Source organism: Tachypleus tridentatus, chromosome 13 (assembly GCF_004210375.1).
Source record: "Tachypleus tridentatus isolate NWPU-2018 chromosome 13, ASM421037v1, whole genome shotgun sequence".
NCBI lineage: Eukaryota > Metazoa > Arthropoda > Merostomata > Xiphosura > Limulidae > Tachypleus > Tachypleus tridentatus.
The window spans coordinates 198,056,834-198,178,729 of NC_134837.1; the positions used below are offsets into that span (position 1 = coordinate 198,056,834).

General features: G+C 33.5%; 2 protein-coding genes across 5 annotated transcripts; both read right to left on the bottom strand.

The window, feature by feature from the left end:
- Positions 1-47,823: 47,823 nt before the first annotated feature.
- On the bottom strand, positions 47,824-80,366 carry LOC143240832 (calcium/calmodulin-dependent protein kinase type 1-like). The gene is made up of 10 exons (XM_076483987.1): positions 80,104-80,366; positions 68,959-69,093; positions 67,114-67,188; positions 66,650-66,788; positions 64,046-64,169; positions 63,117-63,192; positions 60,404-60,516; positions 59,371-59,449; positions 52,590-52,677; positions 47,824-51,897 (listed from the first exon to the last, which is right to left on the bottom strand). The coding sequence occupies exons 1-10, from the start codon at positions 80,196-80,198 to the stop codon at positions 51,730-51,732; spliced, it is 1,092 nt and encodes a 363-aa protein (XP_076340102.1). The 5' UTR covers positions 80,199-80,366; the 3' UTR covers positions 47,824-51,729.
- Positions 80,367-84,268: 3,902 nt separating this feature from the next.
- On the bottom strand, positions 84,269-114,132 carry LOC143239999 (F-actin-capping protein subunit alpha-like). Of its 4 annotated transcripts, none has more exons than XM_076481744.1 (9): positions 113,774-114,132; positions 103,249-103,312; positions 101,990-102,041; positions 100,928-100,991; positions 98,438-98,724; positions 94,600-94,684; positions 93,963-94,034; positions 88,548-88,610; positions 84,269-86,602 (listed from the first exon to the last, which is right to left on the bottom strand). In XM_076481744.1, the coding sequence occupies exons 1-9, from the start codon at positions 113,813-113,815 to the stop codon at positions 86,462-86,464; spliced, it is 870 nt and encodes a 289-aa protein (XP_076337859.1). In that variant the 5' UTR covers positions 113,816-114,132; the 3' UTR covers positions 84,269-86,461. The 4 variants fall into 4 exon arrangements, with proteins under 4 accessions (XP_076337859.1, XP_076337858.1, XP_076337861.1 ...); XM_076481743.1 differs by having other exon boundaries at positions 100,850-100,991; positions 113,774-113,922; XM_076481746.1 differs by lacking the exons at positions 84,269-86,602; positions 88,548-88,610 and adding an exon at positions 90,195-90,420 and having other exon boundaries at positions 100,850-100,991; positions 113,774-113,925.
- Between the last annotated feature and the right edge of the window lie 7,764 nt (positions 114,133-121,896).

Below are 121,896 nucleotides of genomic sequence, written 5' to 3' on the forward strand. Positions count from 1 at the left end.
GGTAAATAGTGTTGATTATACTGCTTTACCTCTACTCTATCACTACTAAAGTAGGAGAGGCTAGCGCAGATAGTTCTCCTATAGCTTTGCGCTAAATTCAAAACAAAGAACGCTGGGTACAAGTGACCCTGCCAGGTCTACACAAAGACCTAAAGCCCAATGCCGAAACGAGAGCTTGATAAATATGATGATAACTTTGAGACTTTGTTCAGGCCTGTGTTTCCCGCAATGTACTTTTCATGTTGAATCCCACACGTAAATTCAACAGCTAATCATTGGATTTTCTCATGTTCTTTGTTTTATCATTTCGACAGGTAAATGATTCGTTGTAATTAATTATCTTAAGTTGAAAAAATGTAAGCAGATTGGTATGGATACTTCAGGCAGCCCGGCATGGCCAGGTGGTTAGGGAGCTCGACTTTTAATCTGAGAGTCGCGTATTCGAATCCCCGTCAAAGCAAATATGCTCGTCCTTTCACCCGTGGGTGCGTTATAATATTACGATCAGTCCCACTATTCGTTGTTAAGAGTAGCCCAAGAATTGGCGGCAGGCAGTGATGACTAGCTGCCTTTCCTCTAGTCTTACACTGCTAAATTAGGGACGGCTAGCGCAGATAACCCTCGTGTAGCTTTGCGTGAAATTCAAACCAAACTTTCTTCGGGCATAATTATATTGTTAAAAATGTTTAATATCTTCGTTGTCGAGCCTTGAGCTTACAGAACGTTAGAATTCGGCGTTCGATTCCCATGATGAACAGATCGTATATATCCAATAGTGCAGATTTGGGTAAATCAACAGCATTCAAAAGTACTGCTTGATCCTGCAGTAAGGGTGCCATTAACCCAACATGAGGTTACTATAAGCATTGTGTATAGTAATATTTCAACAAGCAGTTTTACCATTGCTGATGTACCTGCTACTAACAATGTTGATTTGGGACCTTATTGATTGTTTCCAATGTGATTTCGTTCAGGTTCCGAGAAATACCACATTAGCAACTTCATTTTTACTTCATTTCTTTTTTCTTTTTTTTTACGTTGAAAATGTAGCCGCTAAGACTACAGCGTTTAAAATAAAACTTTATCAGAGAAAGCTATTAAAACACGAGGGAATCTTCAATATCCACAACACTTTAGTTATTTTAGGCAGCATTTTTGTTAATTAATCCGAGACTTCTTAAATCTCTATTTTTTGTGCACCAGCAATACCAGATTCAATCTTATTACTCGTCAGGATCCCTACTGGTCTACACTGAAATTTGATTTACTTTAATCCTGCTGCTAAAGTAATTTATCTGAGATCTTGGTGTTTGACCTCCTGATCCAAAATCGGTTAAAAGAGGACTGAGCTACGAGCTAAATTTTTGCACTTGAAAAAAGCAAAAGAAATTTGGATCCATTCCACGAACCGTTTTGCCGCGGCTAAAAATCTGCATATAACCTCTCTGTAGACTGGCAGACAGTACATACCTTTGCATTCCGTTTAATCTTACCCTAAGTCCTTGATTCATTCAATCATGAAAATTCCATGGCATTGTTAGTTAAAAGGTCCATAATACTAGATGAGTAACAAACGCAAAATAAACTACCAGTTATATTAATTAATTTCCTTTTGTGTTGCAGTTCACTACCTATTATACTTAAAAATGTAATTGTGTACAGCTGTTCTGTTGTTGTTTTCAGCTTCTTACAACGATTCTTGTAACGGACAGAATCGTAAAGTTACTAAATATGGTACAATGTGTGATCCTAAAAGTGGCACGCACCAGGAGTGGGATCCCCGCCAAAAACTGACTATTCTTTACATAAACTGTATGATTGCCTGTTCTTTCTGCCTTCGGTTATCCATTACAAAGTAAATGCCTTATGATGCATGACCGTTCTGTTCTCTCCGTCTGTAAATTTCCATTGCAAAGTACAAGTTTAACAGAGTCAGGTTGTTTTGTCCTGCGAATGTTCAGTTATGTTTATTCTTAAGTGTGCAAACTTGTTACTAAGAGTAGAACTGAGAACTAATGTATATTAATTGCTTTTATAGTTTTAAATACAAACAATATCTTCGTTTAGGGTGTATGTCTTCATTTTAAGCAATAAAGAAATTAACAACATTTCTTAAGGGGACGTTTCATCTGACAGAGTTGTGATTGTTCCTCATGAGAACAGGTTCATCAACAGTTATTGATTTAATCAGTTATTTATAGAAGCATCAGTTTCAAGTAGCTGATATTAAGCCGGATTTATTACTTTGTATTTTGTGCAATTGTCATTTTAGTAAAATATTTGCGCTTTTCAAGTGCATTTTATAAATATTTGTAGAAAGTAGGTATGTAATAAATAACATCTTAAAATTATCTAGTTCTTTAAGTATCTTATAACAGTTCTCATAATAAGCAAAAATTTTCGTATTCTTATTGTGAAATATGTATGTGATATGGTTGGTGTTCCAAGTACACTTAGTGTATATCGTGAAATGCATTGGATATGGTTGATGTTCCAGGTAAATCATGACATGCGCTGAGTGAGTGTAAACCAGTTGTTTATTTAACTTGTATCCTTACCTAAGTCGCTGACGAACCATCTTTTTATGTGATAACTTATCTCAAACTTATCAGTTGCCAAAATATTGGTGCATTCGCTACGATAATTACTTCCATTCTTAATATCATTAGCTGTTTCATTTGTATACTAAACACACGTTTAAGGTGAATATTTTCTTCTCTCCAACTCCACATTACTTGAGATTAGAGCTGAGCTAATTTGATAGATTAATCGATATAATCAAGTTCCTATTAGCAGCGACTACATCGAACATTTTAACTTGATAGACTTATCGAAACTGATATTAGATCGACAGTCACGAAAGTACCAGTTCATCAAATTTGTCCTTTCTTATTAGTTGCTGTTTTCTATTATATCATCTCTTCAAGTAATCGCAATATCATCATGTATCTGTCCTGACACTGTCTTTAAGGTCAAGAGAACTCGTTAACTTGACCATCGTAAATTAACATTAATGTGATAGAAAAATAAACTTAAAGCAACTGATAGTGAGGTTGAGCGATCCACTTGAATATATGACTTTTATGGGAAAAAAATGAAATTCATTTGCTGTGTCCTTAGGGTATAGGGTTCTCTAAGATTCTGCGGGTCTCTGGTTTGAATCCCGTCACGATTGTATTACTTCAAGAGTTGGCAATTGGTCAACACCACCCACCTTCCTTCTCGTTTATTCTTTCTAAAATAGGAACAGCTAGTGCAGATAAGATAGCCTTCGAGTAGTTTTGCTACAATCACTGTCCAAATCAATTAGCAATGCATAAATTAGTTGATGTTCAGCTTCTAGTTGATTCATAAGTATAACACAACAATAGAGTGAATTAAAGGAAAATTGTAATACTGTAGATATCAACACTTTTCATTAAGTTAAAGTACATTAGATATTCAAAATGTCTTTAATAATAATTAATGTGAATCACCAATGTAACCATAGTAACTGACGTAAGTGGATAACAAATACAACCGTCGATAAAGCCAAGTGATTTTAAGATTGTTTCACGTTGCAAAGTCAATCATATATACGGCTTACACCGAATCGGATAAATCACATTGCTGGTCACAATTTCCATATACCGATTATGACATATTACTAATACTCGCATAAAATACCCGCTTGAGGGCTCGAAACTTCTATCGCGATTAGCAGAGGTCCTACCGAAAGGAAGACTTTGAACACAAGGTTCGTTTTTTTTTGTGAATTTCGCGCAAAGCTACTCGAGGGCTATCTGCGCTAGGCGTCCCTAATTTAGCAGTGTAAGACTAGAGGGAAGGCAGCTAGTCATCACCACCCACCGCCAACTCTTGGGCTACTCTTTTACCAATGAATAGTGGGATTGACCACAACATTATAACTCCCTCACGGCTGAAAGGGCGAGCATGTTTGGTGCGACCGGGATTCGAACCCGCGACCCTCAGATTACGAGTCGAACGCCTTAACTCACCTGGCCATGCCGAGCCATAAAGTTCGATGTCATATTCGAGCACAATGACCCTAAAAACCTATTCTTTAGACCCATCATATCTGAGTGATTTTTCGGGCGTACTTTCTCTCTTGGTACTTCCTGGACAGAGGAATTATTCCATATAGATGAGGACACTTACCCTCCAGCCACCCGAGCCCTCCGGCTGGTTCCAAGACTGTGGAAGGAAATCGTAGACAAACAAACTTAAAAACAGTCAATGTGAAGTAAAACACAATAAAGCTGACCCAACTTGTTTTCATTCTACTTTTCAGGTATCTTGTGAATCAGAAGGTTCGTGAATTAAGTATTAAGACTAAAGTGTGCTTTTATCTAATGAACTGTAATATAATAAAAAATATCTAACAGTTACATGACTGCTTCATCTTCAACAGAGTTACGGTTTGGGATTCACCACGTCTGTTTAGCGCTTACACCTCCCCGTCACACCAAACATGCTCGCCATTTCAACCGTGGAGGCGATATAATGTGACGGTCAATCCTACTACTCATTGGTAAAAGAGTAGCCTAAGAGTTGGCGGTGGGTGATTGTGACTAGTTGCCTTCCCTCTAATCTTACACTGTTAAAGTAAGGACGGCTAGCGCAGATAGCCCTCGTGAAACTTGCGCGAAATTCAAAAATAAATTACTTGCACAGGTTACTTCTTAGTACCATCTGACGTCATTAGACTTCCTATCCAATGGATAGGATTTTTTACTTGCAGTAAAAACACAAGTACATTTCTCCATTATTTAACTGAACAGGTTACACATTATTAAGAACACTTCTTCTCTCATTTTAAGAAGGATAACAATTAATTCTCAACACTTTTCATCCCATAGTTACGAGAATCTCTTCACTGCTTTATGTCTAGTCAGGTGATGGTGTTGGGAAACCCTTTATTTGTTATAAAATTTGGCAACATGTACAATTATTCACTATTTTTACAGAGTCTGTTTGCCGATAACATCGTTACTTATGGTATTGTAACCGACTGTGTTACTGACCTACTTTTTTTTTTGTTTTTAGGCACCGTCCTACCTCCAACCCAGCCGCCCGAAGCGACCCTTCTGTTTTCTACTGTCACAGAATAAACAATTTTATGCTTTTTAAATGCCGCCCTTTGAATCCCTTTATTTTTAAAGCACATTGTATTGTATAACAGTCAACTGAGGCGATATTAAGCAAGAGAAAAACGACTTTCTTGTACTTTATTATTGTATCGTGTGTTAAACGTTTTGAATCATTCGCAACGTTTAGCGTAATTTTCAATCTATCCTTTTTCAGTTTGTCAGTCCTACAAAATAAGGATTGCCTTGGGAAGCTGTGCTATTAAACCAAAAGGTATGATACGGAGATCCTATGTAGGAACCCCGACGTCTATAGTGTGTTTTAGACAGATCGTTGTATACCATCGTGTATCATGATTTCTTTATGTCGTGCTCTGGGAACTATCACGGCTATCGTTTTCTTGCCGTATTTTTACGCTTTTCGTGTCCCAGAATTGAACGAACTGAATAGTGAAGGTTGGGGAACACTCCCCTTTATCCTTCCCTAGACTGGTCCCGCCCCACGCTGAATGGTTCCCCTGGGGTCGGAGAAGGCCGCTTAGCACCTGGTATGTGAGCCAAAACGGTTCTTTCATATTTTAGGCTTGCCAATAGGATTTCAGATATGAAGACTGGTTGTGTTCTACAGATGGGCAGCGGTCAACATCATCAAACTCCGGACGTTCATAGTAGTTAGTAGCTAAGGGGAATAAAGACGAAAGACTCTATCCTGGCCCTTGGAAGACAAAAGAACCTCTTTTATCCACAGGAAGGGAACGTACTGTTATTTAGTGACGGTTAAACAAAGGGATCCGCTGCCCTTCTCTCATTTACAGATTTATTTTCTTACGTTTTTTAGAATGTAGTAGCGAAATTGTATCCGGATCGCTAGGACTAATATATGGCCGGTAAGTGATAAACTCGATAGCTTAGTCCTATTTTTGTGTAAGAATGTTTCTAATTTGAAAGAATTGACGAAATCTTTTATCGGGCATATGTAACCGTTGGAATAAAATAAAATAATACAAATTTGTTTTTAAAATAGTTTTTGGTTTTTTCTCAGGAAATAATATTAAAATATGGAAAACTAAAACAACCTCGTAGCTTTAACCTAAAGCTAAGCGGTAATTGAGTGCTTATCACGCTAAAAATGTGGTTTAAATACCAGCGGTTGGCAAAGCACAGATTGTCCATCTCGTGGCGTTGTGCTTAATAACAGTTATATATAAGAAGTGAGGATTTCCATAATCCTTCAGAGTTTCACCAGTTTCTTCACTTCAAACTATGCTGATCTTTCATTGTTCACAAAAGTTCATCACGATGATTACAATTCACCTCAGAAGGAGAATTTAGTAAAAGTGTCCCTAGTGAAATGTGTCGTAGTTTGGTTTTCACTTTATGTAATTCACAACGATTCATCCGGTTCTTTTCTGCTCGTAACAAGCTATACCATAATTAAAAAAAAAAAAAACAGACGTTTTGTGATATCACTTCTGCAGTCTTTAACTTCCAGTTACGTCAGTAAGAATCTATGCAGCATAGCTCAGTGATTTTTCTTTCCTTTTAACATTTTCTCGATAACAGCCGTATCTGAGCCATGCTAAATAAACTACTATTAGCCGTCTCCTCTTTCTGTCTACCCGACTTTCCTCATTCCAACCTGCTTAACATTGCTTTAACTACTGATTACGTATGAATTGTATTGACAGAAGGTGCATGACACAGAGCTGGAGTGGTCCACAGGACGTCAACCTCATAGCCGGCTGAATTTTGTTTTTGATCATTTTGTGAAAGGAAATATTGATAGTGAACTCATTGTCTTGGTGTATTTGGTAAAGTGATGTTTTTCATTGTCTTGGTGTATTTGGTAAAGTGATGTTTTTCATTGTCTTGGTGTATTTGGTAAAGTGATGTTTTTCATTGTCTTGGTGTATTTGGTAAAGTGATGTTTTTCATTGTCTTGGTGTATTTGGTAAAGTGATGTTTTTCATCCTATCTTGCTCAACTTAAACATGAAGTAGATTCCCTTGAACTGTGACGGATATAATTTCATTTTAGTTCATACCTAAGTAATACTATGATTTTTTAAAAATTGTTGCGGACAGAACTGCTAACAGTTAAGTATAAAAACTTGTTTTTCTTTTGAATCTAAACTTTATTTATTTAAGTAACTTAGAACTAAATGTAACTCAAATACTTATTGTTCACCAATGACAACTCTTCCGTATATTTGTTGTCTATTCGTCCCTGAATTTTTGATATTTGCCTATTCGAAAACGGATATGTTCATTTGTCCTCACGTTATCATGAATTGCGTTATTTTTCTTCATAGTATGTTTCGATCACGAATTATTATTAACTTCTGATCAAGAGAAATTACTTCTAGAAATGAACCTAGTAATAAGTATAATCCAGTTGAATATTCCGTTTTCACTTGCCATCATTATACCATGTTCTAAAAGGTAAGTACAACTACATCTGTACTACAGTTACACTTTATTTGCTGTATATTTCACTGCAACGTTATTCAAAATTTCATGTCTAATATCAGTAACAATATAAGTAGCCCCCGTTAGCGTCGACTTAAATTACAAAGAGATTTAGAAAGATCACCGAATAAATCCGTCTATCTTGCACTTTTCCTACTTTTCAACCATTCCAGACAAATTGCAACTAATTTAACAGCACATTACTACCGACCACAAAAGATTGGCTGTCGCTCTTATAACGCACCCACAGCTTAGAGTATGAGGAATATTTTTTGGTATGGTATCGATTCGAACCCAATCCGTGAGATCGTCAAATCTCTAGTGCAGGGCCAACCCATGCCTGTTACATCGTATTAGCTATTACTGGACTTGCACTATTTTGTTTCCATCTTCCTTTTAGTATTCAACATGACAAGCATTCACTAAAAAAAAATTATATATATATATAAATTCTACTTAGAACGTATCTTTGAATACTCTAAACTGTGCAACACAATCGTCTTTCTATTAATATCCTGAACAATACCGCAGTCTTATATACTGATACCTTAATCCTACACAAATACAATATAATAATGTTTGTATTTTAATATTTTAAACAATTAAACAGACATATATCTTGTATTGTTGACAGTACTGCTTCGGTACTTGTGTTAATATTGTTACACTATAGGAAGTTTCAAAGATCAATATCTCCCTGTTATCAATTTAAATATAATAGTACCATCTGTATGTCCATACAACTACTTCGTAGGGTGTGGATGAACCTTTACCCAAATTGGTGAGAAAGTTCATTTTGTTCAGGAGTACATACACGTTATCGGTTTTGTATTTTGCGGTTTTTTGTGGACATTTTTCTGATTTTTATAAACCATTAAATCGCCCTCTGGAGGATCTTCACCAAAGTCAGCATGAAGGTTTGTGGATCCATGCGGAAATGCATGCAAATTTGCGATTTCACATTTTGTGTTTTTTCAGTTTTTATAGCGTTTTTACAACTGCAAGTAAGGGAAGTAACTTTAATGTTTTCAAGACAACCTTTCATTAATCGTGAACTTGCATAACTTCCCTCCAGAGGACGGGTTTGTTTGTTTTCGGAATTTCGCACAAAGCTACTCGAGGGCTATCTGTGCTAGCCGTCCCTAATTTAGCAGTGTAAGAATAGAAGGAAGGCAGCTAGTCATCACCACCCACTGCCACCTCTTGGGCTACTCTTTTACCAACGAATTGTGGGATTGACCGTAAAATTATAACGCCCCCACGGCTGGGAGGGTGAGCATGTTTGGCGCGACGCGGGCTCAAACCCGCGACCCTCGGATTACGAGTCGCACGCCTTACGCGCTTGGCCATGCCAGGCCTCCAGAGGACGGGTACTGCATCTAGTATTGGAATGAAAATTACATGTTCTTGAAGTCAAAATTAAAATACAAGTTCATTATACCTGTAATGTTTAGTTTCTCAATTTGTGTGTGTATTAATACCGTGTTATATCTTAATGTGAATGTGTACATTGTGTTTTATTACAATTTTTCGTAACAATTTACGTCCCCCCGTGTGTCTGCGGACCTACGACGCTAGAAATCAGGTTTCGATATCCGTGATGGGCACGGCACAGATAGCCCATTGTGTAGTTTTTTCAAAGAACAACATAAGATTTATTTTTTCATTCCTATTTCAAAAATACTTTCAATTTAATTCAACTTTCAGTTAGTCATAATGTTAATAAATGTGTTCAGGTGTTCAGGTTAACTGGTATAAACCAATTAACTGGTTATAACCAAGACGCTTCTCTTATGGATCTTGTTAAGTGAAATCGAAAACACAAGAACCATAATAATTAGCCTAAAGCCACTGCAAATTGCAATAAAATGTTATTAAAATCTCCTGGTAGAATAGCAGCAACTCCATGGACTTGCAACCCTAAAATACGACATTCGATTCCCCGCATTGGACACGGCAGATAACCGAATTTGGCTTTGCTCTAAATTCTAAAACTAGCTGACTAAATATTTTTAAAGGTTCCAGAGATTTTCAATTAACCATCTGTTGCTCGCTTGTTTCATTCACCTTTTTTTTTTTTGTCATTTGGCCTGAATATAACCCAATTTATTCGTATGTCGCCATCCATTTCAATAATTTGTAGGTCATTAGCTTTTATAGGTAGATTCTTCAAACAATTTTCTAATTTCTGTTTAAATTAAATAAATATCCATTTTTATTTTATCTAGATTTAACGATGGTTTGCGCGGTGACACACTGAATCATTCTCACAGAAGTTGTAAGTGTTAAGTGCTTTAGTAAATATATTTAATAAAATTCCGGGTTCTAAGCTTCGAGTGTTGCAGAGAAGTGAATGTCCCTCAGTAGAATAATTATTTGTTCAGTGTTCATGCTTTCTGTGCAATTAGCGTAATTTGTAACTATATCGCACAACGTTCGTTCGGTTTGTTAAAATTAATCTCTTTTGCATGTTCCATTTTACAATGGATGTAATTTTACGAACGTTGTTGATATAGATCTTTGTAAAATAAACGTTTTATAAACCCGCTTTGAGAAGAATTCAAGAGTTAAGTAAAGAAAATGGTGTTTGTACGTTAATTCAGTTTGAATTAGTTGACTGTATAAATTCAGTCTTTTTCGTTTCTTCGTGCACAAACATGATTTTGTGGGTCGTCTAAGGTTTTCCACTGTTGTCCCTAATTTTGAACTGCCGACCAAAAGGAGGAAACAACCGTTCGACAAACACCCACCGCCAACTATTGGAGAACTTTTTGTTGAGTCAACGAATAGTATTTACTTTCATATTACAGTGCCACCATCGATGAAAGTGTGAGTACGTTAAGTGCTAGCGTTTAATTCAGCCGAGCCCTATAACCATCAGACCCAACAAGAAGCTGGAGGTAACGTTACTACCTGTGACTGGATTTTATTTAATGTTTCAATACGGTAAGAATTTTAACTGACACACCTAATCCTGATTTCGCTCTTTATTTGAAAATAAATAAATAATCCATGAAAGGATTAGTTGAAATTAGCTCCAGTTTAACTGTTAACTTAAGCTACGTAATTAAAAAACATTACGTGGACCGTATTTTGTATATTAATAAGATATTTTTTTTATATTTAACTGTCTTAGTGATTCATCTAATTTGCTTGCTAATCTTCAAGCAGAATAATTACTTTAGGTTGTATTCTGTTTAGTTTTACCTCTAACCTTTCATTTATAATAATAGCAACAAAATGAAGTTTATTTTGCTAGACCTAAGTTGTTGTTTTTTTTTGTTTTTTTTTTTTGGGGTGAATATAAAATAGCTAAAACAAAGTATATTTGATTTTAAGTCACCCTATGAATGTTTTATATTTAGTTTCCTTAAAAACGACAAAGCTGTCCATGCGCGTTTTTCTTTTGTTTTTTTTTCACTTATATTATCTTTGTTTTTACTTTTAAACATGCCCCACAGTCACTTTTCTTTGTTTTTGAGATCGCAGATAGCCTAGTTGTTTTTGTGCTAAAAACCTCCAATCAACCCACCAACTTCTCATATTTGACTTTCAAACAATATGTTGGACAATTACTTTGATTTATATCAAAAAGGGTAAAACCTTTCTTCAACCGACTGATGTTTTTTTAAGTAATTTTACTTTTAGGTGACAAGTCGGAGTTGCTCCTGTGGTATTGGCCTCGTTGGTTAGCGTGCCCTATATCTGAATTCATTGTTGGACAAACTCGTTTCACACACTGGGACGTGGATTCGCTATGAGAGTGATTATCAAATTCGCTGCTCAAACAGAAGTTATTCGACAGTTGGGGGGAGATTGGGGATAGGAGGACTGTTGACTTGTTGACGTCTCTAGTTCGTCAGTCAATTCGGGATGGCTTAGAGCAGGTTGCCCTTTGTGTAGCTTTGGCGCGAAAATGAGAAACAAACTATTATCGGTGAACCAATTGCAATTTGTTAAGTTTTTCGTTTCTTGCCTATCAAAATAGGATGGCTATTATCAAAGATAAGTTAATGAGGCTGTTTAGATGCTGCAAACTGTTTTTAGATACAAGAAAATATCCATCTAGTTTCTATACTGAACACCATCCATAGTCTTACAAACGTTTTCACTAAAGATAATTTAAATAAATAATTAAATACATGTGTGGAAGTAAATAATAATAGTAATAACAATATTCCTAGGATGATAGTAAAATGTACAGTTCTGCATCAAACAGTTTTGCCATTAATATCGCTTTTGTTGCTGATGCGAACTCAAAGAAAATCGAACGAGTTTTAACCTGCGCCTCGCCCTCCCAGCCGTGGGGGCGTTGTAATGTTACGGTCAATTCCACTATTCGTTGGCAAAAGAGTAGCCCAAGAGTTGGCGGTGGGTGGTGATGACTAGCTGCCTTCCCTCTAGTCTTACATTGCTAAATTAGGGACGGCTAGCACAGATAGCCCTCGAGTAGCTTTGCACGAAATTCAAAAAAAAAAGAAATTAACATGCGCTTCCTATTGTGATAAATTTTTTATCTTTTTTTAGTTTGCAATCTCCAATGTTCCTTTCGTTTCCGAGACTTTGTTGAAAACTGAATTATTATAATTGCACAGACCTGCAAGTTTAAGCTTCATAAGTTTAGTTTTAATAACAGATTTTCCATAATTCAGGTTTCGAAAACAAGTTTTCTGTCACATTTTCAAAATCGAAAAGAAAATAATTAAATCAAATTTACAACAAATATAAAAATGTTTGAGTCATTTACCCAACCCCGTGTTGCCATAGCAATGAATAAATAGTCTTGAAAAATCAAAAATAACATCAAGTACATACACAAATGGATACTACCCAGAAACATGCCATGCGGCCTGTTAACCGTTTACATACTAGCGATGTGTTTCTCGTGAGTTCTAGAATATTTAATAAAACTCTCGGGTCATGGTTGGTCTAGAGAAATCTATGGGTATTTTAAGCAAAACAAAATTTGACTCGAAATTCAGTGAAAATTATTATGCAAAAGTACATGTGACGTTTTGTAAAATTACGTACGTAATTGAGAAAAATGGATGTCGTTTTTGGATTCAGCGTACAGGAACTACTTGCATTACATAATTTTAAGACAATAAAGCCATCGCAGGCTTATGTTATTAAACAACACACAAGTCTGTATGCTTTTAAAACTTTTTGCACTCGATGTATTTTGTAGTAGTACTGCCGTAGATACCTAACGGATAGTATGGTTCCCTCACTTTGGATGTTTGAATAACAATCTTTTTCTTCAACAATTTGCTCGTCAGTCTTTCTTGTACTTATTTATTACCTTTAACATAGTGCGTGCATATGTAATGTGTGTTTTTGTGTGTAAAGTTACAGCTGTTTCATTCCACACGAACATAGCTCTCACTGAACGCGGATTTATACATTCAAAGAAAGTAGTTCAACACATGGGTCCTTAAACCTTAAAACTGACGGGTATTTCGGTTTGAATATCTCTGTCCCCTTTGCTTGGAAACAGAGATTACCGAGGGTATTCAGAAAATAGCTTTCTCTTTACTCCGCTCTTAAATTGGAGTGGAGTTGTGATGGTGCAACTTGAGGGGGGGGGAAAAACTGTAAAAAAGAGCCGATGACCGGCACCCAGTCGCGGTTGTGAATAACGTACACCAGATCACAAAATCAACGACCGATATTGGGCTTAGGTTCCGTCAGGGCGGCTGGGATCTATAAATCCACATTTTTTGTTGTGGAGTAAACAGGAGACAAAACCCACTTTCACTAGCTGGTGCCAATGAAGCCAACTAGTACCTGTTGAGTTAGCATGAAAAAGAAGGAATGGATTGCATACAGTTCTAATTGGATGGGGAAAATATCGACCTGATGAGTGGGGTATGTCCCCTGTTACATCTTGGGGATTTGGTCGTCGAGAAACAAGACCGTGGGCTTGTTGGTGGTGAATAATGTGGGTTAGAGGTCCAAATCGGGGTAAAAGGTAAGAGTGATGATTCGGCTGCCCGATGCTATGGGTTAGTGGGAGGTGGTGAGTCCGCCTCCCTGTTCCGATGGACTGTTGGTGGTGGAGATTCGTCGACCTGGTGGTCGCTCGTCTGAGTGGCCTTCCTTCGCCGATAGGTGCTGGTTTGTGTTGCTTGAGATATTAGTTCTGTAGAAGTGGAGGTTGAGGCTTCGACCGTAGTGATGTCCAAAAGTGTGGTTTGAGTGCCCTGGGACATCTTGTTGTATAAATCAGTTTGGGTGTTTGGTCGGTTTGCTGTGGGAAGTCGTCGATCGATTTCGGAAGGTCCTAAATGTTTATATACCAGCAGAAGTAGCCTTACCTACAGTTTAGAATCTATAGATCTTACGCCTCCCTGAAGGACCTCAAGTCCCATATCGGCTGTTGATTCTGTGATAGTTGCCGGAAGGTGCGTATGTCGGTCTTTTCTCCGCCGCTTGCCTACCGTCCATAACCACAGCTTGTATGTTAACGCATGTCAGTAATATGCTTGGATATTTTAAATACGAAAATAGTTACGTTTTACAACACCTAACTTAACCTAATATTCAATCACGAGTTGGGCGAAGAGTGAATTTCTGAGCGCCCCTGATTTATTCTGACCCCTAGCTCCTACTAGGGCTCAGTTAGATCTTAAACCGAAATACCTGCCACATTTTATTCTTTCTTATGTACAGTGGTAGCCCTGCAGCAGTCACTAACAGTATTTGACCCTAAAATTCCTGGGGATTATTGTGCCTATTCTTACTAGTCTTAAAAAAGCACTTAGTTGCAGGTATTCATCTGCAAGATGGAGACTGTGGAAGATTTACGAACAGTCATTTCAAGCACATAGTGCAAATTTAATAAGACTTTTATTAAATTTGTTTGTTTTGGAATTTCGCACAAAGCTACTCGAGGGCTATCTGTGCTAGCCGTCCCTAATTTAGCAGTGTAAGACCAGAGGGAAGGCAGCTAGTCATCACCACCCACCGCCAACTCTTGGGCTACTCTTTTACCAACGAAAAGTGGGATTGACCGTCACATTATAACGCCCCTACGGCTGGGAGGGCGAACCCGCGACCCTCGGATTACGCTTTTATTAAATAAAAACCATGATTCGAATAAAATGTCAAGTCTCCGGCGTGACTAAAAGACTTTCACTTTCCTAATGAAAGCGGATGAATATCAACCATAGTGAACAGTGACGGCAAAATGGTACCGAGCAAATTATATTGCTTGAATAAACGATATTCTAGTGATTGAGAAAAAAAGCAACTCTTAATATCGGACTATTGCCTGCCTGCCCCACTCCAGAAAAAGGTTTTATAGCTTTTGACATACATTCAACAGGTTTTGTACAACTTAATGTTCAAGCTAACAGTATAAGAATAACAAACGTGATTATACAGTTTTAATACATAAATCTAATTAGATTTTGCAATAGTTCAATAGTAAAGTAGCCAGAAGAAACGAAGAGTGCAAATGAGGTTATTGTAACGAAGGATATAAGTAGACTTCATTGTAATAGAAAATGAGTTAAAATGACCACGATACGTTGATATTTTTATGTATTTACCTTTTTAGGCTTTAGCGAAAGTGTAAATATATTAATTCCTGTTACTCCAACACTCATTTAATTGTCTGTTACTGTTAAATTTTATTTTGTGTATATTTTTTTGAGTATCACCAAATAGCTATTCATTTGGATCACATAATACTGCTTTGAACTCTTATGATTTGTTTAAGTTATATGTTTAAATTGCGGACAAAAATATTTTTATAAAATGCATTTACTAGATCAAAATATACCCATGTTAATTAAAAACGTGGTCTGGCGTAAAACCTATGGATATCCATTATTCATAATCGATAATTAAAACATTTCATTATTACGGTGCCACCTTGTGGTGTTAATTAGGGTAATAAATAATCAAGTGACGGCTTCTCTGTCACAAAGCCTCATTAAAGGATATCGCGTTTTGAATATATTTTATGATTTTGATTTTTAAGTTGTTTTACTTCAATCGTGATATGTACCTAAAAGTCGTATTTTCCTTCCGTATTGTTTCGTTTAAAACTGAGATTTCTTTCTACTGCTATGTGATATCCTTACTATCAAACCGATGGAGAATAGAATTCATTACTTTCTTTAGTTATTTTTTTCATGATAATTCCTTGAACCGTTCAAGCTATCCGATTCGTTATCACGTATGGCATCGTTTGAAAAAAAAAATATAACGGCAGCCATTTCCAATACATCAGTTTCGTTTTTTTCTCCCCTATAAATTGTTTTAAAAATATTGGAAACGTCCATTGCGTTAAACGCAACATTTCTTATATTTCTCACGATTACTGAAAATAACTGTCACGAATCAACTGTAAGTCATGGGACGTTTCTTTTACGTTGTAAAAACAAACATTACACATAATTATTTTTACTGTTTGTTTCTCTCAATATTCAAAAGCTAAACTTAACACCTGGTGTTGGAATATCACAAGTAGATCGTGAGAGAAGAATATGCAAAGGTTTTCAACGTTCCCTGAAAACGTATGTTCACAAAACTTGTAAACTGGTAAAAGGGTTTTATTTCTGTTTTTTTATCTTTGGATCGGTCACTCTTCCTCCAGTTTTTTAAATCGGTCACTCTTCCTCCAGTTTTTAGACAATTATTTACATTCCCGTACTGGATTGAATTCCACTTCACCTGTCAGTTTTCATTCGGACACCTGAACACATTTTTGTGGATTTTTATTTAATTTCTTTGACGAATCTCTTTATTTTTCCTGATCAGTTTCTACATTTACATCTTTTAGTATTTCCTCTATAACTCAATCATTCTAGTTTGATTTTTCTAAGTCTTCTTAAAATGATGCCAATCTCGCAATGTATCAAATATGAAAGGAAGAGCACGTGCGAAAGAAATAGATGAAATGTAGAAAGGTTGATAAATAGAGAGATACAATTAACGTACATTTTAATAGTTAGTATTATGTAATTTTTGTTATTTGATTCTAGTTGTGTTTATGTTGTAATGTTTGCTTTGCTTCTTTAAGCCTAGTTTTCGCCCAAATTTGTTTTATTCAAACGTACCGTATTTTGTTCTTTCATGTTCACAGTATTTCTTATCCTCAACATAATGACTTTCTTTCCTGGCGTTTGACTTTTATTTTGATAATTACTCTTATTTTTCTTACAATTTCATTACTTTGTTGATTTGTTAATCAATTTATTTAATTTGTTTCCATACTAGTTTACTTTTCAATAAGAATATTCTCTCTCTCTCTCTCCACAATAAATATTTCCTGTCATTTTTTTTTTCTTCTAAGAGTTATTGTAACCCTTTTAAGTGGTCAGTGTGCTCTGACTATGAATCGCAGAAGTTTTGGTTTTTGGCCGTGGTGCGTTATAAGAATGATTTAAATTCAACTATTTAGTCAGACAAGAGTTTCGAAGATGTTGACGGTGGGTGCTGTTAACTGGCTGCCTTCCCTTTGTGATGTATGTTCAAAGTTAGGGACGGTTATATCTTGATTTTATCCAAAAACTTCCGTTGTGTGTGTGGTTTCTTTTGAAGATAACTAACTTATTTCAAACTGTTACCTTTCATTTCTGAAACTATAAGAATGTTTGTTTTTCGGATCGTTTTCATCCTAGAATCGGAGGCCCGACATGGCCAGGTGGTTAAGGCGCTCGACTCATTATCTGAGGGTCGTGGGTTCGAAACCCCGTCACACCAAACATGCTCGCCCTTTCAGCCGTGAGGGCGTTATAATGTGACGCTCAATCCCACTAATTGTTGGTAAAAGAGTAGCCCAAGAGTTTGCAGTGGGATGTGGCGACTTCCCTCTAGTCTTTCATTACTAAGTTATAGACGACTAGCGCAGATAGCCCTCGTGTAACTTTGCGCGAAATTTAAAACAAAACAAACATTACAGTATTATTTATCTGTTAATGTTATCATTATCGTTAGGGGAAGAAATGCACAAATCTTAAAATATATAAATCTAATTATATTTATTCTTATTTCTGAATTATATAAATTCAGAACTTTATGTACACCACATTTCTTACATAGAAAACTAACCCGAAGCTTGCGGTGTGAGTTTCTCTACTCGGACACATAACTTGTGCTAATTAGATAATATATTTTATACTATGTCTCTCTCACACATACACTCGTATGCTACATTATTTTGAGGGGCTTTAAGCGTTCCTTGCCTTTGGTCATCGTGGTTAATCTTTGTAGCCTGTTAGCAAAGTTGTCGCCGCTTCCTTTCCCACGCTTCACTACGTGCTTGAGAGAGGAGCTTATAAAATCATTTTAATAAAGGTACATCTGTTTCCGTTTAAACTCACTAGTATTTGGTTGTTATACAAGAATAATACATCAAAGTACTCACTCATCGTCCCCTTGAACGTTTGAACAATTTCTGAAGATTTGTTTGACCATTGGTCACATCAAGAGAATCAAACCTGCTATGAACCCGTTGTTATCAATGAAAGTAGAAATGCTCCAAGCACGTGTTGTTATCTATTGTACTTCATCCGTTTCTTGTAGGTCTCGTACGTCACACTTCAATGACGGTTATTTTAGTTTCAAAGGACGGGGGTGATCTATATATTTCTGCATATTTATCCTGATGCAGCAGTTTTTAGTGCCTTGCTTGGTGTTAAAACGTTAGTAAACATACCGTAATTGAAATATTTACCGAGATTACATGTTCCGAAAGTAGATTTTTTTTTCTTTTAAACAGTTCATTTAATCCGTTTGTCAGAAATTATTATAGTCTATAAAACAGCTCACTGCATTACATATAAATACGGGCGAAAATTGTGAAAATATAACATTACAGAAGTTCTTAGTTGGACATAAGCATCAGTAACGTGACATATGCAGAAGTCGTTAGACTTTAATTCAGTTAGTTTCTCTAAAAATAAATAAAAGCCACCATTGGTTTCTTCAACCTTATTTGAAGTTCATATTTTATCAAGGTAAAACAAACTGTCTGGGTTTGATAGCTTCTATAACCTATTGTACATTCTAGTCTATACATTTGTTTCTTTGTCGTTCAACACATGAAATAAATAGTGAAATTGTTTCGAATATTTGCTTAAGAGCAACCTATGCTAGCCATCTATAAGTTTAAACTGGTAGACTACAGGCAAGGCAGCTATTCAACAGCATCCACCGCTAACTCTTTAATTACAAAAGAAAAGAATGCTATGACCATTAATTTTATTATAAATCATCGGCCAGAAGTTTCGAAGCGTGATTATTATTTTTGTTACTTACTTTCTGATAACATTTGTTTGTTTGTTTAAATTTCGCGCAAAGCTATTCAAACGCGACCTGCGCTAGCAGTCCCTAATTTAGCACTGTAAGACTAGATGGAAGGCAGCTAGATATAACTAACGGTAGATATAACTATCTGGAGACGATGATCTTGGTTTAAAATCATTTTTTACTTTTACTAGGCACTCTTAACTGACGTCATTTTGACAAGGCCCTGGGGGTCTTTCACAAACTGGTTTTTGCTATTATTACATAATTATTTTTTTATTACGCCGCTGTTCAGTATATCATCCAGTTTACCTTATGTGAATTTCTTCTTTTTTCTTACAGACGAATAATAAATATTTTCTTCAACTTTTGGTAAAGTTAGCAGAAAACACCACCAGAGGACAATCTTGTGCATTAAATTGAAAACTACAATATCATCATAGGCTTTACTAAGGAACCGCCCCTGTCGGTGAATAACGGAAGCTTGAAACACTTGCATTGTACATAAGGTAAGCACTTTATAAAAGCATTAGCAGTATTTTAAAATTTAATCGCTGTAGAAGTATTATTATTATTTTGATCTGAGGATCATAACCAGCAATAGTGGTGGTTATTAAAAGTATCACAAATAATAAACACCTTAACCTTTTTCAGAAAATTACGTACGAAATCGCTAGATTCTTGTCCACATGTGTTACTTTTATGCTAGTAACAATTAAGATTTTAGGCTTATTACTTATGATTAAAAGCTTGCTTTTGTGATAAAGTTACTGCTCCCACCGACCATCGTACCCATTTTTTGAACTACTGAAAACCCACCAGTAAGCACCTACTATGGGGCTACTCTCTTCACCAATGAATAGTGAGATCGCCCATCAAATTATGACGCTCGAACGGCGAACATATTCGGTATCGAGTATTTTTTTTGGGGAAGGGGATTCCTACTATTCCCCGCACTGTATATCGAGTGCTTTAACTACAAAGCCAAACTATGTTTAAATAAGAAATATAGAGTCAATCTTGTCACGAGAGTAGTCATATTACTTATCTAATGTTTGTGTGTTGAGTTATAATTTAATTGACACGCTTGAGCCTGTTTCCGTTCTTTATTTTAAAATAATCCATCAAAGGATTAGTTGAATTTAGTTTCAGTTTAACTAGCAACTTGTCAGGCGAAATAATTAGAGTTTTTTTGTTTGTTTTTTTAATACGGAGCTTTAGTAATTTTGTGCGTTAATTATCTGACATTATTTTGAAATAACTTTTATTTCATAGAACAGTTTTGGGTTTCGGTTGTATTATCAGAGTTATGGTCAAATCCCACCATTCAGTCAGACAAGAGGTACCTAAAGTTGGGTGGCGTGTGCTATTTGTCAGCTGCTTCCAAATGAACTGTTGGCCCGAAATGGTCAGGTGGTTAAGGAACTCGACTCGTAATTCCAGAGTTGCGGGTACAAATCCCCGTCACACCAAACATGCTAACCCTTTCAGCCGTGGGGGCGTTATTTTCTGGTCAATCCCAATATTCGTTGGCAAAAGAGTAGTCCAAGAGTTGGCGGTGGGTGGTGATGATTAGCTGCCTTCCCTGCTAAATTAGGGAAAACTAGTGCAGATAACCCTCGCGTAGCTTTGCGCGAAAATAAAAACCAAACCAAAAAACAACAATCCAAATGAACTACCAGTTGAAAATTAAGGATGGCTGTAGGCAGATGGCCGTGTAGCATTATTGCTGGAAACTCGAAACAAATCAAAAACTAACTTTTAATGGTATTTCTATTACTCTAACTTAATTGTATCCTTTAGAGCTTTAAACGTCTGCTACCCACTTACTTTATGTTCATTCCTGTGATCAAACGGACAATTATTGCTTAGTTAAAAGAAATGTGATATCTTTATATACAGTTGTTTATCGTGAGATGCATTCAGTTGTGTGCTACCAACTACCTTTAATGTAAAATGAAGATAGGTAGTGTCACACAACTAAACCCAATTCTGAGAAGAACAACCTTTAGAAAACATATGTCCTACCCATTTGTATCATATCGTATTTGAGACTTTTTTGTATACAGACTTGCGGTAGAACTTACCTTCCACATCATAACATGTCCATAAAATGAAATGTAACACGAATGTATCTGTTCTTTTTCCATCTGTATAATTACTTTTAAAATAATAGATGAGCACTATCTTCATGCTTCAGAAGAAAATTTTGCAGTGGTCAACACAACGTTATATATTCGTTCAGTTTCTTCCATATATTGTATTTACATTACAAGGCTAACGAAGTAAAAAATATTAAAACATTGTTAATGACAAGTAATACCTTCAAATCGTGAATCAAAGAAACCATCCTGACTGTTAAAACTAAAATGTTCCTGCCGTCTCAGTCCAGTAGCTCTTTCTATTTAAAAAAAAAAAAAAAGTGTACGTCTTTGCATGTTAGAAACTAATTTACCATCATTTCCTGCGCTGATGGATCCATAATCGAATCACGTGATTAGTGATGCCATGACTCCTTTCAGCAGTCTACTACTTGAATGGTCACGTGAGTCTAACAACTATTCCCTGATTGCACAGTTCGAAGTTAACAGTTACACCAGAAAACTGATAACACTTTTTTAAAACCTGGAGGGGAAAATCAGAAGTAATTTTATAAAACCTAAAGAGCACTTTGGAAACTTGGTGAAAAAAGTTTACTGAAGTTTTGTATAATTAAATAAATTTTCAATTAAATTCAACGGATTTTTAAGGAACTAAACTTTGAGAATTATTCAAATATTTTAATTATTCAAATAATTTTTTGAATTTTTTTTTTAAACGTAAGTCTCAATTTAGAATTCGAGACTAAAAGACGCATCGTTCTTGATAACACGAAATGTTTTAAATCTTTCTGATTCGAAAATATTGCTACAAATAGAATTCTTGGATCACTTGTTTTTACTCACTTACAAACATTGGGCCAACATTTTATTAAAAATAAAGTTATTGAACTTGTCTCGCTTAGAATGCACAAAAGAAAGAAAAACACCTAGTGTCAAAAAATATCCCAACTGTTAAATTCCCCTTTCTCAGAAATTCAACGGAAAAATTTAGGTTTCATATAAAATTGGAAATTGACGTATCTGGAGTGATTCCGAGGCTTCATGGTTGCTAAATCTCGCTTCACTCTGGAGCTGTGTGTGCGCCATAAGAGTTTTCTGACCGAATAGCGGATTTATACCAAAGTAGCTCATGAGTTTCTCGTTCAATGGTGTCGATTGACTGCGCGCCACCTAGTTTACCAGTTCAAATTCAAGAACAGCTTTGCGCAGATATCCCTCGTACGGCTTACCGCGAATTTTTAAAAATGTAATAATGTAAACGAGTACGTGGGAATTTAAATACGTAATGTAAAAAATTAAAAGTGCAACATTATTAAAATAATTATTAATTAGTATTAAAATAACCATATCTCTTACCTTAGCTGTTCGCATGTGATTGTAAATATTAGTTTAGTTCGATTTGAAACTGGGTAATGTGAGTAACAGTAAAACTATATTATACAACTTAAACAAACTATACTTCTATATAATACAGAATGAACTGTCACGATAGTTTCACAGCGTGACGTGTTTTTTTCTTTATTTCTTGCGGGTTCGCGCCCGAGTCGCGCCAAACATGCTCGCCCTCCCAGCCGTGGGGGCGTTATAATGTGACGGTCAATCCCACTATTCGTTGGTAAAAGAGTAGACCAAGAGTTGGCGGTGGGTGGTGATGACTAGCTGCCTTCCCTCTAGTCGTACACTGCTAAATTAGGGATGGCTATCACAGATAGCCCTCGAGTAGCTTTGTGCGAAATTCAAAAAACAAACAAACAAATCTTTATTTCTTATCTGTTATTTCGAAATTTTTTGTCAGGTCTAATGTTTGTTTTGTAATTAAGCACAGAGCTACACAATAGACTATCTGTACTCTGCCCACCACGGCTATTGAAACTCGGATTTTAGCATTTCAAATTTCAAGTCTACAGACATACCGCTGTACCACTGGGTTGGCTCCAGGTCTGTCATTATATAATTAATAGTCAAATAGTTTGTTTGGCTTGAATTTAGCGCAAGGCTCCAAGAGGTGCAACTTGCGCTAACCGTCCCTAATTTAGTAACATAAAAAAAATTACCAGTCATCACTCACCGCAAACTCTTGGGTTACTCTTATCGACAGACGGTTGGATTGATGGTAAAATTATAACACCCCCACAGCATGTTTGGTGGAACGGGTGTTCGAAAATAGATGTTTGAATATATGTAACTTTACTTACAGCCAAACTTGTTTTTTATTCATATCATTCTGTCCGCTTAATTATTGACGTACTTCTCACGAGGTTTGGTGTGATATTACGTACGATAAGATTTTAACGGCGTTTAATTTTGATCTCGTATAAAAATTCAGACGCTCAGTTATTGTACAAGTTATTCGGAACAGACCATCTCGTTTAATCCAGTTTGTGTTCTTATAATATGTTTTTCGTTCTTGAACTGGCTGCAAAACAAAACGATATTACAGATTTTTTTTCCTTGGGAACGGAGAAGTTTTCTTCTCGTCGAAAGAACTTTAAAAAGTTTCTTGTCAATGTGAGTAAGTATGAGATAAGGACTAACAGACTGAGAAGACGTCTTAAACCTAATCCAGGTTTGTTTGTTGTTGTTTTTTCTGTCGTTGTTTTTGTTCGAGATGCACTGTGCAGTTTAGTGGAACTTAATACGCACGCCTAGATACTGTACATCCTCATTTGAATATTGAGCAGTAATCACAATAGGCAAACGATCCCACCTGACAGTTCTACATGTCGTATGCGTATCTATTCCTCTACAGTGATGTTAATCTCCGAGAGAGCAGAAAACGCACCTTGAATTTATAAATAAGTAAAAAAACCAAAAACTGCAGCGGTGTCTCAACAGGTAATTTCATTTATTTACAATTTTTGAAGTAAAGCGGAAATAACATTTTTTAAATTAATATTATATTTGTATTTCATTAACCTACCTGAAGTTAAGCAATTACTGTTTATTATGAAGTATTAATTATATAGAAAACATTTGAAACCAGTACTAAGATAGAACAACTTTGTAAAATAAGATGGTCTTCTAGACTACAATTACTAAATCAAGCCGGTGTCTAACTGTGACTAAACTTTGACTCACACTTTATCATCTCCGTTTGTAAGAGTAAACGAGTGACTTTAAAAAGGGACCGGCATGGCCGGATGGTTAAGGCACTCGACTCGTAATCCGAGGGTTGCTATTTCGAATCCCCGTCGCACTAAACATGCTCGCCCTTTCAGCCGTGAGAGTGTTTATAATGTTACGATCAATCCCACTATTCGTTGGTAAAAGAGTAGCCCAAGAGTTGGAGGTGGGTGGTGATGACTAGCGTGCTACCTTTCCTCTAGTCTTACACTGCTAAATTAGGGACGGCTAGCGCAGAGAACCCTCGTGTAGCTTTGGGTGAAAACAAACAGACTTTGTAAAAGCTAAATGTTTTCAACTGATTAATGCTGTCGTTAAATTACTATTTCGGTTTTATGAAACTATGTGTCGAACCTTTAAAACCAAAGATGTTAATGGATATAAAACTGTTTGTTATATAAAACTCAATTTATCAACCGTTAAACAAACAAAATTATTGTTGAGTTGCTTCCTTCTTCCAAATTAAAGTGATTTAGTTTTAATGTTAAGGAATAAGATGCTTCAGTAACAACAGGATATTTTTTATCGCTTGTGTACATCTTGACTTCACTGTTCCTGTGGCATGTTCTGTTGTTGTCGGAATAGCTCGAATATACTGGAATTCAAATTGGCCCATAGTGTGCTTAAACCTGCTGTGTAATATATTATAAAAATAAATGTTCAAGTTTGAGAAATGTGTAGAATTTTCATTCGTGAAACATTTAATTCTTGAGCCAACCACAAGCTTTTTGTTTTTTTTTTTTCTCGTTTCTTTTTTCTTTTGTCTAAAGCTTAACGTAGTTCTGTTGGCTTTATCCAGTAATAAAATCAAATTAATCCGATAAAGCATAAATTCGTCTATCTTTTGGACTATAAAGTATGAAATAACTTTCTTCAGTTGAAAGAACGAAGATATTTTATATACCGAGTGATATACAAGTTACACCTCCTTCTCCGCCCAGGTGGTTAGGGCTCTATATTCTAATCTGAGTCACGGGTTTGATTCTCAGTCACACCAAACATGCCTGTCTTTTCATCCATGGGGCGTTATAATGTTACGGTCAATCCCACTATTCGGTGGTAAAAGAGTAGACCAAGAGCTGGCGGTGATCAGCTGCCTTCCTTCTTGTCTTACACTGCTACATTAGGGACGGTTGACGAAATTCAAATCAAACCAACTTCTCATCTGTTATACTCCTGTTAAGTTCCACTCTTCCTGTGATTAATGAAATTCCTGTTAGTGTTTCACAAAGGAATAACTTCTTTCTTTGTTATTGGTTTGCATTTCGTTAATCTTGCAAGAACGTGTAAACGTGATTCTGTAATGACGCTGAACTTGTGGCACCTTTCACACGAGTTTGAATGTACATGTATTTAGATTATTTTGATATATTGGTATTTTCCTCGTTATTATCAAATTCTTTTTGATGTAATTAAATGTTACTGTATTGTTTTATTTGTACCGTTTCTTTATGAGTTGTACGTTAACAATACATATTTCAACAACCTGTTATTTCTGGGAGACGTGATTCCGTTGCTATCTTTATGCTGGTTAACATATCATACAGTTAGATGATTTAGGTATCTTGTCGCAGAAGAATCACCGTGGAAATAAAAAATCCACCTGTAATTTAATCCAAAAAAGAACGTCTTCTTTCACTTATCAGTTAGGGATAGCTCCACCCGTGTTTTTTGTATATCTGACCTGTCGTTTGGCTCTTGTGTCGTAGGTTTTGGTTAGCTTCACCTGTGTTTTTGTGACACAGGAGCTAAACAAACAGATCCAAGAACTGTAGAGATACCAAACTCTTGCTCGTCAAACAGTATTTAGGCAGATAGAGAGAATATTTAAGTATGGAAGTGTGTGTACTGTTTCAAAAATATAAATATTTGTTTCATCTAAATGCTATAGAGACAAAACGAACGCGACAGGTTTCATATTTATAATATAAATTTTAATTTTTCAGCACGTGACTAAAACATTTTCCTTTACGTACCTAACTAATTCATGTTCCGAGTAACAACTTCACATAAATGTTTCATATTTATAGAGTGAAAAATAAGCCACGATGTCCTTGTTTTTACTAAAGACATCAGCGTAACTTTCATGAGCCATTAAATAAACGTAATAACACGAAATTGTTCATTAGATGTATAATTATGAGAGCACCTTTTAAGCGAAAATCCATTGCAAGGTTTCTCTGTTCTCATCAAGGACAAACAGAAATTGGTTTTCCTAGGTACACATCGCCCGTTCATTCTGCAGGTTAACGTTTCAAGGCTTTTCATCATCTCTAGACTTTATTAAATTTTAAAACCTCGTTACCGCACAGCGCTACGGATGCTGTGTGAGTTTCCAATTACTCTTCGGAGCCATCATGCCCCGAGTTGAGCTTCTCGGATAGCAAAGCCAGAAAGCTTCGATGCAAATTTGAGTGCAATCAAGTTCGTATAATCAGGAAAATGAATGAGCAGTCCGAGATCGAACTTGTCCGAGCTCTGTTATTTAAGCATTATTACCAGGACTGCAGGAAATGGTAGGAAAACTCAAGAACGTAGTTTTAACATTATAAAGTAGTGGCATGCTTTACCTGACTTATCAATAAGAGAGCTCTGTGTTTACCGTACGCTACAGAATTGGAAATTAGCAGTTGTACGGTTATTTCTGTTCATATCGTAACTATTAAAATGTACACTATACTGATATACCATGTATTTAACTATCTCGTAAATGAGTACTAAGATAAAGTCGGAGTTAACTATTTCGTATAAGACAGTAACCAAACAATGAACTGAACCAGTGGATCATGGAGACGATGCTTGGCACAAGGAAATGTTACTTTCGGTACGTTCCATCAATCGCATTATTTTTTATTTATTTTATTTTTATTTTTTATGAACAGGGAGGGCGAATTTTTGCCAATAAACACAAAAGGAGAGGTATCTAATTAAGTCTTAATGATTGTCACTAAAGACATTACAGTCGTTTATGGATGCGCACAATCTAAAAGAACAACAATCAACTTGTCTTAAAATCTTGATTTGTAATTATTTACTTTATGTGGCTTAATAAACCATCTATTAACGAGAGTTTATTCTGGATGCTATTAAGAAAGGACGTGTTGCTTTTCACAGTTCGACCCTTGTAGCTCGGTATGTTCATTATCATTTATGACAACCGTATTTTACACCTTATAAGGCACGCCCTAATTTTGTAAAACAATTCTAAGAAAATATTTAGAGTCGGTTATTAACACATTGATGCGTCCTTGACGGGTTTTTTTTCCTTCAACCCACTGAGTAAATACAGTCAAATATGTCATTCTTCACAGTATATTGACAGTATTAGTTAAAATGAATGTTTTATGCTATTGAAAATACTTGTAATTTGTAAGTAATGAGCTTACGATCTGTATGAGAGGCCGTTGTGGGTAGACCCGAAGCTCTAATCTTTTGTCTTTACCCATCAATTTTGTCTCGGAAGACGCATGGGATTTTTCAAGTTATTTTTTGAAGAAAAAAATGTGCGTCTGGCAAAATGTAAAATACGGTAATTATTGATGTTTGAAAATCGCGGTCGAATGACACGAGGTCTTGACATTTGGATTAGTTTCTCGTGTTAGCTGGAAGTCATTGTTTGTTTGTTTTGAATTTCGCGCAAAGCTACTCGAGGGCTATCTGCGCTAGCCGTCCCTAATTTAGCAGTGTAAAACTAGAGGGAAGGCAGCTAGTCATCACCACCCACCGCCAACTCTTGGGCTACTCTTTTACCAACGAATAGTGGGATTTACCGTCACATTATAACGCTCCCACGGCTGGGAGGGTGAGCATGCTTGGTGCGATCGGGATTCGAACCCGCGCCCCTCGGATTACGAGTCGAACGCCTTAACACGCTTGGCCATGCCGGGCCGTAAGCTGGAAGTCAGCTGTCCAATTCTAGAGTGTCTTGGGGCGTTGGTACTTTGTCAGTGAACTTGTCACTATTTTATGTGTTTGGTTCTTCACAAATAACGAATTATTACATTGGAGTAATCCGGTAACAAAGTCCTTATCTTGTGTTAATTAAATAGTTCTCTCGGTTTACCACCAGGATTGCTAGTTAACTTTGCTAGAGAAGCAAAATATTAATTAAAATTACGTGACATTCAACCTCGGGTAAAGCGATTTCTTTAAATCTCTATAAAGATATTTCGAATATCTTTCCAAACCATGAATTACTAGCATAGGAATTACTACTTTTGGTATTTGCCACCACTTATTCATGTAATAGTATACTGAAGTCAGGTTGAGAACCAGGACTTGCCTTTACGATTCTTAACTGGGTCAGTTGTTTTGGTTAACACAAACTCTATATTGTTAAGTTTTTAAAGCTATCACAACTCAGAGTATTTTGGTTAAATGTTCAGTTAAGTTTTAACATTATACGTTTTAGTTAACTCGACATTTACTCAGTGAACATAACTTTACAGTAGATAATACACTCGACTGTACACGGTAAAATATGTACTGGATTAATCAAATATGATAGTGAACTCGTTGAAAGAGTACGCCTACTAAACAACTGGAGATATGCACCTAATTAAATGTGCGCTTTTTTGATTGGACGTGACAGTACATTGGTTTTGATAAGACACCTACTGAACTGAACAACTGGAGATATGCACGCGGTTGATTGGACATGACAGTACATTGGATTTCATAGCAAACGTTAGAAACCAACAGTACTTGTTTAACACGCCTCTGATTTCGAATCCAAAATGGACAAACTTAAAAGGAATGTGAGAAAAAATCGTCAGTTTCCATGATTATCACAAACTTTAGGTAATTTACTTTTGGATGTTTATCTGCTCTTTATGGCAACATCAACGTGTTTTAAATTAAGAAATCGTCCACGACGGCTCAGCAATAAGTCTGAGGGCGCATAACGCTTAAAATCAGGTTTCGATACCTGCGTTGTGGGAGAAAACATAGTCCATTGCTTACCAGCAAATAAAAGCTTATGAATGTCGTTCTTCCCCAATAGCATGTCTGCGGGCTTACAACGATAAAAACTGGGTTTCGATACCCATTGTAGCCAGCATATAGCCTATTGTGTAGCTTTCGGCTTAACTACAAACAAACAAACAAACAATTATGGATGCCCGTAAGTTAATTGTCTCTTGCTTCCCCCAGGAACAACCGATGACGTAGTTAGCGCCTTTGCTTTTGGAGGGATGACTTGTTTTATATAACACTTTACTCTTTCTGTATGGAATAGAAGCTCCTAAGAAAAGACCAAAGCTTCAGCCTTGTCCTTCTATCATCTAGGATTGCTGTCGACATCCTGTGCTCTTATTTGGAGTTGTAATAAAAATCGATTTTAATTTGTTTAGTGTTGTCTTCAGTATCCAACTAGACCAAACCTTTTGTTTTAATTCTGTAGTACGTTCCTTACCGTTTCTACAGTTACTGCAGTCGCTAACGTTTTTCAGCGAGTTTAATCAATGCTCTTGTGAATACCACAAAATTCAACCAATGAACATTTATATCTATTTAATTTTTGGTTTTGTAGCGTTTTGATAAGCTTTCATCTAGAAACACAACCAAATCAAGGATGACTCTGTTATTACAGTTATCCTATGTATTGTACATCTATGAACATATTTCACCGATCTTGTAAACAATGTACATATTTCAAACATTAACAAAATTGACTTTTTTTTGCAATTATGTAACACGTTAACGTTGTCCAATAAAGTTAAAAACAGTTTGTTTGGATTTTGCACAACGCTATTGGAGGGACGACTAGTCTATACGATCCACTGCTAACTCTTACGCTGATTTGGTCAACCGAATAGTAAAAATTGACTGTTACTCACATAATGTAATCGCAGTTCCATGCTGTAGGACATTTTACAAAAAAAAACCAAAAAAAAACGATTTGCCACTAGGATGCGCTCATCTTTGTTTGTTAGGTGCAACTCCCATAGAAATGCTATTTAAAAAAAAAAAAGACGAAATAAGTCATTTATATCTTGAATTATAATTATGAAAATTACCGGCCCGCCATGGCCCGATGGTTAAGGCACTCGACCCGTAATCTAAGAGTCGCAGGTTCGAATCTCCATCCCACCAAAGATGCTCGCCCTTTCAGCCATAGGGACGTTATGTGACGGTCAATCCCACTGTTCGTTGGTAAAAAAGTAGCCCAAGAATTGGCGGTGGGTGGTGATGACTAGCTGCCTTCTATCTTGTCTTACGCTGCTAAATTAAGGACGACTAACGCAGAGAGCCCTTGTGTAGCTTTGCGCGAAATTCAGAAACAAACAATTAAAAATACCAAATTCATTTTAACCGCCAGTGCTAAGAGATGAAGGCAAGGCCACTAAAATGAACAGAAAGTTGTGTTCTTTGCAACACTGAACTAAACACCGAGATTAGAGAGATTTGTAAGACAAATTTTCGTTGTTTTAACAAAACTGTCATAATTTCTTTTAAACTTTAGCAAGTGGGCCATTTTATTAAAACAGTTTAAATTGAAATGAATATTGATGTTACCTCAACAGATACTGATGCACCTTGGATATAGGCTACAGCGTTATTATGTCATGTATCGGATGAAAGAAGAAGGAACAGGAAGTGACGTATTCTTTTGCTTAGCAAACTTCTTGTCTCAAGTAGGAACGAGAAACGGAGACTGTTCTCTCTCTCAAAACAACTTTAGTGAATCTCAAACGGCTTTTGCCACTAGACGCGAGAGCGCACACTTGTATGTTCTAGCATCTACTACGCTCCTTTAAGTAGCTGTTTTTTGTTAATTTATTATTCTTTACATATATTTCAGTTAATCTACACTTGTGAAACATGTATATAGACCTTAACTGTCTACCAAGAAATGTCTTTTGTGTAGAGAAAACGAAATCATCAATTTTAGTGCGTGTCCAAAAAAATTACGATACACAACGCGACTACAAACAAGAATTTTAAGAACACTCCGGCCCAGTATGGCCAGGCGGGTTAAGGCGTTTGACTCGTAATCTGAGGATTGCGGGTTCGTATCCCCGTCGCACCAAACGTGCTCGCCCTTTCAATCGTGGGGGCGATATAATGTTACGGTCAATCCCACTATTCGTTGGTAAAAGAGTAGCCCCAGAAATGGCGGTGGGTGGTGATGACTAGCTGCCTTCCCTCGTGTAGCTTTGCGAGAAATATAAAATACAAGAAAACTCCTGTGAATGTAGCATAATAATGTTGTCTCAACATTATTCAAGCCCTAGTTCTCTCTGATTTTTTAAAACTACCACGTACTTTATCCGTGGTCTCAAACATCAGTTCTCGTTCTTCTGGACGCAACTGAATTTTTTTCTTAGTTTATTCCGGGAAGTGGTGATACTCGAGTGTTCTAGACTTTTTTATTTACGCGATGAAGAATGAAAAATATCAATTTTTCTTGACAGGTGTCGTAGGCTGAAAACGTTTTCGCGAATCGTCAGCCTACGTTCCTTTTGGAAAAATCTTTCGATTATGCCCCTTATTTTCTTAAGCCAAAATTACTACTTTAAAGTAAAGAAAACATTTTTTTCTTTATTAAATTTCGTACAAAAATCCGTCGTTTAGGTTTTCTTTAGGCACAGCATTATACATGTGTTCTTCTAAAGCTTACACGGGACTGCTTCCTATTCTAATTATTAATTTAGGGTTTAAGTTAACTAGATGGTCTTAGGATTAAAAAGGGGTAATTATGACACGTTTGGCTGACATGGCGTTTTGGATATTTTGCCAAACCGTAAATTCGAGACTCCACGGTTCGAATCCCGTTGTCGCAAAACCACGCTCAGGCATTTGAGATCGACTGGAGAAGCCCAAAAGTTGGTGGCGGATGCTTCTGACTAGTTGCCTTCCCTCTAACCTAGCCTTTTTTAACATTAGGCCCACCATGGCCAGGTGGTTAAAGCACTCGACTCGTAATCCGAGGGTCGCGGGTTCGAATCCTCCTCATACCAAACATGTTCGCCCTTTCAGCCGTGGGGGCGTTATGCTGTGGGCAGCTAGTCATCACCACCCACCTTCCCTTTAATCTTTCACTGCTAAATTAGGGACGGCTAACGAAAATAACCCTCGTGTAACTTTGCGCGAAATTCAAACCAATTAAATTTTTTAAATTTAATTTTAAAATTAAGGACGGTTGGCGTGGATAGGTTTTGTAGCTTTGCGCAAACATCGTAACAAATACCATATTCTTTGACTGTCGCTCTTATAACATTCAAAGTTTAGTGTAATGTCTTTAACGTGGGTTGGTGATTGGCTGCTTTTTCGGTATTAGTTCAAACCTCGGTACGGCAGCAGATAAAGTTTAGAAATATAATATTTAAAGTTTTCCTTCACTTTCCATTTAGTTATCTGCCTTTTCTTCATTAATGTATTAAAGAATAATAATAAAACAACAACAAAAAAGTGTCATAAGCACGATGTTGAACGACATTTTCAAGTCATGTTTAGCTGTGTTGGAGGAATGCTTTACCTCTAGTGGAAGCCCGGCATGGCCAGGTGGTGAAGGCATTCGATTAGTAATCTGAGTGAGTTCGAATCCCGGTCGCACCAAATATGCTCGTCCTTTCAGTCGTGGGGGCGTTATTATGTTACGATCAATCCCACTATTCGTTGATAAAGAGTAGCCCAAGAGTTGGCGGTAAGAAGTGATGACTAGCTGCCTTCCCTCTAGTCTTACTCTGCTAAACTAGAGACGGCTAGCGCAAATGGTTCTCGTGTAGCTTTGCGTGAAATTAAAAAACGAAACAAAATTTGTCTGAGGGAACTACCCATGAGGTTTGGGATTTACTCTAGAAATTTCGTGTAATAATCAGAAAACTAGCATACGAATGTCGGAGAGAAGTTGTCAGTGTGTTGTTCCTTGTATTCAGGAACATTTTATTTTGTTAGCTAAAGTAAAAACTGTACTTGGAGTAAACACGTCGCGTATTACAGTGGGCGTGCTAAATTAAATTGTTCTGTTTTATGAGGCTTGCAAATGACTTGTACATGTAATAGCTGTATATAAATAAAATAACCAGAATTTATACATTATCCTGTTGAAAAAAGCGAAAACTTTCATTGTTATTTTAAGGCAAGACAGAAATATATAGACTTGAACAATTAACAATGTTTTTGTTTATTAAAATACTTCACTAGTATTGTTTATTACTTCTTACATTTGTGTTAAATACGTTATATTTATTGTGAAACTCAAAGGTACCCAATAGGTTGTGTGTGCTGTTCGAACCACTAAAACCCGACTTTTAAAACACATTATTCGTATGACTTGTAATCGAGCCACTGGGGAGATTCCCAGAATAAACTTCGTTCTGAAACAGTGTTTGGGCTTCTGTATACGTATATAGCTAACCTATATTAGCCACACACAATGATACCTATTTTCTAATATTATATGAAGCCAGGTTTACAGAGGATTCTTAGTGTCCAGTTGACCATTAATCACAAATAGTGTACCTGTAAAACTATTTTAATAGTTAACTTTACTTATAAGCGCAAGTATATAAATATTTATACGTATTTAATATTATAAAATTCCTCTCCTGAATTTATAAATAAATGTATTTACTAGACTATTTTAATTTCTTGTATCACTTGTTATTAGACCTGAATACACGAGGTGTAATAAGGTGTCATGTATTAAAACATGAAACTCAGATATGGTTATGTAGTTAAAATCCTCACTTCGAAATCTCAGCCTACGTAAATGCTGTGTGTCAGCTTGTTTGTTTGTTTGTTTTGGAATTTCACACAGAGCTACTCGAGGGCTATCTGTGCTAGCCGTCCCTAATTTAGCAGTGTAAGACTAGAGGGAAGGCAGCTAGTCATCACCACCCACCGCCAACTCTTGGGCTACTCTTTTACCAACGAAAAGTGGGATTGACCATAACATTATAACGCCCCCATGGCTGGGAGGGCGAGCATGTTTAGCGCGACGCGGGCGCGAACCCGCGACCCTCGGATTACGAGTCGCACGCCTTACGCGCTTGGCCATGCCAGGCCCCTGTATGTCAGCTATGGAATAATTTGTGGTTTTCCGGATGCAACTCGAAGTTGAAGTATTTCACATCAATAGATATTATGCTGCCCTCTATAGGCAATTTTAAATAGTTTTGCCAACCTTTGTCGGTGGAATATTAATATTTATGTAATGAGTTTCTAGCGTTGCATGCAGAAACCGAAACTTTCCAAAATTTAACATTTCTTAATTTTTCTTTCGCAATTCCGAAAGGATCTGTGTTAATATTTTAGCAACGTACTGTTTGAAACCAACTGGTTGGTTTAATACGGTGGAAAAGCCATACGAGATACTTTAAATATGTTAATTAGTGACAAAATGTGAGAAATTATTCGTTTAGTAGAGTAAGTATATTAAGTAAACCCATAGAATTTTCCCTAATTCTCTTGGTGAAACTTTCTCAGTCCAAGTACCTTCAGCAAGCCCAGTCTCCGATTGTAGCTTTACGTGACGGAATTGGAGGGAAGTTATTGTTCCAATAGTATACAGCTTCCATAGCTACTGTCTCGTTGGTGATAACTTTACGTAACGTTGTTATACAGTTTTATAAAACTGTCCTCTATAACCACGTTAATTAACGTTTTTATCTCCTTCTCTGGATAGTAGTTTTCTTAGATGAAACAACTCCTAAAGTGTAATTTTTTTAGATGGGAAGAAATAGGCTGGACAAAATAGTTCATTGCTGACCGTTGTTAATAGAGTAGCCCAAGAATTGGCGGCAGGTAGTGATAACCAGCCACCTTCTCTCTAACCTATCACTGCTGAATCAGAAATGGCCGGCACAGATAGCCATCGAGTAGCTTTACGAAAAATTCAAACCACATTGGTTGTGAAGTCTGTTTTATTACTTACTTTAGTTCTCTAATGTTTGTGAAGTGTATTTTGTACTTTATTTCTGGTTTGAATCGTCTTGTGTTTGTGATTGGTCATTTCCCCATCCCTCTAAAATGAATGGTCTTTTGTTTAAAGTGCATTAAAATGTCTTGTTTTGAAAACAATAGAGTAGAAAATAATTTATAGAACAAAGACCCGACAATGATTAACTGAGTGGGTATTTCCCCGTCTAACTGCATACTAATGTTTGACGATAAACCGAAAATGTAATTATATCGTAAATGCGAGTAGTTTGGAACTTGTAGGTCTAAACATCGGGAGCTGTTGGACAATTATGAATGGAAAACATTCGTATATTTGTCTAAAATATAATGAATATTTTCAATCATGAATAAAATCCAAGTAATTTGTAACAGATAATAATAATAATTATTATTAAGCCATTTGTTCTTTATTACGTACAACTGCGTCCTCCAGTGGCGCAACTGTATTTCTGCAGACCTGTACTATTAGAAACCGGGTTTAGTTACCCATGATAGGCAGAGCACAGATAATCCTTTGTGTCGCTTTGTGCTTAAAAACAAACAGCATATCGCTACACCATAGAGAAAGAAGTGTCTGAAAACGCTATATATGAAGTAAGTTTAATGAAACGCATGGTTTTGTTCTCTAGGCAAGTTAAAGAATTCTGCTAAAAACGTTGTCACATGTTGACCGTTTATTATTCCCAATTAGTACACGGATTAAAACACTGTATCATATTACCCATCGGAATGTTGATTTCCTTGATACTTTTTGCAAAGGTTTTCTTAATCATTTATTCAAAATATGTATGAAAGTTTAATGTCTCGACAGTATTCTAACTTAAGTTAATGATCTGAAGAGAAAAAAAAACGCGTGATAATTAAACTTATGCCAATTGATAGTTCAAAGTGAAATCTAGATCACGTGGTAATTAAACGTTGTTGGCTGTTCCATTTTTTTACTTTTTCACACTATATATGGTAGTAAATTATTTATGTTGAATTATTATATGAGCTAAGAGCTAGATCACGTGGTAATTGAACGTTGCTGAACTATAGTAAAACAAAGCGAGAACATCTGTACCTCAGTTTCGGAACTCTTAACTGTGAACAATTATTTCTAGAAAGTTATTGTTGTGTGTTGTTTTGTTTTTTCTCACTTTGGCCCCGATGATTATTTCTAACTGTTCTTCCAAAGTTAGAACAACAATAACTCCATAATTGACTTTATGTTCTTTGAATCTAGTTTCCTGCACTCACTACTTGTGGTCAGCTACCCTGTCTTTCTTTGTATATATGTTGTTTGCTCTCTACACAGATCTTCCCCACCAGCCGTTATATATATATATTTTTTATACGAGTCGGTTTTCTCGACATCTCGGTTACTAGATGTTTTCGTCCTCTGTCACCATTAACAGAAATTATCGGTTGACATTTTCTTTTTTGCCCGTTGGTAAAGTTTCTTTTAACAGCATACGTTGTGTAAGGTGCGTAATTAAAACGGTAGTAGTTGCGTGTGTTATCGCGAAAGGGCACAACCGTATTCACGTGGTCCTTGATGTTCAGTAGTGGTTATATAACGTTCCTGGTGCTATATTATCAGTCTTCTGACTTTGCCACGTCATAATCATTAATATTATTTATTTTACTTTCAATACACATTGTGTAGCTTTGGGCTTAAAAACCAAACCAACCTTGATCTCGATTATAAGGCGCGATTTAACGATTTCTACTGTGATTATTTGATGGTATTTAAAAAAAAAAAAAAAAAAGATAAAATTTGAAATAACTTTGTTTTCCCCTCCACATTGTGATGCTTCTTGAGGTACTTGCATATTAACTGTGCAGCAACTACACAATCACTTGTATTTGGTATTGAAAAGAAATACTTATGTTAGACGTCTTAAGCCTCTAAATGTTCTTACTTGGTTATAGCTTTGTGTCGTCTTTGTCTATGGTATTCGGTTTTGTGCAGTTCATAGGTCACTAACTAATGCACTGTTAAAAGTGTGTAAATTACAATTAATAATGTCCATTTTCACTTTGCTAGGAGGGGTTTAGTGATTTACACTGCTCAAGTTGTAAAACGGATGATTCTTGGTTAGCGCCGCCTTTCGCAGAAAATTGGGGAAAAAATTTTTGGCTTTTGGTATACGAACACTAATAGCTAAAAACAAATAACTTTTAACACACCGTTAACCACTAAAGATTCTAAACTACTTTCTTACGCAACCGTAGCTTGCTATTTATTCAATGAAATCGTCTCAGTTTCAACACTTCGATTATTGAACTTCACATTTTCATGAATAGTTACGTAAAGCCTCCATTGGTATTGTTAATAACTAGGGGGTGATGAAACGCTGAATTCTAATCTTTAATAAAAAAAAAAACAAGTATATTCAATTACCTATAATGATTGCGAGGTTGATTTTTTTTTTTTTTAGTTTCGCTCTAAGGCCCGGCATGGCCAGGGGGTTAAGGCACTCGACTCGTAATTTGAGGGTCGCGAATTCGAATCCCCGTCACACCAAACATTCTTGCCCTTTCAGTCGTGTGAGCGTTACAATGTGTCGGTCAATCCCACTATTCGTTGGTAAAAGAGCAGCCCAAGAGTTGGCGGTGGGTGGTGATGACTAGCTGCCTTCCCTCTAGTCTTACACTGCTAAGTTAGGGACGGCTAGCGCAGAAAGCGTCGGGTAGCTTTGCGCGAAATAAAAAAACAACAAAAAAATCGAATGTATATTCCATGTCAAAGGCCATTTAACCACTACTGGGCTATTTAGCAGAAACATTGAGATTCACTTGAATAACCAGTCAGCCCTTGCACAAAAATTTCAATCTTAACCATTTAAAATGAAATGTAGGGGTGCATCTGTTGGGTTTTACTCAGAATAACCCAAAACGTGAAACAGCCGTCTTTATTTTGGATCACAAAAATTAGTTTCGTTATACGTATTGTAAATTGGTTATTTCTATTTTAAACAGTGACACTATAGCATTACAGCTGTTTTTAGTTAACATGACGAGTTTGGATAAATGCAGCTTTGCTTGTCAACAAAGAGAAATCAGAATTGATGAACTTGTACATAAAAGCTTTAGTTTATACATGTTACAACAAGTAATTTTTTTTAAATATTGGTATATAGTTGAAACGTTAAAACGGTCCTCTTTTGTAATTTAAGACCTTCCTGTATAGTGAGATAAGACATTCATTTTGTAATACAAACAATTACATTATAAATATTTAAATTTTATTGCGAAAATATTATTTATAAGTGTCAAACAATGCAGTAAGAAAATCAAAAAGATAAGATACGTGACGTCATATAGCTAGCAACAAAGAAAATGTTTTGATTACTGGATTTTTGTAAAAGTTACTTCCGTGGTAAACGTCCCTAATCTTGAAGTAACAGTCTAGAAAGAAGACAGCTAGTCACTGTTAATTTTCAGGCTAGTTTAATCAAGTTAATAGTGAGATTTGACCGTTTCACTTATGGAGTTTAGAGCGCTATTTTTGCTAGTAACGGCAGGCGAACTATGGACTCTTGTATACACAGCCCACGTCTAGTTCAAGCCCGTCCCTTGCAGCCTTCGAACACCCTTTGGAGCAGCTTCCCTTCGTTACAACCTCGTGATAGGTCAAACAGTCAGCTTATGACACGCCCTCAACGCCAACGATATAATAGTTCTTGAGGCGGTCCAATCCGTAACTATGACAACCTGGTTTGACATCATCAAATATCTTGAGATAGAATGGTTTCTCTGACACTTGTTTTACTGCGCATGGGTTTGAAATGATGTTTTATAGAAACGGTACTTTTCAACCAGTTGAAAGTTTTACATACTATACATATAACACCTGTCGGTCCTCAGCTGTACCCCTTTTGTGTGTGTGTTTTTGTTAAGCTTCAAATAATTGTACATTCCGTCCAGCAATTATAAATACTAGAATACGGTAAGCTAATTGCGAGACGCACACGTACGATGCAAAACATGGCGGTTTATATTTGTACATAGTGTTCACTTGCTATTTGTCGACGTGGGTTCAGTATAAAGTTGCTAATACATGTCTTATGATGATTTTCCCGAAATCTCTTGTTTTTAAACCTTAGTGATTCTGTGCGCTTGTCTTGTACCGAAATCCCCTTCCTTTATTTTTGAGGTACTTTCACTTCGCTTAAATATTTTGCGTTATATCTCGCGTTGTACCATTTCTGACTTGCAGTAAGCACGTACAATAAACGTAACCGATGACGTTGTTATATGGTGCTAATTTTCTTGATGTAAAGTTTATTTTGTAGAAGTACAATGAATGTCTATCAGTGTTAACATTTATTGTATTGTGTTAAATCTTGAACGACGTGCTTTAGGTTTGGAGTTGTCAAACTGTCACATCTGGTGAAAGGTTGTTAAATTAAGTGTGGTCGAAGCTAAGTTTTTCAAATCAAAACCTCTCACCCAAGATCCGACCACACTTCACTAACAGCAATACGTACCACAATTAAAGTTTTCAACTTGTAGGAAGTGCGGTCGAATTTAATATCTCATTTCTTTAAATCGCTTAAAGAGGAACACCGGTTTAAGTCTCTGTACACTGAGGCTGTTAATTATAGGGATTATATGTGCTACTAGGATAAACTAAACAAGAGTAGAGACAAGCTTGGTAAATACACGTATTTTAGAGTGAAAGTTATACCCGAAATAACAATATTATCTTAACATTGTTATACGTTGTTATTGTGTACCATGTCTTTCACGTATTCTTTTAAAAATAATATGAACATATAAACTGCCACGGACAGTACACATCGTAGTAAGTAACATATTTCCTTACCTTTATTTGATTTTAAGTGTCCTCTGCCTGATGGATCGAAATATTAGGCTTACCTCGAGATTTCTAACTAGTGAACATTTCTTTACGTAATGGTGGAGATCAGATGTTTCAACGTCGACAAGGTGTTTCTCTATCTTTGGGTCACTGGGTTCGTATGGTACATAGATGTATTAATAATTCTAGCACCATCAGAATTCAGTTCATCCAGAGGTCGTGTGTGCTGCTCATGAAGACTGACCAATGAGTATACGTGAATATACTCACATTCCTTGTGATCAAACTGTCACGTAACACTGTCAGAACGGCGAAGTTAACGATTGTATCTGTTCATAACGTAGTCTAGTTTTACTAAAGTGAACTTTTCTGTAACAATGTCTTATATGAACTATTGAAAAGTCCAGGTTCTGCTGTATCCAAATATGCAATTCATATAATGGTAATGTATTTAACTTATAGACTATAAAAGACACCCAGAATTTTAAAGTGGCTACATCCACCATCGTACCAGCAGCCATCTCTCAAACTAAGTTTAGTATCTCTTTCTGATTATTTAATTTAAATGTGACCTTTCTTTATTGCCTGAGGGTAACTACATTGTTCTTGTATTCTGAAAGATATACGGCTGTTGTCACCCTTACCACCGCCAAACCTGTTTCTGAGTGCCTAAGAGCTAAAGTATTTTTCCTTAACAAAGGGTGTCAGAACCTATGTAGGCAATGGCTATGGACTTTTTAAATCGAACATCTCGGAACGTTGCACAGGCAAGTAATCCAGGGATTATTGATTGTGACTGATATACAAAAGAGTAGGCAAAGTTCCAGTCACGGTTAGTGGAGTTTGGAACTATCTGTGTAAAGTCTATAGGGGTCGGGTCTGACAAACAAACGAAGAAGGGGCACGTATCGGACCCGTCGGTTACACAAGTACAACTCTTAGCTATCGGGTTTATGCTGATGATGTGGCCAGTCATACCACGGTCATCTTGTGTCCGATTTGGAAAGTGTGTTTTGTAACTATGCCATTGTGTGATATATTGTACACAAGTTTCCCCAAAACCTGTTAAATCCTGGATTTTTGTCTGGTTCCTGCCACCGAGGCGCCTCGAGTTGGGGTGATCCGGTGTTAGTATTTTAATGAATTCTTCAAGCCTAATAAAGAGCCAATAATCATATATGGTCTGTTAGTTCGGACCGATTGTTTCTTTTTACACATTAACTACATAGATAATAAGTAAAGTTAGAGGTACTCGCTACTTCTGTAAATAAGACGTATCCTACCAATGTACGTCAGGAAAACAAAATCTACTCAGAATATTGGCTATCTCTGATTCCAAACTTTTTTTTCCAAAGTCGTACTGAGAGTACAATGTTAGTTAGTAATGTATACAAGTACATTACAATACACACTAACTCGGTTAAGGACTAAAGAAACTGTCTTAAATGATGTGGAGCAATAACGTATAGTAAACTCAAACTGTGTACTAGATAGTTAAGTGGGATAAACAAAATTATACGTACATCATGAAACACCCTGCAAAGTTGAGTGCAGATAAGTACGAATCACATCAACTATGGGTAAAACAGTCACGTGAAGCTTTTTTTGTTTTTTCCCTACAGTGAGATGAAGTATTAAAACATGTTCATTCACTCGTGTACTTCCAGTTGACGTTCCATGTGGTGAAGCATCAATGTATTAATGATCGTTCATTACAGAGCAATAAACTTTAATGGATATAGCACTGAGACAACGGAGAAACACGAATCCGTGGTAACCAGAACTGTCCTCCTTGAGTATATTACCACAATTCTTAGGATGACGTGTTGTATTCAAGATGGCCGTGTTATGATCTGGGGATACCTAATGGATTAACTACTTGCTGCACTGATAGATTTCAGATACTATCTACCAAGATGCAGACATGTTGAATATTAGACAGCTATATAATTTCAAGGATGCAGGCCATTGTTTCCATGATTGATGACAACCCCAGGCAGTTAGCACATTGTCAGTAACCATGGTTCTTTATATCGTAAGTTTTCCGTCACAAATTATTTCTCTACGGGGAAACTTTAATTTTGTTGGTCAGCGAACATGCCAAAAATTATTTTTAATGTTAGCATTAAAATGTCTAATGCTAAGAGAGAGACTTGTGTTTAACTGTAATTTTTTTAACACGACTTATTCATAACATCTAGCAGCATGAAATGTGTAAAATGCAATGTAACCATTTTAACTTTCCAAAATATTTTCTTGCACTTTCATTATTCTGATCATCACTGATGGAAATAACATAAATAACTTCCAGTCTTAAACTTGAACTGCAAGAGGACTAACCTAATAATATTAAGAAAGTTTATTGTCCTAATTGAAGTCACAGAGAAAAATATTATTCTTCTATGTTTCCAATAGATAGAATATAGGAGTTATAAAAATGAAGCATCTATATTTTTAGACCCCTCCGTATGACTTCACAAAGGAAGTAAACCTTCTATTTTAAAACAAAGTATATAAGACGTTTTTTAATAGCAAAACCACACTTTTTACTAAAACATATATTCTTCAACCAAAAAAAAATTACACCTTGTAACATAAAGGTAACTGAAATTCAACTTTAGATATTAAGGACATAATGACTTTAAATGCAACCTTTAAAATGTTATTAAATTCTCTCGGGAAAACTAGTTTCGTATAAGAAGCATTTTTTGGTTATTTTGTAACTGAATGCACGAAGTTCATAAAATGTACAGACAGTGCTGTATATACAACACTTAAGGGACCTGTCTGGCCTATTCACGTACAAGGGTAGGTACTATGATGGTGTGGGGTGACTCATTAACGGTGACATTACATCTTTTCCATGACACTTAATACTACATAGCTGTAGTACAAGAGACATTGAGACGAATGGTCTAATTAAAAAAGTTACTAGATAAGTCGATTAGTTTTTAAAAGATACCAGATCTATTATTGTTTTAAAAGGTGGGTATCAGAGGCAAGTATTAAAATTAAATAGGGTGGTGGTACCAGTACAGTTAAGTACCTGTAAGAAGATTCACACACGAGACCTTTAACACGTAAATCCTACTGTCCAAAATGACGTATCCTTTCCCCACATATTTTTCACTTGAGAATCTACAATCTGTACACCTACCTTATCCCTTATGTAAATCATGATGCTTCTCCTTAATTCTATTTATGCATGGTTTAATAAAGTTTAAAATATTTCGCATTTTTTTTGCTGTTTATTTATTTTAGAATTTATAAGTTAAAAACTTATTTGAAATACTTTAATTGATACTAAGCCATAAATCCTCTTCTAAGATATTGAATTGGCTATATAAAAATAAAATGTTATTTGTGTAGATTGGTAGCGCCTCTTAACAGACCCAAATGGTTTAAATGATAGTAAATTTTGTATGTACTTTCCTTCGTTTATTTTAATATTCAGTTACAGGAGGAAGTCACTAGTTCTCTCTGAGTAGATTTGAAGCTTAACATTTGAAAGTGTGATACAACATTAATGGTTCAAAGTAACGGTAAGATGTCATGGTGAGTTGACGCTGAGTAAAGATGACAATTGGCATTTATCAGCTTACATGAGTAACATTCCTTCACTGTGCTGTACTTAAAATTATAAATAATAGGTTATGTTATTAAAACTCCACTAAGAAAGTATTAGATGACAGATGTGAAAACTGTGTAGCCTGTTCTGCACATCAACAACAGCTAGTTCATTTGAGTATCTTGTCCTTTATATTTTGTAAACATTTGATGATTGCTCAATGTGATTTTAGATGCAGCATCAAGTAAAACTGAATAAGAAAATAACTATTATATGTATGAAAAAAACACTAACACGACCCCACCCCACCTCCTCTTTCATGTTGTTCATGCTATTCACCGTATTCCACTAACTTTACCTGAATCTAACATTATACATCACTGTATTTCTCGTGCTTAAATACATTTGTTCAGGTGAAAATGTAAGATGTTCTATGATGGAATTCTCAACTTAAGAATAAATTGGCTTCTTTGCTGTTCCCAGAGTTTTCATTTTTAATGAAATAGTGAATTATCTCCATCATGTGCTGTGTTAATACAGTAAAAGAACTTGGCTTCCATTTCACTTTAACTTCTTCACATTCGTGTTTCTTGAGGTTCTGGGTAAACAATTTAAACTCCAAATTTAGGGCTGCAAAGCAATCTGCTTAAGGTCAGTGTTTTTGCTGGAATGCTCATGTGTTTCCACATGTTAGTGGTAGAAGATGCACTGTCATGGTATGTATTTATTCAGTGCAAACTCTTAACTTTGATTATATGATACTATCACATCATAACATATGCTCATCTTGCAACCTGATTCTATGTTAAGAAACTGCAGTAGTTTATTAGCAGTTTATGGTATATTTCAATGTGAAGAAGAAAGCAACAATCCTTTACAAAAACTTTAGTTGTTTACAAAGGCGTTCTCCTATTGGCTTAAGAAGTGTAAACACCTTATCTACGTTCTCGTTTATAGGCGATTTTAAACTGCTTTATTGTAGTTGCTGCTTGGCGTTTCATGGCGCAAAGCAACTAGGTAGCTGCGCAAAACCGCTAGTGTAAAAAAAAAAAAAGTGAAAAACTTCACACTTTACAATAAAGTTAAAACAAACAGTGGCCTACCATCGAATAAAAACTTAGTGTTATAAAGGCTAATGGTCCTTAAAATATTAAAAAACGTATAAGGTGGTCACTGTCCCCATTGCCAATGACACTGTCCAACGTCCAAAGTGAACCCCTGCTAAAAACATGTCTAAAATGGTGCAGTTGTAACAACGGTACGAGAGTAAAACGTGGGCTGTTGTGATTTAAGTGTCACACTGACCTCACATTCGTTCATTAGTACCACAAAAGAAAACTAATAGTTAAAAACTGACCAATGTGTAGTCTACTTAGGGAAATAAGAGGGCCAAAAAACAACAAAAATTTGATCTGGAAAAGCTTGTTCTCCTGTTGCTCACTCCAAATCGACTACCCACGGAGCCGAGCCTTGAATATAGGACCACGCTCCATGTATGAAACAGGTATAACACTGATAGCACCAGAGTCCACACTTAGCTGCAGTGTCAGCGAATTTGTACCCGCGAATACCAACGTAGCCCAGTACCCATAAAAACTGGATAAAAGTATATTATAAAGCGAAATGGGCCAATCGGTTTTAAATATCAACTAGTACAGGAGCAGAAACAACGTGAAGCAACTCCAGGGCTATCAAGAAACTAACCAAGTTTGTATAAAATAGTACAGTTCGTGAACTGTATAGCTTCTATGTAATCTAGGACAGAAAGAGCGTACAATTTGGCCGTGAATACCCAAGCTGTAGAGGTGATCCTGTGTGTAACCACCGAATCACAACAAACCAGGGAAAAGCCCCCAGTGTGACTTGATTTCAAACCATCTGTATAAATGGGAATGGAAGGATGGTTCAAAAGATGTTCAGCAAATGGAAAGCAATACCTTCTTCATATGACTTAGAGGTCACACTTGGGAATGGTAATAAGCCAGGGTGGAATGGACTGCCTTCTAGAGACACCAACGTCATCCAATGACAGACCATCTATTCAGAAAATGCATGGCCCAGTACAGAAGGAAAACCCAACCCCAGATGGGACGCTGGGATGAGGATCAAAGTTTTGAAGTACACACTTCTGCCATTTGCAACTGTCTTTACTGTAGAGGAGGTTCACGAGACTTGGTGTACAAACTTTGAAGCTGAAGCACAACATGGTGAACAGGGTCTAACATCATCAAGACTGAGGTTCTGACAGAACCATAGATCACTCGTAATCTGGTTTGGATTGAATGAGCGCATGATAGATCTTTAGCACAGAACATCGATCTGCTCCTATAGAAATGGAAGAAAGAATACAGAGGATGTTCAGTACCGTTGTACACTTAATGCATATTGTGTGATGTGTGGAATGAAAGGTTGTTACACTCAAATACAAGTCCAAAGAACTTTGCCTCAGGGGCCACAGGAAGCAGAACGTCACTGTGATAGAGGTCAGGATAAGGGTGAAGAGCCCATTGATGGCAAAAGTGCATTGCAACAGTGTTAGAGATAAAAGTTAAAACTGTGTACTGTGGTCCACGTCAGTAAACTATGTAGGGCAGGCTGTAGCTGTTGCTCCATAACAAAATAAGAACATTTCAGTGTCCACTGTCCCCACCCACCACAATGCCCTATGAGGGGATGCACAGTAATCCCAAACACGAACACTGCAGCAACACCACAGTTTCATAAGCATTATATCCAAATTCCATTATAAGATACAATATTCAAACCACATTTTGAGAACGTCCAACACTAGTACTGGGTTATCCTGTATCCCAAGTGAACCAGCGGAATGACCCTGTGGGGGGGGGCACCACAAGGTCGTCCACCTACAGGAATTCAAAGCCCAAGTGGTATTATGATTGTACTCTTCAACCACCAGGATCCTCTCCTCCCCTTAATGGGTTGTTATGCATGACAAACACATGGGTGGATATTCAGATACCAGGAAAAGTAAAATGAAAGTACAAAACCTTCTCTGGGAGGCCTCCCTTATTGTGTAAAGAATCCACCTCGAGGGGAATTGCTTTATACTGTATTTAATTATTTGAAGGTCAAACATCATATTTCATGATAGTATTATTAAAAGTGCAAAAAATAGTTTATTCCTTGTTTCAGACTCCTTGAACTAAAACTTGTGTAACGGTTTCTTTTCTTGTATCATTTAACACGTGTGAGGTGTGATCAGAAAGTTCTAAGAGTTCACTTTTATTCTGAAGAATGATGTACATCAGTATATGTAATCTTCAAAGTAATCTCCCCCAGCTGATACACACTTGTTCCAATGTTTCTGCCGTTTTCGTAACCAATGCTGGAAGTCTTCAACTGTTATGTAACCAAGTTCTGCTTTCACATTATTATGGATGATTAGAATGCCATCTAATCTCTTTCCTTTCAATTTAATTTGATTTTTGAGAACAGAAAAACATCACACGGGACAAACCAGGAGGACACAAGTGTGGTATCAAAGAAGTTTTTTCTGAAAACAATTCTTGAACAGACACAGCAGTGTGTGAAGGCACGTCGTTGTGATACTGCATGCAGGGTTTGTCAGTTAAAATCACCTGACACGATCCAAAGAAAATGTCCATTTCATCAGCGATTTCACAGATAGTTGATTACTGACAATGTCAAATCTTTTTCTTTCACCTTAGCCCAACCATTTCATCAGTGGACTATGTCGATGGTTGCCCAGAACATGGGTCATCTTTGACCGATTCCTGGCCATCTGGAAAGCATTTTATCCACTAATAAATGACAGCCTTACTTAAGCAGTCATAATCAAAGACAGTTAGTTCTTAACATTTCAAGGATCTCTGTTCCTTATATACCATTCTTCACCCAAAACTTGATACACATTGCTCTTTTCTATTTTTATTACAACAGAGACAAGAGATAAATCTGTCTTTGAACAAATTTTTCACAACATGGGTATAAGGTCTGGAGAAATGACTTGTTCATGGGGTAGATCACTATTTATACTTTGTACATACCTCAGTGAAGAAGCTCACTGCCTTGTACTCTAACAGAAGAAGTCTTAGAACTTTTTGATCAGACCTTGTATATGGAAAAAAACCAGAACACAACCCTAATTTACTTTGAAAAGGCCTAGTATTCTGTTTTGTCTACAGTTGTTCAAAACCATGAAGACTTTAATTTACTGTGCTTGTCACTTTTCTCTTTAAAAAAACTTGGTGTAAGGTTGTCTTTCTCCTGTTGCTGTAAGTCATGAATATTTTCAGTTCATGTATGCGTTACGCTGTTCATTCCAAGTTCACAATAGTAGAGTTAGGTGAAAACTAGTTAATTCCTTGGACAGTGTTATGACTTAGTATCCTAGTCAGGTGAGAAGCTTTGAATCTTGTCTGACAGCTGTATGACTAATTCTGCTGCAGTTTGTACAATCCTTCTGAGTTTTTAAACTGCTTCCACTACATATCATTAACAATTCAACATACACAAACTGAGATAAATTTCAATCACTTTCTTTAATGGACTGCTTTTGCTGGACAAGTGAACTATTCAAGGAATCATTATTGTAACAGAATAGAACAATATATTCACAATTTACATTGCTCCAAGATACAGTTTCAACCAAAAACAGATAACTAAATAACATCTCCAGGATACAATCAGTGCTCTCTGTACATTGTTATGAAACTATTAAACAGCCTGATTTAGTTTGTCCCTCATTTGCCAAGTTCAATTCATTTAACTTACTCTAGAAATGCAAAAACTCAAGATCTTAGATCCTGGAAACTTTAAGTAGTTTCTACATGAATATAAAGTAAAACATTCAAATTAACAAAGCAAGTATGAAAAAAAAAACAAAAAATATATATATTTCCTTAAAGAAAAAATGGAAGAATCGAGTACAATGAGAGTAATTGAAAATAGAGAGAGAGAGAGAACATGTTCGTTACTTGAAGTAAGTCAAGTTAAATGAGTGTAAGCTTACAGTTTATTGAAAGATGCATTGAAAATATAGCAGCAGCAGCAACAAACAACAAAAAAATTCCTTATGTGTACACATAAACCACCTTCAAATATTACATGACATTGATGGCTGAAAATTAGCTTTCTAATCTAAAGTGTTACCTATGACCAGTGCAATACAATTAGACTATAACAACAGTAATAATCTCTGGATTTTCAAAATAAGCACATTCTAATTAAAATGCCAAGAAAAATGCTAAAGCAACATTTATTAATAACAGTTGCCTATTATCTACATTAAGAAGAATAAATTAGATGGATCTGGCAACTCTGCTTTCCACTCATGCCTCAAAGTATGAAAACAGTTCTGGTTTTTAACAAGACGGTCCTTTCCTGTCAAGTGTAACAAACCATATTTTATTTTTTAAACTATTTATCTACATTAACACATCTCATTTAGAGTTCAATAAACTAAAAATTTAGCTTTATTTTCTAAGATGAATGGTATACACAAATAAGGTATTAACAACTGGGGTAATGGTAATTCTGCTCCCCTTCATAATAATAAAATGTTTCCAAAAGTCAACAATAAAGAAACTGAGATTTCAAAAAGAAAGACTATTTGAACCTTCAATGAAACCTTATTTACTTGAACTAACATTCCAAAATTTCCAGTGTAGAAGCCTGTGCAATAGTCTACATCCTGGTGTTTCCAAACTGAATTATTAATCTCTCCTGCAAGGAAAAGTACCTTTTACTGTTTTATTTTCAAGGATTTAAAATTGAGATGTATAACCATAGTACATAATAAGTGGTTAATACATAGAAATACAATCCACATTAGTAGTGTTATCATAATTACTATGATAAAGCTATAACACGAAACTAACTTGCACTAATAAATCAAGGCCACATTCCACTTGTTACCATCACATGTGCGACAGTATATACCCAAACTAAATAAATGTAGTTTTACAAGCATTCTACTACTGAAATAAATACTAATATTGCAGGTAGGGGCTCCGAATAACTAATTGCTTGGTCTACTGTATCCATCAAGAGAGAGATGGCTGTTAATCATATCTTTTTGAAAACGGATCAGATTCAGTTATTAAACACAAGTGGACATTGTGTACTACCAGTCAACACAAGTTAAATTATTAAAATAACCATGCAGTTCAAATAAATCTTGGTACTCTACTTGTTACTTTCTACGTTTCACCTAATGTATAACAACATGCAGCTACTAATATTTAGTTAGCCTCTCTTTGAATCCAACCAGAGATTCAGTCCAATAATTATATTATTACTACTACTTTGCTTGTTGGTTAGATTTTGTGCACAACTACTTGAGAGCTATCTGCACTAGTTGTTCCTAATTTTTAACTTAAGGGATTGAGGGAAGGCAGCTAGTCGTCATCATCAACTCTTGAATTACTCCTGGATAACTAAATAACAGAATTTCACCATCACTCTTATAGCTCACCCACATGTTGAGAGCCTAATTTTCTATTTCTTTTGGCAGTAAAAGGATCCAAACCATGAAACTTTGGCATGTTCTGATTAATTCATTTTTGGTCTTATTAATAGTATAAAAAATTAACACTAACAGTTATTAAAACAAAAGCGGTTACTTAGAAACGGTTTAAATATCATAAATTCTTATTAAACATATCTAAACATTATATTATCAAAGTTACGTAAAAGTCCAACACTACAAAAAAGAAATTATTTGTTTCGTACATGAAAGATTTTTGCTGTTATATTGGTACAGTTAAAGATTCCTGTTGATGATTTCTGTAAAAACAGTTTATACCCACCTCATGATGACATATAATTATAAGAACACTCTGAAGATAAACACATTTTTAAGAAATGTGTACTGTTGTAGCTTATATTTATAGTCAATAGTTCTTAAATAAGACAATTTGTAATACAAATTAGTCTAAAGGTTCATAAACATACTTAAAACATAGGTGCATATTTAAACACTGGTAGTTTGTCAGTTCCCAAATTGGAAATAATTTCAAGTTGTTTGTTTCTGTTTACATATTTGTAGTGAGTGCAGTAAAATTCATGATCTTTCAGCTAGCTGTAATGTCAAACACTGAACTAATTAAAAATGATAAACCGGTGATTTTAACATCACATTCTTACATTAGCTTTATCAGTGCCTGTTTCTGTTTCTTTAAACTATCTCAAAGAATAAAAACTTTAGATTTCTATCTCTGAAGAGACAAAGTGATAAAACTGTAATCCAATTAAAGGTTGAGGATAGTTGATTTCATTAGTTAGTTGTGGTTTAACATAGAAGAGAGATTCTTGTTACAATCACAAATACATTTATACTTTTTCTATGAAATTCAAAAATACCTTTTTTTAAAAAAAACCTTAGAACCCTTAATGTGGCTAAATTAAACCGTTTTTTCCCCTAATTTTTACAAATTGGCCATAAAGCACCAAGAAACAAACATCACTTTGTACTATGTTTGTCAAAACTGTTTAAGATGTAGGGTTTATATTCAGGAAGTCAAGCAAGAAATGCACATCTTTGTTTCCCCTTTTAAATACATGATGTTAATTGTTTTATAGGATTTTCCTTCAGTCAAGTCTTTTTCTCAAAATATACATTTCAGCATAATGAGGAATTAAAAAAAACAAACTGAACAAAACTTAGGAATGCAGCAAGTATATTTTCTCACTCTTATAACTAAAAACACAGACAATATATTTTAAAAAATACCATTAACAACCTTCAAAAGAGAGTTAGTTACGTTATGAATATCACAGTGAAACAATGTGCATCCATTGTAACTAACCACCTCCCACACAGTTTCAGACTAAACAAAAAATGCTATATACCACAACTATACTCAGACTTGTATAATAGAAACAACATCAACAACAAATGAATACATGTAACAACAATTGTCTTGTACGAGATATGGAATCAATTACCATGCATCACACCTGAGAACTTCAAATGTAATCATTTACCAAGTTTCCATTCCAGGTATTCTTTCAAATGTGAACCCTTCAACTGATTGTACTTCCTGCATAGAAAACAATTATTGATTAGATATTCTTATATATGTTTGTGTAATATAACTGTACATGTGTCTGATTAATATATGTACACATCCCAACAACCAACATGCAGAAACTGGAAAGTCTTCCCTTTTTCACCAATATAAAAATACACATTTAAATACATAGCCACAGCACAAATGTGGAGAAAGAAGAAAAGGTAAAGGATACATTCCTGCCTTATTCCCACCATTGTAAACCTTTGTTTCAGCTATCACACATCAGAATCTAACTGCAACTAACAATTATAAGTACATGTGAAAATGAGCACTGCAACAGGGGACAAAAATCACCCAAATAAAGAGCAGGATACCATAATGCTATGTCTAACATTTTCTCACTGCAACTTGTTCTAATTCTGTTCTGCCGTCTCCTTAGGAGTAACCTCTGTATCTGTTGTGCGTGACATGTTTTCATCTTTACTTCCAGCCGAGTAGTTTGCTGTTTCGTTTGAGCTTCCTGTGCTGTTCATGGCTAATTTTCTCATTTGTCGGATGACAGCCGTTGCATTGTAGGCTTGCTGTTGTAACAGGTAGAAAATTACATAAATGTTGATCAAAAACTTATTTCTCTGTTTATAGATTTCTGCTTCTTTATAACAAATGTATTAAAACAAAAGTTCAAAATATTTTTGGTTCAAATGCAATAAACCTTTTTTGTGCAGGACAATCCAACATAACTTGAAATATAAATTCTACATTTCTCAATTTGCTCACATTTTTCTCTCAGCAAATTTCAATTGTTGCATTTAATCCTTCTTCTGCAACATATTTGGAATTATTCTGGACTCTGTAAGTGCTTATTTGCTAAAAAAATAAATGTAATTTCTCTGTTGTCTTTCAATACTGTGTAGCATATCATATTTCCATTATAACCCACATTTTACTAATGCCATATATAACAAATTTATCTAAAGAATTTTATTTAAGATTTGTTTATTTCTCAACCCAGTTCAAAAATATATAAAATGTTACAGAAGATTAACGAAACAAATAAATGAATGTTTTGATAAAGGACAACACTAAAACATTACCTTTGAAAGGAATAAAAGCAAAATATTTTGTTAAATTTGTCTCTGAACTTGCAAGATGTTCAGTTTTCTTTAATTGAAGAATATTTTCAAGATGTAATTTAATACATGTTCTAGAATTAATTCAAAACTTTGATCTAAAGGTCAGGGGGAAATGAATTATTCAAGAGGAATATACTTACCCTCCATTTTGTTTTGGCAAAGTTTTTCTTTAACTGCTCACTGACTGTTCCATGGATGTTTGTGTCCTTGGCCGTGTTTCCAGATATCCTATACACATAACGGGAAAGCTTAGTTTAACGCTTTTTCAAAGTTTCAAATAAATATCTCATCATCTGATAAGCTATTTCAAAAAGAGTGTCAAAATTTTCTCCATTTCAAGTTATTAAAACTACTCTTCATTTATACACTAGCATGTAGTATTAAATATTGCACTTTCAGTTTGTATATGTTAACCATAATAAATTTATTGTTTAATACTAGTTCCATTAGCTTATTTTATTGTAATACAGGACCTACTCAGATGAACAAGACCTTAATGACAACAGACTAAGAGGTGAACCTCACTTTAATATGCTACACTGTTAAATTTCAATACAAAAGTGACATGACACCTAGCAACATTATAATAATTAAAAGTTCTGTTCAAAATGTCTAATAAATACAATGTTGTTATTCATGATTATCATTGCATTGTGTTTTAATCATCACTGAGAAAAACTTGACACAATGGAGTTATAGTGCGGTGTTGGCGTTAAAATGTTATACTATTCAAAATTAACACTCTCTAACAGAAAACTTACATGATGCATGTTTCAATTTATAAAAACATTCCAAAAAATGTGAAGTAAACACAGGACAGGTACAAGAAAACCTAGTTTTATAACATCAACTAAACAATGTTAAATACCTAAAAATCAATTTTACAAAAAAACTAAAGGGAAAACTGCAAAAAAACCTTCCTGATGAAATTAACAAGTTGTGCACAAATAGTTTGAAAAAATTAATATCCCAAATGCTGCAGGATTGTTGTCCTTGGACACGAGTAACAGCACAAATATTAAAAAGTTTAGCTTTAATGAAATAACATATATTGTCTTTAACAATGGAAGAAGGTGCTTTCAACACAATGGCCAAAATCTGGAATGCTTGATTCCAACCATTATATATACGTTGGCTAAAAATTTAATAAACGATTCATGTTGAAATGAGTTGCACCAACCATCAGACATGTATATGAGGCTCTGTGGTAGTAGCCTAGGGCATAATACCTGTGAATGGTCTTGGCCATCGTCACAAAATTAATGGAACTATGAATGAGCATAAATATCTCAAAGAAACTTGGAGAAAAAATAATGGCCCCAAACCCACGTCCAGCAAGTAGCTACCACGAAGTCCAGACCTCAACCCTATGAACAAATCTAGGATTTACTGAACTCCGTATGTAGGAAGTTTCAACTACACTAACAATCCTCAAAACACACAGCACCACATTCTACAAGGCAACCACCTTTCTAGACCACTCTGAACAGGTATCTGTGGACCCTTGGAGATGGCTGTCTTTATGCAGCATGTTGTAATTATCAAGATCGCCTGTTAACACAAGAAGCAGGTAGCCATATATAACACTGCTAAACTGAAATCTCCCACACCTGCTTGATTTCTACCTTCTCACAAATTGTTAATATCAGAACTGCATATGAACTCCTGCTAAATGATTTTCTTTGAGCTCTGAAGGAATCTTAATCTCGTATGATTTGTCAACAAAATGATCATTCCTCACAAAAGCTAACATCTTCCTAAACTGAAAACGTATTTCCAATACCACTTACCTCCACTGACACTATAGCTAGAATCCCACATTGAGAGGCCAGTGCAGGAATGATATGTACAGATAGTGTCTATATAGAACAGGAGTGGGGGAACCTCACTACATCCAGAACAGGTACACTCTTCACCTGGAACTTATCAAATGTGGAATAGAATGCAAGTCATCATCACTATAAGCAAGCCCCAGTTGGATCGCCAAGGTTGGAATATCTCTATCCCACCTTGGTGTTTAGGACAACTGGACTACAATGTTTTATGTATCTACATACATATACACACAAACAAAAATAAAAAATGCTGTATAAATTAGAAGAATTTTCAAGGTACAGGCTATAATGTGGGATATCAAATGTACCCTAGGGATGTGTGTGTGTGAAGTAGGGCCCATACTGTGGTGGGGATACACCAACTATCAGTCAGTCTGACATGAAGAAATTCATAGATAATAAAATAATCAAAAGAAATAAAAATTAGGAAAGCAAGATACATGTGTTCAAACCCACAATGTATCACATCTATACCACCCTTCACTGCCTGCAGACAGTTGTGGGAAGGTGACTGCTCTCCAATGTAAAAAGAAAAATGAAATAAGATTCTACCACTTGCAGGTAAGTAAGACAAACCTCTTGAGGTTGGCATTCCATACCCCATTGTAGTAGTAAAGCACTAATTGTAGTACCATAGACAAATTATACTAGTATAGAATCCCAACCACTACCAATTAAGTCCACTACGGCTATTGCTTTTCAGATTCTAAACAAGCTTTTATATGTAATAAGGTTTGTTTGTATAAAAGAAGTGCCAAGTTGTTTAAATTACGTTATTAATAACTTTCATTAACATTTCCTTATTTTTTACTTCTTTATTTAATACTTTCATATATTTATCACAGAATATTCTAATCATTTTATTTAGTTTCTAGATTAACTTTTTTGCAACAAGTTCAGTGTAATATACAAGTTTGTGTACACATACACGTTAAGTATATGTATTATAACTTTTGATACAGCATGTGTATATTCACAAAATTTGATAGACTTTTAGTAATAATTACAAGTATTTTATATACAAAAAATCAGATTTTTTAATAAATATTTTTACTAAAGATTTGTTTTAGAAAATAGTCTATTTCATTACTAGTCTGCGTGTAAAGTGATTTAATGTTATGATTAAAAAACCTATTCTTTGTCCAAAAAATCTCGCACATCATTTGCATAATCTCCAAAACCTTGTAAGTACATTTCAAATGTTTGTTTCAGTAAGACTTTATATTTTGTTATTTTCTATGTTAGTCACTTGACTAACCGTGTAACCATCATAAAAAATTAGGAAATAAATATACATTATGCTTTTTTCATGCTAGAATGACTATGTGACATGAAAGTACAAATGTTTAGTCTAAGTAGCTTGGATCTCATAATGATATATTCGAAGATATATATTTATTATTTTTTATTATATTTACCTTCCAGTCATGCCAAGCTAGCATTACATAACTTACACTGATATGGTGCATGGGCACTCAGGTCAACTATCTAGTAGTATAAAACTGACCTTTAGTCTTCCCTGTCATAGCTGTGTTTTAGTGGACCAGTATTTTGTAATGTATAGTCACATTTCAATAACTATACATTATATATATATATCTATACAGATTATTAGTATCTAGAAATAAATAATTAAAAATATTTTTCTTAAAATATGTAATAAGTAAAGCAAACAATTGTCTCTTGTTGCTGGACACAGGGTGCTAAGCCTTTTAAAATTCTGGACATGGAGGATATCAAACAGACTTTTTCTGTAGGTTTTGTATATACAGTTCAACAACTACACTGATACCATAGACTTCCTCCATAATTTATTAAGCTTACTAAGATTTACTTAGATATTATAAAATATGAAATTTCAAGCAGACTAAAGACAACCTAGATCACTGAAAGAATAGGGAAGCTTTTTTCAAAGATTAAAATGGTGGGGAAAACCACTCTGGGGACATTCCAAGCTGTTGACTGATTATTCACACTTCACATATTAAAGTAAGTGTATATAAGGGACTGTTTCAAAAAATGGTAAGAACAGAACAGGGCCACCATGTTTCACTCATTACATAAGCCATATCTCAGCAAAATAAAAAGATATGAGGTACTTATTCTAGCTTGTCAGTATTAGTGATGAGTTTCTGATTTGTACAAAATTATTATTTTGACAAAGTTTTGCTTTCAACATACCACATGACTCACTAAAATGTATGTATTTAGATGTGTTCTTTTAATATAAATGTTTTAATTTAAAAATAAACTCTCATATAATATTAAAGTTTGAATTGTAATCTACAATTTGATTCCAAACTTATTGACATAAGTTCAGAAATTGTAGTTCAATAAAATTTTGAATGCAATGCCTTTGACCCCTGGCCTGTTGAAAATGGGTTAGATACATTAAATAATGTAAAATTTGTAATAAATTACAATATTTTACAATCAATAATCATGAAGTTATAATGCTCATAACAAAAAAGTATGGTACATTACTGTTAAAAGAGGGTAAAGCATATAAACTGAAAAAAAATATACTTAGACTGATATTATTATCAATTAATTTAATTTCTAAATCAAATAATGTGCTTCTGTATTAGATATTGAAGTATTTTCAGTTTCTACTAGATAAATAGTGATAATAACATTATCTCAGGACTTCAGACCAATCTGAATTTATTCAACCTAAAGACTGGCAGGGCCAGACAGGATCTCCTTTAGCTTTCCTCATGACTGTCCATGAGTGGTGGTATAAAATAAGATAACACTGTCTGATAGACAATTAGATGGTCTTACAGAACACCCCATTTCAACAGAGCTTGTTACAATCTCTAGTAATTATAGTAAAAGTGGTTGCTAGTAGATAATTGAGAAGAAAAACATATCTATCTGAGCAACACTCACCACAGTGGGATACAGTGAAAAAAAATGACGACGACGGAAAATACACATCTCTGGTTAAAATGAAACAGATGTGGTGAAAGTAGTTACAAGGGAAAGTCAAAACCTCCTTGGAAGAGGAAACTGCCAAATTATGCAAGTAATGAAACAGGAAATGGTAGCAGTCCACTTACCAGCCCATACAACATCTCCCAGAGAGCAATTCAACTGGATGGCTAATAACAGAGATGTGAAAAGCAAACAATTCCTCCCCTTTAATGATAATCCATTATAGGCCATGTAAATCAATTTGTGAGGATAATGGAAGGCAAGTCACAAGGATCCCAATAAATAAACAGTTCCTCATACCCTGAAATGAGTTGTTACATACAAGCCACATAACACTTGAAGGCCCTGACAGGCCATAAAAAATATTCAGGACTGGATGAGTCATAAAGATGAGAAATGGATTGGTGAGAAAAATCATTACCCTTCCCTGGCTACCAGTCTTGGGACAAGACAAGTTCAGAATGATAAAGAATCCTATGCACATGGACTGCAAGCAACTCAAATCGATGACGTCCACAGGCCAGCAACACAAAGTACAATTTAAGGGCTGAAAAGAAGGATGAGACAATAGATGTAAAACAGTTATAAAATGAGAATTCAGTAATTGGAAAGGTCATTTGGGTCAAATAATATGAAAGGATTTTAGCAGATCAGATAAAATTGAAGATTCCAAAATCTTCTGATATTTAAAATACATTAAAATAGTGGATAAGAATGCCTTATATAAAGTCATTGTAAAAAGCAAGACCCTTCTGAAACACCCAAGTCAGAAAATGGGATGTGACAGGAGTTGGAAGTGACTGATCAAAATAGCCATCTGTTGAGGATAACCTTGGAAAAAAAGGAGCTGGAAAAAGAGAATATAAATTCTTGCCGGTTGTTCATAAGTCATTTGCAAAAGTTACCTCAGAACCCTCCCAGAGAGACAACCTTGATCCTCATATATGTCATCTTACCATGGACAGCTTCGACTGATTCCTCTCCTGGCTGTTGACAAACACTAGGTAGCAGAGATGGAAGAGGTCTCTCAGTTGACCTCTGTTGCAGAAGCAATAACTCAGAAACTCATACCTCCTACCAAGTTTGTTTTTTTTTGCTTAAATACATAAATAGTACATAATTATAGCACTCTTGTTGACAGAAACCAGTGATGAATGCTTGGCAAAAAAATAAGTGATTATGTTATCAGGACTAGATGCTTATATACAGTACCTAGACAGAGAGTACACAGAAGATGGGGTATAAAAGACTGGAGCAAGCATTCTCAATGCTTAGACTGGCAAAGAGTGGAAACCCTGGAGATCAAGAAATAGCTATAGAGTCAGTGGAAGGTATGTTTTGGAATACACATTATCAAGCTTTCACAATATCGTACTTGACAACTGTTGCCTACCGTGACACACAAGTACAAATGTAGGTTATGACTTAGGCTTTTGTAGTAGTTCAAGTAACGTTGAGGTTATATGTAACAAAGTTACATTTAGGATTCAACTGAGGCACAGCCTATGTTTTGTAGATATTCAGTACCCATGTAGTGTGACACAGACTTGAAAGACCATTAATGACCTGTAATATATATACTAATAACTTTGTTCATTTTTCAGTTCAAAGCTACACAATGGGCTATATGAACTCTGTCCATGATGGGGGCTTGAACTTGAGCCTTTATTTAACCATTTCTCAAACTTACCACTGACCAACTGATGGACATTAAAAAAATAAACATGCCCATTCGCTCCAGTCTGCAGCTATCTCTGGTAGAAATTGCTGATATAAGTCTTCAGACATCAGAGATATAAATACTTCTTGTCTCAAGCTTTTAATAAACACTGAGGCAAGACTTCTAAAATCAACATGAACTTGTAGTCTACCAATACTGCTATCTTCAGTGATCTAAAGCTAATGACAGCAGCATCCAGAAAAAAATATTATCACAAGAAGTAATACAATAATTTTACTAATTATAATTAATACAAAATCATTTAAAGATGTGAGAAAGTACTTATGTTTAAATAGTAATTCTTACTCTTGGATTTCAAATATTTTCACAACTACAAGTAAAATTATTAAATACAATAACAAACTTGCTAAACAAGTCTCAATCAAGTATGTAATCCAATACATAAAATATTTAAAGTAATAAACGTACCAGGGATGATCTAGTGCTTGTTGGCAGGTGAACCTTTTATCAGCCTGAACACAGATCAAGTGACTGATAAAATCCTTAGCTGAAAAACAGATATATGTATTTAAATCATCGAACAACATAAACCAATGCAGGCAGGAGAAGACATCTAAAACCTTAGCAACTTACATAACGTATGGGCTACAGAGGCAGATAAGACTAACTTTGATTGTTTGTTTGTTTGTTTAGAATTTTGCACAAAGCTGCACTAGCCGCCCCTAATTTAGTAGTGTGAGACTAGAGGGAAGCCAGCTAGTCATCACAACCCACCACCAACTATTGGGCTACTCTTTTACCAATGAATAGTGGGATTGACCTTCACATTATAATGCTCCAACGGCTTAAAGGTCGAGCATGTTTGGTGTAACAGGGATTCGAACCCATGACCCTCAGATTACAAGTTGAATGCCTTAACCTACATGGCCATGCTGGTCGTGTAACTTTGAACTGACCAGAAAATCAATGGCTCAAATCTTCTGCTACCCAGTTTCATGTGTTAATCACTAAGCCATGCCCAGATCTCGGGTAATTGAATTTCAAAGTATAAATATTACCAAACAATTCTGGTTTCTTTAACTACATTGTGCAAGGTCTAGCTAATCAAAAACTAGTACATAAAATCATTTTTCTACTTGTATTTTGTATTTATGGCAAAGGTGCAGAGGTTACCTGCTGGCATCCCTAATTTTGAACTACTTAATAAAAGGAAGGTAGCCAATCAGCAATGCTCTTTAGCTATGTTAAGGGATTGACTTCAATCCTTATAATACAACCAAAGGTGCATTATACAGTTCCAAAATCCAGTGTTCTACCATAGAACAATTTTTCATATTTCTGTTATTATTATTAACATCAGCTATAATTACAACCAAATGAGTTTAATGACAAAATTGGAATTATTTGTATTAAATCTTTTATCATTAACCTAAAATTCTGTAGCTGTTTTATAAAAAAACAAACAAAAATATATAGTAAATTGAATTGCTTTTTGTTTTACCTGAATCTGATATATCATCCCAGTAGGGAGAATCAAATTCAAATTCACCTTTCAGAATTTGACCAAACAGGTTGGCATCATTTTCATCATAGAATGGGGGATAGCCACATAGTCTAGAGGGAGAAAACTATCATTAAAACATTACTTGTCGTACTGTATTTCTATATAGTTACTACTGTTCTTTGGGAACAGGATTTAATTTTTCTCATCAAAAGAGTATCGAATAGAAAGTAATAACCTTTCACCTGTAAGAAAGAGTATAGAATAGAAGATAAAAACCTTTCACCTGTAAGAAAGAGTATAGAATAGAAGGTAATAACCTTTCACCTGTAAGAAAGAGTATAGAATAGAAGATAAAAACCTTTCACCTGTAAGAAAGAGTATAGAATAGAAGGTAATAACCTTTCACCTGTAAGAAAGAGTATAGAATAGAAGATAGAACATCAGATGCACCTACTAAAACAGTATAAAAAGTAGGTGTTTCCCTTAAATCATTAATAATGAGTTTAGCATACAAGAAAGAAACATGAGATATGAAAAATACCTGAAAAGCTACTAAATATTGACTATGTGGTAGATGGCATAGTGAAAATACTGTTTATAAAGTACCTTGTAATAGATGATCTGGTATGATATATAGGAAAAACTTGCTGACCCATATATGAGAGAATATCTGAACATTCAAAACCTTAATACTGACAATGCTACTACAGAACATACAGGAAAAAAACAAGACCTACCACAAACATAACATCAAGTGTCCAAATCTTATCTAAATGTCATAATTAATCTGTTTTAATCAAGGAAAATAAACATAAATTGAAAAAATACAATGGATGGTCTTTTAAAGATTTTAATAAGTTAAAATCTTTGACAGTTTCTATACACAATTATAATGACTGAATATACATTCAGACATTTTTTTCCGCATTATTAATATGACATGGTTAAAAAATAACTGTACAATTATGAATAAATGTTACAGATAAGTAACATATTCTATTCTAATTCCAACTATGTGAATAGTTTACACACTGGTTTACAGATGTTATTTACTTAACACTGTTAGTTTGATTTGTCTTAATTGAAACTCAAGAATGTTTGATGTTATTTTAACAAACTTTCTAAACACATTAATTAGTATTCGATTTACAAGTGTTCAAATTTAAAGTTAACAAATTAAGGAATTTGTAGGTTATTAATAACTCCCGACATAGCCAAATATTAAGCCAATAAAGTTACATTCTGGAGCTCATGATTTTATTTATGTTTATAAAAATATCAATTAGTGACTAACAAATAATCACCTGTGGTTACATTAAGTGATGGAATGTAAAAGAACTCCAAGATGGTATTTTATCATGAGATTTAGGCCTCGTTGCCACAAACAAAATTCCTTGTTGTGACATTTTTATGTCAAGAATTGAATAAAATCAATCCTACGAAACTGTTAGCATAAAGTTAGAGGCGTTATTGAAATTGAGCAAGAAATCAAGAAGTAACCTGATCTGTGAGGGACATTTAACTCTTCTGAACCTACATTTTCCACCTCTTCAGAATCTTCCACTAGGATACAGCTGTTAAACCTTAAGAAAGTTTTATCCTGGTTTTAGATTTTTTATTAAAAATCAAATCAAATCTGTGAGTTGATATTGTTGAAAACAAAGTTGATCAATATTTGTACTGTTCCATTGTACTCCAGTAAAAAATTGGTGACTAGTATGAAACAGTTGCTAAACAACCACTTCAGGTCTAGTGTATAGTCTTCATACACCAATAAGTCTGTACTTTTTCTCTAGGTACATACTTCATGTTATTACTGTTTAATCTCAATATTCTTTATTATTATAAAAGTTGTTTCACATTGATAGCTTAATATATGTATTTATGACTAACCTGAATCTCCTAATATGGTTGAATTTTGTAAAATATTATTGGAATAATGGCCAAAAAATACTGTTAACAAGGGTATCCCAACTGATGAAACAGTGAATTATAATTTTTATAAGCATAAAGGTAAGAAAAGTATATTTAAGTTGACATAACAACTACCACTTCTTGTCTGTAACAATCTTAACACCAACTTGTTTTGGGTCAGCCATATGGAATGAGGTGATGGGAATTTGAACTCTCAACTCTCAGATTATGAGCCCTAGCCACTAGACCATGCCAGGTTCTTATTTGCCACACTAATTTTTGGTTTTGCTCTGAATGGAAGTTAACATTAAAATAATAGTAATGGTCGTACTTCAAGAATAACTTACTTTACTCAATTTGTTTTTTTTTTTACTACAGAAGACTTTTCTTTATGTACTTTGTGTCTTTAAGCCAACTGAAAAGTACACACTTGGAGACAAACAACATTTTACTGTACAAGTTTTTAATACTGACCATTAACGACATAATCTAATTTTATTGTATGTAAGTTTCTTACTGACAAATACATTTACTTTATGTACTTTGGGTCTACCAGGATGTACTCCAATTTTACAGTACATGTGCATTTCCTACTTACAAGTAAACCCATTTTGGGTATACCAGGATGTATTGTGATATTTACATGACTATGTTAATCCTACCACCAAGAAAGAATGTTAAATCAGATTGTTTATTTGCCTACATAAAACACGAATAATAATAAATTAAATCAATCTGATATGGAATTGTCTCATTATGAGATGGCATGCACAAAGAAAACACCAAACATACTTACAGTATGTATGCAATCACACCTATTGACCATACATCTACAGCCTTCCCATAGGGTTTCTGAGCCAGTACCTCTGGAGCTTCAGTTAGAAACACACAGATTTAAAAGAAACTGAATTAGTAACTGTAGTTTTTCTTTTCGTTTGACTTAGATTTAACACACTAAAGCACAAAAAAAATAACCACTTTAACATGTTAATTGCAGCAATGCTTGTCATCACTTACAGAAAGCACTGAAAAGTTTTAGTGCAATACTGTTGTGTTCTCAGTTTAAACAACAGCACTGTTAACAAATCTAAAACATGTAATCCTTACATTTTTGTATTTATGACATGTTTTTTGAATGCTAAACATGGACGTACATTCTCAACAGTGAATGTATTAAACTGGAAAATCTGAATATAAAAGGTAATGGACAAGCATTATGTCGTTAAAACAATCTTCCCCTTTAAAGTCTATAATATAAAGAATACTCATGAATTTACAGTTTTACTATCACATGAAAAAGAGTATTAGAAAACTCAAGACGTAATGGTAAATAACGGTATTTCATTATAATGAATTCTGAAAGGTAATCTCTCGTCTGAAAAGTTTAATTTCACATAATTAATAACTACAAATTTATGTATAAAAATCTAAAAATTTGCCTTAACCATCAAACTGAAGTCCTATAAAACTTGTATATTTCATTTGGCATTGTATCAGTGTATGAGATTTTTAAATACAGTATCAGTTTTTCAGATTAAACAAAATATTTTCATTTAAAAATTATAAAATTAATTCAGATTTTACTCACAATTTGGATCTTATAACAAAGTAAAGAGCAAAATAACCAAACAGTAACCTAACCAATCCTTACTGGTGTAGAGAAACTTTCCTACAAGTGTAAAAGGTAACTTACATAGCCCCCACTGGCCTAGAGAAATTCCTTACCAACATATCCAGGTGTTCCACAAGCCGTGGCCATGATTCCTGAATCTTCCATTTTGGATAATCCAAAATCACTTATCATGATTTTGGAATCTTCATCTGGACTATAATACAGCAAATTTTCTGGCTAAAAAGATACAAAACTTTACCTTTTAAAACATAAGTATCAAAACTATAAATTCTGAAATTTTCTTTTCATAACCAGGGAGCACCAGAAGTATTTCAAGAAGACAGTAACATTCATCCATTTCATATAGTTAACATTTTTACTTATGCTTTCTCATTTATACCTGCCTCTGGAGGTTGGGGTTTAATTAATTATCCACGTGTATTAGTTACAAGGATTAGTATCACGTAAAATACTCGACTAATTAAAATTATGACTAAACCAATTATATCAGCAATATGATCAATCAGTGTTTCTAATTATTATACTTTTCAATAATTCCAACAATTCACTAATCAGTATTTCAATTAAACTAATTAATGACTTTGATTATCCTGGCCATTCAAGTAATTGAAATAAGTTTGCTTGTTGTTAAAAGCAAGGTTAGAAAATGGGTTATCTGTGCTCTCCCTATAAACCTTAACCCAAATTGTAGAAATTCAAGTTTTATTATTTCAATCAATTCACATTAAAATTATTAATTAGTTTAATATAATATAATAAAGATCCCAACAATTAACCCTTTCGCAATGGGCTTGGTATAATACACATCAGTTCATATACACATTCACACACATTAAGTATTTACCATATAACTTATGATACAGTACGTGTACCTTCCCAAAATTTGGCAGACTTTTAGTAAATATCTGTTTGGTTACTATTCCAAGTGCAAAGTGATTTCATGTTTTGATTAAAAAACTATTCTTCGTCCCACAAATCTGAAATATTTGTGTAATCTTTAAAACCTCCTAAATACATTTCAAATGTTTGTTTTCAGTAAGACTCCCATCCCTATGAGGAGTCTGTCAACTGACCAGCTTTGTAATCATCATAAAAACATTTGGGAAATAAATACAAGTTGATTTCTCATGCTAGAATGACTACATATTATTAAATAAAATACAAATGTTTAGTTTACGTAGCTAATGTCTCATAATGCTACATATTTATACATGTATATATTATTATTTTTATTATATTTATGTTTAGCTAACATTACATAACTTGCACTGATGCAGTGCATGTGCTTTTTCAGGTCACCTATCTAATAATATAAAACTGACCTTCAGTCTTCAATGTCCTGGCTGTGTATTAGTGGACTAGTATTTTGTATTACACATTATATATGTATATAGATTATTACTATTTAGAAATAAGTTATGAAGCTTATTTTTCTTAAAATAAAGAAGAAGAAATAAATTAAACCAAACAATATTTTGAGGAAATATAAAAAGAGAAAAACTACTACACAATCACAGTCAAATAAGAATTGAGGGGGGAGATCAAAATTAAAGTGCACTAGAGAAAAATATCCTATGAAACTAAACACACCAAATTTAACTCCAACATTAAATACAAACATATGAGAAGATTATTAGTCCATTGTGCTGCAATGGCACTTACAAAGAAAGTTATCATAAGTTTATCACCAAGGAAGAATCATGCCATAGCTAGAAACTAACAAGATGTACAGATATCATGTTGTCAACACAGTGAAGCCTTTAAAGCAGGGGTTCTCAACCAGGGGGAATCCCCCTGGAGGAAATTGGGACCACAGATTGGAAAACTCAAACTGTTGGAATATTGATCTTTATGCATATTTGGAATGCACCTTTTGAGTCAGACAATCTTGGAAAGGAGGGAATGGCATTCTGATATACAGTGAAAAGGGTGCACGGGGCAGAAAAGGTTGAGAACCACTGCTTTAAAACCTCAACTTGTGATTTTCTTGACATTTTTAATATGATTTTCCATTCCAATGACCCCCTCACACTTCCTGCACAGTGTCATCACACTGATAAATTTGGGATATCAACCTGTACTCCTTTATGACCTGACTTTACTTCTGCAAGAGGGGCTGAAGAGAAACGAACGTTCCTGAGTGCCCCTGCTTTTCTTGCAAGTCCCTTATGGGACTATGAGATACAAAACCAAAACTACTGCCAAGATAAACTGAACTTTTCTTAAAATCTCTATAAACTATATATACTGCTGTTTAATACACCCCCCCCCCACAACACACACAAATATCTGCCATACAACTACTAAAAATTTTAATTAAAAATTTCTTAACTTCCTTTCATATAACACCCATTGGTGCATGGTACTAAAACAACTTAGAGCAACTTTAGAACTCCTATCTTAAATGAGATTTAGGTAGAATATGTACTTTGCAACACTTGTAAATAGTTCAGGTTATAATAAGAAATATTTTGTAATACATTTAAATGTACTTATCAAATGCTCACATAATCATGTCACTCTTGGTTCACAACAAGTACAATATTCCATTATTAAAAACACCAATTTCAAAGTGACCACAATGATGTCATAATTGTACTGCTAAATAGAATTGAAAGTATTTCAGCATTTAATATAGTTTTATTCAACAACTGTACAATGCAGTTTAAAATCAAATGTAGTTAGTTATTAATTACCTTAAGATCTCTATGTACAACACCCTGGGTATGCATGAAATCAACAGCTTCCAGAATCTGTTTAATCAAATGGCTGGCATCTTTTTCAGTGTAGCTTCCTTTTTCTACTATTCTATCAAATAATTCACCTCCTGTTACCCTGTATAGAATCAAAATGTTGAAATCTAACACTTGTTACAATCTTACTGAGTAAAAATAAATTTAGTTTGGACTTTTAGAAACAAAAGCAATACACCATGCCAACAAAAATGATAATGAACTCTTGAAGTTTCTAAACATAACTTGACTCAGCAAGGTAGAGAATGAATTAATGTTTTGTGATTTTGTATGCATATTGTACAAAGTTACCTTTTAAATATAATATTTCTGGAGATTCCTGAAACTAAAGCAGTATTTAATCACACACACTTCTTTGTTTGAGGAAGAACAGTTTTCCAATACAAAAAAATATTTCAAATACTCACAATTCCATCACTAAAAATACTTTGCCCTTGTCTTCAAATGTCTCAAGTAACTGAACAATATTTGGATGTTTTAGTCTAGAAAAAAAAAAGTAAATACATTGACTACTTAACATGAATACATACTGTAAAAAAAAAACAACTAACATTTTTGACAGCAATTTAAGCTATTTATAAAATTTTTTTGACAAAATTTCACTCTAAATAATTAAAATAATTACATACAGTAGTACTTACTAGTAGGGATATTGATGAAACAAAATGGCTCCCTTAAAAATCTTATGTTTAAAATGTCTCAATATTAACAATAACTAGCAAGAAAACTAGCTAAGGAAATCTAAATTTTATTGAACTTGTACAAAGCCACATAAATCAATATATACATGTTTACAGGGTGAATCAAAATTTCATTATTTCAACAAATTTTTACCTAAGCAATTAAGTGACTCTTCCAGACAAGCATAAAGAAAAAAATGGGCATTATTGTTCTGATTATTTCACAGAACTCTCTTGTCTGTCTTTACAATAATTCTTTCCTTGTACCAGAAAGGATACTGGTATGTATACATAAAACAGATGATACTACTTTAGGCATATAATTGGATTTGAGGGTAGGTTGGTAGAAACCATAATAAATAATAAAAATGAATCTGGTATTAGTGCACCCTACACTTAGTATTTCTGACTTACAAAAATATAGCAAATAAAGACAAAACAAACAAATACAATGAACAAAACTTATGAAGACAAGTAGGGATATGTGTGTGTGTGTAACCTAGCCAACTATATTAATATAGAACATTTTAATGCTACAAAACCTACTGGAACAAGAAAATCAAAAGTACAAAAACTGAGTTATTTCAACAATTTTTAGTTTGGGTAGCATTTTACCAATGTCTCTTAAAGACAACATGTGTGAAGGCATCCTTTTTTTATACATACAAACGTCAACATTTTTTTCAGATAGCAAGAAGTTACTGCTAATAGAACTATCTAATTAGCAGATGATAATATAGTTTAGTAACTTCTCAGAGATACACAAAAATCTTGTATTTAGGGTATGCTGGTACAGAGATAACATTTCAAGGCATATAGTTTATCTCAAAGATCAAAATAAAACTAGATGCCTGCATTAATACTTTGTAATATATCCCAATTACTGCTTCATTTACATTAAAAATGAATACACATCAATTAGGTAGCTAAATATAACTCTATCAGAATTCTTATTACACAAAAGAAATATGGCATAAGAAGAACTGAACCTAGTTTTATCATGATCCACAAAAGGTAGGTATTAAACAGAATACATAAATTAAATTTTGAAAAATGCATTGACTTTTACGTCCCTTCTCATTTTTTTAATACATCCTAAATTTTGGGCTACACAAACTTAACATGTTCATTTATGGTACATAGACTATGATAGTTAACAGAACTTATAATTATAATTAATTTAATTTCTAGTTTCCTTTGCTTAATGGAAAGATGTAGAAAAAATTAGTTTTAATCTTCACTTGGATATAATTTCTTTGTAGATCATACATTAAACAATAAAATTGGAGTATACGCGTACGAGAAATTTGATAAATGGCCTCAGTAACAGCTGACAAGTAAAATAATCATTTGTACACAACTCACAATTTCGAAACACAACCCAAAATTTTATACTTGTTCCAAACTTCCAAGTAGATACTGTTAAAAAGGGTATTAACTAAAGTTGTATGAGAAAGTACTATCACATATGTAGGGGATATAAACATAAAGCATGCTGTACAGTACAAGCTGATCAAACATTAAGAACTAAAGACACGTGTACACTTTTGTGCACACAAACACTTCACATACTTCCTTAAAACCTTTATTTCATTCTCAAGGGAGTCTTCCTTTCCTCTGAGGGCTTTCTTATCAATACATTTGATGGCAACGAGCTTATCAGGTACATCTCTGCTTTCTGCCAGAACCACTTGAGAAAACGCTCCGCTGTAAAGCAAGTTAATACGTTAGGTGACTGCCTCATTTTCACACAGTATAAATAACAAAGGAACTAGTACAAGTTCTGGCACAGTATGACAGTATTTTCTCTCAATATTTTCTACACTTGCTGTAAGGAAGTTTCAACACTGATGACTTATCAAATAAAAAGAACAGGTGCTAAAGATAACAATGTTCATACATATATAGTTTTATATATATAGTTTTAAAGATATTTCATATATGAGAAGCTTTAAAAACCAGCAAGAAAATCCACCCTACATTTCTAGAATCTTAAGAAATCAAAAAATTCATTTACTATACTCCAGTAGTACTTAGTTTCATAATTTCAAACTTCAGTTCCAAGAAACATGCTTGGGCAAAAACACTAAATTGGGAGTTATTAATTCCATTAATAATTAGAAATAATTACAGTATTAAAAGATTTTTGAAAACACACTATGCATACCATTCATTTTACATTCACCAAGCACAGTGCGTGTGTGTGTGTATATGTATCAAAATAAGAATAATAAACTATTTCAACAAAGCATAAAGCATATGATGATTTCAATACAATTGGTGACAATATCCATTTCTTTTTTTAATTAACATTCTCATATATGTAGCAATTTAAGGCAAGAATTTCTTTTATGACTGTTATACCATTGTCAGTATCTAAAACACGTTGCAACACATGCTTATGAAATATTTCATTTAATTGAAATAATACACTTTAGTAAAATACATAGTTACACGTGCAGTGGTGACTTTTATAACATACAAAATACAATCTATCAACAAAACATTTCACTATGATTTATTTTTCCAAGTAATGTTAGGCAGAATTAACTAACATATTCAACATGTAGGGTTTAAACAATTGGTATCAAACTAAAAAACTGTTGGCTAGTGTTGTAGGTTTGTTAGTAAAACTTGGAAGGCACTAGGGACATAATTATTAGCAGGATCTTACTGTCGAGCATCAATACACCCATGTTACGTACATTGCAGTCATTTATACCACAAACAAGATTCTTCACAGAATTTCAGAACTAGAGGCAAAATACCCATAGGTATCAAATTATGAGGCTAAAGCTTTAAAATCTGACGATGAAGATTTAGTTTATTAGAATGCCAATACTTATATCTGATTATGATGCAGGAGCAACACTCTAGCATCTGGTTTTAAAGTGGAGATTCTGTTGGTGTCCTCTGTTTATAAGACAGGAGTAACATTCTAGCATCTCTTCCCTTCATTTCAAAGTAAGTTTCAAATTACATCCTCTGACTTTATCATGAACAATAAGTCTGAGCAAATATAAACACTTCATTCACTTGAAATGCAATCATAAGACTGTTAATGAACTTCTCCATAAGAAATTAAATTTAGTCCCAAAAAACAAGATCGTGAGTTTGTCTTTAGAAATCTCTATACAGCAAATATCAGTACTCAATCCCCCATCAAAAACAAACAACAATGGGGATTTCCTCACAATTAAGTCAACAACCATACAAGGTAATAAAGATAAAATGCAATATAATACACTTTATTTCAAAAAAACAATATGTATGATTAAAAATTCAAGCTACAAGAAGACAACTTATACACACAACTGTTTACACAAGAAAGGTAAATGTTAAAAAAAGATCAATCACAACATGTTTCCTTTATATGTTGTGCTAAAAGAAATCCTTCTAGATATAAACCTGGAAAGAACAGAAACTGTAAAACATCTTAACAAAAATCCTTAAGATGAAATGTTAAGAGTTTATGAAGGTATCATTAATAAGAATGATGAAGTGCAAACTCATCCCAAACCTGTGACTGAAGAAAGTCCATTTACAGCCTTGATGTCCTCCAGAAGTTGGAAAGTGTAATAATTGTGAAAACATTTATTGGTTAGGCAAGAGCAGGTACATTAATAAATATATTGTACAATGAATTAAACTTTATTAGACTATACAAATACCAACATAGGTCAGAGCGACTAGAATCCTCAGGATACAGCTGTTAACCTACAGTCTCTTTATTCATGACTAAATCTGCAAGGGTTAGACATACAGTTTCCTTCATATTAAATAAGACAATCTTTATTTTAAACTTAACTTAGAAGTATTTATTATATAACCCTTGACACATTAATGAATAAAACAATGACTTTTATACAGATATATGGTTTACAACCCTATTTAATGGATGTTGCAGCTTTATGAACAAAGTCCAACAATTTCTAGCTTCTCTACCAAAGAACAGTAGAAGTCCCAAGAAAGATTATGCCATTGTATAAAAACAAAGTTATTTATTTAACAGTTTTATCAATACGCTAAATTGATATAAAATATTATACACTTCCACCTGGCTTTAGAAAAGGGAAAATTTATTTTCACAAATGAGGAATGGTGTATTAACAGCCATGATTTTGTGCATAAAATGGAAAATAATTTATATGGCAGGGACTGTCATTTGATTCTGGAATATGTTTTTTTCTCTGTAAGAATATCTTATTTTCAAGAGAAATACTTATCTACCAGCTAAGTGTTTGGCACATATTGTTCCATGGGCATGATGTTTATACAGCAAGAACAATCTGTATGTGTTAATGTTTTAACACTTCAAGTAAATTATCTTATGGAGTAACCAATAAATATATTGTATTGAAACTAAAGTATATTCTGAGTGTATTTTTTACAGTATGTATTTACTGCTTAGTTGACAAACTGATCATGTATGTTATTTACCTATATTAGTTTATCAATTAATTTAAGAATCTGAAGAATGCATAAAAAAATGTTATGGGAATTTCTAGGAAGGCCTATTGTAATAAAAAACAACAGCACACAACAGTTATAGTTAGGAGAAAATGGAAAATCCTAACAGATTCCACACATTGGTTTGTGAGAAGGAACAGATGTAAGTACAGTTACATTAGTTAAGCTTAGTATTTGGATCTAAATTTTCTACCTTTCAATGTTTAAGCACCATACTTAGCAAGTTTCAAAATACTCAGTTTTTCTGCTTTACACCAAAATTTTAAAATTATTTAATCAGAATTACTCTTTTGAAATAGATGCCTGTTTTTAATACCCAAGAAACAATAGAACTTTAGGAACTACTCCTATGTTAGTAAGTACAAAATCTTATGAATTTTTAATAACATGGTTGTATTTCTCGAAATGTCTAAGTCACCAGAATCCAATGAAACCTCTTAATAGCAGTTTATGCAACTTTACAAGCAAAAAGATTTCTTAAAAGTGGTTTAATGATACTTTTAGTAACAAACTACAGCAACTACAAAAAGATAAACATGTTTCACACACACAAACAAGTCATTTTAAAGTTAAGAGAAAACAAACATGACAAGAAGCACTCACAACTAGCAGTGACCTTTCATAAAACATGTGAGTAGCAATGAAACTGAATAACAAATTTTCTTGAGACCAAAAAATTAACCTAAAAATAATACTGTAAAATAAAGGGTATTGGGTCAGTCCATGTTAGGTCAATCACCCTCAAAACCAAAGGTTCACTGATTTTTTCTTCTTTTAACAAGGATATTGATGCCATATTAGCTGTACAGATACAAGATTTCCCCAATTTTAGGTCAAACAGTTACTTAAGAGGTCACCAAATTTAACTATAAATGGCTCCCTGATAAGAATTGTAACATAAAAGAACTAATAACATATTTATCTTGAATATTACAGTTAAAAGAAAACCAACGGTATAAAGCTCTCTTTCTGCTCTATCCAAATATACAGTTTTTAAAAACAGTCAGAATTTTTACTTTGAATTGTTGGCTTTTGATGTCACTTGGACTATGAACCCTAATATAAATGACCAAAATCATGGTGACATACTAAAGTTCACACTGTCCTTTTAAGTTTTTATTAAAAATCAACGAGGGACCTTAATATGATCAGAAGATATTTACTTATTATACTGTATCACTGGGAATTTACATATTGTACATGTAATATAAACATGTTTATTTGGACATCAACACAGGACAACTGTGCACATCAATAAATTTAGAAAAACATACAGAAGTTACAGAACTTGAAAAACTGAAAAGTAACTTGCATTGTTTCAAAATATGTAACAGATGGTTACAGAAAGATAATCAACATACATACTTTAATCAGTTAAATATCTTAAAATCAAACATGCATTTATAATTAATTTTCTAAGTTATCTATCTGAAAAAACACAGCAATTTACCTTTTCTTGCAAACTCTTTGCTGCTAAATTACATTAGAATGTTAACAGATTGTAACTTTGTCAGTATAAGTATATAACCTATAGCAACAAAATGCTTAGTATGATGAAAATAAACCAACTTCCACTACATTAGCATCCTTGTAGTCTCCAACCTTACATAGCTCATAAAAGGGCTGAGCATGTGCTGAAATTTGTTACAAGTTATAATTCTACTGGAAACTTCATCCCTCCACAACAAAAAAGTAAAAGATTACTTTCTGACTGATTTACAAAAAATATATAGAAAAAATCAATAACAATTAATTTTCTTACATACTTAAAAAGAATAAAAAGCCCACTTCATTTTATAAGAATTTCTAGCAATACAACAAACAGACTATTTCTCCTCTGACTTTTTTATTTTGTTTGGAATTAAACATAAAACAACACCAGGGGATAGTGGTGTAAGTCTGCAGACATACTGGAGGGTTTTTTATTAAGGGGTCTTCTCACTGTTTTGATTAGCTATCAATTTAATATGGACACACAAACTTCAGGTTCCCAGAATTAGGGAGGAATGTGCCTTTGTGCTTGATAAACATAGAAGTTCACTGGCACCAAACAAAATGAATTCCTGCAAGCAGTAAAGAGGCAAGTTATTTGTCAGTATTTAAGAATGCTATATGGTCATCAATTTTTGTAATAATAATAATAAAAAAAAAAGAATTGAAAAGTTTAATATTTTTGTTGGTGCATACACTATGTGAAGCTTTACATTTAACAAACTAATGTGTACATTTAGCTGATTAGTTTAACCTGTAAACATGTTTTTAGTTGTTTGTAGCAAAGCACAAGGCTATACTATGAGCTACCTGTGCTCAGCCAACTATGGATATCAAAACTTGGTTTTTGGAGTTGTAAATCAGCAGATATACCACTGTCAATAAGTGATTGCACAAAAGAATTAACACATAGTTACACATAAAGTTTACTTTAAAATGTTTTCTTTGTTCAGAAAAGTTACTGAGAAACTATATTAACCTATCAACTTGTTTTAAACTAATTTCTTTCACATATTGTTATTTGTTGGTTTAAAATGAAAAGTGAATTTATAGTTGGTTTATTTGCAATCCCAAAGTCAATGCAAAACTACACAGTGGTACCATAAAATGCCCTTTATAATCTTGCCTCCAGCAACATTTAAAATTAACAAACTAGTCCTAGAGAGACACAATTCTGTATCTATAAAATAAGTATACAAGTAAAAAATTAAGGGTTTCTTCAAAGACATCACAACATGTTAAAGGTGAAGTTGACACCAACAAGTATTTGTAAAAACAGTAGAATATTAGCTGTACAGAAATGGTTTCCAGTTGCAATATGGCTTTCGATAAATAATGATAAGGTGAAGTTTGAATTAAAGCATTATATCTTGTACTTGAGATAATAAGGCTGTAGTTAAGGCTTCAGTGTAAATCATGTGTTTATATTTTATTATTATTATTGTGTTTCAATTACTTTTTCCATTATTCAGAAGAAATCCTGACTATAGTGTTACTTAAAAAACAATGACCTTTACTCTTCAGATAAGTTTCTTTACTTTAACCCTTATCATCTGTAATTTTTTTTCTTCTAACTATATTACCAAAATGCCTAACTCTTTCAGTATACACAAAAAATTCTTAAGAAATGCCAAACTGGCAACCAAAAGTTATTTCAAACTTCAGCATCAATGTAAAAGTTAGGACCATTACTATAACACTGTCATTTTTTTATTAATTACAGTCACATTAAACAAAACCATTAAATTATCTTTGTATAATTTTGAAATTAAAGTTAAATAAAAGCAACTTTAGCTCACCTTTTATTTACTAACACTACTCAGATGAGAAACAAAAATAATGTATTTGATATTTACTAACATTTAAATAGTTTTAAAGCAAGGCCTGATTTAGATATTTTGAATATGGTAGGCCATATAATTTGTTTTCAACAATTCCAAACCTATGAATGCAACGATGCTTAAATATATAATACATTGTAATTACAATGATACAATTTTTCCCATTCAAAACATTTAAAATGTTTGAACAAGTCCTACCTATAGTAAATCAACTAACTAGACTTATATCGAAGTGTTATACTAACAAAATTAGGTAAGATTTAAATTCTATATTATTACTCTGTTTTTCTAGAGTGAAACAACTTGTCACTTTTTGAAAGTAGAAATAAATATTCATATACAAAACATGCTAAATCTTTTGTTTGGAAAATCTCACGCAATATCATTGATCCACTAGTAAAACAAACATTTTTGAACCACCAACATAGTAAGAAAGAAACAGGCTTACTGAACCATGTACCTGAGCAAAAGGCCTCAAGGTACTAAATTTCTTGGTTTATATACATGACTTTTATTGTTAGGTATTTTTAACAAAACTAATCAAAATACAAAAATTATAACTTATTGGTTTAGATGAGGAAACTTAAAAAATTATATAAAAAAACTTTCTTGAAGAAAACTGGATGCTTTTGTTGTATGAGGTAACTGTTAGTGTTTACAATTAGCTCTCACCAGGTGGTTTATTGTCTTGTTATATTAGTTAGGGATGGTTCGAAGAGCAACACCACCAAATATTAAGATTATGTTAACAGACCCTTAAATTCTCTTATCATTCCAGTAAAAGAAATGTATTTTTGATTTGATTTCATATTTTACAATTTAATTAGTTAGTGTCAGCTTAAAAATTTAGTTTATTTGACAAAAACAATTGATATTCATTTAGGGAGTTCCTGGAGTTATGTCAATGAAATATGAAAACTATGAGATGAAAATAAATATTTTTATTCTGAGCACAAGAATTACTTTTCCACCAGGCTGACTCAATAAAGGCTTTGTACGTTCACAGACGAATTGATATTAAAACACTTTATCAAAAGATCCGACTTTTTATGTACAACATACTTATGTTTACTAACAGCTTGCCAAATTTTGTGAAGTATGGCTGTATGGTGGTTATACTTTTTTTCAAGTTTGTGTACCAGTTATAACAGTTTTATTCACCCTGCTCTTGATATTAAAACTACATATCAATGTTATATGCCACTGTCACTAATAATGAACTGCTGGTAAGTAACAAAGCAACTAGTTGACTGTACCCATATCAATTTTTTCTTCTTACTTTTTGAGCTGATGACAAGATGAGGATGACAGAATAGAAGCACCCACATCCAATTATTTTCTTTTTGTTTGAACATACCATGGTTTAAGGAAACTGTACTAAATGATTCACTGACAGGCTAGACTACAGTTAAGACAGTTTGTTTTTTTTTTTTTTTCACTGGATGATTTCTCTGTGGTATTACAAGTTGCTATTGATAGTTGTATAAAGACCAGAGATCTAAAACAGAAATCAGTGTTCAGACAGATAAAGAATAACTATAATTTTATTATTCTGAAAGGTTGGTATAAAAGGGCAACCTTGAAGATGAAATAGCTCCCTGCTGTTGACTATTATTTGTGATTTTATTCAATTTAGTGAATCTTAAGGTACACTTTCACTTGAATGTTTTCTTATCATTTCCACTCTTCACACATTTTTGAATAGAACTTGTAGCTTGATTAATGTTAATTAATCAAACAGTTTTACAAACAAAACAAAAAATAATTCAACTCTTTATGTCTTCTACCCATCTTCTCTATAACTTAATCTGTATCAGTATTCCAAAGTCTTTTATGGTTAACCCAACACAGAAAAAAGCATACTATTTCAAATGTTTTTAAGTAGAGACATGTCAGTTTTTTTCAAAACTATAACATAACATACACACAACAAGGGAATATCTGATGCTTCAAAGCTATCCCTTCACGTCTATCCTTAAAAAAACAAAACAAATGTATAAACTCAACCTAGTCTTTAATGAAAAAAAACTATTCCCTTCTTAAACCCTTCTAGTATGCCAGCTTCCACCAATATTGATAAATCACAGTTAATATTTCTGTTGTCTTTACATAACAACTCATCCACCTTCTGAACTTTTCCAGTAGCCTAACTAACACATTTCTCTATTCATTTCTTTCCCTACAATGAGCTTTTCTCAGAAGAGCACAATTGTATGGTATTCACCAAATAAATTACACCGAGTACACTGTACCAAGTATACTGTGACAGAATCAAATCTAAGTAAAATCCTTAACTGTCCTCTTTATCACTGCTCAGTTTAGGATATATTTCATAAGTATAAACTGCACACACTTGAACTCACAGCTTAAATACACATCTCTGAATGGTGAAGAGTATAACTTGATTGGTTGAATGGTAGTTAATAACCGTGGTTGTTCTTTACACATCTAGGTCTCTCACATGAACAGTTACATCATATTAAACTTGTGGTCTAGATACATGTAGATCAGACAGAAAAACATGGCAGAGAAACTATAATTCATTCCACTATAAATATATAACATTGGTTATATTCTAGAATGAACTACTTATGGTTAATATTCACTTGTTGACTGCAAATGTGGAAACATTTCAGAACATTTATGATATTTTTAACAACCACCTGTAAATAATATTTCATGTGCAAGGATGCCATAACTTATCACAAATAAACCCCTTATCTTTTGCACTTCAAACTGGTCTTAATGAATTAAGTTATATTAATTTATATTAATAAAGTGTTACAATTAATGGGTAAATTTAAACAGCAAAGCTGGAATTTAACTTTTAATTGTAAAAAATTGCATTTAGAAAGAATTCTTCTTTTTATACCTGAAAAAAGTTGTCATTTAAAAGATATTTTTGTGCCTCAGGTAATTACCATGAACATAAGTTGGTTATAATGTATAATTATTTGTATTGTTTATATAAAATTTATGGTATGTCAGAAGTTTCAATTTTGAAACTCAGCAAACAATTATTGTAGAAAAATTAGTAATTCAACTAGGGTAATTGTTTATTATTCTTAAGGAAAGAACAACCAAATAAAGCCAAATCTTTACAGTAAAAGTAATCTATTGTACATGATGGAAAAGAACAATTGTAAGGCTATATGTTTCTATAAGTCTCCATGAATCTATTCAACTAGAACATTAAATATCAGAGAAAATAGTAACTAAACCTATTCCAAAACCAAAACCACTTTTGAAATTGATTTCTTAACAAATGAGAAGTATGTTACTACAAAAGTTTAGTAGTTCAAGATAGGCATATTCCTAGAAAGTGGAAAATGTAACGGAGAATTCAAACGAAATTGGTTTATGAGAGAAAGGGAAAAATGAGAGATGTCTTTCAGTTCCAGAAGATCAGACTGTTAAACAGCATGGAAACTTTAAACATAGTAAAACCACATATGAAATCAGAAAACAAAATTTTGAAAAAGCTTATGATAAGCAGCTTGTCGATACTGTTACAAACAGTAGCCCTGTATGTTTTTTTTTCATTTAAGTATGTTAAATGTATGCAAATCTGACAATGGAGATTTGGTCCTTAAAGGATGATGCAGGCAAAGATTTTAACATACAGAGATCAAAGGTCATTGGTCCTTCAAGACTGTCCCAACACACCTACCTTTGTTATATTGTAAAAATGTAAAGTTAACTTTGTTCATGAAATTTTTTGTTTCCACCTTAAAATTTTGTAAATGGCCAGTTCACATTACCCAGTAACAACTCACTTCATAAAGCCAATCACCCTGTGAGAAAAATAACTGTTAACCAAAGCCTAGCTCATCTTTGCACATGCTTTCAAACAAATGTCCTCTTGTCTTATCTGAGTTTCATAAGTTAAATAACATGTTTAATAAAAATTGGAATCCTATCAACAGCATTCTGGAAAAAAGGTTAAAGGCATTCCTTCAAAGTAGTGGTTCACTGCTGTCAGTAAAGATAATAGAATTATATGCTTTGTTTTTGTACATATTTATTAAACGCCAATAGACTTATCTTCCAGAATAATTCCAGAGATGGTAGGATTATTTTACAGGTATAAGATATGATAATCTTAACTTAATAAGACTAAAATGTTTGAGATATTATCCTGATGGCCTATAGAATAAAAACCTCTGATTTCTGTTTCTTTGTGTTATATTAAAAACAATGACACAAAAGCACACAAATTTAGTATTTGGAAAAACAGGCAAATTTCCAATCAAATCAGTTTTATTTATCTAAGAGGAAAACTAACTTTTTGAGTGGCTGCTGTTGAAAGTACGGTGAAACAATAAAAGTATAGGAGTAGTTATAAATGACCTCCTGAAAAATAAAATGATAGCTATGCACAGACAACACTGGTGCACTAATTGATCTTTCTGTTCAAATGTTAAAATACTGTGTAAATTGAAGGAACATATTCAAGACTACCATTTAACAACATTATGTACTTTAATACTTATTTACTGTCACACCTTACAAATTCTAGAACTTAACGTTTCTTGCCATTTCATTTTTAATATTCTTAGTACACGCGTAACTTGACCAACACACATCGTTACTAATTCTATACCACTACCAGTAACACGTTTATTTCAGTAGGACGGAAATACAAGCACGACCTAGATTAAGATGTAGTTTGTACTATATAGTATAACTTTTTAATTTTATACAAGATACACTGTACAGGCACTGAAGGTCCACCGTATCTTAACTATATTAAATTGTGTTGAAAGGTTTATCTCCAACTACAACAGCGAATACGAAAAGTTGTGAAAATAATGTTGTCATTCTGTACGTGGAATAGCTTCGAAAGTTGAAATATGACTTGAGCCTAATGTAAGAATCTATAATATTGATAATGACGGTTAACATTCCAACTTACGTGCCAAGCAAATCTTTGAACTCATATTTATCTTCAACATTCACATTTTCCTTCTCTTTCTTACGTGGAGGATCTTTTTTTCCAAAAAGAGGCATTATTAAAAAAAATTACAGGTTTACAACACCAATATCATGAACTGTAATATTATTATTATGAAATAAAACGTAGAGCACTACATGTAGTATCGTCCTAAGTCTAATAGCGCCGCCATTGTAGCTTTTCGTGAAACAATTCGCGGGTGATATGACGTCATGATTCCGCCACGCCTACACCTTTGGCTGTCTTTTACTCATTTGGCGTATTTCCTCGTGGTCAGAGCATGCGCTGTGTTTCTTCATCCTTTCATTTTCAGTCGGAGCATGTTGGATAGACCATGGTTTTTCAAGCTGTGTTCCGCAGAACCCTTGGGCTCTGCCAGAGTTATGTGGGGCTCGGCAAGGAAATATTAGAATGCTTTTATTTTTTCGAAAAACTAAAATTGAATCAGAATACGCTGTACAAAAAAGTAAAGAATATCTTTAATCTAACACATTTATCGCGTATTGGTCCTTTTAATATTTTATTCTGCCTTATATCAGTCGATTTGATTTAGCTTAGGGGAAGTTCTCGCGGTAAAAGTGTTAATTGGTTGATGTTTTATGGCGCAAAGCAATCAGACTGTCTGCGCCAAGAGTGTTAATACAATCTCAATTATCTTCGACAGTGGCACCATCGCATGTGTCATTGGAGATGCAAGATAGTCTAGTAATTTTCGTATTAAACATTGGACAACCCTGGGTAGTGATGCCAACTGTCGTTTAAAAGCCAGGTCTGGATTAGCGACTAAATCTCGAAAGAAATGAAATATGACATCATAGTTAAAAACTTGTCCAAATAATTTGAAACATTGTAATGCAGTATCAATTGTTTCAATTTCAAAGTCTATTTATATAAAGTACAATTGGTAATTGTTAGGTTAGGTTAGATTCGTTGTAGTTTAATAGACAAACTTGGTACCAATGACGTCATGTTTCATTTCGTTCGAGATTTAGACGCATGTCAGATCTGGCTTAATATTTTGTTATTCGGCTTAAAAATTTACGTTAAAAAACGAAAGAAATTTAATAGGTTACCATTTTCCTTTAGAAAAATATATTATTCTAACGATCTAGCCTTTTTTCCACAAATCTTTATTTCTGACTTCGTTATGGCAATACTGAACTACGTCAGCATGTTATCGTATGATGATAAACTGAAGTGCTTGAACCAGTTTTCATTAAGAAGCTAATTTGTGTCCGTGAAAAGTAATTTTGAAATGCAGAATATATAAGAGTACGTTTTTAGAGAAATTAATAATTAGTTTTCACCCTCATAATGGATAGTTAGTTAGTTAGTTAGTTATCACCATTAGATTCCATCTAGGAGCATAGGGCCGCAATCGCTTGCGGATTCTTCAGCAAGTATTTAAGTGAGTAGGTTGTTAGCCCACTGCACCGAGCCGTCCCTAATTTAGCAGTGTAAAACTAGAGGGAAGGCAGCTAGTCATCACCACTCACCGCCAACTCTTGGGCTACTCTTTTACCAACGAATAGTGGGATTGACCGTACATTATTACGCCCCCACGACTGAAAGGGTGAGCATGTTTGGCGCGACGGGGATGCAAACCCGCGACCCTCGGATTACGAGTCGCACGTCTTACGAATGAAATTTCCTTTAATGAAGATGCAAAAGTTTCAGTTTTGCAGCACATATCTGATTTATGTGTAATTATTGAGGAGTACTTCCTTCCTCATTCAGAAAAATTACTATGGATTCAAAATCACTTTGTTGACTCTGCAAATACTAACGATTTGCCTCTGAAAGAAGAAGAACAGCTTATAGAAATTTCAACTAATTACACTCTAAAAACAAAATTTAAGCAAGAAGAAATAACACAATTTTGGATTCAAATGGCCATGGAATACCCTGAAATAAGTAATAGAGCTTTGAAAATTTTGATCTGGTTTCCCACATTATATCTTTGTGAGCAAACAGTTTCGCTGTATACGGCTACAAAAACCAAATTTAGAAACAGGCTAAATACTGAATATGATTTGCACTTACAGATAACAACCATAACTCCAAATATTGAACTCCGTTGTGAACAGAGGCAAGCCTATCCAAGACACTAATAAATAAATACGCTGTACTTTTACGGATATAAATTTTGCAAGCACACAATTTGGCATAAGTAGAAATAAACATTTTTCTTTAAATATTGTTATTTTTAATAAATTTATATTCTAAAAGCTTGAGGTAAACTTTATCTGGTGCTAGTGACCGATTGTTTCTGTTTTTAGTGTATATTTTTTTTATTATAAAAAATTATATAAATATATAATTTCCTTTATCTGTTTGTTTTTCTAAAATTCGCGTAAAGCTACACGAGGGCTGTCTGCACTAGCTATCCCTGATCTTACAGTGCAAGATTAGAGGGAAGGCAGGCAGTCATCAGCATCCACTGCCAACTCTTTAAGCCACTCTTTTACCAACGAAGAGTGGGATTGACCATCACATTATAACACCCACACAGCTGAAAGGGCGAGCATGTTTGGTGCGACAGGAATTCAAACCCGTGACCCTCATATTACAAGTCGAGTGCCTTAATTACCTGGTCATGTTAGGCCTTAATCCTTTATCTATCCACACATTATATTTCAAACTGGAGTAAATCAACTGTCAAAAGAAACTATCCCACGACTGCTTTATGAAAATACAGCCATATTACTTAATAGTAATAATACTAGTAAAGTAGCCTTTAGAACACTTTAATTTTGTACTTTCAGATATAATTTATATGCTCTAGTTGTAGTTATTCACCTTGAACTTATTGCATAGCTTTTTGCTAAAACAAAAAGTAGAAGGTATAAAGTATATATATTGACAACAGATCATTCTCTCTTTACTTGTAACCAGATGTAAAATGTTGACACTTGTAAATATTTTGTAGACTTCATGTAAAAATACTTTTAAAATAGTGGGTAAGGTCAAATAAAACAAATTATATATTATAACAAATGTGAGGTTTTAACTCTGAAAAGGTAAACTTATAACATTTGTTTTTGTAAAATGATGTCTAACATTCTACCATGTTATACCTATTTTATTAACACATTAACATTTATTGAAAGTTTTAAAAACAGTTATAAATCATACTTGTTGAAATTATGTAAATTGTATAAAATAAGGCACATTGGAAAACATATACTTTTGGGTTTTGAAAAAATACCAATAGTTATTCATTGGAAGTTGACTATGTTACAATGGCACTGTTTAATCAAGACATTCTGGATTGAAATTGTTATTCAGAAGTTAACTTACAAAATGAAATATCTGAATGCACTCTTAGGGTACACATATAAAAATATACAAAACTCAATTTCATCAGGCAATAATGTACCATATGTATTACTGCAGGGTCCCTAACAGTGTTCTGTTTCAAGAGCAAGTAAAACCAAAATTAATAATGACATATTTTTATTTCCTGCTTCTGAAGTTCGCATGCTGTGCTGTGTTAAAGTCTAGAGAAAGCGTATTTCTTCTTGTGACTGATGGTGTGTGCTGATACCATTACAATACCAACTGAACGTCAAGTGTTGTCATTTTAGTGTCTACTGACTAACCAACAGACAACACACTACTGTATTATGATGCAAGTGGTTAAAATAGATGACCTTTCCAGGTGACCTTAGACTCCCTTTCAAAACCTAACTACATTTAATATAATTTAAAAACATTTATTCAATGACTCATTTTCAAATGTCACGACTCATACATTAAACATCCAACCACCATATTGGTTTGTGGTAAAACAGATTTGTAGATTTCCTAAGTAGTTAATATGAAATGTATTTAATAATTGAACATAAAAAATAAATAAATAAAATTATAATAAAATACTTCATTAGAGTAACAAACAACAATAATAAAAGTGAAACATTTATTAGAATTTTTTAGTTATTTTTTAAGACTGTCCAACATAGTTGTTTGACATTCTCCTACAAATTAATCATTTGATACATCATTTTAAAGAACATTACACAAGACATTTTAAATATCATTATACTTTTATTTGTTCTAAGTAAAACTTCTCAGACATTTTAAAGCATAACAATAACTGAAAGAGTAAATTGCAGGACTCGTTACCTATTGGAGGTACATATCTTTATTGCATTTATTTAGTACAGTGTACAATAGCCCCCTCTGGTGCTCTATTTATGAATAAATTAACATTAGCATCAACCTTAAAAAGCCACCAATATCATAATTTCACTTATTCTAAAGCTGTTGACTGAGATGCATATTGAATCTATATGTTCTCTTCATCACATCTATTTAAACAACAAAAAAAAAAGGTTTTACTGTGAAAAACCAATACTTCTAACTACTTAGTATACACAATAATTCAATACACATTCTGAAATATACTGATGGAGAAAACAAATTCTGGAATCATACATAATAATATTTATTTAATATTAAAACAGTTCATATGTCATTCTATTATATTTGATTAAAATTCCTACTGTTTTGTTGTTCACGTGTACATATAAATAACTTGTTCTTAGTTCATCGTAAAACGATGAAATCACTTTGCTATTAAAACATCATACAAATCTAACAAGAAAATAATGATTACAACAATAATAATAAATTGTTTAAAACAGAAAAACACTTATTACAGAAACATTACGCTTACTAGCATCAAGTCTGGATTAATCGTTCTCTAGAGATGTTTATGGCTACTGATAATAGTAACTGCATCATACATACAATTGACTTTCTTTCTAAGTTTTTAATTCCTCCAGTGGTATGAAATATTTCAACTTTTAACATCTTATACATTTTTCCTGAACAAGCTTTTCTTGATTAAAAAAAAACAACTTATATAACAATAATTGCCACACAGTGTCCTATTATGTATGGGTACCACACAGTACTGTAGCATGTAAGAGAACTAATAGTTCTATGAAGGGTTTTGAACTTTGAGAAACAATGAGAAAAATATATCTATATTTTTTCTTCTTTTGGCCCACAGTTGTATCTTCAATAATATTTCCCAATCTTTGGTTCATAAATAAAAGAATGTATACACGACTCTCCAACAGTTATGTTTTAAAATAAAATCATATGTAACTCCAAATAAACATTCAGTTATAGCCATGTCAAGGCAAACTACAAATATAAACACAATAATTACTTCACTATGGATGCAAAAATACATTTTGATTCTCATGTTTGCACCACTTTAACTTCAACTATGTGAAAGAGATTTTCATTTACTAAACATACATAAAATTATAAACTTCAAACATCTTATTTTCTTAAATACATCAGTGAAATATAGCATTAAATTACAGAAAGAAATGTACCTATTATAACCTGTAACTAAAGGTAGGCCACTATTTATTGAGTGGTATACTGTGGAAAAGTTAAACCATCAAATGTAACAATCGTCCACAACAAAGTAAACAAACATTTACATGGGAAGTTCCACAATACAGATACATGTACATTCAATAAACAAATTTTATACAGACATACACACAATAAAAATAATGTCTCATCAAATAAACATATTTATTAAAGATACTGAAACTGAAAAAAAACTAAATTTTACATTGTCTTAGCACCAAAAACTAGAGTAACATTGTTCAATAACTGTTCTTACTATTTGACAAATACCACTTTCTGCATCTTGATAACAAATATAATTGACAGATCATAATATATTAATTCAACTTTAGTTACAAAATACATGGTCATATATATATTTTTCCCCTTTGCTGAAAATCCTTTATTCAGCATTTGACACCCAAATGAATTGTAACTTGCACCTTTTCCTACTCTATTAATTATTGTACATTTTTCTCTTTATAAGAAGTAATTACACTACCTTTTTCTCCCATTTTAAACAAATGTCAAGTGTATTATCAACATCTCTTCAGAACACGAGACATACTAAGGCACAAAGAGCAGGACACTGTTTTATAATGTAACAAAATCACCTCCCTACTTACTTGAGTATAACCTAAAACTAATGACTATTTCATCAACTAAGCTTGAATGAAAAAATCCAGACATCCAAAATAATAATAATTAAAGCAAAAGACAAGCATACTTTCCTGCATGTATTTTAAACTGTACCTTGTAGCTTAAGTCATCAGAAAACTAGTTTTATATCTCTACAACTTCCAGGCCATCAATTCTTCTGACGTACAAATAGTCTGGTCTTCTTACATGTTTGTCATTAGTCATGTACAGCGTTCTTATTTGATGAGGAATGGAACAACTGAAGCAACCACTGTAGGAAGTGCCACACTCTCTGACACTATAAGTGTTATTGATGCTTCAATTCAGAGCCAATTTTGTAACTAAGAATCTTGTTCCAGTCGATCTTGGTGCGTGTGACAGGAAGTTGGCGACGGAGGGCTTTGAATGTTGTATCAGACATCGTCTGGTAGTTCTCTGAAATTGCCATCTACAAATCAAAATAGGGTGGAATGAACAAGATATTATATAACAGTGCACAATAAAAAGACTTGAACTCTATATGATTCAAGTACCACCTGAATAAACTTAAAGTCCAGTATAATTATACTGACTGTACATGTCTGACCTTAACTCTAAAATTATTTTAAAATTTTAAGCACTTGAATCATGTCAGTTAATACTGAAATCTTCAAAAACAGATGCAACATCTGAAAATAATTTTCTGAATAGGTTGCATCTACTATACATTTTCAAACCTTCTACCCCATCTTTGGAAGATTCTGGTTATTTGAGATATATATCTAAAAGTACATATTTTTAATACATCCTCAGTAAGACTTTAAATTTAATCTAAATTGACATTAGTAGTAATAAGAAAATTAAAAACAATTATTTTAAAGGTGACAGATATGACAAGTTTGGTTAAATAATGCTGTAAAAGTCATAGAAAGTGTTTGCCAGTGCTGAAAGTAAAGAAAATTCTAGAAGCCTGAGCGATCAATATATAAATAGAAGCAACCAAACAAGCAGGAACAGAGTAAAAATAAAGTCAAATGAAAGAGAAGTTCAGTGAGAGAAAATTTAGAAAACACAAAGTTAGCCACTGTGGGAGTAAATAGTTGATATTTTAAAGTGAGATTAACAGTTTTATAGAGATAAGGAGAATAATTTGTTTCATTAAATTAATTGAACTATTGTGTGTATACTTTGATGAAGAGAAGACAATTATTGGAAGTTCAGGATACAACAGTGGTAACCTACAAGGTAGTGCAAGTAAATTATTCACCGATAGCATTGTAATAAGAGTAAAGAAAAATAGTTTGGATTGTCAACTGGATTCTAAAGCAACTGAATTAGCCAAAGTGGACTTTTGACAATAAGAAGAAAACTGTATAGCATTTAAGATACAATTATGATCTCCATTGTGTAAAGAATTTTTATACACAGGTTTAAGTTGTTTTGAACAAATTAATTTAAAACAAGTGGAGTGCATGTTGTCTGTTTATTGTTAAAATTTATTGCCAACAAGTCACCGACACCTATTGTGGAAGAATCCTTTGTCCACACCCATACATATACTTAAAAGTTCTCACATTAAGATGTTAATTTTTCAGTATATTACAATATATTTTTGAGTTGAAATGAAAGGATTCAAATGTAAGGTTGTACAGTTTCAGTATGATAATGCTGAATGATGGTTAAACAGCCTGAGTTTCTTAACCCTAAGAATCCCAGCAATGAACATTGTCATAGTTATGCAAGAGGTGCAAAGCTGTGTTTCCAAGTTACTTCAAGCATATTTATGTTGTTTTTATATTAGAAAAAATTCTTTAAAATTAATTTATTGCATTATGTTAATCCCTTCTGGTAAATACTATTCTGCATCACTTACCTTTATAATTTATAGAGTGCCCATAAAAATTTTTCTCTTCCAGTAAAGAACGTTACTGTGAAAAGCCGTAAGAATTTTTGCAGCTTGAATATATGCTAAAGAATTAACTTTGATTCTGGATATACTCATCCCTCAGGAAAGTGATAAACTGACATTTTTATAATTTTATATCACATCTTGAATATACATATTTTCTTGAGCAAAGGATATGTGAGAGAAACATTGAATTTTATTAATATCTATACTGAATGACACATCTGATTAAAAAAAAATAATACAAGTCCCATTAACTCTCATACTATTTACAAGTCTTCATTTCTTAAAAATGGACTGGGAACAAATGGGTTAAGTTTGAAAAGCATCAAGTTTCTTGAATAGATTTTCTATTCAAATTGTTTTACGAATGTTTAAAAATTAGGCAACAAGTTTTGTGCCAGTTCATTTGGATTTCTTCACCTTATTCTTTACATTTATAAGAGATTGATATTATTACTTCTAATGAAGATATTAAATATGACTGATGAACTGATTATCTACTCACTTGGTATTCATTTTCCGATTCTTCTACAACTTGAACAAATTCTCTTGCAGTCTGTTCCTCAGTCTTAAACAACATGGGACAAAAACTTTAACAAATATGATTTCTCACTTTATGCTAGTATATAGTCAGAGAGTCATGGATATTATATATTTTAAACTTTTGTCCGTCCTAAAAGCTAAATGGATATTATCTCACGATAAAATGCATATAATTCACAAACACAATTAAATTAATAAATTCTTACTATTATTTAAAACACAAAATGATCTTCCAGAGGAAAAAACATTTTATTCATTGCAAAAAAAAAAATCACAAGTTTAGACTACAATTTACATTCAGAAGTTAAATGCAATTCCAACACATATAAAACTAGGCTATAAATATTATGTAACTGCAGACATTTTTTCTTAATGTGATTTATCAATTTACACATATACATATTCCTGAAACTCATGAGACACGAGACAATGGTTAACACAATGAGGAAACCTAGTGTTAGAAACATGTACTAGTTGTTTTTAAAACAGTGATGAAACATTCAGTAATGTGGCAGCTTTGGAAGTATATTACATTACGGAAGAGTAGTAGTGATGGTTTATCTAAAGAAAGCCTTGATATCAGTATCACAACAACATACCAAGAGCAGGTCCTTAAGGTTCTGGGAAGATGACTACTGGAAAAGTCCTGAAATTTTGGTTTAAGTAAACAAACATCTCACATTAAATAAAAAATATTACTTACTGGAATCTATTTTGTTTATATCTTATGTTTGTCATTTTAAATCTTGTGTATTGCAAGACCAGAGACTATTCAAATAGATTTTTTTCATTTTCCCAAACTGTTGCTGCAGTGTATGTAATGTTAAATTTGTGATTCATATTTAAGTGTATGTTGTTCATACATATGTATGCATGACATGTTTAGTTGTCATTTATGTTTCTTAATTATTCAGTGGATATGTTGTTGAAGATACTGTCTGTTGATTCATCACTTGTCATCGAGTTATAGGAGCTTCAACCCATCATCAGTAACCCTGTTTGTCTGCTGAATAAATGACAGAAATGATCTGGTTCCATTGATGCTGTATATTCCCCAAATCTATATTAACATGTGGCCTCCCTGATAAGTGAAAGAACACTAAAAACCATGTATGTGACATGTAGTCAATCATTAAAAATAGTTAATCCAATTTGTTGTTAGCCCTTGTTCACAAAACCAGTTTATGTTGGAGTAGTTCTTGCTGTCTAGAGTTCACTATGCATTGGTAAAAAGCCTCATGGGCTATCTATACCAAACATTAAAAAAAGTCAATTATATAACGTTTTCATATTGGACCACTATACAAAATAAATTAAAAAGTAGAAGATTACAATATAAAAAAGTAATTTTTATTTCTGTGGTTTGCTTGTTTTTTAGAGCAAAGCTGCATTTGACTGTCTGCTATGTCCATGTTCATTACTGTTAATGACACATTAATGTCAACAAGACATCAAAGAGTTGAAACATTTCTAAAATAATGTCTTTGCTGAATATCACAGCAGTGGCACAATAGTAAAACATAGGCAATCATTACTTCATATCACACTTCTTACATAGTGTTCATGATTGGAAGCCAGTACTTCCAATCAGGTGTATCTAACTTCTTCAGGTGACTCATGAAAAATTACAGTGGGAAATAGTAAGAAGCAATGGAGGCATAGGCTGATCATGAAAAGCAGCAATGTCATTGATATCAGATACATCTTGTTCAACTTTACCTTGATATCAGCAAAAATCACAGCTCATTGAAACATGAAGATAAACTGCTAGGTGGGATGCAGTGGTGGTGATAACAGTTCCATGTGACATCATACCATGAAGAAAGATGTAAATGCTGGAAGAAGAGATTCATTGGACATGGTATAGAAACTCTGGATTGGAGTGATGCAAAAAGCTTCTGTGCAGAGCTGAAACTTCAAAGCACAGAACATCTAAATACATCCAAAGATGTTAAAGTATATTATGTCAGAACCATAGTCAGAGCTTAGCATCAAGAGAAGTCTTAAGTAATTTGTGCACCTCCCAGATCCAGCTGGGAACCAAGATGCAATCAAGTTTAGAGGCAGAAATGCAAGAAAACAGAGATGTTAAAACTTTAAAACCATCTGCAGTGGTCCACTCACATATATCTAAAAAAGGAAGTTGGAAGTTTCTTTTCAATATTCCTGACATTTGATGACTGAAAGTAAATCTTAAAGGTCACTGACTCAAAGACTTTTTACAACTGGTCAAGAAAATTATTCAGTTATAGCATTGGCCTTAATGCTAAAAGGCATGCCATTTAAAATAGCCCTGGGTAAACTGAGCTACTGTGTGAAAGTGAGTGTGTGTAAAAGACTGGGATAATTTAGGTCTCACATGGAGCCTGGAATGACAGAGAAGTCATATAATTACAGATAAAATTAATAAATGGTCATGTAGCCTGTAAGAATGTGGTGTTGTAAGCCTTCTAAAGACCATGAGACAAACAAAATGTTTCTTCTTGAGAAAGTATTTTCTGACTAATAATTCTAATCAGGTGGCCAAGAGTGGATTTATAAACAACTGGTTTATAATTAGGGTAAATTTTGTGGTCCTTTCCAAGATAGAAAAAGGGAATACAATGGTTCAATTCTATAAACTGGGAAAGTTTTTCTCCTGTCAAATCCAGTTAAAAAGAGCTAGAAGAAAACTGAGATATGTAGAAGAGAAACTCTGTAGTATGTCACAATGAACATTTGGTCTGACAAAGAAAATCAGGTGGGGAAAAAGGAGGATTCTTTCCACCTGTGTCTTAATATACAAGAATGAAAAAGTAACAGAGATACTAGAATAGTGGAAGTATTCTCTGAGAGTGCTAGAAATAAATTGTACATGAACCAATCACCAAAGTGTGATAGTATGACTCATGGGTGGCACTTGCCTCAGGAATTGTAATAAGTGGGAACAGTCATTAGAGCTTAATTTAATAATCAATTAAAAGATTACATTTGGATAGCTGGAAAAACTGAAAACACTAATTTTAATTAGATGATTGTTCTTCCAAGTGGTAACACTAATGGAATAAGCTGAACAACCCTGATTTAATCAAAAATTATAATAAAAGTCATTTTGGCAATATTTAGAATACTTGTACACATGGAATAATTGAAAACAGTAACAATCAAAAACACTACTTTTGATATGTTCATTATTTTATTGGTATTAAATGATTTAATTATATAATCTGAAATTATTATTTTACATGACACTAACTGACACTCCTAAGCAACTGGCGATATCAATTAACCAACTTAATTGCTTATATTTATTAGTTATAGAGTGAATATGCTGGTCAACTAGTCTATCACGCAACCTGTTCCTTCCGAGTATATAAAGCTAATGTATGATGAAAGTACCATCAGTCTGTATGAATGTCTCTCTAAGGGGATATGCAAAGGAATAATAAGAATCAATGATTTAATATCATCTATATTGATGGGAAATCCTAAACAATTCCATTGTAATGTACCTTTGTAAAAGGTTATGACAGGCATATTCTGACTGAGCCATGCATATAATCATAAGAAACTTGAATTTTTAATTTATCTATTTTCTACATCAGTATAAAATTTTGTATTGTCAGTAAGAAAGAGTATTTCCATTCTGAACTTCTTTCCAGTTTGAAGTTTCAGATAAGTGGGAAAATATTAAAGCATGTGTCATGTGTATTTTTGTTAATGTGTATCTTAAAAATAAATGTGGTACTAGAGTAGTTTTTTACCTTCATTATTTTTATCAGTAAAGAAGTCAGAAGCTTTAGCTGATCCTGGTGCAGAACCATGGATCTTTGAGTTTAAAAACAACTTAGCAGCCAGTATGAGCTACAAACCTGGTACATCCAATGTACACAAAGCCTTTAAAACAAGTTTTCTCCATGTATTGTTAAAGATTCTTGAGTGCTTCAGGGTATTAAATTGATTTCAACCAATAAAAATTAAGACATTACCTTTGGATGTTTACATAGTGTAACAAGAGAACATATAATAATCTGATTGGTATCCAGTAGTACTTTGAAACTGGATGTCAAGTAAACAGATGATATAAACTTGAAGCCCATAATTTGGTAAACAAAGGTTTTTTGTTGTTTTTTTATTTCAAATTCTGGCACACAAGACATCCATTAAACCTGTAAACATTGACTAAGACATTCAAAGTTTAAAAAAATGTCATTAATCACCAAGTTAACCCAAAGACAAAGAAAGCTACTTCACAATATATCGTTAAGCTTCAGAATACTGTCATATATTCTAACTGGTATCTTTAATACAGTCTTTACAAAAGCACACACACAAACAAATAATCATAATTAGATGCATCTAACAGAAAGCAAAGTTTAATTATGAAATCAAAATTTAGTTTTGTTATTTTATTTACCACTGAACATCTGGAATCTTTAATCAGATTTTATCTGTTATAGGTACATATATAATCTCCTTTAGAGCACTCTTATGGTCACATACACATATCTTCCCTACAACCATTGTGCAAACTGTTGAGTATGCCCCAGTTGAGAACCATTATTTGAAATAATGAAATGATTAGTGGCATGAAATGATGGTGTGGAGAACATGCAACTGCAGAAACACGTACACTGTATTTGAAAGTACACATTAAAAATATCATACAAACATTACTATTATTACACAATATAGGAAAAATAATTAACATAGGAAACTGACACAGGGAGTATATACACAAATAAGTTACATGAAGCACAAGGGCTGCATATTTAGAAAAGGAAGACGTCATCAGTAAAGTACGTACTGCTGCTCCAGAGCACTCTCACTTATGTTTCAGTTTTGTACCAGCTGCTCCAGAACAGTTATTCATGTTTCAGTTTTGTACCAGCTGCTCCAGAACAGTCATTCATGTTTCAGTTTTGTACCAGCTGCTCCAGAACAGTCATTCATGTTTCAGTTTTGTACCAGCTGCTCCAGAACAGTCATTCATGTTTCAGTTTTGTACCAGCTGCTCCAGAACAGTCATTCATGTTTCAGTTTTGTACCAGCTGCTCCAGAGCACTCTCATTTATGTTTCAATTTTGTACCACCACGAAGAAAGTGTAATATATTATAAACTTTCCAAAGTTTACCAGTTTCACATGTCAGATAGGTATTGAAATATCTTTGTGCGTGTTTATTAGGTGAATCCTGACATTCAAACAAGGATGAGAAAGAGCTAATAGAAATACATAAATACACTGAAAGTTACATTTTATTGGAAATAAAATATAAATCAGTATATTGTACCAAAACAGAAAAAGTTCACTAGTGTATAATTCTAAGATTCCACAAGTTAAAATGAAGTTGGAATATACAAATATTTTCTTATGAATTAACACAAACAAATACTCACTGAAACAGATAATGATTCTTTTATTTCTTTAGAAGTAACTAACTGAACATTTCCATCTTCATAGTAATGAACCTGAAAAGTAGAAGCCTCTATTAGTTGTTTTCCCTAAAACTTTGTATATTCTTCAATATCTATAAATAAAATGATTTTGGTCCATAACTCATATTCTACATTTATTAATAATTTTTATTGTAAATGCATTTTTTAAATCGATAAAAGATGTTAAGAATTCTATATTTATTTTCCAGTTTTCACATTACGTCTTCTCCGAGATATGATACAATATTTTAAATATAACAGTGAAGAATACAAGTTTCTGGCATGAGCTAGTATGAAAGGCAAAATGAAAAACAAGTGTATTTCTTCATGTGTTGAAAAATAAAGTTATTTACATTTTATGTTGCGTTATGAAACACCAAAAAATTCTGTAGTTACACATCCCATCTTCACGTACCTTTAATACTGAGGGAAAGTTTACCAAGAAGAGAGATTTCCCTGTTTTCTTACAATTCTAATAGTAAGAAGTTTGCACTACATACACTTAAATACACCATGAAGAGCTTAGCTTTGTTATAAGACACATACCTTTATCTTTCTGTTGGTGACAATATTATGTAACAAAATATTTCAAGTTCACCTGTACTTTAACGAGTCCTCGTAATTCAACAGTTCCTGGCACGGGGGGAAAAGTGACTGTCCAGACTGAGCGCCAGCGCCCGTTCCTATATGAAAGTATCATGGTAAATATGTTTAAGAATATGAATGCAACTAGGAATATGTATTTTTACAATATATTTGTCATGGTATCCATATGATCTACTGCAATATTTTCATTCCTTTCTAGCTGATAATCTTTAGAAACATATGATACAGCAAAAATTTCTAAAATATTGAATAAGAATTAAAAACAACAGTCCATATAGTACTATGCACTTCAGTAACTGCTTACATGCCATCTTAAAGTACAACTGATAATAGATTTTAACCAAAATTAATTAACTTAGATCTAACTAATATCACCTGGTTACCAGTAAGCATCAAAAATATTCAAGTGTTGTGAAAACAATATTAGTATGTGTATACATCCTTAAATAACAGCAACAAAACTTTTATTGATGTCACTATGAATACACTGATTAAATGTGCTCAAAAAACTTCATGATTTGTTCAAAGTCTCAATGGTCACTTTACTATATACACTTAAAAGTTAGCTCACTCATATCAAGTTTTTAAAATTCAAACTCTGCTTAAGAAACAAGCATGTTTCTGTAAGACACAAAACATTTAATGACAGTGTTCATGCTCTTCACTTGAATTTTATTTATTCTATCAGTTTCAGGCCTGTCATTTAAGCTATGCATTATTTTAGACATTTTGTTTAGTCAGAACCACACATATAACTATTTAGTAGAACTACACATATGTAACTATTTAATAGAACCACACATATGTAACTATTTAATAGAACCACACATATGTAACTATTTAATAGAACCACACATATGTAACTATTTAATAGAACCACACATACATAACTTTATTTAACAGAACCACACATACATAATTTTACTTAATATAAACCACACAAAGACCCCAATAAGTAATGGTATTTAATATAGTGTACAGAGTATGAAACATATATAAACATTCAGTGTAACAGTTTCATGAGTTGAAACAATGAAATTCATAAAAATCAAAAATAAAACCTGCACTAAAGAAACAAGTAAATAAAAAGTGTTTATAGCAGTTTATAAAATGAATCAAAACTACATTATTACAAAGTTTTAATGAAAGCAGACATAACTATATATCTGAAAATTTTCACATATTGATACGCCTATGGTGCTTAATCAATTATTGATGCATATTTCAAACATAAGTTGAGAATGCACATAGCAGTTGTATTTATTGTTTCTTGTTTATTAGAAAATTACATCATTCTTTGTGTGAAATGCTTTAAAAGTAAAAATAACTCAGGTTGAAATTAAAGCCAGTCATCATGTGATGATTACAATATCGCATAAAAGAATCGTTGCATCAATACGTTTGACTAAGCAAAAAAAAACCAACAACAACAGGTAAGGAGATTCTGAATTAAAAGGCTATATGTAATTTGGACTCCTCAGACAAAGGCCTAGCTAATGATATAAGATTTGATTGAGAAATTTGGGAGAGAAGTTCTGGACAGACAAATGTAAATGTATTACTTATACAGATACGTTGTTTTCCCTAGATGTGAAATGATATATCAAATTCATCATAAATATACACAGCTTCACGATGCCTTTTAGAGGCAAATTTTTTTATTAGTGAACATAAGACAACTACTGATTGTACAAGCAACAAACCAGGCCTGAGATTATGACATTTAATCAATAAATCTCTGTTACCTGAGAGATTGTCTTGTTATTTTGTTCCAGTAAACACTTTAAGTTTTGATTTGAATATTATACAGTACATTACAAGGATGAACTCATCCAATACAGTTTTATTGGTTGTTACTTGTATGAAGTAAAGGCAAACACAAGTAAGATAACAATATGGTATAAACAAACAAATTTCTTAGACAGGTTTGTACTATCATTGCAAGGTTTACATGGTTTAATGTTATTGAACCCTTGGATGAAAACAAATTATTACAAACTGTGAAAGTTTGACACTTTTGAAGCATAAAAGTTCTTAGTAACTTTTTATTATCATTACCTTTATACTTCACATATGTAAGAAAGCAGATATTTGGAATAATATTTAAACTATTGAAATTTCTATTTATTTCTAAGGTGTTTGAAATTATAAAACAATATCTCAAGGATATGTACTATTAACAATTAAATTAGCAACTTGTTTTTATTCCATTCACTATCAGTACAATTTGTATATTTTATCACACTGAGTCATTTTATGATTTTCCACTTAGAGTGCCTACGAAAACACATCAGTAATTAGTGGAATGAACTGTAATATTGATGGTTGTATGTTGTTAGGGGCCTTGCAACCAACATTCTCATAGATGTACAAACAATATAGCGAACAAATAACTCATTGAAAAACCAATGGGATCCATACAGACTCCAATCATAACTCTAGGGTCCAAATATGTTTTCAGCATACACATCAAAAGTAACTTATATTTATACAACTGATATTAGCCACGTGGAATAAAATAACACACATTTAAATCTTAACAACATGTAAAATGAAAACTTTTTAATACCACCCATCTTACTTTGAATAACCAATTGTAAAAGTGCCTAGTTACATTTAAAAGAACTAAAAAAACAAATCCTCTTTATTCTTGATGACGAGAAACCCACTTGAAATAAAAATGTATCTCAGAATGGTTGGTATGGGTATTAACATTTGGAAAAAAACTTAAAACACAACATTCCAGTAAACACTGCATTTATTCAAAAACCAGGTACAAAACTAAAGTCCATGCTAAGTCAAAACTACACTGAGAAACACAACACCAACATAATTTATAAAATACAATGCAACAATTGCCACAATTTCTGTACTGGAAAAACAAGCAGAAAAATGAAAACCAGATTCGAAGAACATAAAAGAAACACCACACGCTTTTCAACACTGCAAATCAAATAAACACAACATAACCATAGAAAACACCCAGATACTAAGTAGAGAAACAAATGCAAAATCAAAGAAGCCCTACTTATACAGTAACTAAAACCAAAATTAAACTAATATAAAGGAACACCTTTATACCTATACTAATTAATAACCTAACATCTACTTACAATGCCTCTTACAATCCCATACCCGCTCATACTCTCATCTGCACTACACTTGTCTGGCAACAGTCACTTTCAAACTCTCTCTTTATTAACCTGAAGATGACCTAGGAAGGTCAAAACAATGCTCTCTCCTTATCAATAAGTGTTAATACCCATACCAGCTATTCTGAGATACAAATCCTCTTTATGTTTTAACTGAATGATCTCCAAATACCATCTCACTTTCTACAAATAGCACCACTGTCTCTTCAGCCAAATGTTAATCTACTATAGTGTTATTCTGCAAATTTAAGAAAATGAGTTTACAAGATGCATTTGCTGGATATGGTAAACCTAACATTCCCTTCTTATAGCATAAACACTAACATGTTTTTTAAAATGAACTTTTTACTGAATGTTTTAAGGTGGTCAAAAATGTTTAATCTATAATACTTAAATAAGCCAAGCCAAAAGAAAAAAATACCAGTGAACCTATTCTTATAGATGGTACAATGGGTACATGTTTGCCACAGGGATTAACCCTAATTTTAGATATAACCCCTTGAGCATACTGATAAGTCAGTGGCACATAATTCTTTTATGCAACCGTTACACAATGCCCTTATTGATTTCACTTACATTTCAAGTAAAATAAATGTATTATTATAATAGTAGAAAAACTTATTGGTTTCAATGTCAATAAACAAAAAATGAGTTAATACAAACAGAATATAACTTTACCAATAGTTTTTAGGCTGAAAGTTATGGTCCTCAATACAAGCAGTTAGACTGATGTTGCCATCCTGTTCATGACCAAAGACAGAACAATTTCCGTGCCTGTAGTGGTCTTCTGTATACCGAGTCCATGCATCCTCTAGTACTGACCGCCAGGATTCTGCTATTTGCTCAGTTTCATGAGGCTGAAACTGTGTAGGTTCTTTTTTTAAATGATCATACTTAAATGACTGTTGACTTCGAGGGTCAAGGAAGCAACTGTTTCCTAAGTCATTGTATTCTGTAACTAAAACCTAAAAGCATATCAAAACAAATGTGGATTATCATCTTGGTGATTACATTAAACATAAATGGAGCATACTGGTCTAATCTAGTTATTGTGACTCTTTGAGGGTCAGCATTATAATCACTCATATGAATGTTGTGTAAAACATTTAATATCCTTACGGTGTTTTTGGAATTTACAGTTGGAAATACAAAATTTATTTACTGACTCTTCATCTATAACTTCGTAAGTAAACTGTAACTTGAAACATATACTATATTAACTTAGCCTATTTCGTAATGATACTCGTATGAGAAAAGACTTCTCAAGTGTCAACAGAAAAATTATCTTTGGCAATAAAATACTTGCCCACATTTAAAAAAAAAAATGTTTCTACTATTATCTCATTTTACATTTCTTTATAGCTTCTCATGCACTAAAAATCATGGATACATTATATTTTCAACTAAACTTGGAGAAATACTGTGTGGATAAAAACACTAAATTAACAGTTTTTAAACTACTATTGAAAGTTACTAATAATCTTCAAAGAATCATTATAAATCTAAGAACAATTCTTAATGGGATGTCGGAAGTCATTGACAATTCTTTCTAACCCATGTCTGATATTAGGGTGCAGTGGGTGAAAAGGATGATGAAAATATAATGTTATTCTGAAATATCTGAAAAAAAGAAACAACAAAATTAGTATTCAAAAAAAGAGCTATGTTTATTTATTTATTTTGTTTTTGAATTTTGCACAAAACTACACGAGGGCTATCTGAGTTAGCCATCCCAAATGTAGCAGTGTAAGACTAGAGGGAAGGCAGCTACTCATCACCATCCACTGCCGACTCTTGGACTACTCTTTTTACCAACAAATAGTGGTATTGACCGTCACATTATAATGCTCCCACGGCTGAAAGGGCGAGCATGTTTGATGCGATGGGGAATCAAACTTGCAACCCTCAGATTACGAGTTCAATACCTTAACCCACCTGGCCATTATGTTTATTACTCTTAACATATTACCCTTCACACTGCTTTAATGCACAACTCCCTAAAACTGTATTATAACCAAGGAAAGGAGAAACAGATTCACTTTAGTACTTTCAAGTCCTTGAAACTGATATTCTGACATTCATTCAAGCATTTTTTGGCCATCTTTGGGCATTTATGAGAAAAAAATAAAATTTTTATCTCCTGAACCTAACACTTATCTTTATATGCACCCATATATAAGACAAATTACTCAATTTGACAGATTTTATGCAAATACATCTTGTATTAAACAACATATTTGAAGAATTAACATTAACTTGCTATGACTGACACCATAAGAAACTAATGACTGTTCTTAACTATCTTTTAAATACATAGTTGCTATTACAAATAAAACAAAAAAAATTGTAGTATTTAGCAAGCTGGAAGCTAGTTTTTTTTGTTGTTTTTTAATAGCACAATACCATTAAGAAGAAATGTTCCCCTACAAATATTCTTAATAAATAACATTAAATAAACATTAAGTTATTTAAATTTTTCTAAGAACAATACTTCCCACTTTCAGGCATAAGATAATTATGTTCCATCTCTTTATAGTTGAACAAGATGAAGTTTGTATAATTTTTAACTGGTTTATGTTTTGTTCCTGTAAACAGAAGGTCACTGCATGCTGTTTTTGGAGTATAGTTTATCTTTAGAAGATCAAACAAATCTTTATTTCCTGACAGTCTTTAAATAATTAATAAAAACTCATCATTATAATTTTAAAATATTCCTATCTCTGAGATTTCCTCTTTCTTGGTGCATACAAGCATTATGGGTTCCATTCCCTTAACATTTAGCTAAGCTTAATGTTGATATATTTGTAAACACTTTACAATAACGTTTGCATATGTACTTACTGGGTATTTGGAACCATATATTCCATTCTCACTGGATTGTTGTATTTGTAAACACTTTATACAATAACATTTGCATATGTATTTACTGGGTATTTGGAACCATCTATTCTCACTGGATTGTTGTATTTGTAAACACTTCACAATAATGTTTGCATATGTACTTACTGGGTATTTGGAACCACCTATTCCATTCTCACTGGATTGTTGTATTTGTAAACTCTTTACAATAACATTTGCATATGTACTTACTGTGTATTTGGAGCCATCTATTATCACTGGATTGTTGTATTGTAAACACTTTACAATAACATTTGCATATGTACTTACTGTGTATTTGGAACCATCTATTCTCACTGGGGTAAGTTGGTCTTTGTTATATTGAGCAAATGCACTGAAATAAAAAATGCAACCAATAATAACAGAAAACTCTTTAACAGACATAGCAATGACAAATAACTGGTGTTATAATGGCAATATGTGTCGTCCCAATAAGACGACACTAATATGTGACTTAACAACTGGTGTTATAACAGTAAAATATGACATCACAGTAAGAATGATGACAGTTTAAACTACATTATTACTACGTGTAAAGAACACATTTCCATAAGAAGTGTATAAATAGCATTTCAATAAACCTTGTTTGTTGTGTCCTACTAGTGACAAAACATTTTGTTCAATACCAAAATTTTTCAAGCTAGCTAAGTTACAGCATGCAAAGTATTGTTTGAAAGGTTACTTAGTCCTGCTTTATTACTTTAGGCATTTAACACCTTCAGAGTTAAGGATGTTTTAATACTTTTTATCTGTAACTGACTGAACACTAGCAGAGAAAACATCAGTACTTCATCCCAAGTTTAAAGGATAACACATCAAAATTTTAAGCCCTGCTGTTATCACAGTTTTATATTTGTATTCTACTATTAATGTAAACTTGATATGTGTGTTGTAGATATGATCAAAACAATTAAATTATACAAATCTGCACAAAACCCACTGCACAAAACATTTCAAAATTCTGTGTTAGTTCTAAAACAAAACAAGGTCACACACAAACCATTGTATGTCTCTTAAATGTACTAACTGGCTTACATCAAACTGTTCTTAAGTTCAAGAGGAAAACTTTATGCATCATATAGTGATTAAACATCTACTTGTCATTAACAGATATAACATTTACTCAAATAAAGTAGTTTCAAACAGAGAAATACTTCTCACAATACCATACTTAATGTGAATTTAACAAAACAAAATCGGCACATTACCATAAAGTCTTTCATCTATTCATTTGTTATTACCATAGATCCAAAAAAAGTATTCCAGAACTGGTAGCACAACTGTTTATATATTTGTACGATTCATTACTTACTCAGTGTTTGAAAAACTTACCCAAATGCTTGTTCTTTCAGTATAGAGTCGTTATTCAGAAGAAGTCGGACATCTGAAATTATAATTGAGATGTATGTGTATTAGTTCTCTTCTAGTAATGTTACACACCAACAAAATACTTTATGTAGCAGCTACTTACACACAGTGAAACAGACAATTATGGTACAGTTACCAGCTGTCTCGCTTCACTAAAGTATACCTAATGACTAGAATACAAGACATAAGAGAAATGTTACGGAAGAATACAATTTTCAAACATAATACATATGTTAACACTATTAATTTTAATGTTAAAAAGGGAGCTCCAATGTAACTCTATAGCTCCCTCAGCATGAGTTTTAATTAATTAAAAATGTTAGTCAAAATATTATACTCTTAACTTTTTGTTACATTTGAAAGACTATATTTATTTACTGTTTGTGTTATTCTTTTCTGTTGTTAGTTTGTTAACATGTTTATTAGGTATGTTAATTAATCAAGAACTTTATGTTAAAATGACTGACTGTTAAGCTGCTTGGAATAGTAAGTAAAATAAACGGTTTGCTTGAGTTAATTGCAGTTCCTTTCACTAATTTTACAGTGTTCTTGCAATGCAAGCTTACTGTCAACAGATAAACTATACGAGTATCTCACGTAGCATCAAACAATTATTAACAACTTGTTTTACATTTCATGTAAAAAATGATTAATGTTCTATGCAATGCATTTTTAAAATACATGTTAATGATTTATTTCAACCACATTGATTACATATAAAAGGGTTTTCAATAAAATATAAAATAGTAGTTATTGTCTTGTCATCAGTAAATTTTAAAAATACAGTAGTACTGAAGGTTCAAACCTTCATTCAGGAATATGTTTCTAACAAACCCTTTGTTAGATCCCTACGATCAGCAGAAACAATAAATATTATATTGTAAAGTTACAATCAAGACAATTCAAACTAGTGACAATAAGTGTTACTATGTGTAGGAACATACTTAAAATTAACACAATAGCTACATAAATAACATATCAAATCTTTTTAAAACCATAAATGTAGTCTTTCAGAGGTTAACCAAACCTTAATTTTTCACAAATTACAACCTTGATACATGCACGATACATCTGTTATTGAAAAAACACACTGGACATCCATTATTGAAGAAAACACTCTGAATGTTCCTTATAAAATAAAACACACTGGACGTTCATTATTAAAGTGAATACACTGTGCATTCAATATTCAATAAAACACACTGGATGTTCATTAAACTTACCATTGAAAACTTCATTAAATTCTCCAGGTGGTGCATGTAGTAAGAAATCAGAAACAATTTGAACCTAGGAAGAACATTCAAAATATAGTAGTCCACATGATGTATGAATAACTCAGTTGCTTATTATACAGATGTAGCAATTTTCATGCTTTTTTTGATGAAACTTAGAACTTTTGTAAAACTGTATTAAAAAGGTTCTGACACAAAATATAAAACTATTTACAGAACAAACCCTTCTACTCTTATATTTTTCAAGCTAGCATTTAAAACTGTAAAACAACTTCATGTACATAAGTACATCTACATAAACTATTTATTCACTAACAAAACCATCATTAGAGCCAAAATAAACAGTGCATTTTACTAGTTGAATATTCATTACCTATATTTGAATATTCCACAATAAAGACATCAAACATCTTTTCTATACATTCTTTGCATCTTGTTTTATTGCAAATTGAAACCAAGAACAATATCCAAGATAGCATTTACAGACTCTGTACAAGTACGTGTTTCAAGATACTAAGTTGTATTTAGTTCTGACTCCATCATCAAAATTACATACATTATAAATTATAAAGATCATGCTGAAAATGATCCTGTGAATATGGCAATATCACACTCATCCCTAATTCATAATTTTCTTTTAAACTTGTTGGAAACAGTTACCACCATTAACATCATGTAAATATTTGTTTCTTTCACATGATCCGAGATGTTTTACTGAAAGTTGTTCATTTGATTCTAATTTCCCAAAATTCATTATCCTTAAAATGCTCACTATATTGAAAGGGGAAAAACGAGAACATCTCGGAGAAAATTATCAAAATCCAACGAATATGCAAAACATCATGAAGGTAAGATTACAAGTTATAAATATTACATTCTGTAGTGAATACTGAACTTGAGTTGACTTTGTTAATTATGATGTTATGTGGTATTATGAAGACAGGTTGTCACTGCAAGTGGTTGTGTCTTGTAACTGAGGATCAAGTTAATGTACAGGATATTTACAACATGAGAAAAGTCCTCAAAAATATAACACACTAACGCCTAATTATACAAATATAAAACATTGGTTTAAATATTTCTTAAAATGGATTCTTATTTGGACATTTGTTTCAGCTCAAATGGTCACAAAAGATAACTAGATAAAAGTTACATATTAAATAGTCACAATTCTCCCAATTCAACAAGCAAACCAAATGAAATAAACAGAAATAAAAGACTGCAACAGAAACAGATACACATGATTATAAGTGAAGTGGTAAGTAACTTTCAGTTCCATCATGAAAACATGGAACTACCCTCTCTATATAGTGAAGAAACATTATTTAATACACATATCTCAAATCATTATGAGCCTGGATAAACTATCTATATGAACAAATGGAGTCAGTATCAGTAATGTATTGTCAGAACTTGTAGCATACAAACAAATATAAATGGTGTAACTGAGCTGTGGAGTGATAGAATTTGTAACAGACAAACTTTACTGGAAAATATTAATGAATATTAAAATATTGGATCAAGCTTGATTATATCATTTCTAACAGCTTCCCTTGTCTTCAGTCATAATATGTCAGTTCAGTAACACACTTCACCTGTCTATTTTCCTAACATCTCACTTCAGTAACATACTTCATGTATCTTTATTGCTAACATGTTGTCACTTTAGTAGCACACTTCACCTGTCTGTAGTCCTAACATATAAATTTTAAAATCCCTTTAAAACCTGTCCCTCCTTCCCACTTTACTTTGGTATTTATGTCTTTGCCAAACTTCAAAGTGATAGTTTGGTATAAGAGTATAGAGGGAGTCACATGCATCATAAGAGTATCTTATGTTACTATTGGCAAAATGGTGAAGCAAGACGATTTGCATGAAACACACATTGGAATCTTTCAATTTCAAAAGGGGGAAGCAGAAGGCTTGAGGCATGCATATAAGAAAGTCCTGCATAGAGGGCAGCACTGAAGCTGATTTTGTGTGTGGAGATTAGTACCATATTGGAATTAATTTCCCCATGCTTTGTTTAAATTTATACAAAAGAACATGTTGTAGCATGTAACACGATGTTTTTGGTAGAGGCCTTTGCGGACTTCAAGACACTATGTATAAATAACAGAAGTAACACAGTAATATTGTAAGGATGCTCTATTACTTACTACTTATAGTAGTAGTTATTTCAAACAGTTCAACTAGTTTTTACAGTGTCCATAAAATAAAATTATATTCTGCCAGTATCAACTCTAGGAAAACCCTTGTTTTTAATTTACAGGTAGAAAAACCACAGCAAATTCTCTAATAGGCTAATGATTAAAACCAATGGTCCACAAAAATTTATTATTTTATTAAATTTTTAATGAAAAACTGAACTGGTTCTACAGTGGATTTCTGATGAATAAGACAATATTAATTTACTCTAGGAAAACCCTTGTTTTTAATTTACAGGTAGAAAAACCACAGCAAATTCTCTAATAGGCTAATGATTAAAACCAATGGTCCACAAAAATTTATTATTTTATTAAATTTTTAATGAAAAACTGAACTGGTTCTACAGTGGATTTCTGATGAATAAGATAATATTAATTTACTATGAAATACAAACACAAAAGCACCTTTCAGTTTTAAAGAGAACAAATAATGTGGAATACACATGGGCATATAAGGATTCATTGACATTCATAACTTCCAGCAATGCACTATCTAGTGACAGGGTCATAGAGCTGTTATTTGTGCTGAGTTGTATACTGGCACATTTTATTAAAAAGATCACTGTTCTTGACAAATGAAACATTTAATAATTTTTCAAGCATTCAAAGGCTGGTCAACCAACTAGAGATATGGCCATTAGTCATGTCTATGTGTTAACAACTTAGTTTTGTTGTCTGCCTTGCACTTGCAGTTCTCAGAGTCCTGTTGTATTTTTAATCCATGTGAATGTTAGCCTAATGTGCATGTTTTCTATGTGGTAAATTTTTCAGATTTTATAATAAACAAGTAAAGCAATTTTCTTGATAACAAGATTACTGCAACAAATTAGTTTCCAAAAGGGTTGTAGATAGGGAAGGAAGAAAAAAAATCCCTGTAGCTCCACTCAATCATAAAATGATACTTTATCAAATCAACCTCTGTTGTTAAAAATAAATAAATAAAAGGACTTCGTGCAACAAACCAAGAGCAAAAATAAGCAAATTTGGTATTGCTGAGGGCAACTTAAGATAAACTTAAACTCTGGACCCAAAGATATCTTAAGTACATTTAAAAATATTTTCCCTATTCAAGAATGATGTGCAAAAATAAACATTAAAAAATTACACACTGACAGAAAATAGTTTCGTTCACATGTGATAGAAGCTGAAATATTGCAGGAGTTTAAGAACAGACTGGATGAGAATTTTAGGTCAAGCTTAGATGTGAGAAAAAGAGTTCTGTATACAGTTTAGAGTAATGTAGAGGCAGAAAACAGGATATCCCACTGTGGATGGACCAAATGGCATTTTGTTATCCCTTGAAAAATAAATAAAAATTGTACTGAAAGGATTCTATGTTTCAAAACCTGTTCTAACAGCTGTTTCAGAAAGCAATACAGGAAGCAAGAATTTTATTGGTTGAAGAATTTTGTTAGAATGTGTTGCACATAGTTGCATTTATGGTTGTTAGAAAAACTGAAACATACAAACTCACATTACAAAATACATGTCACTTTCTAAGTTCATAAGTAAAAAAAAATAAAAATTGACTAACTTCAAAGGAAATGTTAAAATGAACAAGTCTGTGTTTTATGCGAGAATTTTAAAATATCATAACTATCCCATAATTATTTTAAACTACTTAACAGATCTTATGTGCCACAAGAGTTCTCAACAAGTTTATCATTCTATTGGTACACTATATCTTTGCCTCAAAATGTTTACAATAAGCACTGAGTTATCAAGAATAGGAATTCATTTATTATGTCTCTTGAATTTTTCAGATTCAATAGAAATAGTACTTTCTGAATTCTCAGCTTTTGCCTTAAAATCAGTGGTAACAGGAGGTGCAAAAAAAAACAAACAACCATCAAATGATGACCATAGGTTCAGCCTATTGTGTTAACAGTATTTAACTTTACGTACGGTAAATAAATAGTTAATTATAGGTTCTTTTCATCATTATTTAAATTACTATAGCAAGCCCACAAATGGTATTACTTAAACAGTGATACAAAACAGTCTTGAAACAAGTTTAGTTGTTCATGTTTCTAGTGTAGTTTATATATACTATGCTAGCTTTGTGTTCTTTAAATACCCTCTTGGGTTTGAACAATACTTATTTCATAACACACACATACATACATACAGTACAAATAAAAGGTTCTTAAACTCTTATTTCACTAAAGAAAATTGTGATGTTCCACTTTGAATAAGAATGGTTTCTTTCATTAGTATTACAGTGAAGGCTAAACAATTAATACCATACTCTTTTATTTTGGTTCATTACACAAGCTATTTCTCTATTCACTACTTCAAGTAACCATAAAAAAGTCAATAAATTTCAATGTCATACATAAAAGTATCTAAGAAAGGTTTCTATGTACAGTCATTAAGTGGCATGCATATGTGTAATTTATTTCAAGTACTTAGTTCAAAACTTTACTGTTAAAACTTTCTATAGAGTAGCATATGTTTTCTTAATTACTTCCAATGTTCACTGAATATCCCTTCTTTAACTTAACCAATGTGTTGATATTGTCCACACTATCTATGATTGCAAGTGTTTAACATTAAATGAAATGACTTAAGAATAAGGATTATAAATAATGAAACAGAACTAATAATTAAACTCACTATTATGAACTTTTACAGCTAATGTTTATATTATTCATAAAAAAACAACTGATAACTCTTCAACCTCAAGTACATATTTAACTGCATCTTTCCAGCCAGTTAACCTTCAGCCTTGGGCAAAGAGTTGATAGTAGCCATCCTACCAGTAAGTCTAACACTGGACAAGGATTTAATATTACCCTTCCAGAATCAATAAACATTCAATCTTGGGCAAATATTTAACAGTACTTACCCAATTAATAAACTTTCAAACCTGGGCAAGGATTTAATATTACTGTCATACAACAAATCACATTTAACAGTTTTTACATAGAAAATTGTAAGCCTAAAAATATTTTTGATTCCCCTTTTCTTACTTCTCAAAATCAGCATTAGTTTGGTAGCTTTGGGGGAACACTAAGCATTCTTTCTAGTTAATGTCTGTTGGTTATATTGTAACTTTTCAATTCCATCAGTACGTGCTACATGAGTTTCAAATATTATGCCATAAAGAAATAATATTCCCTTGTACACTTCTCAAGATCTATTGGTTTTGAGTTTCAGATAAGTAATGAAACATTACAGCACCCATCAGTTTATTTTTTGCTGTGGTAATTGGAGAGTAATTTGCTCATAAACATAGCAAAGAAAGCATGAATGGGCAACACCATAATAGTTATATTTTAAAGTGTACACTTAACACTGTTCATAATGTACTAAAACTGTACTTGCCCTAATAATATCATTGTATGTAGAATGCTTACATTCCTAGATATTGTTAGATAATCTACAGATATAATGTGAAATAATATATTATTTTGTCCCTCCCAACCATCCCTTTAATAATAATAGAAAACCTTACTAACCCCTTGCCCCTTGTTCAAGATTTACTGATTGGGAAAGTATAGATCCTCCTTTTAAGTTCTCGTAAATAACTAGTTTCCACTACCATTGATAACTAGTAATTTCATACTCTAATTGTCATGTTCGCAAAAATAAAAGTGTCATAACCAAAACCTAGTCTGTATTTTCCAAATCTGAACTCATGTCCAAGATATATCATAAAGGAAACAAAAGCTTTATCTTATCCATTCCCTAGATAATCTTGTAATCTTACTTTAACTGACCTAGTGATCTGACATGCATGAACTATATTTTGCTAAGGGTCAGTGCTGGCTCTTTGCTCTTATTTACCAAATGACCTTTAAGTGTATAATACATTTTGATTATAATAATTTGAATCACTTCAAATATAGATGAAGATCCACTCAATAGCACATCTCTTGGAATAGTAGCAGATAATTCATTCAACCCATCAAGAAAGTGTTCTGTTGTAAGTAATGAAGCCAGTGGAATTTTATGGTGTATTCAAAGACATACTGGTCACAAGTAAAAAAAAGAGATAATTTTCTCAAAACAAATCAACAGTCAAGCCTCAGTAAAGGGTTATTAAGAAACAGTTGGCTCATAACATTAAAATTAATAGCAAAGATATTTTCGAATGTATTAAACATGTTCAAATGGGAATGGGGTCATTTGAAAATTCTGAGATAGTTGAACATTTAAATGTTTTATTCTCTTATGTTTATACAAAAAACAACCGAGTAATATTCCTGACCTTTAGCATTCTATGGGAGACATTGAGAGAATAATGATAAAAGTACATGAAACAAAAAAAGGTTATCCCGGTATCTCAATAAAGGTCAGAGATCAGATACACATAAGCCTCTATGTTTTATTTCTGGTAAGTCAACAGACAGTGGGCAGATGCCTGAGGACTGGAGATTTGTTCATGTTACTCCTATTTTTAAAGGGCATGATAAGTGTTGTGTTACAAATTATAGGCCAGTGAATTTTGCTTCTGTGGTTGGCAAAACTGTGGAGAGCCCAATAAAATAAAACTGATATTGTAAATTAAAGTTAACATGAATTCATCAAATAGAAACCTTGCTTTACAAATCTATTATCTTTCTGAATGATAGAAAGGGTTTGGACTTGGTGTACTCAGAAAGCTGTGAATAAGTTACTAGACAAAAGATTAGTCTAAAACAGACATCAGTATGGAGTATAAAAAGACTAAAAAGCTGGATTATAGTTAGAGTGACTAGATGAGAGAAGAAAAATAGTTGTTATTAGTGGAGATCAATCAAAATGAATCCTTGTTAATAATAGTATCTCAAGGATTAGTGTACAAGTACCACGATTTTCTATTTACATTGTTAACATAGATAACATCCTAAATAAATTATTACAATTAGCAGGCAACATCATATGGTTCTAGCTGTACTGAGGTTTTGGAGATAGTTCACAATGATTGAATGGTTTGATAAGTTGGACAAAACTTTGGTAAGTGACCTGTAATTATAATAAGTGCAAGGTAATCCATTTAAGTTATAATTTGAATGGCTGTTGTAGGTACTACACGTGTAATTCAAACTATGATAATATATTTAGTACAGATGACAACCCACTCAACAGTACAAATGAAGAAAAGTATCTTGGCACAATGGTGGATGAGCCACTCAATTAAAAGACAGAACAGGTCATCAAACAGGCTTCTACACTTTGAGCTTTTCCAGCTGCTTAACTTAGAATTTCTGAATAACAATGTGATTGGTTAACCACAAGTGTTTCAACAGCAAAGCTAATTAAATGTAATTATGTGATTACTGAATTCCAACCATTTTCCAGCTCTATTCATCAGTAGACTTCACTAATTATATCCCTATCAACATCATTAATGTAAATAAGACAGGACAAAGACACAAGCACTTACACCTCAGACACTCCATTAGTAACAAGAATCCTGACAGAAAGCTTTATATGTTGAAATATACTAGTTGATCATCCTCCTAAGATAAAAATATAAAAAAACTTGGCAACTGTTTAACCCATTCTTTGATTTCAAAATCTTTGTCACTTATGCAGTTAACTAGGTATTACAGTTCAACTGTTCCTTCTCTCATCCAGCCACCTAAAACCTAATTAATTTGTTTTACCCCAACACCTACCTTACAATACCATTTTCTTAGCTATTGAGCAGAAGTATACAAGTACTTAACAGCTAACTAGGTGTGAATTAGTTGTTTTTTATTACTGTACTGCAAGCATTATCATGTAGGTTTTAAACTACCACTGATGGACTAGATTTAATATTCAGCACGTGAATGTCACTCACCTAGTGTTTATGTCAATTTACTCTTCTTTATATTAATAAACAATTCTTAGGATTTCTTGATGTGTCATAATTAAACTGGCCAATATTACCATTGATGGCCTAGTCATGTATAGTACAGAACAAGAGAGTTACTATTTCTTTCAAGATATCGTGTCACCATAAATAATATTGCAAAAGCTTCTTTTATCAGACTAATTATTCAAACTTTAGAAAGAGGACTAACTGGTGTAAGACAACTCTTTACCAACCCTTTAAACAATAACAGTAACTTCTGCAGTTTCCAGGTACCAGCTCACTGTTTATTAACCTACAGAAAACTGAATAGAGAGGCATGCACATCTGATCTTTGACTTTTAAAACTGCTTAGTTCTGGTGCTTCAAATATTTAAATTTTTTAGTCTCTACTTACCAAAAGGGAATTAATATATCTATACAATTCTGGTCTAAAAAGCAATATTTACCACAGAATACTCAGGGTCAGGAGTATTAACAATGTCTTCACAAGCACAAATGGGGGAAAACATTTAAAGATTTTGTCTCTTAAAAGTCTTTCAACAAAAATACTTCCATTAATATCTTCTAAGGTTTAATTCCCTATTGTAACATTTTGCTTACCTTCAAAACCATGAAAAAATTCCTTGTCATTAATTTTAACATTATCAGTCAGTTGTCTCACACATACCTTTCCAATTTTTTTAAAACTAGATTCCTAGCTTTCATATAGTGACAGTGTAAATTAATAGCCAAGATGAATGTAAATTCAGTTTTACAGCAGATGAATAAGACAGTGTGAATAATGCCAAGTTGCTATATGCATTTGTCTTTAAGAAGCATCACCTACTACTTGGGTTAAAACAGTATTTTTAAGAAGATTTACTTATTAACAAATTCCCATATTTCCTCACCACCATGTAAGACTAGTTTTGTCTGCCTTTAGTTTGTATACTCTGAGCTCCTTACACTAGTCCCTCTTACCCTGAAATATACTTACTCCTTAAGTTCTACAGATCCAACACCTCACATCTTGTCCTATTGTATTCCTGATAAGTTTTCAGTTAAGCTTTGAATCTTGCTAAGCAATTCATTCATTCATCTAATCCAAAAAGAACTATATGTATACTTCTATTTCCATACCTTTGAAACAGTCCTGATTTATACCCTCAACACAGTTTGTTCCTACAAATAGTACATTCGTGAAAATTCTAATCCAAGACCAACACCAATAAAAATAAAATGCTACTGTAATTTTTATATACATATGGCTCACCTACATACTCACATGTTCAAACAGAAAAGCAATCAAAACCAAAGATTACAGTCTTATGAAAAGGTTATATTTCAGAGAAATAATTTGAAAAATATTTCAGAAAATGTATATCCAAATTTGACAGTTGATGTTTGACCTTCTCTACATCCCATTAAAAATAATGAACCCACAAATCATTTCTTATTAACCTAGACACAATAAGTAACCTTATTTGTAAAAATCCAGCATACTGGACTCTTCTACTGAGTAACATGCTTTCTTGTACCAACAACACTTGTCACTGGACTTACCTCCCAAGCATCATGTTTTCTAGTAACTAACAACACATGTCACTGGACTTACCTCCCAAGCGTCATGCTTTCTAGTAACTAACAACACATGTCACTGGACTTACCTCCCAAGCGTCATGCTTTCTAGTAACTAACAACAAATGTCACTGGACTTACCTCCCAAGCGTCATGCTTTCTTGTACCAACAACACATGTCACTGGACTTACCTGGCAAGTGACATTTTTAAGTGACAGAGACTTACACATGATGGTACATGCAGAATACAAAATTTTTAGGTTTATGAACTACAGGGGAATGTACTTTTGTACAAGATAAAAGTGAAGCTCACTAATTCTAGCAGAAATGTTTTATCTAGGATCTGAATCTTACTCATTACCCTATCACCCAGTGTCAAGAAAACAATTAAGATAAATATAAATTTTAGAATCCCAAACTAGGTTTTTATGTAATAGACTGAGTATGTTGGGTTTTTTTACAATTTTAATAATAAACCATAAAAGTTTATCTCGACAACCACTGTTTCGCTAGACTAGTTCTAATATGTTTTGGTAAAAAAAAAGTAATGCATGTTACATTACAACTTGTAAGTGCTGTGAAGTTACGATTTAATAATAATAATAATACACATTACGGTCATTACATCAAATTTAAAGTGCATTGTGCTCCTTTTGTATACATCTATGTGTTATTAATAAACACAACTTAGCAAATCTACTAGATATGCTACACCATTTACCATTAATTTCAAGCTGAAATCACTGAATAGTTTAACACTAGTAGTAACAATACCGTGTAAACAGTCTACGTGACAGTACACTACAGATAGTAGTGCATGTCTCAGCTTGTGTTTAACTTAACTAGTTCAAAGTAAATAATTCTACGAAAGACTAAAAAGGAAAAAAAATTAAGTCACATTCTTCTACAACAACTGCAAAAACTATTTACCAATGATCAAAACTTCATTATAATTCAACTAACCTTTTCCTGATCCGATATAGGTTCTTCAAAGTCAGTAGCCATCTTGTCAGATGTACACGCCTATTCAAGGAATTATGGGTAAGAAAAAAAAAGCCGTCCAAAACTAGGAACTGGTGAACAAATCAAGCTAAGTATTTCTTTGAAAACGTCTCTGGGTGGACTGAGCAGATAGCCCAAGGTGGCTTTGTTATAAGGAAAACACACGTACATCTTCTCTTCATGTCCAAAATATCGACTTCGTGACCTTTTCACTCTGACGGATTTTAAAAACATTAACCTTGGTGATGATTACAATTCTTAAATTCCTTCATTCTTCATCAAGTTAACGGTTTCATGGAGCCCGGCATGGCCAAGCGTGTTAAGGCGTGCGAAGTTGCCTTCCATTTAGTCTTACACTGCTAAATTAGGGACGGCTAGCACAGATAGCCCTCGAGTATCTTTGTGCGAAATTCAAAAACAAACAAACAAACGTTTCATGGAACCATCCGGTAATACTGAAACCAGGTAGTGAAAGTAGGTTTTCTCGAGGTTCTCAAGTCTCCCCACATATTAAAATATTGGCATAGGATCTATAGATCCCCCACCGCCCTGAAGGACTTTGAGTCCCACATTGGTTGTTGATTTTGTGCTCTTATTGTAAATACCTGTCCTCGGATTTTTCGCCTTCACTTCCTCTCCCCAGTGAACCATTATCTCATCCCCGACGCCGTTCAATTTTTTTTTCTTCTTCTCCTATCAACGTAATTTTAAATATTAAGCCTACAAAGATGTTCTAATCGTGAGTGAGGCGAAGAGAAAGAAAATTTCTGAACGTCCCCGGTTATATTTACAGCTGAACTTCGGCTTGGGGTGAGATAATTTTAAACCTAAATACCTACCATGTTCTCTGCTTATGCATACATTCGTAAGTTTTCAAATATAGTGAGATTTAAAAATAAAAGTTTATCAGCTGATCTGGTATTTATTTTTCACTTCATCAACTAATGCAATTATATTAATGCATACATCTTTATGAAGAAACTAAAAAAAATATTTAGCTCAAAGCTACATAGTAGATTGTCTGCGCTTTGTCGACTGTGAAGAATCGGATCCCTGATTTTAGCGTTGTAAGTCCATAAACTTAGCAGGGTACATGAGAATAAAGACAACAGAAAATAAACAGATCAGTTTTAATATTATTTTTATACACAACCTTTACACAGATCTTATTCCAATGAAACTCTGTCTTCCGGTGGCTCAGCTGTAAGCCAGAGGGCTTTTAATGTTAGAATTCGATTCAGGCAGCAAATACAATTTAAATAATAATTTTTTTTATCTGATAGCAAAAACAAATAAAATAATGTGTATATTTATGTGAAAGTGTGTTGTTTGTGTGTTTACCTTTCGATAGATATTATAACACTTAGTTATTGAAAATATTTTGTCTGTTTGGAATAAAGCACAAAGCTACACAATGACCTATCTGTGCTCTGCTAATCACGGATATCAAAACCCGGCTTCTATGGAAAAGAAAGATAATATATCTCATACACAAAGACAATTTACTGTGTAACTGAAAAGTTTCATTACTGTTCGACAAAGGTATGAGGTCATACCCTTGTGTTTGTTAGGCAAAATAGAACTTTATTACTTATGTAAAGAAGAAGGCTTAAGAGGGCGTGGCTGAATGTATAGTCCATTTTCAGTTAAAGAGGTATTATGAAAGTGGCAGTAAACTCTATTATTTGGAGTTTCTAGCGTGTTACTTTAGCCCAGGCGTTGCTTAAGTTGCCGTGAAAAAACATTCAGACTTAGAAATTGATTGTACTGCGTAAGTCTGATAGCAAATGAATGAGTCCTCAAGCCTCTGAGAGACATCTATTTGTTTTCCAGTGGCACAACGGTATGTCTGCGGACTTACTATGCTAGAAACCGGCTTTCGATACCCGTGGTGAGCAGAGTAAAAATAGCCCATTGTGTAGCTTTGTGCTTAATTTCAAAGAAACAAAGACATCTGTTTATTCTATCTTTATAAGTTTTGAGTTCGCTTTTACAAGAAAGTATTGAAAATGTGAGAAAGTATCATAAGTACCACAGAAAGGCTCGTGGTGGGGTTATAGTATAGTTCTGGATTTCGAAGTAGACCAACCGGCTTTGAATTCGTACAGTAGTTAAAAAGTACACCAGCACTTTAAGCTGTGGAAGGGTTATAAGAGTGAGAATCAGTCTCTTAGTATGGTTATTTTTCAAGGCTCATAACGTAGGTAATTTAATATTTAGGATTATACACGGACTTTTCTTGATGCTAAAATACTTTTCTTTTTATTGTAGGCTTATGACCGTCTTATTGGAGCCTTCATAAAACAAGAATGTACATTGTATTTTTCTTTCTAATGCAGTGTTCTTGTGCTTTTTATAATTTTAGTGCATTGTACACAAAGGGCTACATGTGCATAAAACCGTCTCTAATTTTCAACTGGTAAACTAGAATAGAGGGTGTTGCAGATATCCGACACTATACACCATGAACTCTCTGGTTACAATTGTGTAAACAAATTGTCAGGATGTCAGTTCGCCAAATACCTAGTGGAGACATCGAAGGTTGATATCACATGGGTCCTCCAATGTGGAATTTTAACGCTCTGCTGTAATTCGTGTACGTGCAATTTTTTAGCCTGGTTAGAAATTTTTTAAACGAAATGCCATTTTAAGCTCTTCATTGAGCTTAAGAGGAGCAGCTGTCCCTATCGACCTCTCCCAAAAAACGCCCCAGGAGTGGGATTTGACCGTCAATATTAAAACGTATCAATGACTGTAAAATGTGACAACTGGCCGAAAACCACAATCCCTCAATCCACAATCTCAGTAAGCTAACCATATATCGTATTCACCATCAAATAGTACTTGTTTTCCACTCTACAAGAGACCATTAATATCGAAGAACCAGAAAAATGTTTTCTACTGATGATTTTTTTTTCCAACTATACGCATTATTAACCCTGAAATAGTTACTACTTACGAAACGTATTTTCTGCATCAGTTGTATTATTACTTGTAATCATGTACCGGGAAAAAACGGAGATTTACCAGAACATCTGATGAATCTTCTTCCTCCAATTTACTAGAACATCTGATGAATCTTCTTTCTCCAATTTACTAGAACATCTGATGAATCTTCTTTCTCCAATATACTAGAACATCTGATGAATCTTCTTCGTCCACTTTACCAGAACATTCGATGAATCTTCTTCCTCCAATTTACCAAAACATCTGGTGAATCTTCTTTCTCCAATTTACTAGAACATCTGATGAATCTTCTTTCTCCAATTTACTAGAACATCTGATGAATCTTCTTCGTCCACTTTACCAGAACATCCGATGAATCTTCTTTTTCCACTTGCATTCAAGAGAAACTAATGGGGATATGAATACCATATGGTAAATCATACACTTACCAAATTATGAAAGTCTGCACAGTAATTGTTAATTCGCTTTAATTAATATAAATTTGGAGGGAAATTAACAATTATTTCACTTAATTTAACTAATGTAGCTTGAAAAACAAACAATTTAGTAGTTTTAATATGACTTTAAGGATGTCAGTATGATTTACAAATTCAACATAACCTGTAACCTAACTTTTATTTATCTCAATTGTCTCTCATTGTAAGTATAAGTTATGCATTTTTTATAACTTTCACTGTTGAAAAGTGGTTATAAGTAACGCTCTTAAACAACAAGTGTTTAAAGTGAATTGGAAAAAGTGTCAACATGCACGCATTTAAGGGAAAGGTGAGATTTGATATCCGACTTGATACGAAACATTATCAGGTCTTAGGTGCAGACACCCTTAAACCAAACGTATTTTCCTGCAAAATAAAATAGCTGTGAAGAGGATGCTTAGTACTACTATAATATACAATTTTTGTCAATATACTTTAATCGGACCACCTGTACAATATTGTCTCTATTTTTCACTGCCTTTTGCCGTTATTTAATGCTAATTAAATTTCTACTGTTTATTTTGATTTTATCTTTATGTAAGTTAGTTAACAATTATTATAAGTATTATAAACTTTACACAAAACTAAACCTGACACAAACAACTCTGGGTTATGATTGGCTAGTCCTCAAAGCCAACTCATATTGAACATCCGGTTTACGTGACATCGACATCTGAGGCTGTATATTCCATCACATTCATTAAACACAACCCTTTATTCTTCTCCTAAAAAATAGTCACCTACTTGAAAGCTTTGTTTATTTGTTTGTAATTAAGCACAAAGCTACAGAATAGGCTATCTATGATCTGCCCACCAAGGATATCGAAACCCGGTTTTTATTGGTGTGAGTCCGCAGACATCCCGCCGTGCCAATAGAGGGGGGGGGGCTATTCGAAAGCGATCGAGTTTTAGGTCTCGTTTTGAAAATTGTACGATATTATATCAGTGAAAGGGTTATAACCAGGGCCGACACTAGGGAGCAGGAAGTAGGCCGTACACTCCAGAATTTCACTTTGACCTATCCTTGTTCTTTATCCCAAGCAATTTAAAGAGAGAGGAGTTGGATCTGAACCTAAGTATAACCTATGTTCCATCATGGGGATGGGGGACAATTTAGTAAATATCTTTAAAAAATTGGGCCCCGGCATGGTCAGGTGGGTTAAGGCGTTCGACTCGTAATTTGAGGGTCGCGTAGCTTTGCGCGAAATTCAAAAAACAAACCAAAAATATTCAGGTATAGGCTTAAAGCTTTTCAAATGATAGGCCGTGTAAGTGTTACATATTAAATAACATATGTAGGGCTGGTTTGTTTTGTTTTTAAATTTTGCTCTAAGCTACTTGAGGGCTATCTGCGCTAGCCGTTCCTAATTTAGCAGTGTAAGACGAGAAGGAAGGCAGCTAGTCATCATCTCCCACCGCCAACTCTTAGGCTACTCTTTCACCAACGACTAGTGGGGCTGACCGTTACATTATAATGCTCTCACGGCTGACAGGGAAAGCATGTTTAGTGAGACGGGGATTCGAACCCGCGACCCTCAGATTACGAGTCGAGTGTTTTATCCACCTGGCCATTCCGGTCCCAGTGACCTTGAAATTTATTACGCGACCTCACTAAGAATTGCGGTTACAAATGTGAGATTGATGTCAGATCTTGTTGTAAAAGTTTATTCCGTAACCCATGGACTTTCTCAAGGATTTACCTATCCAAGTTTGAAATGGTGTAGCTCTGATGGCTCCTTTGATATAATGTATTAAAACGTCGCGCCGAAAAAAACTACAATACATTCAAGTTAAAACAAAGCATGATTTTTATCTCTTTCAGCTAAAAAACCCACTCTTCTTTAGTGGAATGAAGAGAAACAACAGTGTTTCTGAAATCCCAGGTTGTGTTTCCAGCCTTCAGAAGATGTTAAGTCGAAATTCCTATCAAGGGCTCATTCTTTTTAACTTCTATCGAGCATTCTTTCATTGCGGTACCCTAGTTGTGGCAGTGGATTTACTCGGGGTACTTCCATTTGTGTCCATAGCCAAATTTTTCCGAGCATAAGATCCATAGATCCCAGTCATGAGAAGGGATTGTAATAAATCAATAAGCTACTAAATTCTAATCACAAGATTTTAATGATCAATCAATTTGTTAAATTCACTAATTAATCGTTATGTTTAATTATTATTGAGTAATTAACAATCTACAAATTATATCTCGTGCTGATAGCACTACAGTCGCGCTGACCAATATATATATATATATATATATACTTTTCAAAAAAAGAAACGCAAAAGACAAAATATGAGACAAATTGTTAACAAGTTTATTCCGGGCAGTTCTGTATGACATGTTTGAAACTGCTGAACATCCAAAGTCTGCAAAGGCGAAGTCCACGCTCACTAGGTGAAGTTTAACGTCACTCAACGTCAATAACGAGTATGCCCCCCGTGAGCATCAATAACTGCTTGGCATCTCCTGCCCATGAAAGCGATGAGATAACGAATCACATCCTGTGGAATGGCTGTCCACTTAGCCTGCAAAGCTGCTGCAAGCTGAGGTAGAGTCTGCGTTTGAGGTTGTCGCCGTCGCAGACGTCGGTCCAACTCGTCCCAAAGATGTTCGATAGGGTTTAAATCTGGTGATCTGGAGAGCCAGGGAAAAACGTTGATGTTGTGGTGTCTCAAGAAGACAGTGGTGAGTCGGGCTGTGTGAGGACGGGCGTTGTCATGTTGAAAAACGTCGTTGACGTTAACCATGATGGGTTGCACATGGGGCCTAAGAATCTCGTTATTGACGTTGAGTGACGTTAAACTTCATCTAGTGAGCGTGGACTTTGGCTTTGCAGACTTTGGATGTTCAGCAGTGAATGTGCAAAGTTTCAAACATGTCATACAGAACTGCCCCGAATAAACTTGTTAACAATTTGTCTCATATTTTGCCTTTTGCGTTTCTTTTTTTGAAGAGTATAGTATTATTAAACGATGCCACACCTACACACACAGCGTATGCCACTAACTCCAGTGACACACTTGACCTGTGCATTTGCTCATATAATCTGAGCCAAAAACAAATAAAATTCCAGGTGGGAAAAAATGTTGATAGTGACCACTTAGTAATATATTGCGTCTTCGATCTCGCCCCCATAAAAATATAACCTTCAGGAAAGAAAAATTTAATTACAGTAAAGCAAACTGGCAAAATTATAAACAGGAATAAGACAATCTATTACCTAATAACCTTATCAAAGAAGTTCAAACTCATATTAAATTGGATTACTACTGTCAAACAGTAACGGAGTGCCTTCAGAAAGCAGCCAAGAAAACAATACCAAAACAACACCATAAAACAACAAATAACACATGGAAACCCAATACCGAAATTATTACCCTAATCAAAAAACAAAGACAATTAAGAAAACAGTTCATGATAACAAGAGACAGAGAAACAAAAACACAAATAAACAATATAAGAAATCACATCAGAACACAAATAAAACAACAAAAACAAGATAAATGGGACAACTACTGCTCAAAAATAAATGAAAAAACTGACCCGAAAAAATTCTGGTCACACCTTAAAAGACTCACCAATGATAATACAGTCGCAAAAAAATATCCTACACTCAAACACAATAATACAATCGCACACACAAATAAAGGAATAGCCGAAGCTTTCAAAGATCAACTTCAAAATACTTTCAAAGCTCACTCTGTTCCAGATATAAATACATATTTCTACAATAAAGTCACCAACCATATATTAAACAACAAAAAACAATTTGAACCAATTTTTCCAATAAACATAACTGAGACAAACACAAGACCTAACACAGATTATATAAGCACGTTACTAACAAATGAAATATCCTTTCAAGTACTACTCGAAGCAATAAAAAACCAAAAAAACAAAGCTCCAGGTGAGGATGAAATACAAGCTATCCTTCTAAAAAAGAAGGTCAGGCATGGCCAAGCGCGTCAAGGCGTGCGACTCGTAATCTGAGGGTCGCGGGTTCGCATCCGCGTCGCGCCAAACATGCTCGCCCTTTCAGCCGTGGAGGCGTTATAATGTGACGGTCAATCACACTATTCGTTGATAAAAGAGTAGCCCAAGAGTTGGCGGTGGGTGGTGATGACTAGCTGCCTTCCCTCTAGTCTTACATTGCTAAATTAGGGACGGCTAGCACAGATAGCCCTCGAATAGCTTTGTGCGAAATTCTAAAACAAACAAACAAAATTCTAAAAAAAGGGCACTCCGAAATTGTTTGACTACCTAAAAACACTTTTTAACCTATCTCTATTCTCAGGATACATCCCAGTTTCTTAGAAGCTTGCTAATATATTAATATTCCATAAAGAAGGAAAGCCAGCAAATAAACCTAATTGCTTCCAATCAATCAGCCTGACCAGCTGTATAGGCAAAATTCTCGAAAGAATAATCAGTAATAGACTCTTCACATTCTTGGAGATAACATCAAAAGAACAAAATGGATTCAGGAAATTTAGACAAACGACAGATCATTTAATTATATTAACCGAAACTATAATAAATAGCTTCAATAAAAAAGAATGCACTGTAGCTTGCTTCCTTGATATCGAGAAAGCATTCGACACTGTATGGCACGATGGTCTAAGGTTCCTAATGAATGAAATATG

Excerpts from the sequence above, each read along its gene's own strand:
- LOC143240832 (XM_076483987.1), bottom strand. The coding sequence starts at position 80,198 with ATGCCTCTTTTTGGAAAAAAAGATCCTCCACGTAAGAAAGAGAAGGAA. Across the intron at positions 64,170-66,649 it reads TTGTACATAGAGATCTTAAG|CCAGAAAATTTGCTGTATTA; the intron begins GTAATTAATAAC and ends GTATCTTTTTAG. Across the intron at positions 59,450-60,403 it reads GGATGATATATCAGATTCAG|CTAAGGATTTTATCAGTCAC; the intron begins GTAAAACAAAAA and ends TCTGTTTTTCAG.
- LOC143239999 (XM_076481743.1), bottom strand. The coding sequence starts at position 113,815 with ATGGCTACTGACTTTGAAGAACCTATATCGGATCAGGAAAAG. Across the intron at positions 94,035-94,599 it reads GAGGACTCGTTAAAGTACAG|GTTCATTACTATGAAGATGG; the intron begins GTGAACTTGAAA and ends TCTACTTTTCAG. Across the intron at positions 86,603-88,547 it reads AATCGGAAAATGAATACCAA|ATGGCAATTTCAGAGAACTA; the intron begins GTGAGTAGATAA and ends TTTGATTTGTAG.